Source organism: Falco rusticolus, chromosome 5 (genome assembly GCF_015220075.1).
Source record: "Falco rusticolus isolate bFalRus1 chromosome 5, bFalRus1.pri, whole genome shotgun sequence".
NCBI lineage: Eukaryota > Metazoa > Chordata > Aves > Falconiformes > Falconidae > Falco > Falco rusticolus.
The window spans coordinates 12,465,051-12,609,229 of record NC_051191.1 but is presented as its reverse complement, the minus strand read 5'-3'; the positions used below and the strand labels follow the sequence as shown (position 1 = coordinate 12,609,229).

The 144,179-nt window shown below is 38.2% G+C and overlaps 1 protein-coding gene across 1 annotated transcript; it reads right to left on the bottom strand.

Moving 5' to 3' along the window:
• Positions 1-59,650: 59,650 nt before the first annotated feature.
• On the bottom strand, positions 59,651-128,800 carry TFEC (transcription factor EC; the record flags this gene model as incomplete). The annotated part of the gene is given in 10 exon segments (XM_037388223.1): positions 59,651-63,945; positions 64,825-64,833; positions 64,835-64,909; positions 64,911-64,974; positions 73,301-73,376; positions 77,751-77,807; positions 78,679-78,793; positions 96,767-96,862; positions 99,128-99,379; positions 128,720-128,800. Coding segments are annotated over 10 exon segments (1,206 nt in total), but the record flags the coding sequence as incomplete, so codon positions are not given.
• Positions 128,801-144,179: the final 15,379 nt, after the last annotated feature.

Here is a 144,179-nt window from a genome sequence, read left to right as displayed (position 1 = left end):
TCTGTCTTTGTTACCAGGAGTCCTACTCTTTTTGAGATTAGGACACCTAAATCAGAACTTCGTGCCTGTAGCTTGGAAGACAGATTTCTCGGTTGCCATCATAGTCAACAGAGACGTAGGACTTTTTTCAGTTGTATAAATACAGGCCTCTAGTGCCATCTGAAAATGCCTAAGGCAACACGCCTGGCCTCCACCAGATAACTCCAGAATGGTTTAGATCCACCATGTCACATATACCAGCCCTCTCTGGATGTCTCAGACACCCAAAGGATCCTCAAATGTCACTAGACTTCTCTGTTTATGCAACTGAATTAAACTCCCAAGGAAGCACCAAGAAACCTAAACAGAGCTACATAAAGTAGATATCTACAGGTGGAAATTCCCATGAGTCAATAGCACCATTCTGTTGCTTAAATATAAGGATCAGCTGCTTTTTGAGGTGTCCTGAGACATTCTTACGGGTCTGGCAAATTCTCCACAGGAACTAGGGGATACCTGTGCCATTTTGAGCAGTGGACATCAGACACAGAGTCCTAGAACATCTCAGGTGGCATGAGGCCCAAGTTCACTGGACAACACTCAGTTAATTTTTTTGTTAGTAGTAGGTTGGGATCAGTTTGCATTTACTGCTCCCCCAGATACTGTCAGCTCTTATCAGCATCTCCCTATTTATTTATGGTTACTGCAGATGATCAACCATACAACAGGCAGTGCAGGGGCTGGCTTTTGGGATCTGTCTAGATGGCTTCCTTCTGTTCCAGCAGTGAATGAGTTTTAATAGCCCTCCTCAGTGGTTTATGTGTTTCATCAAGAGCACTGAAAAATTCCCCTTAGACTTGCTGAACTTTAAGGCATAAGAAAGAAAATGGGTATAATCTGTTTCACCAGGTTTCTAACCATTAAATGAAGAAGATTGTCTCTTCTTTATAATCTGAAAGAGCTGTTAGAGAAGAAAGCAGCATATCTTGAGGAGCTGATTTGTCTAGTAGTAGAACCAAAATAAAACAAAAAGAGCACAGCAGTTTTGTCACCTGTGTGACTAGGTTTAGTCACCCTCCCATTACCTTTAACAAATGGTTTCATAAACCTATGGATTATGATATCCTTGTAGTGAGACCTTCACTACCAAAAATAACTGCAAATAAGGGTAACCACATCACAAACCACTGATGTGCCTTTCTGAGGACCCGCAGTACGGACTATAAGAAAAACAGATGCACTGATCATTTCAAAAAGACATGGGAACACCTCCTATGGGTATCTAATATAGGTCCCTCAAACATGTTTAACCAGTGACTGTAAGAGCAGTCAGCATTTCCAATCACTGGATAATGTCTGTTCTGACTCATTTTTTGTTTTCCTGAATTTATAAACCACAGCCATCTCAAAACCTAAATTAAGTGTCCATGGTATCTAAGCTAAGCATTGGTTCCAGCATACTGAGCTTTCATCCCACCTAGTTTTCATTTCTCACCCTTTCCAATTAACTTGAATATGGGATCTATTGAAAGATCCAAATTTTACCTTTTTATCTCAATAAATAATTCTGCCACCACCACGAGTGCACATGGAGCAAACTATATGCAGCAGAAAAACAGGAAAATGGATATAATGTAAGATGAAGAATATTAGCTGTGAGGAATCACGGCAAAAGATGTTTTCTGTGACAATTCAGGCTGCTTTTAATGAGGGTCCTCTGAAATAGCTCATTCAAAGATCGGCATGGACAAGGCTACTGCAGCTTTCAGCTATTTCCAGGGTGTTCAGAGGCACATTGTATCTTTTCAACCTTCAGTAACAAAATTCAAGTGATCTAAAACTGATTAGTTTAATTCTGCATTTAAATGTAATTGTAATTTTATTTTATTTGTTTTTATCTTTTCTAAAGCACTCTAAGAGGTCCTGAAGAAAGGTGTTACACAATTGTAAGTGCTGGAGTGATTGACAGAGTATTTTACAACTGGCACTTATTATTCCTTTTATTAAGAATAAAGTGGCTTTTAGACTAAAAACAATAGGGTGAAAAGGGGTCTTTTATGCACTCATTATAAGTAGAAAATTGGAAGGAAAAAGTTGTAATAAAAACTAAATGATTTTGGCACAATGTATGTTTCTTGCATTATATGTTAAGTGGTATATATGTCGAAACCACTGGACGTACAATAGCCCTCTAGATATGGAAGAAAAAATGGAAAGTGTAGATTAAAATTGCCAAAGTAATATATGTAATAACCATCTTTTCTTATTTTTGTTATGAGTAGAAAGAAGCCTTTATGCAGCAAAAAGGAGTAACATTGTTATATTTTACCTTTGAATTTAAATTTGGGTGAAGTGACAGAGGGCTTGAAGCAGATTGTCTATTATATGCCCTGTTCTAAGATGACAGGTGATTGTTCCCCAAGTTGCTGTAAGGTTTTCTCTTCTGTTTTATTCAGATCAATCCTCTTTTCCCTAAAAATCACTGTGTGCTAAATGCCTATGCACTTTCAGTCATCTTTGTAAATGGGATGCAGATTCACAGAGACAATTTCAAAATTTCAGAGCATTACCCAAGACAGCAGGCCCCAGAATCTCCTGGATGAAGCCTGCACTGGGTTGTCATGCTTTACTTTTGGATCACACTATATATTAATAAAAGCAACTGAATTTTTGTTAAACTCCTGAGCATAATAATGAAGTCACAATCCCTAGCTTGCAGCTGGCCTTTTTACAGCCCTCTACTTTCTCCATAAAAGACAGTTTCACTGGGGCTCTGGGGCTTTTTGTCAGGTGAAGAATCTCTGTTTAGCTCTTCCTAAGGCTACTGTCCCTGCAGCGCTGAAGGGTACTTCACACTCCGAGTCCTACAGTCCCCGATTCTGGAGCAATTTGACCAATTCAAACACTGTAAGGCTTTTCAAGTCAGAAGAGCCAAGCATCGATAAACATCCTGATAAGAACATAAGTCCTTCTTCTAAGCCGTATGCTGCGGTATGCAGCTCTCATCAAATCAAGGGGTGTCCCTGTTTTATGTGTGTGAAATGAGTATACATAATAAGCAAGGGCAAAAAAGGAGCTTTGGTGCCTGATCAAGAGGCTGTGAGCATAAACCAGCTTAAAACAATTTCCCATTTTATCTTAGAAAAGTTATTTGCCACGCCAAAGAAGCATATTTATCAGCCAGAGCTCAAACAAGTCTGACACCAAAGTTGTTCAGACCCACAGGACTAAATTTGCTGCTGATTCCTTGGTGCTGTGCTGAGTTTATGGCACAGGGTTACCTAGGGCCTTATGGTGCAGAGCTCCTCAGGGCAGGTCTGGACCCTGCTTTCTCAGCAGCTGCTTGGTTTCACCCGATGGCAAAACCCAGGGAGTAATGAGGGAAAGGCTACTGGAGATATTAAGCATAACCAGCAGTAGAGACCTCAGATCAGCATCTAGCGAGATTTATACTACTTGACCTTGGTGAACTGTTGAATGTGTTCAAGGACCCCATTTTTAATGAAGTAGGGGTGATTCTTCCTCCTCTCACACTCTATCTGGTTTTGTTCTTTTAGAGCGTAACCCTATGACAATATAGACCTTCTGATACAACGACCAAACACAAAAAGACCCAGCATTATTTTAATATAAATAGCATGTGTGTAATGTAAATGTAAATAAGAAAATATTTCTAAATAAGTTTAATATAAGAATACAATTATTCTGAAAATTCTAATTTGCAAATGTTAGATAAAAAATAAAGAGGGCAGACTTCTTTTGCATAGTCATATTAAAATCAGAACTGACAAGCTGCCTTATTAAAAAGTGTATTTTCTTGTACACTTAAAAACCCATATAACCCATATGTTACAGAGATAGACCTCATGGGACCATATAAAATTGCATAGTAGGTCGTTATTGTGCAGTGCTAACGTGACCTAGAAGACGACTTAGGAAAAAGGAATAACCCAAGTGGATGTTCAAAAGCCTATGATGGTTCTGATACTGTAACTAAAAACATTGGGCTTTATTTTCCAAAGCATCTAAATAATGAAAAAAGTAAGTGCTGTTTTTTATAATTTTGGAAGTTCTTCTATGGTCTGCTGAAATATTCAAACACTTGAATACCCTTAAAAACATGGCCTCTCAAAAATCATAGAATCATTTTGTTTGGAAAAGACCTTTGAGATCATCCAGTTCAACCATTAACCCACCACTGCCAAGTCCACCACTAAACCATGGCCCTAAGGGCCACATCTACAGGTCTTTTGAATACCTCCAGGGATGGTGACTCAAACACCTCCCTGGGCAGCCTGTTCCAATATTTGACAACCATTTCGGAGAAGAAGTTTTTCCTAATATCCAATCAAGACCTCCCCTGGCATAACTTGAGGCCATTTCCTCTTGTCCTGTCTCTAGTTATCTGGGAGATCTACCCCACCCGCCTACAACCTCCTTTCTGGTAGTTGTGCAGAGCAATAAGGTCCCCCTTGAGCATCCGCCTCTCCAGGATAAAACACCCCAGTTCCCTCAGCTGCTTCTTATAAGACTCACGCTCCAGACCCTTCACGAGCTTTGTTGCTCTTCTCTGGACATGCTCCAGCACCTCAATGTCTTTCTTGCAGTGAGGGGTCCAAAACTGAAGACAGTATTTGAGGTTGTGTTGTGTCTTCACACGAGTGACGTTTTGCCATACAGTTAGCTTTAGTTTTTCATTCCAGCAGGAAAGCTCAGCAAATGAAAAAATGAGTGTTTAGTGAAGAGGCAAAGTATTTCTAATATTTAACATGGATCTTGTGAAATTTCTTCCCCAAGAAAAGTGGAATGGTCTGAAAGGGGAAAAATTATGGGCAGGGGGAGAAGGGGAGGAAATTTCACTGTAAATTCTATTTCTTAAAACACAGTGAAAAAGGCCTTTCCCCAAATTTTCTTTGAAATAATTTGGAGGTTTTAGAAATATTTTTAATTTGAAATATAAGAACTGCATTACACCTCAAGTATACTCTCTGTGAAGGAGGAAAGAAGGGAAAGGAGAAACAGAACATAAGAGACAGAGAACAGAGAAGAGAGAAAGTGAGAAAGATGGGAGGAAATAGAGGAAGAAAGAGAAAGGATGAAAGAACAATGGAGTGAGAGGAAAGAGTGAAAGAAAGGAAGAAAGAAAGAAAAAAAAAAAAAAAAAGAAGCAAGAGAAGTTTAAAAGTCAAACCAATCCATCTATATCTATCTATCTATCTATGAGGTGTGTCAGGAATCCTAACTCCTGAGAAAAAAGAATGAATGACTACTCTGTATATAAGCCCTCTCAGTTTGAAAGGATAACATTTATATTTCTCTTTTCCAGAAACCTTAATTACTTGGAATTAAACATTCTACAATTTTTCTTAACTGTATGAATTTAAGATGCTTTTGATCCTCTGACAACAGATCGAGAGGCACAGCATATTAATTAAAAAAATACCAATAAAAACAGCCCTCATGAACAAAATCTTAATTTAAAAACTCCACAGTACTTTTCTTGGACAAGTTTTGTAGGGAAGAAATTAGTCTCCAAATAAATAGTACAGAAAGCAATTTGTTTTTCACAGAAGTTTGTCCTTCTTATTCTTCATGTCAACAACTTCATTGTTTTAGCGTGCCTTTATGAATTTACCTTCTTTGAGTAAGATGTGGTGTATTAGCAGCATACACAAGATAGTCTGTATTTCAAAGGCTACGGATAGCCATGTAATACCTGTCGTGTTATCTATCTATCTATCTATCTATCTATCTATCTATCTATCTATCTATCTATCTATCTATCTATCTATCTATCTCTTCTATTAATATATTGCATTTATTTCCTGGGTGTTGTCAGACCAAGATGTTGACACTGTCATTGGCCATTTGCATATCACTTCTCACCATCATTTCAGTTACTTTTGACAGTGTTTCATGATTTAGTCCTAGACAAATACCAGAGAATGAGAAATGTGCTGAAGGAATAAAGGGCATTCCCTCAGTGTAATATGCAACAATAAATAAAAATAATTAATAGCAATTATATAATTTTGATTTTTTTAAAAAATCTATGTTCAAGGCAGTTCCATTTGCCTGCAACATAATGAAACCATCTAAATTTTAATACAAACATTACAAATTCTAAACACCCTCTCAAAATTTGAGCAACTAAAACAAATTGACATTTGATTCTCAAAAGCCTTTGGATAAAGTACCTCATAAGAGTCAGTTAAAAAACTTGATAACTACAGGCTTAGAAATACAGTACTGCCATGGACTGAAAACTGCTTTCAAAATGGGAAGGCAAGAGTAGGAAGAAACGTTGAGTTCTTAGTAGAATGAGGCTATTCAATAGTGATACTTTAGAGATCAGAACTAGAACCAGCATTGTTCAATGCAACTGTGAGTAATCTGGAGGAGAAGATGACTGCTGAGACAACTTCTTGCCCATTCCTGTTACTATCATTTTTGTACAGCAAAACTGCTTTTTTATTCTGGAAGCCCTGTTTCTTCTCTTTTCTCCTCTACTAAGCCCTTTTTTCGTGGACAGGGTTCATTATTTACCATCAGTTGTGCATCACAACTCATTCATCCTTACTAAGGCCTCTTGGCAAAATTCCAACATGCGATGTCAATAAACAATATTAACTCTGGGTCATTAGCTAATGCAAGTAGTACCAAACTGAAAGAACAACTTGCAGTACTTAGTAGAAGTAATTCTTTAGGTTTTTGATAAAAATTTGATAGAACCAACAAATAAAAAGCATAGAGTAGGAAAATATTAACATAACATACACAAATTAGTGGCAAAATATACTTTAAGTATAAAATTACTTTAAGTACTGTCAGGTCTAATTTTTTGTGTCAAAAGAGAAAACAGTTACAGTGGAAAAAGATTAAAATAAGGACAATGAGAAAAGGTCTTAGGTTTTGGGGAGGAAAATTTCACAGAACAGATATTCCTTCCTAAGCTGAGCCTGTGAACTACTGGGAAAGGGCAGTAAAGTTTTAGTAATTAGCCAGACAGAGATTCTCATAGGTCAAAGTAGACCCAACTATGATAAAGTTTCTGTGTTCCAGCCAGCAGGGAAAATTAGAACACCACCTTGCGAAACTGTAATACAGAGATTATTCTGTATTCATTATCGTCACCAGACTCATATGGCTTTCTTTTAGTTGCATGATTTTCTATTAAGTTGTTGCATCATGCTAGCAGGAAGTGTTCATTAGTTTATTTTTGTGTCTGCTTTTGTATGAAAAGCAGGGCGTTCTGAGGTGAGTGTAGTACTGCGATCAGTCGCTGAAGATGTGGTTTGCATTCAGCTGTGAACAATGAGGGACTTGGAGAGGACCGTATATGTGATGGATGTTTAACAATTAAGAATCTTAAGTTGAATGTGGAAGAGCTGGGAAGAGAAGCAGAGGTCCTCAAGAGGATAAATGAGTGTAAGAGATTTATCAATGAAACACGGTTAGTTTTAAATGCAGAAAATGAGAAGCAGCAAGGAGGTCAATGGGAGTGAGCTGAGAACAGCCTATAGAGAGGAAGAAGAGGAAGAGGAAAAAAAAGATGTGAGATGTGTAAAGAGGCAGAGTTAAAGTGAATGAGAAGCAAAAGGAAATCTGCAGCATGAAAGGGACTCTGCAGAGCTTGTGGGAAACCTTGGCTGACAGAGCACATGAAATCGCAGAACGGTGAGCAGACAACGGTGATGGCAGTGAGGAAGAACAACCCAGAAAATGGAGACATATTGGAAAGCACAGTTTTTTACCTGCACTTTTTCTTATCCTGACTTTTTTTGCCAGGAATAGAGTTACAGTTAATAGTGACAGAACAGAGGTATATATGTAAAATACTCTGTAAGAGAGTATCATCTCTCTTGGTAGCCATCAGTGGCATAAAAGAGGAAAGATTCTTGTTTTGTGCGATAACCGAGACTTTCATAATGCTAAGTGTAGGGTCACAAACTAATCATGATTTTTGGGGAATGAGAAATTTTGCTAGTGTAGGTAGGCTGAGTGTGTGCAACCTGTGGGTAACAATTTGCAGCTAATAAAGAAACTAGACTACTTATTACAGGAAAATAGAAGATGAAACTGCATATAGGAAAACAGTAACTATATGTGTGGTTGATACAGAAATTCTAACATCATCATCCTACCATAAAGATCTGTTTCCTGAAAACAGCTTTGTTTTAGTGAATCTCTTCTACTTTTAAGTGAAACAATTAATTTGGGAAATGTTGCAGACTACACAGGGAATTGTTTTGCAAAGCTTTTCACTATTCTCTGTGGAATTTTTCAATTACATAGCCTTTTATCTCTCTGGGAGGATCACCACAACACTTCTTTCACAGAATTCTATAAAGGATCCTACAGGTCCTGGCCCACATTCTACTGTAGGGCAGAGCACCCATCCCTCTGACTTGGGCAGTTTCTGTAGAGATATATCAAGATGAGATTTGGTTTATTTAGTGGCAAACATCCTCACTAGTTTTATATGACAAACACCTTTCCGCGTTCCTGGAGATAAGCTGATTTACTACAGCATAAAATCTGGCCCGTTAGATGGTAGGATTACAAGAACACAACCCTGAAGCTAATAAAAAAGCATACTGTATCTGGGAGTGGCACAAGATATCAATGCCAATACTGTTGCGATGCCAATACTACTGCTGCTCAGGCCATTCTCTAAAAGAGTATCTCAATGAGCCAGCTGAAATGTTTAGACAACAGCAATATACACAGTACCACAATGTCAGCTGGTCAATGGCTTACTGTTTGTACTGAAACATTTTCTGGGCATCTGAGGAGGAAATTTAAAGTTCAGTTTTCTTTATCTCCCATAAATACGAAAACAATAAAGTGCTTATGAATGCATAAAATATTTAAGTGCAGTCCTCTAAGGCCATTCAAACTCTCTCGTGTTCTACAGAAATGTGGGTCAATGAAGGGTTTTGAAAAATAAGTATTTTGTTTTATAGTTTAGAAAATGGGGATTAGCAGAGGTGTTTTAAAAAACCTTTAAACAATTTTAACTTAGGAAACAAGTGTGAATGAACATTTAAAAACATACCTCCTACTCTGCGACAGTATTGTAACATGTGTGGTTAGTTAAAGAAAGATTCTTCTATTTATAGTCAACAAATACAAAACATGTAAGTGTGCCACCGTGCTGTGTCAAAGATTCAGCTTCTGTCACAGGTGACATGTACTCAGCACAGTAAAATAAGGATGGCTGCAAGCAAATCTAAGCCTCACAGATGAAGAGAGAAAAAAAAACAAACCAACCCTGTGCTTACTGGAAAAGGTATCCCTCTTGCCTACTAAGAGAAAGGAAATTTGTCAGTGCAGTGACCAAAGCCAGGTTCGAGCACAATTATTTGTCTCTGTACCTAAGGTGAAATGCACTGGACAACCAGGTTGGGGATCCAACAGTGCCAAGCTCTGGACGTGTACTTTTTCTGTGGTTTTGTAATTTGGGTGCTTTTTTTATATTCCCTTCAGGAACTACATTTGGGAGTCTGTGATCCCTAGAAGGGCTGGGAAGGACATATGAGCCCTTAGCGTCATGTGCAATTGGGTCATAACTTTTTTGTTCTCTAAATTGCCCTTCCTTTTCCTTGCTATATCATCTCTATAGCGGCAAATTGTTTCTCCCCCTTCATTTTACCTATTATACATAGGAAATAATTTTAAATCAATTTTCATTCCATTATGTAGCTGAAATTAAAAATATAGCAAATTGAATTAGAATTTGAATAGTGATGCTGGAGGAATTTCCATCTAAATCCAAAGTATCAGAATTATTCTTATTTAAGAATATTTTTTACTTTTCAGACCCTTACCTTGAGTAATTTATACAGTGCTGGCCACTATATCTTTGTAAAGGTTTAATTGCTCTTCAGGGGAGCGGTGTAGAGCAATTATACAAATGATAGCAGATATCAACGATTTAAGTTATGAGGAAAGACTGAGAAAGTTGAGCATATTCTCAGTGGAAAAGAAGAGACTCCATGTAACCCAATTGAAGTTTTAAAAATTATGAAGAGGACTGATAAAATTGATCCAAGCAAGCTCTTTACACTTGCAAGACCACAGAAACTAGAAGACATGATCTAAAAATTAGAAAGTTGGGAACAAGAAAAGAAATGCTAAGGCAAAATTGTTTTACACAGAAGGATTAGAAGTATATGGAATAAATTACTATAAAGGGCCCCTGAAGCAAGAAGCATCATTGAATTCAAGAGGGAATGAGATGAATTTCTAAACAAAAGGAGCAGATAGAGGGTGGCAGAGAAAACAGTCAAATGGAAATAAGGGAGACAATAAGGAACAAGCCAGAAGAGCATGAAAGCCTTTTCCTCTTACTTATTTCTTTGGGGTTTCTTGCTGGTGCTGTTCTTTGGATATTGATTTGCTATTGCCTAAAATAATGCACCAGCCCTGTAGCACAGGTCAATCAGTCTTTTTTTTTTTTTTTTGAAATTATTTACAACATTTTTAATATTAAGTTTATTTTATTAAGAGGTTCCTGGATTTTGGCCTACAGTCGTATTTGATCAAATCTTGAAAATGAACCTAGCCTAGTTAGTCATATTGGACAGCTATATGTGTAGGAAACCCCTGCAAAAGAGACACAGGGGTACAAAGCCATCAGGAAGGTCTTTTCCCTCCCACAACTCCAGCTACTGCTGGCCAGCACAAGTTGTTGGAATACCCAGCACCCTGCTCCTGGGATATCTCTCTGCTTAGGAGCTGTACTTTTCAAAGCTGGCTTTTACTAATAGACACAGAGGATGTAGTTACATGCAGATTTTCTCTAGTGAGAAAGCCAATTTATGAAGTCCAAGCTTCCAACCACAGCTACTCATTCCAGTCACCACAATATAATTTACTGTATTCCCAAGAAACAGCACCAGAAATCTGAGATGATTTTACAGATTCTATATATGTTGTTTTAATTTTCCTGTGACTGTCTAAACCAATAAGAAACAGCAAAAACTCTGAAGCTGTGGATACTGAGGAAGACAAGATTCCATTGTTTTACTTTCAGACAGGTGTATTCAGAATGACAGCTTTAACTACACAGGAATGAATGGCTGAAAATTCCATGTGCACCTGAGAAAGCTTCTTGAGTTTCATTGTTGACTGCTACCTATGTCCATTTTTGCAAAACTAATTATTTCTCAACAATATTAAATATTTAAAACCTAACTATTGCTCAGTTGCTACATTCTCTTTTAGTCCCCCCCAACCTGTTGTGGCTTTTATGTATCAGGTAGATGCTATTATGTCAAAAAACAGCATACAGACAATAATACATTGAAATACTAGTCCTTGCCTAATTAATTGCCTTAGAGCTTTCAGAAATGCACCAAAAAAAAAAAAAAGAAAAGAAAAAAGCTTTGTATATATGGTAAATAGTAATAATATCCTCTGTTTTGTTTTCTTACGAAGTGGGGGACATTTGAAAGGATTATGCAGTTTCTTTCAACTTAAAGCTTGGGTTTTTTTTCTTGAAGAACATGTACAATTTTTTTCCTCCGCATTTTAAACATTAATTTCCAAGGTATCCACAGCTAATTATTCAGCAGTTACTTTAATGTTTCAGATAGGGAATAAGTACCCTTGGGGAGAACAGATCATGCTTTTAAAGTCTAGCTACAGTAAAGGTTTATTACTAGAAGACATCCACTGCATATAGTCACTGCTATTCCTTTCTCTGCTCAAAAATGGAAGCAGTGTGGTAAAATTTAATCTCATTTAAAAAAAAAAAAATCCAGATGTTGACTAACAGCCCTATGTCCACAGTTGGGGCTCTGGAAGATGAGCTCTGGAGTACAGAAGTATTTGCTGCCATCAGCTGTCAACCCCACCTCATGCTGGGCACACTGGAAAGGTAAATTCATTTGCCCTTTCCTACTTATTTCACACTTCAGAGTCTTTCTGTGACCACACCTTCTCTGGTGAAACTCTGGTCTATGAGCTGGACAACTGGCAGCAGCCCAGTTTAGCCTCTTCAGGGAAGGCCCTCAAAACTCATCACCAGCCTTGTTTGCTGCAGGTTCTCCAGGGCCAGGGGTACCAGAGTGGATTGCAAGTAAAGAGGAAAATTGAAATTATATCTGAAAGGAAAATGAATGCTTTCATGTGGTTATATCTTTGGGGACATCCTTTGGGAACTCTCTCCCAGAATCCATCCAGGTGGTCCTGAGCACATGTGCCTGCTGCAAAGCTGTTAAATGAGAGGTAACACACACTTAAACTCTGCCCAACACCAATCCTATCTGATTGTTTCCATATGAGGAAAGGTATGTCAAGTGGCAGAAACAGCAGTCCTGACTAGGAACTGGAATAATTTTTCACAACCCTTGTAAAAGACAGCTCATGTCCTGTCCTCACCATGGCTCAGTCAGAAAGAGAAAACCGCATGGGCCAGGGCCCAACCACAGGTCCTTGAGTCAAGTGTTGCCCCCTGACTCGACTTCCACTACTTAGTCTCTGGATCTCCTCTGAGGTCACCGAATGTCATAGCCAAAAGACATGATGATTATTCAGGGAGCGTTTTCCTCAGTTTAAAGTTCATAAAATAATGTGAGTGTTCCTCTGCAGCCTGGCTGACTGGTGGGTCTTGAGCCCAAAGCTGATGATCTGTTTGCACACCTTAACGTGCGGTGGGATTAGAACATGTGGGAGTTTGGAGAGTACAATGTTGGAGGATGGTGCCGTGGAGAAGAAGCTAGACATGTTGTAGACTCTCTTCTGTGAGCGGTGTCTGACCTGTGCTCTTCCCCAGGTAGTGAGCAGAGATACCTGGCAAAGTGCTAGGTGGCAAAGGCCAAAAGTGTATAAGAGGCTTTGCTAACAGTCGATACCGTGAGTGATGGCAGGCCATGACTTAAACCTGTGACCTGGACCTAATATAGTATTTACTACCATAAAACCAAGCTTAACTCTTTTCCTGGAATATTTCTGTGTATTCCACTTTGATATATGGTTTCCAACTTACCTCAGAATGCAGTATTGGGTCACCACAAACTTGCCTGAGGTATTTCAGTTAAATACCTATAAAAGGAAGAAAGCATTAGAACTTTTGCTAATCAAATATATTGGTGGTTCAGAGTGTTAAAAAATATATCTATATCTGGTTTATAGTAAATGTGTTCTTATATTTAGCTTACTAATATAGACATAGCCTTTGAGTTAGAGATGGGAGTTCCAACTGAGGTAAAATCTCGTTTTAGTGCTCTGGTTATTCTGAAAGAGAAATCTTCTAAATTTGGCCAGTAATTTTTAGGTTAGGACTGGAGCTTGCGTTTCCCTCCTGACAGACTTTATGACATGCTGATCATAAAATTATACAATCAAATATTTATTTTGGTTGGAAAAGACCTTTAAGATCATTGAGTCCAACCATTGACCTGACACTGCCAAGTCCACCACTAAACCACTAAACTAATCCAGAGATGGTGACTCAACCACCTGTCTGGGCAGCCTGTTCCTCATTCAGGTAATTGTAGAGAACAATAAGGTATCCCTTGAGCCTCCTTTTCCCCAGGTTAAATAACTTCAGTTCTCTCAGCTGCTCCTTGTAAGACTTGTGCTCTAGGCTCTTCACCAGCTTTGTTGCTCTTCTCTGGACACGCTCCAGCATGCTCCAGAAGTGAGGGACCCAAAATTGAACACAGTATTTGCGGTGCATCCTCACCAGTGCTGAGTACAGGGGGACAGTCACACAGTCACTGCCCCTGTCCTGCTGGCCACACTGTTCCTGATACAGGCCAGGATGCTATTGGCCACCTTGGCCACCTGGGCACACTGCTGATTCCTGTTCAGCCAGCTCTCAACCAGCACCCCCAGGTCCTTTCCCACCAGGCAGCTTTCCAGCAGCTCTGCCCCAAGCCTGTAGCGCTGCGTGAGGTTGGTGTGACCCAGGTGCAGGACCCAGCACTTCTCTTTGTTGAACCTCCAACAATTGGCCTCAGCCCATGGATCCAGCCTGTCCAGACCCTATATAAAGTCTTCCTACCCTCAAGCAGATAACAGTCCTGCCCAACTTGCTGTCACCTGCAAACTAATTGAGGGTGCATTCCATCCCTTCGTCCAGGTCATCAATAAAGTTATTAAACAGGACTGGCCCCAACACTGAGCCCTGGGGAGCACCACCTGTGACCAGCCGCCAGCTGGATGTAACTCCATTCACCACCACTCTTTGGGCATTTTGATAGATACGTGACCTTAGCTCATCTTAGGTATCTGAAGGTTTTCAGGTTGTGAGACTGGTGAAGTCTCTTCATTGGAACATTGCAGAGGAATACAGGAGGGCAGCAGGACCTGTAACCCTACTCTATCCCCAAGCAGCAGGAACAGCCTTGGAGGGGTCACCAAACACAGGCAAGAGCAGCAGCAAGGGTCTTACACTTGACATCAGGAAATAGGCTAGGTCTGCTTCCCTGGCTGCTCCTCAGCCCAACATGCCCACAGTTGGGTAGATTCATAAATCTTGCCCTAAAATTTGAACAGAAATTTGGGGTTTTTTTTAGGTTTTATTTTCCTGTTTTCTCATCCATTCTCTCTCCCCTTAGAACCACTTATTATATTGTACATCTGTACAGATCACCATACTTTAACCAGCAGAGTACCATTCTAGTTTAAGAGTCAACTTATTGATACATATTAGCCTGTTTCTCTTTAATTACCTGAGAAAGAGGAAAATAATGATACTATAAATATAGAAGATGTCAAATTTTTAGGAGTACTGGTTCTCCAACCTATTGTTAAGCAGCACATACAAGTGTTTAGTGTATGCTGAGATTAATTTTCAATACGCAGTTTCCCTTGGGATATTTATATTCTTCCAATCAGCATAGAACTGTCCATCAAAAGTAACTTTATAAATATATATATATATACCCATACACCACACTCAAAGAGGCACGCACACACAATCACTGCCACAAACTTTTTTTGGGTTGTTTCTTTAAAAAGCTGTAAATCTGAGTAACATTTTCTCTGCACAATGACCTGTTCAGGTAGGTGGCTGTTCATTTCAACAAGCAATTGGAATGGAAGTACTTGTTGGTTTATTTCTTTTTTTTTTTTTCTCCCTTCTACTTTTGCAAACAGTTAAGTTAAAAATTCTCTTGTCTGAGAGGTAAAAATTATTAATGCAAAGGGAGAAAAATAGTTTCAAAAGACTTGCTTTGGAGTCCAGTCTATTTTGGTTTTCTTACTCAAATCATTTACTTCTAATTAGATAAGAGAACAAAAAAAAAATTCCAAAGGGGAAAATACTTTTTTTTTTTCCACAAATTGCTTCCATCATTTCTGAACTCTGCTAAGCATTTTTAATAGATATGTGCCCTTAGCTCATCTTTTGCATGCTAACAATTTAATCTGAATACCAATATAGACACAAAATAAACGATTGTTTCCTGCCAGAGGTATCTGCAGAAGAAATCTTGGAGTAAAACATTGTCTTTGCAGCTCATTGTGTCTCTAATTAGACTGGAAGGAGGCAGAAGCTTGCTGGTGTCAGTCTGTGTTTAGCATGCCCTGGAGCTTCAAGCTCCTGTGGGTATCAAAGTGCACTAATTAAATGAGGGGTCCACAATACCGCGCTAAACATCAGAGTGAGAGAAAGAGTCCAGTGTCCTCAGTGCCTTTGAGAATCCATGGCCCACGCTAATTACCCATTGTTGAATTGACTTCCCATTCTACAAGGAATGAACGGTGCCTCTCTCCCCCCTTCCCCCAGCCTCCTCCCCCCCTTAGATTTTACCATCTTTGCTTTGGCCGCCTAATTAATCTTATGGAAATCTCCCGAAGCCAGATTCCAGCAAGGTTGCCCCGATGTTTATAATTTGATTTGTGATGATAAAAGTGAAGACACCCGGTGATGGAACAGTGTCATTTTCAACACTCTTGAGAATCGAAGAGGCTATCAATCTTTCCCACGTGCATGGCAAACTGATATCCTAGAAAATTAACTTCAATTAATAACAGAAATCCCCAGACACTCAGGGAAGTAGAGATGCTTTGAAAGAGAACCTTCAAAGATGTCTCTGGATTGTCTTTTATATGCAGACTCTTCTTTTTATATAGAAGAGATTCTCAATAAGGGAATGTGTGGCGATGGGGGGAGTTCCCCCTTTCCCCTTTTAATCCAAGCAAGATGAGGTAATATTTTATATTTAGTTTAGGAAGAAGTTAACCAAAGGTCTGTAGGTTAAATCTGTTTTTATTTCCTCTCTGTAGATACTACTACTTAAAAGGATTATGCTTCGCATTTGACTGAGGAAAAGAAATTCAAAATAAAAATGTATTTACCATGACACTTACTTCCCTCCCCAAAATGCTGGAAAGTTAAGAGTTGGGCTGCTTGTCATTGCCAGCCTTCTTTGCCTTGACAAGATTTGTGATCTAAAGCTGAATGTTCTATCAGGAAAAAAAGACTTGTTAAGATTTTACATCTTCTAATAACTGCAATGACACAGATACTAAAGACTCCTATAAAAGCAAGTCTCCTTCCTGTGAAACCTTGCAACACATGAGTTTTACTCTACAAAAAAATCTGCCATGTCTACACAGGCGAGTGGCATCTCTGTGTTGCTATTGTATGGGGGAGTTGGTTAGACAACACAACTTCAGTTTATTACTAGCAAAATAGAAGCACGTGTAACATTTCACCACTTGCGATATTGACAAAGTCCTTGCTGAACAAACAAACAAAAAACCCCACTAATAATTTCTGGTTTGGATTGAGCTGGGGTCTTTTTTGCATAATATACCATAGACAGGGAATTCAAATTCATGATTAACAATTAATTTGAGGTGATGCATAAACAAAACTTACCACCCAGTATCCTACTTAAAGTTTAGCTTCCAAGTAATTTTCAAGGTAGCTTGAAACAAACCTCAGTTACAGTCTTAGCTTAGCAGCAAGAATGGGTTAAGTTTATTGCATTTCAGGTTCTTGTTATAATCGCTGTCACGTGAATGAATTCATGTTGTGCCATTTCTTGCTCTCATTACAACCTTTGTTACGAGAATGAGGTATTAGGATTTTAATGCCTCATATATTCTGTGAATTATGTTAGTGTGCTGTACTACTTTGACCTTTTAAGTATTCTGTAACTTGATTGGTTGGTAATTCTAGTCCCTTTCTTGTTGACAGCTTCAATAACCTTTCAGACAAAGGTGGAATGGCAATCCAATCAAAATACAGAATATTTGAGAGTTCAAAATACATAGTGTAAAGAATGGCTATAATTCATTGGGAGAAAACAAAATTTTAATTCTTCTAGTGCTTAAATTTGGGACATGAATAGAAAACAGAAGAAACAATGCATTCCAAAGAGAAAGCTTAGGATAACAATTGAAAGTGATAGGTTTTTTTTTTTTCTTTTTAAACTTACTTTGTAGTAACTTGTGATATTCTTGTGGCTAGCTCTACTTGATAGATGATTATAATTTTCTACCATTTTTTTAAATATTATTGTGTCATATGAAATTTTATTAAATGAAAGTTTTATTTTATGTCTTGAGTACCTAGGTCTACTTTTAAACAATTTTATCAAATTGTGAATACAATAACTAAGCATACACTAAAAGGCAGCACCTGCACCTTTGTGAGAATTATTATTAATGGTAGCAATCTATATATCATATGTTGGTTGTACAAAGTATCATGAAAAAAAAAGTAGATGTCTATTATTATTTGGTACTATCATCTGCACATTCAGATTTAATGATTGCAGAAGAAATCTGTTTGTCAGAAAATGTCATTTAAGTTTGATTTTTTAATAATATATTTAATCTAAAAATAACCCTCAGTGACAAACAATACTAATTCAAATGAATACACACTTACTATATTTTCCACAGTATGTAGAATACAAAGCAAACTAATTTTACAAAACTTAGTAAATTTAGTAAACTTTAAACTAAGTTGGTTCTTTTCTCCAAATGTATTCTTCCTCTGAAATCTCTGCTTACTAAAAATAATGGGTTTTTTAATTTTTTCTGTAATTATATTTTTACCTTTTTTTTTTTTTCATTTCCTCGCCCCCCCTCCCCCCCCATCTTTCATTGGATTCTATATGGAGAACCAATGCAAACAGTAGAAAAACTTCAGGAAGCTTTCTGATTTAATATCCTTTGAGATTAAATATCCTTTGTAATTTAATATCCTTTGAAAACGCCCCCTAATGATGCTGTGTGAAACCCAGCTTGATATAAATTGCTGCTGAATTGTTATATCTATACCTATAGGTAGATATAGTTTACCCATTTTTTGTTTTGTTATTTCAGGTACAGGTTTTCTTTGATTAGAGGTTGTAGCTGGCCTATAGTTTTGTCTAGAGACTCGGCATGGTGGTTGAAGTGGCATACAATCTTACGGCCACTTCAGGGAATTCTTTCTTTTTCACTGAAGGAAATGAAAGAATAGATTCTTCCTTTTTCATGAGACCACTTACTAGGTATATTTACAGAGGAAAGATCCTTTCAGGATTACTACTTGAATGGGGTATGAATTTCCAGCCAGCTGATTTTTAGACTCTTCTACTTGGCAAAGAAGAACCTAGGTCAGATCCACAGACCATAAGTTAAAAATTCTAGGAATTTTGAAGGGGATACCATTGATTCCTACAGCATACTAGTATGAACAGAAAGACTGCATACGTATGCCATTTTCAGTATAGCCTCTTAATACAATGTGGCAAATTTCACCCAGCATAATACAAAACTAATCAGCATACAAAAGAAGACACAGGCACAAGTTGTTTGATAAAGTTTCAGCCCTAATTTTGTGGAGTCATTCAGAAGCCTCTGTGTCACGAGCAGGAATGTCAGTAATAGAAAAGAGATTACAGTAACGTACTCTATTCTCAGTCTGTAAATGCCGATGGCTTCTAACAGCCTTTGGAATTGAAAAAGCCTGGTCCATATTTTTATGGCGTGCCGGTGTGCCTGAGAGGTGGCAGAAAAACTATATTCTTTCTATTACCACATGATGTAAACACTAGTCCCAAGGTATACTGGGTGAAGAGTGAGCCTGAAAACTGTCTGTAAATGACCAAGTGGAAACTATTTTGTGTTTTTCAATTGAAGCTGCAGCTACAGGAGTGTAATGGTTTCCTCTACAAGTCTGTATGTCTCTCCTGCTGGTGGAGGTGTGCCTTTGGTAAGACTTACCACAGTTGCAACCATGCAGGTGTCTACTGCTGTTTGAAATGCCCTGGATTACCTGAGACTTTCCAGGCTGGTAAAAGTCACGCTAGAGCTGTTGTCCCCTAGATCACTAGATCAGCAGGTGCTGAGGACAAACTGCTTAACTGCACGTTACTTATAATGATGTGATGCACCCTCTGTTCAGTCAACTGAATTTGAACCCCAGGGTAGGATTCAGTGGGATTCATCTTCTGGATGAAGTTACTGGAAATGCAGTCTTCATAGCAAGGTGATCTTATGTGAACTTGGTAAATGTCTGCTATTGCAGTCAATGGATTCAAGAGAATGGGTCAGCTCCCAAATACAGGTTGCGGTTGCAGCGTGAGTGGTGTCTAATAGGCTTCACTGATTAGTTTCAGCAAGGAACTTAATTCAGGTACCAAAACATAGGTATCACCATTTCAGCTACTTAATTTGGGACTGACATTGATAATAGTTTTATATTTGTACCTAGAATCAGGTTTGTGAGAATGGAAGGAGTAAAGATGACTTTCCATCAGTTTTTCATATCATCACTGCTTTCCCATAGTGACTACGCTTTGATTTTACTTTCATTGAAGAATTAGGTTGTTGCTTATCCATATAGAAATCTTCACATATAGACAGTTTATTCTAACTTGAGTATGTTCACATTATTACATAATTTCATACAGAAATTTTAAGGGGAATTCTAAGCAGATGGATGCCTAATGTCTTTCATCACAAAAGTATCAGACATGATTTTATGAAGATACCAACATCTTCAATTACTATGTGTTTTAGTATTGATTGAAGTGGTTCTTTCTTCTAATCTAAAACCTGAATTTTCATGTCCAAAAGCTGTGGTTTCACTGTTTTGCCAGCAGGTCACCTCCACTGGAATTAAGGCTGTTTAACACAGTGAAAATTAAATAAAAAGGAAGAATGTGTTGTACTAAAAGGCTTTATATTCAGTGAGATAATCACTGTACTTCATGTGCTCCTTCTTAAATGCTTGTTCCTGTCCTTTGGAGGTGACCTGCAAGTAGCCTAGTAATAATATTTTAAACTTCATGTTTTGTTCACTTAATAACACACTCAATTTGCCTATTTTCTGGTTTAGTATGTGATAATGCAAACCAATTCCATGAAAGTTGAGGGACTCTGGCGAGCGAGTCTGGATCGATCTTTCTTCTTAAAGCTGTGACTGTTGAAAGGACTTAGAGCAAAGCCAAGCAGCTTAAAAGTCAGTGAAGGCAAGGGCCTCAGAATAAAGAAAGTGGCTAACAAGCCCAGGTGATCAAATCTATTTCCTCTAACAGAACTCTTGGCTTCCTTCCTTTCTCATTTAAATTAGGAACCACTACACTAGAGTCATTAAAGTTACACTAATAAAAAAGAAGAAATCAAAATCAGACTTGGTCTTTTAATTGGCTTCAGATTGGGCCCTAAATTAGGTAATTTATTAGTCCAGGGAAATGATTACCTGTCTTTGCACTGACCCCTCTGACGGAGAAATAATACCTTAATACAGTCCCCATGAGGAATGAAAACAAAAACAAGTATATTCTACATTTCATAGGCATTGTGACTCCAGTTCTGCTCTTAGTTTTAGATAATAATATGGACCTAAGAGTGCCTTTAAATACAAATATTTCACATGACAGGTGAAGTTCCTAGACATACAAACAAGTTAATGAAAGTAATAAATTTCTGTGTGTCCACTAACTTATGGTAGCTACAAAAGTTCATGCCACTGGCTCATCCATGCATCGTTACTCCCTTCAAGTCACTTTCTGAAGGTCTGATGTGCTAACATGCGTTATGTGCACTGGCACTGAGGAACACAAGCAGAATCCAAAACATGGTCAGGAAGACCTGGTTCAGTGACTTTGTGTGCTTTCTCAAGGTACTCATGTACAGAAAACACTTTTGTATTTTAAAAGGTGACATATTCAGAGGAGATGCACAGCAGCTCCATACGTAACACACGCTTCCCTGCCTTTTGTCAGTGAGTGGAAAACCTCAGGCTATAGTATTGGGAACACTTGTTTCAGCCTCTTCCACTGCTTTCCTCTGAAGAAGACTATCCCTGCATAGAGGCACTGCTCCGATGGGAACACCTGTCTTTCACTACATCATGGGTCTATGAGCAACTCAAAACCAGTCAGTGAGATTTCTCAGTTGTCCCTACATTCACAATGCAGGACAAAAGTGGCTTATCAAAAGTTAACAGCTAATACTCAGTAAAGGTAGTTAAATATCCATCTTCCCACTCAGAAGTGCCACAATGTCAGAAGTCACACACCATTTTAAAAATAATGGGGTACATGAGTCATGACTGCTGTGACAGACATTTTCACTTGGACTGATGAAGAATTAAAAGACTGAAATTGGGAAGGGGTTGAGTGTTTAATTCACATCTTTTTTTTTTTTTTTTTTTTTTTTTTCATAGCACTTTTCACACTAATACTCCAGAAAAAGCATTGCTCAGAGAGTTTTCAAACTGGAGTACACAGCACCCAGAGATGCCTCACAAATAACTGCATTCTTGACAGGCCCTATAAAGAAGTTCTCAGAAGTAATGCCTGTGGAAGGAGAAATAAACAGAATTTTGTCAAAGAAACAATCAGACATTTCAGTTAGAAGTTTTGATGCCAATCCTTGAAGTATCACTTTCAAGGAGAATATGCCAAAATCAAAGATCACAGCAGCTACAAGTTCAAGTATTTCTCAAGGTCCCCAGGCATATTCATTCCTGCTCTCATCTCAGTATCTATGACCCTCAAGGTCCAGTACATGCAGACAAATACAATTGTTTTCAGAATCAGATAATTCAGTGACCTCATTTTGATCATTACTTTCATAGACTCCTGTATTTGAAACAGCTTGACATTTTTTATTGCTGACCCGATTTCTACTCCTCCATTGCAGGCCCAAATGAACCTTATTGAAGGGAAGCATTCACTTTTTCTTCTGTCAGGAAAATATCTCATCTGATTGCAACTGTAAATCAGATCAGGTATAGCAAAACTAAATCAGTTGGAAAGACCATTGTCCCTGTTAGAATTTTTTTTTTTTTAAAAAGAAAGACACACACACACACCCCCCAGATTAACAAATCCGTACTATGAGGTCATGTCTAAGATTTGTTGGATACTGTACAGAGACTATAGAGGGATCATGCTGGGCTGGCTGTATATTGCACCTTACATTCAGAATACCAAGACAGTACGGTTAAAACAATCTGCCTTATGCTGATTCAGGCTGGACTTTAGAAAGTGATAAACTAGTGCTTTTATCTTCAAGCAATCCTTGATAAGACCTTTATTGCATAAGCAAACAAAGCAGTTAAAAAGTCTCAGAAGAGCAGCAGCCATACATGCTGGCAGGAAGAACAATATGTTTTATTTCTTTCCCTATGTAGAGTACTAAAAAGTTCCTCATTTTCTGGAAAATCTGAAGGTTTAATTGGGACAGAATAAAATACTTTACAAGAGACAGTGATTTTGCCTCCAGATATTCTGCAGACGCAAAAGGGCAAATAAGGATTTTCTTCTATCAAAAACATTTTCACTGCGACAACTATGATTTGGATAATTTTTTTTCCCGTTGTGCCACTTATAAGTTCAACCAGTTTGCTGTGCTATCTCACAGTAGGTCCTTGTGACCCGGAAACTTTTCAGATATTATCCTCCCCATGAACAACTCTGTTTCATATTATCTTCATCTCATAATAGCTTATTTTGCATTTTTCTGCTTTGATTGTCACCTATGTGAACTTACTTTTGCTGCAGATTACCAACATCGGCAGGGCCAGTATTAGTTTTCTGTCTTCACAGTTACTTGCAACACCTCTTAATTTTGTATAATTTCCAAATGTGAAGTCATCTTGATGTCTTTTAGAAGAATGAAAGAATTAAACAGAATTAAATAGCCTGTGTATATAAAATAAAGCTCCACATTGGTCAGGTGACTCCATGCTTATGCTAAACAAGATTGAAGAGCAGAATGAAACCTCCTGAGTCCCAAATTAAACATATAGGAGGTGACAGGTCCAGAACCAGCAAAGCAAATTCAGAACCAGGAGCATTTTGACTTAAGCAATGAACTTGGAATATCCACCATTACTACTTCTTCAACACATCTCAGTGAAACAGTCAGTTCACTGGCCTAGCACTGACCAGCAAAGATTTTTACCTTCAGCCCAGCCCAGGCGAAAGAGCCGTGAGGCTCCCAAAGACAAGTGGGCAACTTCAGAGAGCTGGTTGTGCACAGGCACAGCTGTCAGCTTCCATCCACATCCTAAACAAAACCATCCGCGACTGAAGAAAGAGCTAAACATGTGACTGGTTTTGAGCTTAGTGACATTAATATTACATTATCACACTAGTAATTGTCAGCATACGCTTTCCAGAAAACAACATTATTACAAATGGCTTTACAAAGAATTGAAAAAAGAAAAAAGGATGTTTCATTCTGAGACTGTAAATTGATTGCAAAATATTCAGCCAATAATCAGTCTTTATATATGCTGGCTCCTTTATTTAACATACTGTGATAATAATTATCTTGAGCTCAACTTGGTACAAATATGTCTTTCCCTTTGGAAACAAAAAATAACAAAGCAAATGAAAACTATCCCACAGAAACACAGTAATGTTTGAACATCAATTTGACAGGTACTATAATTTCCCTGTTAAGGGGTTCTGAATATCATACAGGAGTATGCTGCTGGAACACTATAAGAATTCTTCACAGAAGTCATCTGAAAAAGAAAAGTTTTAACACAAGTCAGAGAAGATATTGGAAGATGGACTCAGGCTGATGAATTTCACTGATGCTCCAAAACCATGACCTTGACTTATTTCCGTTTAACACACGTCTATTATCACTAAACCAGTAACAAGTAGAATTGAAATCAGTATGAGACAGGAGAGTTATCTCTGTAACAGATTTACTCTAAGCAGTGCTATGTCATCCACATACATTTGTATGCGAGTGACAAGAATCGAAGCATGTTCAGTTCTAATCTATGCCTTCCTTACTATTTTATGTCTAGGGAAAAAGATGACAGAGGTGTGCACTACAGTCTTTCCAGGTCCCTCTGTAATAGAAACCATGAATGCAAAAGATGACACACATTTTATTAATCTTCTTTCAACACCTTCTTTTATAATGTATTCAGAGCTTTGCTTTTCCATATTTAAATAAGAAAAAATGGTTTGGACAGTGAAGAAAGGCACGGAGGGTGGGGGGTGGGGAGTGGAGAGAAAGCTTTTCATTCTTTACACAGAGATTTTTCTTCTTGTTGTGCCTGATAGTGTTAGCAAGAGAGAAACTCATAGAAAGACACAAGCATTTGCTGCTTCTGCAGCATATCTCACTACTCAAGGAGTATGCCTTTGACTTAGTTGACTAGTTTTCATCCTCAGAATACTCAAGTTGACTAATTTTTATCCTCAGAATACTCACCACTGATGGCTATTGAGATTTTTACAGAATTTTATATGTGTGTGGGTATATATATACATGCATCCCATTTATTATTACTAGAAATTTGAACCTCGTGTTAAACCTCATGTGTGAACCTGCTGTAGGATGGAGTACATAGTAACACAAAGCATAGGCTTTGCTGTTCTAACCCTCAAAAGCCAGGCAGAATATGACAGGGCCTCTCCATGAAAGGTCTCTTGCTGCAGAAGACAGCAGCCCATCTTTAAGGCAAGGCAGTTCCCTGTCACAGTCACAGACTCCTCCAGGAATACGGCAATAGTTACATGAGAGAATCTGTTTTTCCTTTCAGAAATAAAGCTCTCATCCTACAAACAGAGGTCTGCAAGCCCTAGAAACTGGTCTTTTGAGGGACTGTGAAAGATCCTGTGAATTCATTCACAACAATCATGGAAATAAATATTTTTTTAAGAAGAAAGCGCACATACTTTTCCAATTCAGCTGTCCTTAATTAATCCATTATTTTACACAAGTACACATCCATAGTTGAATAATGCACACAGAAACACACACAGACTTATCAACTGCTTCAAGACTGAGGAAAAAAAAAAAAAAAGGATAACAGAATTTGGGGATCTTTGCCTCTTTTTAAGTAGCTAAAAGGGATTCTCAGGGACATATGAGCCATAAGTGCCTAGACAGACCAATAGAAGTTTTACAGAATCTAGGAGGGAGACTTGCTGTCTAGTTAGATAATAACCCTGGTGCTTCCTCTTCTTCTTGCAAGACTGGGACAAAAACACCATTTAAAAGAACACCAAACTTTGCTGAAATGCAGAACATGATAGCAGTTGCAGCTGATCATGCTTCTTCCTGCTTTTCTTGGAAAGAAAAAGGAAATGTTGGCTCAGATGAGAAGTAACAGTTTAGGGTTTCCCCTGCAAACTGTCTTTCTGAAACTAGCTAACTTGCTAAGAATTGAAAGCTTTTAAAAGTTCATTTTTTTGCATGGCTTGTAAGAATGAGTTAGCATTCCTAATCACATTTCTTTATAAAGTAGTCACATGGCAAAATTAATATGGTGTAAATGAAATATGGCAATGTTTAGACTGTATTTTATGGGAAACAAAAATTAAATCAGCATAGAGATCAGCTTCTAGTGTCTCAATCCCTTGTAAATCAAGACTAAACATGCTTTTGGAAGATTCTTTGGGAAGTGTGCTCTTCTGCATAAACTTCACCTAAGATTAAGAGTCACTGCTGAGCACCTTTCAAAGTCCTTAAGCATAGACATGAATGGGAATATTCCTTTAAGCCACAGAAATATTGTTCAAAGGGAAAAGTATACAATATCTCTGTAGTAGTAATTGTTTTTTGCGTGTGACATTCATAACAATATGGTTTTTATATTTTATAAATATTTTTTATATGTCTAAAAAAATAATATTTTAGACAGGCAATCCCAGAAGAGAAACTACTGAATGTCTTCAGTCTTTTCCCAGTAGTTCAAAGAGAAAAAGTATTTTGAAATATTTTCTTTTTCTTTCCCTCCTTCCCTCTTTCTCTTGCACCCTCCTTCCCTCTTCTAATCCCTCCTTTCCATTCCTCTCTTCCTTCTTTCCTTCCTTCCTTCCTTACTTCTTCATTTTGAATGTACAGAAAGATGTTGTGTCCTTGAGATGAAAGATTGTAGGACTCAGTCATGGTTCTGTTTTAAAAGGCACGTTTACATCAGTCTGGAGCACTTTGCTTTAGCACCACTTGGATTCCTGAATAAAAAAAGAGTTAGTGGCTCTGAAATGTGGTTTAAAAATACACCTCCACATTTGCAATCATCAGGAAACATCAGAACTCAAAGATGATCACATATTTTCTAGATATATGCAGTATATATTTATACTACTCTTTCTCCTATTGTACTTTTATTTTAGGACACAAAAGTCAGAGAAGAGCTTCCCTGGGGCATTCAGGTGTTGGGGCAGCTTCTGAGCACACTGTCACTCAGCTACAACATCTTTCCCAGAAGAAACACCAGGCCAAGTTTCTTGCAGACAGCTTCCAAATTCTGTGATGGTTAGAGAGAAAAACTGGGCTTTAGAGTCCTGACAGATCAACATTATGTTTGTAAGACTTTTCCTAAAGTAATTATTTCCCCTGGAATAAGGATAAGCCGCTACAGAGACATATTCCAATAGATTCATGGAGATTTTGGAGCCACAAGTCATAAGAGTTGTATTATAACACACACATCTAATAACTTACTGTTTAGAAGCAGAACAGATCAAGGCTAATTACCTTATAATATTTAACGGTTGATATAAATACTATTCCACTACATCAAAGGTGAATTCATACAGCAGTTAAGTATACAAATGACTTCTAATAAAGTGGTAATTTTTCTGTGCTGTATAAATGCAATCATATTAAACTCAAATCAGTGAAATGCTAATTCAGTTTTTAATGAGCTCCTTTCCAATTCCTGATTTTTTAAGCAACTTTCAACTGGGTTGGTTAAATATAGTTAATAAGATGAAAAGACTGTTTTTTAATTAACTCAGGCAAAACATTCCATTGTATATATGTGAGTTTTTAAGGCAGTGTGAGGTAAGATTAGAATTCAGGTTTTAATGTGTTTTCTCTCCTTGTGATCTCTGAACTTTGAACACAGCAACTTCAGGTGTGGAGAAGAGGTATCATCTCCTCCTCTCTGAAACTTGTGTCTCTGAGGAAAGCTTTTAGTTTTCAGTTTGGACACGACTGCAGTATTACTGACCGGGACATGTCCTTCTTTCTGATCCATGAGAAAACAAAATGATTGCAACCCTTAAGCCTGGTTATCCCGTAAAATTTAAATGGGTCATTATGAGCTTCTGCGTTGACTCTGACATTGCATGAAAGGACAGGAAATTATTTTTGAGGCCCCTTTAAGGCCTGTGTCCTAATTCAGAGATACTCTGAATAAAATTGATTTCCCCAAAGCTTAGGAAAAATAACTTATAACCTACTCACTCTGCCTGTTTGCTGTCTGCAAGCCTTACTGAAAGCTGGCCAGAATCAGTAGAAATCTTGAAGGCTGATTTCAGTGGAATATGTGATAAGGGTCCTTGAATGTGTGATTATATGACCATTATCAATCTAGTATTGAAAAAAAACATGTTCATGAATTCCCATTCTGTAGACACAAACCCACCGTTTCTCATATGCCATTCAGATCAGGCCTCAGAGGAATATTTACTCTTGATTTGCTCTGGTGTAATTGAGCTCTGGACCTGGTCCACCATAGAAATTGCATTGCGCAAGAGTGCAGTAGCTTGTTCTTTGTGGTTGTCAGGATACTGCTGTTGCCAACCATCAGAGGGTTCATTAGAGAGAATAAAATTGGGGTATCAGAGAGACCTGAGAGTGTGGAGTGTCTTCCTATATTTCACCCAGCACAACTCAGCTGAAGAATTGTTCAAAATAAAATGTAATACGATAGACCGAAAACTTATTTTTCCACACACCTGATTTTCTTATGCTATTTGTGTATTAAGATTTAGAATCACCAATTCAATTAAGCTATAGCTTTTATTCATATTTTGCGGCTGTTGGACCTGAATTTGAAGTCCTCCCTGGTCACCAGTTAGAGAGTTTTAATGATTGAGAGTTTGAATGAAGGTCATTATATCACATCCCACGTTACACGCAGGTAATAAAATTCCTTTCCTGCTTTGATTTTAATTGAATACAATCTTTCAAGTGAAACACAATATCAGAAAGACTTGCTTTGTCTAGATAGTAAAGTAAACGTGGCCTATTATTTGTCAATTTTATTGTCATTAAATGCTTCTTTGTTACAGAAACTCAACATTGTTTCATTTTCATGCTCTCCAGAAACAGGTCAAAATGTTTTGGAAAATCTTCAAAACTTGGAACAGTTTGCCTGCAAGATGGGAGTCAGGATTCATGGTTTCTTTACACAGCAACTTAACTCTGCAAGCCAGGAAACCTCGGTATTTTCACTCTCAGCTTCCCTCCCTCCTTCAATCCTAATAAAACACTTCGTTTTAAAAACTACCTTTCAGTCCAAAATGTTAGCATTAATTTGTTTCAGATTCCCGCCTAATTCTGAACAGACGGATATCTCACAACACCAGTGTCATAATAGCACCACTGTTTGCAGAAACCCTAACGATCAGGATACGAAGCTCTTCAGAAATGGCTTTTTCTACTCCCACAGCCAGGTCACCCCTAGCATCTGTCCCCCAGGAGCACCCTGTCTGAGTGTTGGGATGGCACTCTTGAGCAGGCAAGCAGGTGGGATAACGAACTTGCTCTCAGAGCATCTGCAAAGTATTTGTCAATCAGATCTTTTGTTACCTAATACTTTTAGCTAAACCTAAAGGATTGACAGCTCTGAACCTAAGCCTACGACTTAGGTAATTCCACGTCCACTTGATGAATAGTGATGCAGAGCTCCTTGTTTATTTGCTTATTCTGAAATCAGATCTTGTTTATTCTGTGCCCCTTTCTCGTCCTGATATATAACTAATTGTTGGCAGATGTGGCAAGTATCTAGGGCCAAGATATATTTGTTTGTACAGTCTGATTTTTGAGTCTTAACCAGTATCAGGCAATTGCAGCTGGTTTTTATCAAGACTCTGTACACTGTAGACAGTCCACCTGGCAAAACAAGATTTGCCCATGTGACCTTCATATAAAAGCTTTAAATACAGGATTTCTGCTCAAACAATATTTAAAATTTCTGAAAATACCTAATTAAATTAACAAATTGAAGTGAAATGCTAATCAGTGTTTATACATGTAAAAATTGCCCTTATGGTTCATATACAATAGCGTGACAGTTTTATTTGTTAATTTTGATTTAAAATCTGAACCATATAAAAGGGTGCTAATTCTGTGAGACGATCTTTCCTTTTTGCAAGCTAGCCAGTGTCTACATTTAATCATCTCGCTTGAAACAAACCAGAAAGCTAGCATTTGTCTAGTGTTTGGAAGCAAAGGAAAACCAACGGCAGCAGAAGCAGAAAAGAGCATGAATCTAGTTTAGCTGACTAATATCAACACTTCCTTCTTTTCTGATGAGGATGTCACTCCTCCAATATGTCCAGATGCCAAATTCTGTGTGAGTTCAATTTTTAAAAACTTCCCTCAATTTTTAAAAACAAATAAAGGATTAACACTCGAGCTAACTTGTTTACTTTAAGCTGTAAATTCTCGGAGCCACAGTAGTACTTGTGTTTTCAACTTCTTATGCTTTTCCATCAGTGGATGAATGTAGTTAACTTGTTTCATCCATGCAAAAATATTTTAGGGGAGTAACACTGTAGAAGATTGTTTATTTGAAGCGGTAGTGAACAATCTGTAAACTCTGGCTACATGGTGCTCATCCCTAATAAAGCAGAAAACCTGCATTCACTTGTTTTCTTATTTACTCTGTTACTGTCAACAGCAAATCTGAGAAGTACAGGCTGTTTCGGATTATGTCAGCTCATACAGTGGAAATCCTTCAAACTAATGACTGAAAACTGTGTAATTTCTCCTAATTTTAATAACATAATTTCACTTATTATTGCCAAATTCCCAAATGACTTCAAATACCACAAGGGGGGTGGGTGTGTGTGTCCCAAAATCACAGGAGCAAATAAAAATGTGGAATTAATAAAAGATTTTCTTTTTTATCTTATAGCTCTGGCTCAGAACAGTTCCTTCCCTTTTTCTGTTTGGAGGGGAAAAAATTGAATACTCATGCAAAAATTAGAAAATAGATCTTTTGCCAGTATATTCCATGCATTTCAGAACACCACAATGTGAAAGAATTGCTATGGAAACTTCATAGGGTGGAGATCAGGTAGGAAAGTAATGAAAAACAGGCTAACAATTGAGAGACTTTTTCAGTTCACCACTCTTCACTGATTACAATACCTGCATTATTTTTCCTCAACATTAAAGCACCACATAAAAATTGTGTTACTTTAGACTTGAGTAACTTCCTACAGATCCCGCTAGGTAGATCTGGAGTGCATCAGGGAATTGTGATTTTCAGGGATGAGCTAAGTGCCTGTAGACTAGTATTCAATTAGTGCCAGAAAAGAAGGAAGAATTGCTTTCTCCTGAGTCTGGTAGCATAGCTGAACACATGGCTGTTTGCCACCTGCATGCCAGAAAGGACAATCAAGACAGTCAAAAGGTCACAGTCCCAAAACACTACAGAATTTGCCTTTGGGGTGTTTCCATCAGATCATTCTCCAGGTAAAGGAAGTCTCTCCTCCCTCCTCCCCCTTTTGCTACAGGACAAGTGACGGGCTTTCTCAGTGACCACCCAAAGCCAGCCAGCAGCATGGACCCGGCTCTGCAGAGACAGGAGACGCTTCGTCCAGCTCCAGGACGTGAACAGCTCTTCTGCCTGGCAAACCCATCTCCTCTGCCTGGGGGTTGCTCTGCACTTCAACAGAGCAGCTCTGCACAGCGTGTACTTTGCCCTTCATGTCCCGTGTCCTTGTAGAACACCCCGTGCCCCCTGAAATGGCAATAGGTGCTGCTGAGCTGTGGACTTAATCTTTCTTCTATCAGAAAAAAAGCTGATCTACCATGACCTGCCAATCCATCCCAGTGTCAAACCCAGAGTAAGGGAAGAAATATTATGAAATATGTGCTTCCAAGGAAGCGTGTTTGTGCATATGATTCCAATATGATAATACAATTTGAATTTGGTATACTTTTGGAATATGATATACTTTACTCCAAATTTCATATATCTGAGGAAAATAGCAGAAGTGAGCTTCTCCTGGAAGCCTGAACCCATTTGGGATGTTTATGTGCATAAGCTGTTCACCCCTGGGTGGCTTAGCATGTCTGCCCAGAAGTACTTATTATAAGATTATAGACTAGTCTCTGTTTCTAAACCATTAGGTATGATTGTAATACCACAGCATCTATCTTCACCTTTAATGGATATGCCCCATATATTTCACCATGTTTTAGAGAATTTCCTCCTTCTCTTTAACTGAAAAACAAATTTGGTTCACTCTTTTGCTAGAAGAAAATAATACAAGACCTCAGTAATTAAGTGTCTGACCTGGTGAATTCCTTTTTCTTTCGTGTTTTGTCCACAGCCCATGAAAAATTGATGCTCTTTCAGGTAACATGCTTCTTTTTATCTACATGCAACACATTGATCCCCTTCCAATTTGGAGTTAGCTTGTTCATTCCACTGCCATTCCCGAGGTAACAAATGATATTTTCATAGGCATGGTTAGTAATCAATATACACAAGCTACTGTCATTGATCTGAGTAAGACCCTTGATCTAGAAAATCACCAGTTATAGCTATTTAAAACAGATTCAGCTGGATTAGTTGGAACCTGAGAAAAACATATTCTGGGCATTTTGCATAATGATGTTAAAACTACAGTGAAATAATTTCATTAGATGGTATTTACACAGTGAACTTTAGACTTTTACCATCTTTAAAAAAAAATCCTGAAGAGTATGATACATGTCTTGGATCTTATTTATGTATGTACGATTATTGTAGCCAAGTACAGAAACCTACATAGAATGATGTCTGAATTTGTTACTAACATTTTCAATTTTTACTTAGTACAAATAATTCAATTTAAATGTTGATATATTTAGTATATTACAACATCCTATACTGAGAAGTGTGAGCTTTTGTTTTGGGCTCGAGCCTCCCATACTATGCTGCATTCTGTATATTCCAGCTGCAGCTATCCTGCAAACGTGAGTTCCTCAGACCTGCACAGATCAGGAAAATAGGACTAGACAACATATATTTCCATAACCCTATACAGCAACACAAGTTATGATAAATCAGCTGCAAGTATTTAACCATATAATTCACACTCACTTTAAAGACCCTTTGCCCTGCCAAAGGTGGTTAAAGGAGCTTGAATACAGCAGTGAATCAAGCCCAGTGACCAGCTGTAGCTTGGTATTTCCAAGCTTTTATCAGTTTTCACCACAGCTTTCATGTTATTTTTAGAAACTGGCTGGAACCAGAATTCTAGCCCGAAGTTGTCTGGGTTTGCAGTGACTGATTTGAGCTCCGTTTTCATCATGGTTGCAACTAAATAAATGCCTCTGATTCTGCTCAAGCATCTATCCTATGTTTCTCATCTCTGGTGGGCTGCACACATTCCGTACCCATGGACATGTTCCCAAGAAGGTTAACAGTCCCCATTTCATTCACCATTTACAGACACCACTTTCCCCTGTTTAGGCAATAAAGGGCTGCATGTTTGGATGACACCTCTGTGTTCTGTACAGTTATACAGCTGGAACATCCACACACAGTACGCCTTACATGTGTTTCAGTACAAAAGAAAGGTGCTTTTAGATTTCAGGGATATAAAGGGTACGCACAAAACACAGAGCACCTTGCAAGACAAAGAAGGATCTTTGTGCAGAGGGAGAGGGAAGTTGCGGGGGAACGGAAAAGTAGTTTTGAAGACTTAACCACAGGAAAGGAACTCTTTTCCTTTCTCAGCATTGCAACAAAAATTCCCCCACAAAGCCCAGCAACAGGGGCTTTTTACAAGCAGGGGAATGTACATATTCTTTCACATGAGCTTTGTAATGATTCATTACCAGGGAGTGGCCACTGCTGACCGTGCGAGTACGGGCTGACTGTGAAGCATGACCAAGCGAACAAGGAGGCTGTAAGAGCCTGACAACTACAGATCCCATGAGGCACTCAAATATGAAGCAGATTGATATTGCCCAAAACAAACATTTGTTTCTGGCTGGCAAACTAGAAACAGTATTTCAGATCAAAAATGTCAAAATACTTCAGTCAAAAAGCTGGTAATCTAGGCAAACCTTTTTTTCTGCTGAAATCTTTTTTGTATTTCCATAATTTTTTTTTGAAAGAAGGCAAGTAAAAATAACAGAAATTATTCTAGAACCTCTGTATCTTTCAATTCTTTTAGATTCTTTCACAACAGATGTTACCTCTCCCATTAACTTTGCTGATCTTGCAGTCCTAAACTATTACAGATACAACAGTCCAACAGAGAAAGTTAAACTCAACTTCTTGAGTCAGGCACAGGCACAAAATCTAAACTGGGCTGAGCAAGGCCTAAAGTGTCCATCTTAAAGCACACTGTGGGGGCTGAGAGGAAAACAAGATGTATACTTGGACTGCTTGTGGAAACAACGTGCACATTACAGAGGTGATGCTCGATGTTTATACAGGGCAAAAAGTCTTCTGAAGAAAACCTGCTGGAACATTATCCCACATATTTTTTACTAATTTAGTCTCACCGTATCTGAATGAATTAAATGTAACCACCAATTCAAATCTCATGAGTTACCCTACCTCTAGAGATTTACTGCAGCATGTCAGACTTAATTGTTTAGGGACATTGCTACCAAAACAGCCCTGTCTCCAGGATGCTGACTTTCACTTTCTTCATTTCAAAGCTGTTGATAGGTGCATTTGTTCTACTAAAAATCAGAATCATGTGTTTGACCTGCCTATACTACCAGCGAGTACACTAATATTTCTTGCTGTTTCATTGCCACCAATGCACTTCTGTTGATGGTGGGCAGGAGGTGTGAGCGGGCAGCTGGCAGGTGGCATCTCTCTCTGCCAGGGCTGGATCACGGTGAAGCTATAACACTAAATTGAAATATGCTAATGCTCCCCATTGCTAGTTAGGTCGATTGAGGTTTTACTGGTGTGAGTGGGTAATTAGAAGAAATTTTAGAAGGTGATTTTAACAAAAAAGCTGGTGCACAAACGGCCTTGGCCTCTGGCTCTGAAAGAGGGTATTAGCATTACCGATCAAGATCTCCAACATTTTACTACATTGCAGTCTGCTTAGGCAGAAGATCTAATCTCTGAGTTTCCTTGACCTTGTGATCTTTTACCTCAAGTGAAAGTCTGTGTTCCATTTTAGAAATGTAAACATTATTAGTGCATATATAAAAGACCACCTCTGCTCTACAATGAAAGATAAATAAATCCAGAAGAAAAGACCAAGGCCTAGGCTGAACCAGCTGCATGTGGTGTGAGCAACCAAGTTACCAGAAAGAAAAAAAGATTGTCTTTATTGGGTTATACGAAAACAAAGGATGGAGATAGTTAAACTAAGACCATTGAATAGCTCAAAAATGTTTTATAAAATGTAACATAGATACTGCTTTCAAAAACCTCAACTATTGACTTCACATATAAATATGTGTAGACATAATACAGTATATATATATATGTATTCCTGTGTTTGGCCTGTTCAATATTAATAACTTTATTGATATTTCTTACCACTTCATTGCCCACCAATACTTAACCACCAATGTAGGTGGGAAGTACATATATGTGAAAGTGCATCTATTTAGCTATCTAGCTGTCTGTTTACTGTAATGTAAATCTAATGATGTATATATTTTTTTTAATAGCTGTTAATTTTTCACTGCTAAATGCACAACAGCATAACAATTCTGCTCAACAACCTCAAAATAAAAAAAAATAAAAATAAATCTCTAACAAAAAATTTTCTTAAATGAGAATATCTGGTTTCCCAAATAAAGGGAAACCACAGTCTGTCAGAGGAGCTGCACCATCAGTGGACAGGGTCCTCACAGAGGCCATTCATAGAGAGCAGCTCCCCCCCGCATCCTACATCTGGAAGGAGATGTTTGAGGAGAAAAAGAAGGGTGTCTCATCTCCGTTCACTTCCACGAAGGCAGCACAATTCCATCTGTGCAGTGCAGACGTGTCAGCATTGCCTTGCTTCTTTCTTCTCATCCACATATAACTCCATCCCTAGAGGTCTGAAGCAGTTGACGTGAGGTGGTGAAACAGTCCCTTGGTCGAAGAACCTGCTGTGCTGGCTGTGCCCCTTCTCATCATGGCGAGGAGCCCTCACCTTGCACGCCACTGCAGTTCTTACACTGTTGGTTGCTAGGTCATCACCCAGCTCAGCTCTGCTGGCCAGGCGGGGTGGTCAGAAAGCAACCCAGCAAGAAAACAGTTATGGCATTATCCATGATTTTTCACATGCAACAGTTCTTCCTAAGGACTTTTTAATCCTTGTTTTTCTGATAGTCACCTCTATTTGCATTGTACTTAACAATCGCCCATTTTGAGTAACGCTGTCATGACTCCCAGCCATTCAGTTCAAAAATACCTGCATTTTTTTACCGTACTCATCAGCATAACTGCATGGCGACAGTATCCCAAATCACAGTTGATTCCACCAGTTTGGCCAAACATCTCAGCTTGGATTTATGGCACCAGTTTGTTAACCGATTTACAAGATCCTTTTTTTCAGTTATGCTGGGAAAGACTGGGAAACATGCAGAGTACTGTAAATACTAAGGCACCTCAGGTGAATGACCCACTCCAGCTAGTAAATATAGTGTACAGACCTTGCTCATTGGTGCTTAACACATTTCTGAATGTATCATTCTGATGTTACCTCAGTTTCTGTAAGAATTGTTTAAGTTCAAGTAGCATTTGTATATTTAATTATGTCACATATCCTCGGTGCTTTTAGATTCAAAACTAATTAGACAACATATTTCACCAGGGTATCTTTCCTCCACCATGCAAAGCTCTGCTAATAAAAGGCATCAGCTTGGGAACCTGAGAATGGAAAAATTGTTTTGGATTGAGTTTCTAACTTTTTTCACTTGAGAAATGTTAGCAAATTGCCAGCTGAAGTATGGATTTGAAGAATAGGAAAACTTACACAGTGGCCATCCTAGCTTATTTATTAGTCTCAGCTCTGTTGTGGAGGAGGAAAAAAATAGCAATACTGTTGTGTAAATGCAAAAGATTGCCAGCCAGGTAAAGACAGAGTATTTCTATTTCCAAAAAGGTTAATTTCATAAAATATTTTACTCTTGCAAGTATTCTCTGGTCACTGGCAGGAACCAGAAATGTTGCGTCTCTTGCACATCATATTAATGAAGCCAAAAGCTTTGTGTGTAGAGCTGTGTGTGCTCTGAAACAGTTTGAAAGCTTAGCCCTGATACCCTGTGGTGCCAATTGAAACTGGGTGGAGGAAAGGCAGGCCGCTCTCCAGTTTTAAAACCTGGAAATGTTTTCCTGAAGTATTGTATGGCATAAACTACTTAAAATAAATTACTAACACTGAGGTAGTTTTCACTGATAGAGGAATGTGTGTAAAACACCCTGACATAAAAAATAAATCAGCTTTCGCTTCAATTATTAAGTGCTAAAAGTAACATTCTCAGATAGAAAAGGCTGGGCTTCCTGCTTTTTAATGATAAATATGTATGAAAAAGAGAAGTGTCACCATGGAAACCAAAGTCTTGCCATAGTTTTTCATACAGGCGAATGTTATAATGGAAACTTGTGTTCATTGCAAAAACAAACAGCTCGAGACAGAGTCAAAGGTAGTATTACAGCATTGTCAACTTTGTCAGCTTGAGCCCCTTTGCAGTTCATTTTCTTTTATCCAAGTCTTCCTGTGTTTCCCATCTGGATTACACTGTCATACTTCAACCTGCTGTCTAAGGTGAAAAGTTTAATATATTTCCAGTTCAATAAAAGAAAAACTTTAATAAAGATGAAAGGAAGATAAGTATCCAAAAATGCTTCTCTTCACCTGTATTTAATTATAATGACAAAAACTACTTAAATCAATTTAAAATATTAAACAAACAACAAAAAAAAAAAAGAAAAAAAAAGGAAATGAAATTAAGGCACTAATCCTGCAGGCACAGTTCTTCATGACTTTAAACTCATGAATAGCTTTACTGTTGTGACCAGTGCTTTTGTAATCAAGATGTTTGTGTAAGTGTTCATTAGCAAGTTCAGTACTTGGGTGTGTGAGTGCAGAAAACACATAGAAGATCACAGATGCCGTTAAATAAGACAATATACCAAGAAGGAGAAAATATGAGCAAATGGGACTGTTAGCTTACAAAAACTGTATTCCAGAATGCTGGCAAGGATTATGACCTCCTGTTTGGTACATTTGTCCTGCTGAAGGAAGACAGTCTCTTCAGTAAACAGAGATGATAAAGCATGTGCGAATTTGGAAGTGGTATCCTGGAGTGGATGCCTTTCAGCATGTTTCCTTTGCCAAGGCTATATGCCAATTTACCAAAACACTCTGCCACAGCTGGGCAGCACAGCGTTGCTGCATCTCACTTTCTTGGAGTCAAATCAAGAACCCATTGCCCACAGACAAGAAACGCTATTCTCCCAAGGAGTCCCTTTGGTTTTAATAGGACTGATTGGGTGAATGTATAAACACAGAGGAATGTGAGTGACCGGCTCAAAATGTGGCAGCTGAATCACCTCTCTGAAAGCCAGGTGGACAGCCTGGGTAAGTAGGAGCCACTGATGTCCATGGCATCATTCCCTACCCTATGAACCCACATGCTACGGGAGTCTCTGAATATCTTTATGATAACTCGGCTGACTTTCTATTATCAACTGTTCTATTTCTTCTATACAGCATAGGAGTTCTTTGAATTATTATGGGCTATTATTTAAATGCATATTTAAATTCCTGTAGACAGGAGATTTTTAACCCCAATAGACTACAACTGCTCCATTAAATCTGTTTCAGTATTTCATGTCTATTTGGCTGCTGCACATACAGAACAATCTGTGAGCAGTTATGAAATTTCTTATTTTTAAAATTAGGTTATGGGTGTATGCACACATGAATGACTGGTTAGAAAAAATATTAGTTATCTGGCATTTTCAAAATAACCCTCAACACTTCTCTGCCTTTTGAAGACTAATTACCTGCAAAAAAAAAAAGTTTTAAATATTTTTTTTAGTTTCATAAGCCAAGAAAGGTTTCTAATATCACACCATTCGTATATTTTTGATTTAAGTGACATAAAAACAGCTGAAACCATTTGCTTACATTTTTTTCTTAAGATCAGCTGCATTTGGACTAAGATCCTATACTTTTATCCCAGAGAAAACTTCAGCCTTGGACCTACACAATATGCTCAACCTTAATTCTGTGGGTTGTCCCACTGCAGCTAGCAGGGCTACTGAAACAGAGAAAGCCACAATACTGCATTTATGACCAAGCTTAACTTTGCTACCAGGACTACTCTCAGCAGTCAAGTTAAGCATAGGTATACGTGTTTTTCCAGGACCTGGGTCTAAGTCTTTTTTACAGTACTGGACTCTTAATGGTTTCACCATAAAAATCTGAATCAAGGAGTTATAAATGAAAAATACGACATAAATGTACACGGAGTGGCACAAATGGCATCATCATACTAATCACACCAGAGATTTTCAGGGAGCAAAACAATATAAAATAATTCAAATCTTTCTACTGAGGAAAGAAAAAAAAGAGTTAATTGAATAAAGTACTTCAGAGGATTGTAGTCCACTTATGTTTTCATTTAAATACACATTAAGATTTTTCTAAAAAGGCCAAAGACAGTTTTTGTAACGCCACATATGGATGTCGGCAGCATATGTAAAAGGGAGAGAGAACAGCTCATTCTCGTTAGGTTTAGTGCCATATTTTTCTAGGTAAGATCAGCTGTAATAGTGGTATTTCATTGTGATTTTGAAACATTAATTTGCTCAATAAAATGTGCTGGATTTTTAATAAATGGAAACCCCAGAATACATGCATGTTCATGGTCAAGTGCCAAGCATGATTTAAAGAAGGCTATTGTGAGTCTACTTTTATTGTACTTCGTAGACCACCAGGATCAAATAATGTGTGGCCTACAAAGCAATTAGGCATTTACAAAAGATTCTTTCCTAGAACAGCATGCTCAAAAACAAAAGAAAATCCAATTTGTAAACAGCAAATACCTAAGGCAGGAACCTGTGCTCTTTATAGTCAGTAAAAGCAGATGAGGATTTATCATATGAAAATAAGAGTGGTTATTGAAATTTTCTTCAGGTCACACAGAACAGTGAAAATTGTGTACTCGATCATATTCTTTTATATAGTGATGAATGCCTGGTCCTTGTGCCAGCTGATGCCAGTGGGGAAGTTTCATCTCCATTCCTCACACTTCTTTCCGAGCTCCAACACCAGGCGAACCAAATCTGAAGCCCAGATGCCACTTTCCTCTGGTTGACTTGGGTGGCTGTGCAGAGAAACACAGGCTGCTTTTCCAAAGGCTGAACTATTGCTTGTCATTCACCCTGTCACTCCTGGATTTGATGGTCTTGGTTCTCCCTCTTCAACAGTTACTGCACAGCCAGAGCGGGCACTGCAGATGTCTCTTGTCCGTTTTCCTGGCACAGCTTCACCAGTGGCAGGGCTGGTTTAGAGCCTGGCTGCAGCCTCACTGTGCCTCTCAGGAGAACAGCCCCTGCCTGAACCAAGGGCCATATTCTTCTGGTGGTACAGGCAGCAAATAAGGCCTTTAACATAGACTCTGAAGGGCCATCAAAACCTACTTGTGATGTGTAGTGTAGACACACTTTGCCTGGTGTACATTGCTGGTAGTAGCACCCTTGTTCCTTATCACTGTCCCCCAGCAGTGTTAAAGTCACGTTCTTGTCTCACTGGAGGAATTTCCCTATATAATGTTCCTATCAACAGAAATGCAAGGGGCATCCATGTAAAACCATATACTCCTAAATGCCTTGTCAAGGTCTGTGTTTAAGGTGACATCTGAGATCTATACAGAGAGGAGCAAACCTTCATGAGAACTTGGGCAGCCCATGCTTCCTATTACTCTCAGTTAAATAAAGCAACTTCATTGTTTCTTGTAAACAAAGACTTGGAAATACAATCTAAAGTAACAGCAATTAAAGTCAAACATCCAGTCTACCAGGTTGACAATCTGCTCCAGTGTAAATATTCTCTAAAGGCTGTACCCACCTACAGTCTGAAAGGACTGTTAGGGTCAGAATACATATTATTAAGGTACCATAGTCTGATGAATGGAATCAAGCTGAAAAATACATGTGGCTTTAAACTTATTGTTTATATTCCTCTGAATTTAACAGAAAGTAAAAACTTAACAGGCAGAATTATAGCTGGTATAAATCTGTACAGCTTCACTGACCTGATCTATATCACCTGGGGATCTGACCCACACTATTACATCTTCAAGGAAAACATCCTATGTTTGCTTGCTTACTATACCCAAAGTATTTTTTTATTATTTAAAAGCAAATCCTTTCCTCTCCTCTCCTCTCCTCTCCTCTCCTCTCCTCTCCTCTCCTCTCCTCTCCTCTCCTCTCCTCTCCTCTCCTCTCCTCTCCTCTCCTCTCCTCTCCTCTCCTCTTTGTTGAAAATTTCCAGGAACACAAAATGCAACTTGTAAATAATCTTTGGCTTGGCAAGCTCTCATCCACTAACAGTTTACATATTGTTCTGATTAGACAAGCTAAACATGGTACTAAATATGCAGACGTGTTTCAACTCCTGATGACAGCTTGTGTATGATTTACAGCACTGCCTGCTAAAGGCAATTGTTCTGGTTCAGTATTCCTGTTTATTTATGCCAGCATTTTGCTGTAAACAAAGCCATTTATGTCTCAGATGGCTACTGACAAAGTTTTTTGAAAGCTCAGTCCCAACAAATGTGCAGACATATATCCACATTTTAAATAAGTGTGCTGGTATTTTTATACTTTTTTGGGTTGAAATCAAACTGAAGAGATATGTTCCTATGGCAGGTCAGACATTGTTTTTGTCTGATTCTCTTTTCTCATAAACAGAAATTCAATGACAACCCAACAGACTGGTAATATCCCAAACACAAAAACAATGCAAATGTTTTTTCATTTTGTTTTGGTATGGAGACTCCATAGTACAATTCACATGGGGAAAGAAGCCATCTCCAAATATTTCCTTTAAGTCAGTATTATCGTGAGATTTTTTTTCCTTAGACTCACAGTGGATCTTAGCTATAAGATTATTCTCTTACTACCTATGCAGACCTATACATAAATTGACTGATGGTTGGTATGTCCTGGTGAAGTAGGGTTACAGACAAAGTTCAAATGCCTTACAATCTTCTGCAAAATTTGTAACTACCTGACCAGAAGGCAGTATTCTGGTTTGCACAGCAGAATGAGTAACTTCCACTAACAATGAATGGCAATGAAAAAGTCTGCCTCAGTGAGAAAATTTGTGATTTTCAGCAAATGGGACAGAAGTAGGTTCTCTCTCTGTCCCTCCCTCCCTGCCCCCCCATATAAGATCCTGGACCTTCGGAGGTTACTATTACACCTTCTGTTTCCCAGGCAAAGGATATACTATACGTACAGGCTTTTCCCTTTTCTAGGCTGGCAATTGGGAAGCTTTATCCATATTTCAATATGAAAGTCACTGATAGATACCTGACCTGATCCTGCTAAACAAATGGCAAGACCAGCACCTCCACCAGTCCATACAGCAGCCAGTAGGTACCAGCTTGGATCAGAATCACCAAGCTCTACAAAAGAGCAGTATGAGCAAACTGAAGTCTTGAAGTTAATTGCTCTGCATCAAAATATATGGATGTTTTTTCCTACCGAACATTGCTATTTTTTGAGCTTTTTCATTTTCAGACTTCTCTCTCTTTTTTTATTTTACAAGATGAAAACTTATCTCCAGAGCGCACATACTCTCCATCGCATCTTGGGAGCAGTCCTTCCTCCTACTCTGTGTAAAATGACCTTCTTGTGGTGCATGGTGGCTTTCTCCTCATCATTCACCTTTGGCCCCTGGATTTTTTGACCATTGTGACCTTCCCCAGAAATCTCCACCAAAGCCATTGTGGGGTCTAGCATGCAGAGAAACATCTTCCCAAAGGGGTAACAGAGGATAACAATTTGGCTAGCACTGCAGCTAAAGAACATCACCTATAAACCTCCCACGCTGACCATGTATTTTTTGTCCTACGTGGAAGTAAAAAAACCCCACAAAACCATCCAACACGCACCCCCACCCACCCCCCCAAATCACAGGAGTAGGCTAATTGAAAGCTGTAGCTACTACAACACCAGGTGAAGGGTCTGCAGAACAAGGACACTTCCAGACATAACACAATCCTTTCTCATTTTCCTAATTTATAGTAATAGCCAAGCCAGAGTCCAGGAAAAGATGAACTAAAAATATTGGGGTCATGGGTCTATTTAATGCAGCAGTTAACAGCAATGGATTTACAGGAGAAACTAAGGGGCATGTACTCTGGGTCATGAGCTGAAGCAAATGCTGCTCTCTGTGTATCACCGTTACAGCTGTACCAGCTCTGGCTAAGGACGTGGCAGCCCTTCCCCATCACTTACTAGGTGGGATGTTTCCCCAAACAGACTAGGCAAGGGATCTCAGCCTTAGCTGTCATTTTGCAGCCCCTACTCCAAAGCGGTGCTGGGGCTGCTCTGCCTCTGGAGATGAGTAGAAGCTACAAAGCTTATTGGGCAGACACTTGTACTTAATGCATTTCTTACCCTGACGCATGCCAAAGACAGCATAGCCCAGTGGATACACTGCAAATCGGGAAAACTGGGTTCTGCGTGTGACCACTCTGTCTCTCTGGATTCACTCCCTCTCCCTTCAGTACAAATGAATAATGAATCTGGTCTTTCTTTCCCCTTCTGTAAGCCCTAGCAGTAATGACAGCCCTCAGGCTACAACAATCCATGTGGAACTACTGTAAAGGACGGAGAAATTAACTGCATTGAACGTCTACCAGGATTTTGAAACAGAAATGGCCGTCTCATGCAGAGGAGACAGTGAAGAATGTTTCTTACCTCCACCTTCCTCCGAAGTAATGGAAAGACATTTGGAGCCACTGGGCTCAGAGGACTTTGCAGCCTTCTCAGCCTCCCAGGATTGTCCGGGAAGGAGGGACTTAACCTCTCCACGCTGAGTCAAGAAGATGCTCACTGCTTGAAGGAAAACTCTGAGTTTAGTGATCTCACTCTCCTCACAGGCTACTGGTTTTACCTTCAGCATTGTCCCTCTGACTTCAAAACCCTACTTCTTTCTTTGCTTCAACAGCAGAATTTTAACACACAAGTTGGTGGCTGCACAGTTGCCGTTTCCCTCTGCAGAAGTAAAACAACGGTGTCTCATTGGGTACCAGCCACTTCATTGAAGGAGGCCAACTGTCTCACAATACGTACCAGCCTACCTTAGCACAGTCAGGGTGTCTGGCTCTGCGTAAGCCGTGTAGTAGGGGTATCACAGCCCAAAGTTTGGTCTATTAAACATTTAAACACCGTAATTATAAAAGAATTACAACTGCATGATTTTCTACTATCCAGCACCTGTGTAGTTTTATGTGCTTAGGCAAACTGAGTGCCAAGAGGCAAAATCAGGAAGGTAGCATTCTGCACCCACTCCAGAACAGTGGGAACAGTGAGGGAGACGGAAATGGAAAATAAGACCCTTTAAAGTCTTTAGGAAAAAGATTTTTTTGTTACTGAACAAGTAATTTGGAATCATAAAAGGCATACCCAGAATGTCTTTGCTTTTTAAGATACTGAGTGTGATCTCACAGGACTGTAAGTAGGCAGGAGCTCCACTGAGATTTCCAGCTGCACTAAGTGGCAGTAGTGTAAATGAAATCAGAATCGGGACCTACATTATCTTTTTAACAGTCCCAATAAGATATTGTGGGGAGTAAGTATTTGTGCTGTAACTTCACATTTTGTTAGTAGGAAATACGCTTCAGCTTGAATCCTTTCAGCACAGCCTGAATGGTGTGATTATGGTCCCATAATATTTCCTTACAGTGCTTTCTTGCTCAATATGCAGTAATTTTTGCTTCAGTGTAATTTTCCCTAACTTTCTGCCTTTTTTTTTTTTCATCTTCTAATTTTGGCCAGGTTGTATCACCCTACTGCTACTAATTCAAACCTCTTTGTTTCACTGCACTGTTGCACAGTGCCTACCTCTGTGTTTAACAGAGGGAGATTCCTCTCCTCTGTTATCTGACTTCCTTCAGCACGATACTGGTATTGATTTCTTGCAGTATGTTCTTTACCTCCTACATGCAACTCCCTGTGCTAAGATGTTCTCCACCTGTCTTCTTCTACCGTCTTTGGAAATGAGAAAATTCTTTCTATCCAATGGATATTTATCTTGCCTTCTAGCTGATACCAACGTGCTTTGCTGTACTTTCTTCAGGCATGGTTTGCCTTGTTTATGTGATGGGATTCTGTTTGTATTTCATTCATTTTTCTTTATAATCTTTGCTTTTATTAATCAGAAGAGCATAACTTTAGGCAAGTTGGACAATGTGTTTCATCTGCGTAGCAAATCTAAGGGAAGCAACATCACACAAGAATTGAAAACAGTGAGAGCACGATAAACAAAGAAGTTTGGGATTTTTTTCGTAATACGGTTACAATAAAAAGAATTACTAACATTGTTAGCATCTTATTTTTTATTAAAAGAAAAATGCATGACAAAGTGGAAGTAATTATACATTATAACGTTACTGTCAAATCATATGGGAAAATAAGGCTTTTTTTTTTTCTTCCCCCCAAAAAGAAATAGAGATGAATATAAAATGGTTTGCAATTAGAGGATCTAAGTATATATGGGATCCTAGGTGTCCTCAGGAGAGTTTGAAGTATCGGGCTGCCTGCCTCTCAATCGCAAGGCACTTTTTGCCACAGCATATTGTTTTATCCGGTCAAATTTTTCAACCTTTTGGAAGCCAAGGTGAAAGCTCAAACTTCTTTGCTAAAGGATATCCATTGTGTATTAAAATATCCAGGATGATTCATTCAGTCAACCCAACATCTACTCATCAGCAGGAGAACAAGCTAAGGAGGCATTATATCTTTCTCTAGCACGCCACTTAAAGTGAGGCATTCCAATCTAAAAGGCAGAATTGTTCCTTTGAGTAAAATAATTAACGAGCGGAGGCGCGGGAACGCTGTAACGAGAGAGACCTCTAGTGGCGCCGGCCCGGCCGCACTGCCCGCGCCCCGGGCGCCCGGGCGGAGCGGGGCTGCGGCCGGGAGGGGGCTGCGGCGGGGCGGGGGCTGCGCCTCCCTGCCGGGACCCCCCCGCCACCGCGCTCCTACCTACCGGGCACGGCTGGGCTGCGCGGCCAAAGCCGCCTGTCGCTCCGCGTCGGGCTGCCACTCACCCTGGTGGGCAGCGCTGCGCCAGGGGACGCGGTATTCAAAAGTAAAACGTTGCTATAAATCCCAGGTGACTTTCGTTGGTTGTTATTGTTGTTGCTGCTGAATATAGCGCATTGCAAGGTACAGAAAATCGCTTCCATTTAACTGCACCTGTTTGTTGACCCCTTTTAGACTTAGGTGCGTAATTTGGAAAAACACAAGATTCAGTGACACCATTTGTGTTCGTACTCACTAACAAGAGCCCACCCTCTGCTGTCACACTTTAATAATTCAGTATACTAATGCCCTTTTACTTTATTTGTTTCTGGATCTTGATTTTATTATTATCATTATCATTATTATTATTATAATCATTATTATAATTTTTAAATTATTTTTATTATTTCTGTTTCTGTTTCCTTCATCTTAGCAGCCCAAATGGCAACAATTTTTTCTCAAGTCGCTTGTAGCTACGAGCACTATTCAAAGCCCCATCTCACAGTCGCCTTTTCTCCCCGGCTGTAACGTCACTGCAAGTGGTCCGGTGGGTATCACAGCTGCAGAGTTGTGTCCGTGGGACAGCTCCACCGTCATGCCCAACGCAAAGAGTTTGCACAATTAGGCCCAAAGTCTGTGAAATCTAGGAAAAAAAAATAATAATGAGGGGTTTTTTTTGTTTTAATAAGCAAATTCAAAATATGCAGGGGCAGGGAGAGGGGAGACATGCAGTGTGTATTAAGTGCAGGTTATCAAAAAGAAACTGTCTCTGGATTATGTACAGTTTCACTTGACTGAAGCTTCATGGAAGATTAAGCTTCTTTTGTTCTCTGTGCTGTTTCACATAGATCAGTTGATGATGTGCAGAATAATTTTAACCACATATTAAACAGTGGTTAATCTAAGATAAGGAGATGAGCAAATACGAGTAGTGAATAGTGGTTTTAGTGTTAATACTAATTAGAAATGGAGCGAGCAGTTCATCAGAAATCTAACTCTTTGTGCAGGGCTCTCAAAAATATATGTTTAAAGAGAACGGCTGTTTACTACCGCAATGTTTACCAGGCACTCACCTGTGTGGTACACATAATTTCTAAAGGATATAATCACTCCTCTCTGATTTATGGAAAATAATAGCTCTGAGGTGACTGACTTCTGGAACGGCTGCAGACATGAAAAATAAAATAGGCAGAAAGTGTTAAAAACCAGGACAACTGTGTCAAAGAGTTGCAAGTATTAAACTTAGTTGGGTAGCATTTTTAACAGGAGAAGGAGGTGGAGCCGTGGGGTTCTGCAGCATATAAAAATAACACATTGTATTCTCCTTAAATTATGGCATTTCCAAAATATTACACTTCAGAGTTTTGCTGGCCCCACAGGAGACCTTTTCACTGCCTTTTCCCTTGTAAAGATTTAATTGATCTCTTTTGAGGCTAGGAGAGATCTAGTATTTTGCAGATCTATTTTTATTTTCAGCTTTTGCCTTAATCCCCTTCATACACCTTTAATTTCTTCATTTGAATTAATTAAGCTCTTCTCAGATATATGAAGATGATGAGATTTCTCGACCCCATTCATCACACAGGTTATTCACAGTTCTTTCAGGAATTTTACCAACAGTTCTCAGCAATTTGCTGAGGAAACCCGTTTGTTACTTGTGTGTGAATATTTCAGCAAGCCCACAAATCGGACGACCAGCACTGTGGTATTTACAGTGAGAGCCTTTTTTTTTTTTTTTTTTTTTTTAGTAGACTCTAACAGCATAAAATTTGTTCGCACCTCTTTGTTTTCTAGGTGACCATAGGACATCACTGAGGAAAGGAATAAATACATTGTAGTTTAAGTTAGCAAAGACATTATTATAAAAAGGGAGGGAAAGATTGATTCCTTCTTTCTGAATCCACCTTTTTTTCTTTTTACTTTTTGTTTTCCTTTTCTTTTTTGGAAGACAAAAGACAAGTTCTTGATACAGTTTATATGCTGCATTATCTCTTCTCAGCCATCTGCTTTTGTGCTCCGATCACATTTATTCTTACCTGGTGCATCTTCAGTTTTCCTTCCTCATCCTTCAGACATTTACTGGATAAAAACAAGCCTTATCAATCAGCTCTTTGAATATATTGCTGATGGCAGAAGAACTACGGGGTCTACTTTAGTGAACAACTTCATCGTCTTTGCCTCATCATTTCTGATCAGATATGTGTCTGGGCTACTTCTCCCCTGTAGGTGGACTCCTCTCTAAATATTATTTAGAGTATTGCTGGAGGTGGTCTGCTGCAGAAATGTATTTGCCACTGCGATCTTTGTGCATAAAATATGTGCTGATCTTTTAAACATGAAAAGATTCATTGCCAGTCCTGCAAAAAGGTAAAAAAATTTGAAGAAACGTTCCGTATTAGGAACAAGTAGGAAAAAAATGGTTAACCAAATGTGATTTACCAATCATTCCTCTAAAGAAAGACACATGGTTTCAATTTTCTTATTGAAATTGAATTATTGGTTTAGGACAGGTTGGCAGAGTAAAACCATTTCATATGTAGCCATCCAGCACTCCCTTTCTTTTTAATCTCCAAATATGTCTGACAAGTTCAGAGATTGTTTTCTGGAGTCAAGAGATCGCAAACTACAGGATCCTTTCACTATGATATTTCTTCCCACCTTTTATTTTTCATTTTCTGATAATGCAGACAGATAGGACTTTGTAAACTTAAAATGTCAGAGAAGTCTTTTCCCTGCTTTTTGAGTATACTTTTCTTAACATCTGTGAAGGCAAACAAACTGTGTTCCTATATGCCTCACAGGAGAGGAATATTTTTAGGAGTATACTTTTTGTTGGGAAGTAGGTTAACCATGTACATCATCATTACTTGAATTGTCAGGGAAAACACCTAGCAAGCATTTTTATCCTTTTTATCACTATTACAAACCACCAGACACAAATCTTCCAGTGTAAATGTGAAAGAATATCTCAGTCACCATTGAATTCATGTTAATGTTACTGGGCACCTAAATTTCTCTTTAAATGTTTGGGCAACATTTTTTGGCATTCGCAAACCCCTGCTCATCTGTCTCCCAGGTCTGTATGTGCTTCACATGCTTGCACCATGGCGCTGAGACATCTGTTTTCAAGATATCTCTGGCTTCTCTGTTTCTGAGGCTGTTGCTGTTCACCTTCACTAGAGCCTCTTCAGCACCTGACTCAAGTGAATCTGCTTTTCCTTGCACTGAAATCCATTAGAGGTCCCCGCTATGAAACCTGAAAGGTGACAACTAAGAACTGAGTTGTGGTCGCATCTCACATTGCTGTAGCTGCCTTACAAACAAGGTTTAGGCCTACACACACAGTTTCTTTCCATGAACATAACACATAACTACTAAAGCCCTGGTGGTCCTTAGTCACTCAGAGCACCAGACCCTGTCAAAACCTCATGCCCCCCTCCAATTAACCCACCAGTGCCAATTTACCATATACCTTTAGTGCACATCTGAGCTGTACCAGGTGCGCTTGGACAAGAAAACCATACACAACAAAATGTGGGTTCTTGTGGGATGTCTCAAACCCTAATGGCAGTTGATCTGAAAGAGGAGCTCGATCTGGAGGTTTTTGTTGGTTTTGTTGTATTTTATTATGTATGTAACAAAATTAAAACGAGAAGCTAGGAAGCTCATACCACCAAGCTATTATCTAGTGCTGAGGTTTTTTTAATACTATCTCCTGACTGAACCAGTTTCATGTCCTATTAAAAATAAAACCAAAGAAACAAAACAAAACCAAAGAAACAAAAAAAAAACCACCCTCAAAACCCCAAAGTCAACTGGGACAAGATCGATGCCTTATTTAAAGTGCTCATCAGTGACACAGGTGGGAAAATGTTCCAAGCCTGACATTAAACAAGACAAAACAAGGATTTCAAAGCCAGGTCTCTTACCCTTAGGTGACTTCCTCTTGCTGAGGAAGCCTTAGGAGTTAAATCTTGTTCTGAATTTTCATCCAAATGCCACTAATGCCTCATGCAAAGGAAAAATTAATGGCTGCTAGAAGAACAAAATAAAATTAACAACTCAGACACACACAAAAAGGTAGAAGTTCTGCCGTGTTTTCTGGCAGATTCCTCTGGTGCTGGTCAGTTGGTTCCTGGTTCCCTGTCCTGAAATGCTTCATTTCCCCTTGTCTTGTTAAGGTGAGTTTGAGCTAGAGGCACCAAGCACCTTGTTGCCAAGCCCTGTGCCAGGTGCTGAGCCCAGAGGTGTCCTGGGCTGCTGAGGATGGAGATCCCAACAGCTGGAGGACACCCCACATTGAGTGCATCTGGGCTTGTAGGGAGGAACTTGCTTCAATTGCTGGCTGTTGTTTGCAACAAACGATGTGGGGAGGTAAGCTGAGAGGTTCCAGAGAAAGAGGAGAAAGGACATTCTATGAGAATGAAGAAACAGCAACAACTGATAAAGACTTTCTAGTTTGGGTCAACATATCCCATAAACAGGAAAGATGTGGCAAACGTTAGTGCCCAGGGGTGCAGTGAGCACCATGGCTTTGTTCCCTTACTTTCTTGACTTGCCACAACAAGTGACACCACAGAGCTGGTGACTGAGCTCCAGAACACAAAACCAGATTTTTTTCAAAAGTAAATGAGATAGAGCTAGGAGGAAAATAAGATCATGGCTCACAAACATTAGATCAAAGACTGAAGAGCTTTTTTTTTTTTTTTTTTTTCAAATGGATTTCTTTCTTAATGCCATTTCTTAATATCTATATGAACAGCTTTTGTTCATAAACGAGGGAGTGAGTAATAACCTTCACTAATTCAATTTGGGAGCAGAACAATATCATTATGTCATGGCAAACAATTATTGCAATGAAAGAAATGCTGTACAGGTGAGGTAAAATATGTGTGAACAGACAATTGGCTGAAATATGTTTTGATAATCCTTATAAAACCTGGGAATTACAAATACCTCCGCAGAGACCAGGACTGTGAAATAATTCCCAAATGAACAAACGCTAGGAACACATTTGCAACCATTAAGCTCTGTGATTGGTTCTAATATATATTGTCATTTTCCCAGGTAGCTTTAAATATGAAAAGATGAACAAATGACCGTTTCATAATAACATACTTCCTTAGCATGATGGATAACATTTATTATTTATTTCATCAAATACTTCATTAACTCAATGAATGCTTCCAAGTTCCAAAAATAACATTTCCCAGGGTTAAAGTCTTTCAGACAAAGCATCTGAGAACAAAAGTGAGAGCAAGCACATTGAAAGTGGAAGAGAAAATCAAAGAAGGGGGGTGGGGGTGGTGAATACAAGTGATAACACAGGATGCTCTCCCACAGCAGGTCCTACTGGCTCTGTGAGCTGTGGCCATCACCCCAAAGCTTTACTTGGCAGGCAGTCCCTGCAAGGGTTTCTGAAAGCGAGGGTGCACATATGCCTCTGCATATGCAGATGCGGCTCCTCTTCGGTTTTTAGCATTAGAAAGTACTTTTTGCCTCAGCTAGGAAACTGTATTCCTAGGCAACCCTGTCAACATCTGTTATTTCTTTTGATTTCTATAGACTTTTGGAAATATCAAAGAATTCATAGATCACTTATACAGGTATATTTAAAAATTCATAATTTGTTTTCTGAATTTTGAAGGATGACCTGGAGTAGCAGAAAACAAAGTTATTTGTAAATACCGATTATAGTGTATATTTTCAGTGAGACTTAGAAACTTTGATCATATATACTGTCAAAATCTTGAGGAAGATATTTTCCCTAATTGTCAAAGGAGCGTTTCTTATTTTAACCACATGTATTTTCTGTAGCACTTTCTAAATTTAACTGCACTATATAATCTATTCGAGCTGTGATGAGCGTAAGTCTAAGTAGAATTTGAGCCTGTAAACAATTGTGTTTAGTTCACAAGCTGTCCTGTTCACGAAAAGGATGATACAGACAAATAAAATGCTGTATTCAAAGAATGAGCGATTTGGATTGCCTTCCAGATTGACCCACAGGAACAGAATTCTGCTCTGAGATCCTTAGAGGGAAAATGGCCACTTGTCACATTACAATCATGAGTATTTCTTATTTTCCAGCTGTTACTCAACATGTTTAAGATACTCCTGAGCTGTTTTGGCAGATACTTATTGATGCATTTTAAGTCTTTTGTTAGCTATAATCTTTAGTCATTTTAGTACATTGAGAACTAATCTCCAAGTCTGTCAGTCCCATTTTGCATTACAAATCATTTGTAGTTTTATAACTGTCATTTCCAAGGACATCTGGAAAAGATGGATTTATGAAAGGTTATCGTGCATTCTAAGGAGGCCGGGAATTAGCATGACTTTGTAAAGGTTCTTGTAAATTGAGCAGCAGCCATCACTGGCAATAAGCTGTTTTCTGCTAGAGTCAAGTATCTTTATTTAAATATTAGGAAGAGGTGCGACCTTTGGCCTCAAGATGACTATGATACAGCAATAGCGCAATCTATTAGCTGTCAATGAAGTATTATGGCCCTGGCTCTCTCAAGACACCTATTTGTGACAGTGTTATAATAACCCTTCCATTAGGCATCCCCAAGGCAAATAACCTTGGCTTTAACAGAGTCAGTTTAAAATTCCTTGGAGTAACATTAAGAGAATATCTGGTTTGTGTCAGTTTAGGATCAACTACCAGCATTAGTCCCGTTCTGTAAATTGTAAGTAGCTGTGGATTTATTAGAATTTTTTTACATGCCCACAGGTAAATATTAAATACAAAGGATGTGAAAACTCATATTGCTTGTACTTCCTACATGGTATATAAAATTAACGGACACCTGACAGGTCTGAGCATTTTAAAACAGATCCATTTCTACTGTATACATTTTGTTTCTTTTGTTGATGGAAATTACACGATGCCCTAGAACTTTGCACCAAAAAAAGAAAAGAAAAAAAAAAGAAACAAAGAAAAAGAAAAAAAAAAGAAAAGAAAAGAAAGAAAAGAAAAAGAAAAAAAAGAAAAAGAAAAAGAAAAAGAAAAAGAAAAAAGGAAAAGAAAAGAAATAAAATAGAACAGTAAATGTGATAAAAAGTAGTTTAGATAATATTCCTATGAGTTGTTATGTTGTCCTACAGAAATAGTTAGGTACAGCTACAATAAGGTTAGGGGACTATCTAAAAATCCAAGAAATTTTCACATGCTATGTCTTACTTATCTCCACCACACTTCCTGCTCTTCAGGTATCAGCACATTTAATACTCAAAGCTAAGTCCAAGACCAAGTATTTTTAAACTTGTGGGTTCCTTAGAACAATTATTTTCTTCAGGTCTTCTCTGTTGTTTAGACAAAATAAATCTGATTATGCTCCCCTATCATCAGCTGAACTGCTTTGAAAACAACAAAGAGTTTCCCTACATATATAAAAGCAGCTAAGGCTGTTTTCTGCACCTTCTGCAAGAGAACAGCTCTAAAGCCACCTTTTATCAGAGTTAACAACCGAGGTCAAACTCCATTTAAATACTTTGAGAAATCAGAGGTACCTGCAAGTCTTAAAAATAACCAACTAAAACCATATTAATATTTCAAATATTTTGCTGGTATACTGGTTGTAGTGTTTCCTCTGAATCCAACTGTAATATCTAATACAAATGGCTTTTGCTGCTGAAGCATAGCAAACAATGGGATGTGCATGCTGTTGTGAAATCAGAAGTTTGGCTGGTTCTGCAAGTACAGCTTCTATACAACTTCGTTTTCTGTTGATTTTAGCAGTAGTAGAACATTCCTTAGGCAAGAAGAAAAGCATTCTGTGATGGGAAACTACACCAGCTATCCCCCAGTGAAGTTCAGTGCCTCCATGCTGCCTCCTTCTCCCCAGAAGGGCTTTGATGGAGCCAAGGCAGTGATGGATCCCCTCCAGCCACTGCCCCCAGGACTCCTCTGCTCAAGGAAGGTTTACACATCGCAGAAGAAGAAAGCACCTGAATTAAAATAACTCAATGCTAAATTGGCCAGTTTTCTTAGCACAGTTTTGAAGAGTCCCCTTTCTACCCCCTCACCACCTGCAGTTCTTGACCTCCTTAGAGGGTTTTGTAGGAGGAAGCCGAATAAAGGCAAAAAAAAGCTGTGGAGGCAACAGTCTATCATGCTGTGATCCAATTCCTAATGTGTGCATTGGGATTTATCCCCTTGCCTAATGAAGGCAGAAGAGAGAACTTCTACCTGGTTCAGGAGTAGAAATATTCAAAACTGTTGGTGGAGATTCATGCTATAGCCAAGAGTATTTGGCTCCTGCAAGAATGCCATCACTGCCCTGGGCAACACGGGCTAAAATAAAGGACTAACCTATTCAGTCGTCGAGCTCTGCTCTCCTCCAGGAGGTCCTGGCGTGGTAGCCAGCCCCCAGCAAGAGAAAGAAGCTCCTGAGACAGACTGGACAATGCCAAAATTTTGCAGCAGCTCTTCTGGCCCTGATGTTCTCAGAGTTAGAAGCTCTTGGTCCAGCAGGCACAGCACAGCGATAGATGGCCTCACCTTTCTCGTGACCCTGGCAAGCTTATTTCAAACCGGTGCTAGGAAACTCTACATAGTTTCAAAGCAAACAATTAAGCTGAGGATTACAGTAGTTGTTTTCAAGTGTTCAGTTCTCACATATTGCACAGTGTGAAGGCAATATTCGCACTCAATAAAGGGCACTTGACTTTTGGTTCATTCTCCTTTAGCACTCTTACAGTGATACTGAATACAAAGCCATTTTCTTTCATAGGGCGACACGTGGCAGAATCTAGGATGTAATTTAAGGGGTTCTATTGATATCATAAATTACAAGAAGCTTGCTGAAGCAGTTTATGAATGGCAGTAAAAACCTGAAACTGAATTACATCATTAGAATCATGCACCACATACATATATTATTATTTATAATACAGACCTAAGTATACCTCTATTTTATAGACAAGTAAGATACCATAGGACCTTGTGTTAAACAGGAATAGGACTTCTACAGCCTTTTGCCAGCAGGTGTGTTTCAATAATGGAATAGAAAAGTAGTGTTTATGAAGTTACTTAATAAAGGAGGAAAGAAATCCAGATCTCGAAGCCTGGGAAAGCATGATATTACTGCCAAGCTTTCTACGAGATCAGTTCCTTGTGCCACTCCCTGAGTAAACATCTTAGCTCCACATACCAGCAGACTGAACTGATGCGGCCACTGAGGATTTTAGGTACACAGAATCTTGTGTCCATATTTCAGAGTACATATATAAATCTGAGTTGGGCAATAGCTGTCAGTCACATCACTGTCCCTGTGCTTTCAAATTCTCTGGCTGGTATAGTATCGGAATCTAGCACAAGCACTTTAACCATATAGTTAAGCAAAGACAGAAAGAATAATAAGAAAGTTATAATTTTGCAGAAACAGCCTGTGAATGGTCCCAAATCACTTGCTCTCAGTTTGCTTAAGAATTTTATATATATATATATAAAAAACTATATATATAATATAGAGAGAGTATAAATAAGAATGCAAGGTAATGTGTAGCCTGTATTCAGACTCCAGACAAGTGCTTCAGGAAATGGGCTTTGAAGGAGAAAGACCAAACGGGTATGTTTTTGTAAATATTTTCATGTGAAATTTACTTACTTCTCTGCCTTGCACACTGGTAAAATAGGACATGAGGCTGATAGCTGCAGTAAAAAAATAACCATATTTTTTTGGCCTATCAAAAAGAAAACTTTGCAAGTTCAAGCATAAATCCCCTTATTTAGAAGAAAGTCCTCTGTAAAGCCCACAGGGGTCTTGATGTAAAGTCGCTCCCACCAGCAAGGTTATCAAGAGCAGTCATTTGCGCCTCTGGTAACCCTGAAAGTGCCTGGAGCCAGCAGCCATCCAGTCTGGGATTTTAGGGGCCTAAGGGAACCAAACATCTATTTCTAACTTGATTTCAACACGCTGAACATCAAAACTCAGTTAGTTTCTCTGAAACGGCAAGGCTTAAAGGGCAAGTAAGTTCATTTTATTCCCATGCTTGGTAACATTGAGGATCAAGATATATAGAAAACCATTTCTGGCCTTGTAAATAATCAATTATACTTGTCACCAGTAGTGCATTGGTATTGTTTCACAGCTACCAACCTGTTAAACCACTGACCGATCTGCCAGGCTCAGCTGCGGCTGCAGCTGGTCTCTGACATGCAGGAGGAGCTGATGCTCCTCACACTTGCACCAGCCTCTGGAGAAGGAAGAGCAGTAAGGAAGGGAGGGAAGAATATTTGTGGTTTATCCCCCAGAATCTGGCACAATTTGAAAAGGGAGAGAATAACGTGAGAGAGGTGGGTAACGAGGGGTACTCATAACTTAGCTCACTGGAAGCTGCAAATACCCTGAAATAAGCTCCTTTCTTTCCCTGCAGGAAGGGACGGGCTCTGCCAGAGCCCAGCCTGGTACTCCGCTGCCTGCTTTTCAGGCTGACATTTGCCCTTGAGCAGAGATCTTCCTTCAGGTGCACCAGATTCCATTTGTGCCATTCTGGGATCAAGAATGGACCTCCTTTTTTTCCCCATTCTCCTTAACCTCAGTTGTCTCAGGCTTTGCTTTCACTTGCCCAAAGGATGCTCTACCCACCGCAAAACTGCAAGTCAAATTTAGTGTAATTTAGAGTGTAAATTCCAAAGTGGAGACAATGCCCCTTTAGTGTTTCTTGCAGAAGTTCGTTCTCTGGTCCATGCCTACAGTTGACCGTGCTTACTTTGCAGTAAGACTAAATTGCTTTGCCTCAGTTTGTTTTTATAGCAAGCTGGCTGTGTATATTAGCTGTCCTGTAGTAGAAACTGTTTTCCAGTGGAAATGATGGAACGGTATTTCTGCACTGACTTTGGGTATTCCCTTTACTTTCCAAGTCACTCTGTAGCAATGCAGGCTTTTTTCTTAGTGAGGTTCCTCCCGCTAATGATGAGGAAGGGTGCCCATACCACAGGTCAACAAATTGATAAATTGCTTTAAAAAGACACATTTCCTTTAACTCATCTTGCTCCTGGAAGAGTATGTAAAGTACTTCACTAACAGATAATTTTTTTATAATTTAGAATTATTCGGTAACTGAAGGCAAGTCCATTACAAGTAGACACAATGTACAAATGCGTATTTATGTAAAATGCTTTTAAAAAAAAAAAAAAAACACAACAAAAAAACTTCTGTTAACTACCATTCACAAAATTAATGTTCTCACGGGGTCTGTAGTAGGGAGAGCTCTTGGCCTGTACTGGGCTTTGGCTATCCTCCTGTTCAAACCCCCTCAAGTTTGGTGGGAGGAAGCCTGGGAGGTCTGCAGAGGAGCTTGAGCACGTTGCCAGATGCCTGCTTGCTATCATGGGCAACCAGATTGTGTAACGTCAGGTTTGGAGTTAACGGATTTTGAACCTGTTACGTGTTAGCAGGGTTGGAAGGTGACCCCACTCTGGACTTGAGGCAGGAAACCTGCCAGCTGTGAGAAAGAAATCCAGGTGGGAAGTGAGACTGGGGAGAGGTGTCCCTCCCTGGAGAGACGGGTGGACAGGGCTCATCACCAGCAGCTTGCTTTGTTTGGCAATGCCAGCCGCGGGGCTGATTACAGAAAAGAAGGATTGCTGTCACTGCCATCTGCGTGGCACAGACATGCGGTCCTGGGACATCCCTGGGATATCACCAGGGGGTGTCTTGGGGCACAGAAATATTACATACTTGAACTCCAGAGGCCTAAAAGAGGAAGCAAATTTCTTATCCAAGAAGTAAGTATTTAAAATGCAAAAGCACTTTGAGGGAGCCATTACTTTTTGAACGATTCCTCCTTTGTACACACAATGCCCGTCTAGGAATGTTTATGTTTTGATTCCAGAAGATTAATAGATACAGTATCACTCGAATCAAGGCACTTACAGAAAACACTGTTTATTGCCTTGTTTCACACAATGGGACATTTCCAACATTAATGTATCTGCTAATCCAGCCATCTGTGATGTAGCTTTCTGGATAACCTAGCATAAAAAAAATGTATTTTTTATTAATAAGTGAAAATTAACATCTGAAGTCCCACCTAGAAATCAAAGGGAAAAAGATCTTAAGTCCAGGGTCTCCGTGCTGATGCAAGGACTGCTGTTTTCCAAAGAAGTAAGATGATTAGGATAACTGGCTATCCAAATCTTTTGAGATCTACCCTGTTATACCCTGATATGTTGCTGTAAGATAGGGGACTAAACAAAAAAGAGTAATGACTTTTTCTGAGGAAACTACATGGTGGGTAGGGATGCCAACATCCTAAAGCGCATGAATGAAATGAGTGCATTAGCCACAATCTTGGCACTTTAGTACATATGCTTAGGTACAGGGATCTCATTTGGTGAAAAAAAAAGCAGGTTTGGATAGTAGCCAAGATGATGTAGCTCAATGACATTTGAAAAAAATACTGGTTATTTCTTATGATTTGGGGCATTTCCCCTTCCTATACAAAGTGGTTTCTATCAAACTCATAAGCATATGAATCTCTTTGACTATACTATTGTTCAATCTGCCTGTTCATAACTCAGCCTCTTATTCCATTATAATGCTTGAATGATTCACATGCAATGTTTCCAATCCACTTTTCCTATCTTGTGAAACTTTTTAACGAAATGTTAGCATTTGCAGGCACCAGATGTTTTGACATAAGGAGAAGCAATATGTAAATTTTAATCCATGCTAGGAACAATAGCCTGAAGGCACCTTTTTCTTATTATATGAATCATATACTTAACCACAATGTGGTGGATTATAACAAAATCATCACCACCCTGAATATAGAACACTTATCTTGTGGTTGCCAATTAATGAAACTGATATATATTTAACTTGATGGGTACCAGTGATTTAACCAGTAAGCCTTAGCTTACTTCACTGTTTCAGCCTCCTTTATAATTAGACTTTTGGTCTGATTGTTATCACAACTTCATACATTTTCCTCTAATCTTCTATTGGTTGTCAGTACAAATGATGCTGACATTAAATCGGTTTGTCTGTCAATTGCAGATATCACTACTTTTAATCAAGCAGTGTATCACATAGTGCTTTTCCAAGCTCTGAAATAACTTTTGATTTTAATTTCTGAAACTGTTTATTTAATCGGTAAGTGTCCAAGTCTGCAACAGGCTGAGCATTGCCTTTCTTCAAAGTGAACTGAGGGCTCCTCGTCCCTCACAAAGGAACGAAGTACCTTTTATGATCAAATCCTAAGTACATAATAAATATGTAAAAAAGCAAAGCTTCTTTCCACAGCTAATCACTGAACTTTAAAAAAATATTTATAATAATATTCCGTTTTAATACTGATAGGAGTGTCTTAATGATCTGATGAAACAAAGAGCCTGGAGAACATCTTTATTACAAATAGAATGTTTATCTGATGTATACAAACAATGAACACTATTTTACATGAAACGCTGAACTACTACAAAACTATAGCTGAAATATTTATTACTACTCAACAACTTTTTTCATCATTTTATGCTCAGAAAGCACCAAATATCTTCTAAAGAAAGCAGCACTTTTGATACTAGGAATTCCAAATGCAATCCGAATTCTTCCTTCGTTAAATAAGAGTATCTTTTAGTGCCAAATGTTACCTAATTATCAGCTTTAAAAAAAATGTTTTACATCTTAAAATACAATATTCTGTTTATCCTAGATTGTCTGGGGAACTTCTAGTACATTAAAAGGTTTTTGTAGAGCTTCTTAGTGATTTAACTGATATCATCATGCCTGCTAGCAATTTCGCAACATTCTGAAAACACTTTCCATAAATCAAAGCCTTTAGCAGCAGGAATAAGCAGATGGCAGGAGACCATATTAAAGAATGTATCAATTATTTTTATTAATGAGAGGCTACTGGATCATGATGTATCATAATGGACTAAATGTTTAGCAGTTGTGAAGTGTTTTGTCTGCTAGGTATCTCAGATGTTCTTAGTGGATGTTATTATATTGTCTTGTGATGGTATTCTTTGAGGGACCGGATAGTGAAGTTTCACAAGGGACATATAAAAAGATGTTTTAATTTCAGTCCTTTAATTGTATTCATATAATAAACATAAAATACCAGCATGTATAAAATGTATTTTTTTAAAGATTGCATGTACAATGCATAATAAAGTACATTCTGTCTGCATACATTGACTTACAAAACAAGATACTATATGGTTAACAATGAAAAATAGCAATTATTATAAAAATATTCTACAGTCTCATAATAGTAATGTAAATGCATTTACTTATCTAAAAGACTTAACATAATTTTAAATTACAATAATTTTACATCCTCCATTCATATACAGCCCTATTAAAGTCAAAAGGTATTATAATAACAATGTTCTTATTAAGATTAAATGACTGAATTATATTTAGTTATTTTACTATGTAAAGAGACTGTGTTCCTGTTTGTTAAAACTGTTTGCACTTAGGGTAGCTTTTCACACTAGCCACGTTATGTGCAACAAAATAATTTAGTTTTCTGTTCTTTTTGTAGTAACTATATCCATTCCATGAATTAAACAGGATGTTAATATTTCAGCTCCCTTTCCTTTTGTGTAATTATCAGTCTGCTGTTTTGTGTATTCTGTGGGAACACGTCCACCAGCTTTGAACAGCTGCTATTGAAAACAAACAAGAACTCCTCTTTTAATACATGTTGACAAAAATAGCCAGTTCCCCTCACCCCCTGCCCTGCTCGAGTCAATCTCTGGAAGTCTTTACATTCTTTTCTATGCCCAGAGCCATAGATATACTATGCATCTCTTTCATGAGATTTCTTTAAACAGATCTCTTTAGGAAATAGCTAAAAAGTGTATTTCCCTTGCACTATGGTACAGTGCAATAAAACTCTCATGGACAGCAAAGAAATTCTGCCTGAGGGAGGATGTCAGGATTTGTCCCTGTAGTCATGAAATCCCTTTCCTCTGTGCAAGCCGGTAGGACCATGCTCTGCTCTGCTCTAATGGTCCTCTCCGCTCCACAGCAGCCTCACCACACCTGGGCTGGGAGAGGGCACGCTTACTCCAGAAAATCTGGGACATGGTTGCCAGCGCACACACATCCCAATACCTTCAGTACCACCTATTCACCCCCAGAATGTCCTACTGTTTCTTGCACTCTACGCCACCATTTCATTTCAAGGGTGATGCTGTAATACAGGTTAAAGTTATTAGCTAAAATACTAAATTATGATGATTTCCTACTGGAAAAAACGTGATAGTAGTGAGACAACATTGCCCTAATATACACCTACAGGTATGGATACATTTAGTGTTTTGGGCAAGGGGGGGGTGGTATTTTGTGTGAATGAAGACAGCTTGAATATGTTTCATGATAGATGCAATACGGTACATTGCAAAAGGAGCATTCACTATCTTCTGTTAAGCTTTAGACCGAAGCAATTGTCAGAAGAATGAAAATCAACTTTAAAAAATTTAATGGATGCACTATAATGTTTTTTTAGAACAGTGCTTATAAAAGTGATGAAATTCAGGATGTTATTTAAAGTCAATATAGTTCAGAAGTATGGTCTAACTCCCATGTAAAAGTTCAATGGGAAAGTCATGTAATACATTCATATTTAATTTCTTTTTCTCCATTATGAGCAATCCACACTGGTGTATTTAAAACTAATGTAGTAGAAACTGCAGTACGAGGACAAATGGCATTTGATATCAACCAAGTGCCTCTTCCTTTCACCAGCTGAAATGGACAATACACATCCCACACTAGACATAATGTGGGCATAAATGTTACTTTTAATTTAGCATATCTTGTGTTCAAATGTCAATATTAGCTCATTGTTGGCAAAACTATGACAAAATGCTTCCTCTTTTAATGAGCCTGATGTATCCAATTAAAATGCTGATCAGTCCTGTGTTGTTACCTGTAGTTAATACTCATTTCTTTCCTACTACTACAAAAAAAACCCACCAAAAACCCACACACACACCCCACAACAAACCAACAACATAAAAAAAAGCGATAACAAAAAAACCCCACAACCCAGAACCCTGTTGATTGTTGTTATTCTTTTTAACCGTGCAGTGGAAGCATATCATATCCTCTCCTGCAGGTCAGGTGTGTGCTGGGCTGTGTGTGAATCCACACATGCAACAAGAAAATCAGTTCTACTCTGTTCAGCTTACATCCAAGTAGTTTGCATAGACTCATAGAAAGACTTGAATTTCCTAAAAACGTAAATAGTCTTGTGAAATTGGATACTCCATCATCTTTCATAGCCACCCAGATGTAATTTATTATCCCACTGCTAACGTTCCAATTAAGAAACTATTGTGACACTGTCTGGGTTGGTCAGGAATGGGCAAGGACTCTGAGGAGGACCCAGGTACCAATAAGATGCAATAAGAAGAAACAGTTAATCTGTTTTTGGATAATATGTTTAAATAAATGTAAAATGTTCATATAAACAATCAACTTTAACCTCTTACTATTATTTCCAGTACTGTGACACTTGTGGGGCATGAGGCAGGCTCAGTGACAGCAAAAGTAAGACACACTTTTGAAATATATTTTAAATTGTTAAAGAACTCCCTAGTGTGGTCTTTTGGCTTTGGTTGAGGAAAAGCTATGAAGAACTTGTGCCAGCTTATTTTTCCATGTATTAATATTACCATTAGAATGATTGCACTTAATGTCCTCCAGGAACATACATCTCTTCCCAGAATTTCACTAAGTACAGAAATGATATGCCTTCTACCTGTCCTCTAACTGCCAAGCTTTTACTGAGTCATCAAAACACATTTTCTGAATGCCCCCTCCAGCAGTTGTGAGCAGCAGTGCATTACATCAACACTTCTGAAAACCCCTGTCGGTTTGAAAAGTCTTCCTTTTCTGCTTTTCTGTAGCGAATCCCAAGCCAAATTTGAAATTAAATTCTCTTTGTTTCAAGTGTATGCAAGGGGGATCTTGTCATTTCCTTCTGTTTCCAAATGGATCAAAGGCATGCGTATGGATAAGTAGAGTCCCTTTGGAAAAACCTTACTGTGCTGCCAAAGGACACTGAAAGCGTTGACCAAAAGCACACTGTCGTGTCTCTGAATTCTGATGTCTTGCACACAAAAAAAGGACACAGTTTGAATATTCTTGGGAAAAGCAGCTGACACAGCACTGTTACTGGTAGTGCTTGTTTTAAATTGTGCTAATTGTAACACAGAGCATCTTTGTTGAGTCTGGTACGTCCATACAGTCTTTCTGCTGAAATGTCATACCATTTTCTGTCTGAGTTCGTTTGAGTCTCTGCCTCTACGTTAGTTTCCATTTTTCTTCTGTATCATTAAAATATATATTAAAAGCCTGCTTTTTTTCGCAAATGAAAATTTTTTAAAAAATGGAATTCCATGAAAAGCTTAATGGATTTTCTCCTTTTGAAGAGAAGCCTACACAGTTTAAATTTCATGCTCACTTCACTTGTGTGAAAGGATTACCGTCTGTTTGTTCGGATTTTAGAACCTGTAACATCTCTACAGTTCCCAGCTTAAATAGTTCCCTGTTGCTTCTTGTTTTGTAGGATTTGTAGATATATAAATAAAAGAAATTAAAAAATCAGTAGAACTCATGTTTATAGCAGAGAAAAGTGAACACAGAACGAAGAGAGAGTTTGAATACACTTTTGTAACATGGGTATTCCTTTTGTGGTAAGTATTTTCATAGAGCTATAAAAAGTCATGGAATAACAGTAAAAACATTCCCAGTGAAGAAAGATTTGTGCAAATGTCAGCTGTGAACAGAGGGTGTGAATTTGGGGCGAAGTGGTATGAGGTCATCTCCATCTCATTTCCATGTGAAGCTGATTTAAAACCTTGTCATGTAGTAACTTATCTTCATGGTGTCTCTCCTTTTTCATATTTAAAATAAGCACAAACATCATGCCTATGTTCAACTCAGTCTTTTAGCAAGCGGCCCTTTCTGGTTTTATAAATCATCTCCATCATCTGTACTAAAGCTGCTTCTCCTGCTGCTCTCCTTTGACGCGGCTGGGGACGTGGAGGACAAGAGTGGGTCTGTTCCAAATGGTGACACTGTGTCATCCAGTAAAATCTCCTCTAGCCGTTGCTCTTCTTTTAAAGCTGCACTGAAGGACAAATCCGTGAAATGTGAAAGTGGATCAGAAAAGGCTGTAGATCCATCGCAAACATCAGAATTCGGTCCATGTGCCAGAGGCATTTGTTGAGAGTAGTCTACAGCGTTCTCCTCTGGGTAAGACTGTTGCTTGATGACCTGTGCAGCTAAATCAACAGCACTGAGTGAAGACATGACTGGAAGGCCATGTGCACGTGCCTGGATCTCTAGTTCCTAACATTTCAAAGAAAACACAATCAGATAATGTTTTAAAAGACAAACCAGTGTCTTCAGAACTATTGCTATAAGTATGCAGATCATACATGCAAAATTTGTCCTGTTGTGAGACTGCGCTTTAAATTGTTAATCTGTGAAAATTTGCCACTCGAGTGTTTTTATTTCCCCTCCTGTCCTTAAGCAACTGTCCTACAGGAACAAAAGAGGTAGGACAGCCTCTCTAAATCCATAGCATACCGAGCCAAATAAAGGGAACAGAAACGTTGCAACGTGCCCATTCCTATCCAGAGAAACAGAGGATACTTGATGATGCTTATTATATACAGGCATATGTGCAAATCGCCATATGTAAGAGGATTGAATCTATCTCTGTCTGTCTGTCTCTCCATCTCATCTTCCTATGTGTCTATATTCAAATCTTAAGTTTCAAACCATACAGGGCTATATTCTGCTGCTTCCTGTCACAAACAGATATAACATGGTACACTATACCTAAGGAACTGTAACATGTGAGATGGTTACAATAGGAAAATGTAAATACTGAAGGGAATTTGGTGTCCAGTATTGATTTTTTGCTGCAAGGTTATACACTTTCCTTCCTTTTTTGGCTTTCTCTGGCCCTAATACATACATAAGGAAACTGTTTGTACACATATTTCTTAACTTGCCATGTATTCCTTTATGTAATGTCTAATAATCAAAGGAATTTCCTAGGAATCTTAAAAAATACCCCCTCCCCAATATACACAGCAATAAATAGGGAAAGCCAATTCATTTTTAATAAATGCCATTGGGGGAAAATGATATAGATTAATAAAATTGATGAGGGATAGTCTGGGAAAGCTTTGTAGTTCATGGTGACGCTCTTATACAAACCTGAATTCGGAAGTAGAAGTCTTCTGTTAGCATGCTCTAATTTCTTCTGCCTGTGTTCTAATTCTCTGGCTCTCTGTTGTTCCTTTTTGTAGCCACTTGATGTACTCCACTGATGCTTTTAAAATAGTTCCTTTGTTCCAGCGCATATCACTGCAGAATGTAGAGATAACCTTTTCACAATTGTGCATGTCAGCAGAATTCATAAGAACTTACAAAATCTTTTACATTAATATGAAATAATGATTTACATGACTATTATTCACTCTTAGATATTATTGCTTCTGAATGGAAATTTTAATAGAATAGTTAAGAAGCCCTTATATAGTAAAATTAATCCCAGAATGAAAATAAGTGTCAAAAGAAAGTAATAAAGTGACTTTTTGTGGGAGAGCTAAATGCAATATCATGATTCTACCATTACAGTTTTTATATTTTTAGTGAAAATTGCTTTTATTATTAACTCTAAGATTAAAATCTATGTGCAGTATTTCTGCATTAATGAACTAGGAAATATACATTACTGAGGACTTAAGCCTAAATTTTTTAAGCCATTTTTGAATATACTACTCCTTTTACCTGACTTACTATGAGGTTGCTTTTATGCTTGTGGAGAAAAAAAAAAAATGGTCTGTGCTGAATGCCAGTCCTCACTGATGATAGACCAGAGAAATCACATTCATAACCATAATGGCTATGAATGACAAAATTCCAGTTCAAAATCTTGAAACAATATAAACCAAGTTTAAATCCAACAGCTACATGCATACCACAACGCAAAATAAAAGCCTTGCAAAAAACCAAAATTAAACCTGCCCATCATTCAGGAAATCATGGTTTAACTTCCAGCTTACAAGCAGTCTTACTAACAATACACTTGTCAAATGAAGCTGTTGAAGGACTTCCATGTACTCATTATCAACTTTCATGTATTCCTTCTGTAAGGCCTTGGAGGCCTTTGACAGAATGAAATGTGTTGAAAATATTTAATTCTAATAAAGTTCAGTACTTTATGATACACGATGGGCCCACTGCATTAAATAAATACACAGACAAAAACTGGGTTTATCCAGACTCTCCACTTCACTACAGATGGCTTAGACCAAGCAGAAGATTGGCAGAGGTTCTGGTCCTGTCAAACAACCCTGAGGAGGAAAAAGCTATTTAAACCAATTAGGAACCTGGGGCTGGGAGTGACAAGTAACCATCTTAGTCATATTATTTATTTTTTTTTTAGTACTATTCCAAATACATATACGCTGGCATTTATAAAGTCAAAGAGAAATATAAATTATTCCTTCGTTGCTTTAATTAATGAGATTTGCTCCTACTCACATGCTCACCTAGGGTGTGTAAAACTGTGGTCTGGAGTGGATTTATTTCAGAGGTGTCTATGCTTTACATCCAGCCTCTTAAGAATAAGTGCTTAAGGAACCTTGCATCCTTACCCCAAGGCTAAGCACCCTTACAGACTTCCACCAAAGCAGTTGTCTTTCTACTGAATATATAGGGGAAAAGCCAGGCAGGTACCAGATTTAGGGACCCAGACCACCTGCCCTTTCCTGATTTACTGTCCTGGGGATAAAAACTTATGGAACCGATAGCTTTAAAGATGCTCAGAAAAATATGCAAAATTATTTGTGATAGAGGATCACAGTATTTGACCATATTGTAGAATTTATATCATTTGCTAATGATTCGGGAGAACCAGCTTTCTGATCAAGAGGGGCTAGAATTCACATCGCTGTCCTCTTGGGCAGCACACAAACCTCAGGGCTCCAGCACCCTGGGACCTCCCCTCATCTCAGTGATGTGGGCCAGGAGCGCACAGCTTTAGGGATTAGAAGGTGAGGAGGTTAGAAAAAAAATAATTATTGTCTCAGATCCTGCCCAAAACATTAGAGACTGCGCACTAAAGTGTGTACATATTCTCATTTAGACATTCCACGGTCAAAAAAAAAGTAAAGCAGAGGTGGGATGAGGTGCCAAGACCAGAACCTGTCTCCCTCTGAATCATCACCTCCCTCCCAGTTGAATCAACCCTCTGCCTCATCCTGCTTCTCCCTGTACTTCTTGCCCAGGTGGGAGGACAGAACATTTTCCTGCCAGTTTCCCATAAACTTCCTCCTAGGAGAGGACTTTCACCTTGCGTGCAGAGTACCGATGCTCAAATTGTAAAGGTTAAGGAAGCTTTTAGTACACATGATGCTTATTTTCTGGACAGATCTTTGCCTTCCATCAGCACATTGTGATCTTGTTTGCTTCAGACCTCTTTAGAAAGTTAGGGAAAATAGTGAGAGGTCCCTATTTACACCTGAGTTGCAGTGGAGTTTGAAAGGCAGCAAGGTGCCTCTCTGCCTACACCAGAGCACTCCTGAATAAATAAAGCAGCTAAAGTTAGGACAACAGCATTTCAGCCTGGGAATCTCCCCTGTCATCTCAGATATGAGCTATATGTGCTATATATAGCTCCGAATTACAGTAGGGTTTTGTTTAATTTCAAGTGAAAACAACTGATTAAGGACATTTTAATGGCAACCTGAGAAGTGCTACAGTAATAAGAATACCTATAGCATAAGCTCTGGAGAAACACAACCTTCCTAGGCAGCGGGGGTCAGCTCCTCCTAGCATGTAATTAAGACAAAACTAAGCCAGTTTTAGGTTGATGGTCTGAACATAAAAATGTAGCACTATGAAGTTTTTTGGCATATATGTTAAAATGGAAATAATTAAGACATATAATAGCAGGAGAAAAATCCGCATATATCACATATTTGGAAAATATTTTGCAGTGATTTCACAAACAATTCCATGTCAGGATATAAAATGTCATAAATTCAAAATATTTTTTCGTTAATTTTTCTGATTGACATATAAGGTGTATGTATTCATGACTGTATTTGGAATTTTTTGTGATAAAACTTATTTATGTTATATGTAATTGACAACCTTCCTGATATTGCTTACTTTTAGTTCATTTTGTCTTGATAGAGTTCAATTTTTACATACATGGTAGTGATTTTTTTTATAGGTTGAAATAAATCTTCACTGGAGGGCTAGTTCCTAGATTCAACCTGCCAGAGAGATGGATCTGGTCAGCTTCTGTATGAAATACATAGAGATAGATACCTCTTGTGGTAATATTTACAAATTTGAGAGGCAAAACTATCACGGAGCTCTAGGATGAAAATGCTGTGGTTAAAATTATCGTTTAAGAGATTCTGCTATTTTTTGTGTGTGTGTCTGTCTGGGTGTATGCATGTATCCCACATATCTTTTGCATTGCTGTCTATACATACATATACCGACTTGTGTCTTATTAAATGAGGAACTTTGAAGTTAAATCTTCCAATGTCTGAAGGCAACACAGCAAAGGATCAGCTGGTGACCTTAGAAGTCAACTTATCTTTCACTCCATGTCTCTCTACTTATACCAGGATCAAAAGAAAATACCAAAGATGTCTGTGCTAGTTCTGCATCACAAGCACTCTCCATTCATTCTAGCCAGAGCACAATACAGCATAGGACAGTGCCAGGGAGAAACAGAGGTCCCGTGCAGATGTGCAGGGTTGGAAGAGTAGCAATATCACTAACAAGGATGAAGGCAACCAGGGGCAATAGCATGGGGGAGGTGCCTACACAGCAATAGCCTGCAATGCATCTAGCTCTGCTTAGCAGACAGGCAAGTAGATTCATCTACGATGGGAAGAAAAAAAACACCTCAGCACTTGAAGATGGATTAAATCCAAGCACAAGTGCATTAGAAGAATTCAGAAATTCTCTGATCAGTTATTTGTTTTCTGTTATTTCTCTGAAAATGCTGACTCCTAATTTGGGCACAAATGAAGTTATCTGAAAAATGATAAAAGTGGCACTAGGGAACTGTGGGGTTTGCTTTTTAGAGGTTTATAAATTGTGCTTGCTCAGTATATAACAAAGATAAAATTTGAAATAACAAGGCCTACAAACCCATTTGAGAGGCTTTAAAAAGTGAGCAGACACTGTCATTCTATTGGAAACTGCTTTATAAAAACAGACAAAACAGTTGCACTCACAACTGGTTTAAACCTACAAAGTTAGATATATGTAGAGGAATGAAGGCAGTGGGTTAATTAACATTGATAACATGCAGCTGTGGCCTTGCTTCAAAGGCAGTGGGTTGATTGACATGGATGATGTGCAGCAGTGTCTCATTCCTGCTAAGTGGTTAAATAGCCCTGAGGAGTATGGGAGGGGAGTGGCTGGATGGAAGAGGAGCAGTGTGGTCTGGTCTCTGGAGAAAGGAGAACCAGCATGGACAGTAGAATCTGATTGATGGTAAAAGCCTTGTTGCAGCCTACTAGTTTGTGCTGCAACAGGTCTAGATCAACTAGTTTTTGGAGCTAGCAGGAATTCCTTTCTTTCATGTTACTCTTTCATTGTCTGTTAATTCCTTGTTTATATTTTTTTCCTTATCTATTTTTATTGTGTGTATGTAAGACTTTATCCTGTAAATACTGAAACACATGGGATACTCTATATGTGAAACAAGTCAGTTGAGAGCAGGGAGGTTTTGCAGGCCTGATCATCAGCAATGACCTCTGCAAAGGAGGACTGTGTCTTGTCTCTCTGTCTGTGCATGTGGTACAATAACTTGAAATTTTTAGCAACCTATGCATGTGTTATCTAGTTTAATCAACAGAGGTCTACCATGCTTGACATTATTTTCATGGAAAAGTAGCAAATAACTAAAAAAGCACTTTGTTTTATTAGCTTTTGAACCCTAGCTCCTCCTAACTTTAACAGCTGAATCTCTCTACAAATCTCAAATGCCTAGACCAAAGCATGTAACTCTCATATAGGAGAGTTTCTCTTTTAGGAGAAAAGAAACATAGCCTTGAGACTGATCTTTAGCTCATTTCCATTAAAGTCACTTTAAAGTCGAAGGAGCTCTACCAGTTTATGAAAGTTGAACTCCTGTAGGAAGAATGAGAGCATCTGGTCATCTAAGATTAGATGTAATTAATGAAAACAGAGTTTGGGAGGGGGTGATAGTCACAGTGTTTGCCAGCCACAGAGCAGTTATTAGAAACAAATATATTTGTGAAGCTGAAACGATGTTTGCAGACCATTTCTTCCCCTATTTCTGAGAAATTAGCTGTGAACTATGCTTGCTCAAAGAAATACTGTGAAAGACTTTGCACTTGTTTTGATGACCTGTGCAACTACAAAGGGTGCCCTCCTGAAAGAGGCAGCAAGTTTCCATTTTACAACAGCGTGAGTATACCCAAGCTTTTCCTTTACAAGAAATGTGGCTGTGCTGGCCGCTAGCGGGTCTGTCCACAGACACCAGAGAGAAGGTCAGGCACGGGCAAATGCCGAGTGCAGAGAGGGGAGAGAGCAACCCACTACTTCTGCTCAAACCCTCAGAGGTTTTCTTAACATCCCAGTTCTGTAAAATGACTCAAATTCTTGAAGGAATGATATTTTTTTCTTCTTTGTCTTTCTGACAGTTCTAGTCCAGCTACCACAAAACAGTTCTTGTGTAGGGATTCCTAGACTCCATCACTTGTTAGCCACTGAAAAGGTGGATTCTGAAAGGCTGAGCACAAAGGTACCATGAATGGAAAGGTGTATGTGTTTAAAGGAGCAGGTTATGAGGTTTTCAGCAAAATATGACTGTTTTGGGCCTTTTTTAAGCTCTATTTATTGATTACTCTGCATAATTGTTTTGCATATCTGAATCATCTACCACTTGGACATTGAAAATACAAATGGGTCAAAATTGTTTGCAATTTATCTCAGTTTTCTAATGCTCATGAAGTGAACTTAAAGCACCCATTCATTTAAGCAATGTAATCCACACTTTTCATCAATAATTTAAAAAAAAAAATGTAAAAAGAATAGGGGTTTAAGCCAGTCAAAACAAAGTCCCCATGGTACCTCTGCAGGAGCCAAAAAAGTTCACTACACAACTAACAAAACAAAAGTGAAATACCCACACACACACACACCCCTTCTAAGAAATATAAATCTTAAAGTTTCCAAATAGCATGCGAAATGTTCTTTTCTGTTCCTGAGTCTGAATGTAATCTTCTTGGAGCCAGCCACCTGGGACAAGCATGCTAACCACAATGGCTTAGTTATAGTAGTATTTGCTCTTCAATGCAGAGGGTGATCTCCTTCACTGTCATTAGTCCAAGCATCAGTAAGGTTTCTCCTTTTACAGCTAAGTTCCCACTATAAGAAGAATCTTCTAAAATCAATATATGAGGTGAAAATACTATGTGTGATACAATACTTTATCTGTAACATTTTAAGAGATGATACATCTCTTTCTTTCAAAGAAGAGGGCAGATTGGGGGCGCAATAAGGTGTTATGGAGGAAAAAGTAAGACCTGAAAGAAAGGGTAAGGACACAGAGTTATGATTTGGCAACACAGGACCATACCATAAAGAAATAATAAATTTGTCTGCTCAGCCAAAGGAACAACGTGGTCATCAAATTACTGTATTTCCACCTACAACCATTAAAAAATGTTTACACTTCCTCAGATTAATTTAACCTGGCACCAAGCTATAGCAAAGTTATGTTATAACCTAGTTTTTCAAAAGCCTCCTGCACTTTTTGATGCTTCTTTTTGCTTAACACCAGCTTGAAAGCTTTTAGACAGGCCTATTTTCAAAGGGAGTACTGATTGCCAGCCTTTTGAAGACACCAGTCGTCAGAACCTGAGACACTTAGGTTCACCTCATGCTTTTGTAAACATAAGCCACTCTGGGGCTATCACACTGTTGGACTCAGTCATGGGTTTGCAGACTAAAACAAGAAAAGGCAAAGTCTTCAGTATCTATACCTGAAACTTTTTCATCAGGCAACAATGCCAAAATCTGTGGGTAAAATCCATTATCCACTTACTGGAGCAAAATTACAGGTCCAGATCATTCATTTTAAGAAAAGTCTAAGTGATTGCTCTAGGTATTAATAATGTTTTGAGTAAGTTTATAAAAAAACCCTGAATCCAGACCAAAACATGTAACTGAAACATCTCTGTAGGCAATCAAAAATCGCAACTGGAATTTGTAGTTCATGCCCATTTCTAATTACAGTATAACTTGCTTCTGTTATTGCTTTATAGCTGCAAACCAACAGTGCCATCCACTGTTTTTCTGAGAAATCTTTCAATTATTTGCCAAAATGGTCTTAAATACTGAAAGAAGCACCAACAAACTTAAAACACTTCCACCAGTCTGTGTTTGCAACAGATCGCATGTGGCCAAAACTTTATTTAGGTACTTAAAGCACTTCTTATTTAAAATCAGCTGTAATACCTAATTTTATATTCATAGCAAGAACACGACCATTTATCTAATCTTGGGTGGATACTGTGGAAAGAGCTGAGTCCATGAATTCCCTACAAAAGATGCAATATTTTAACTTTCTTTCCAGTGATTTCATTCCGAGTGGCTTGTTATGCCAACCTTGTACTTATGTAAGGTTCAGCTTTATGTCATTATAGAAATCCTTAATGTAATAAAAAATTTCTTAGGCCTAAGGAAAACAAAAAAGCTGAAATATCAATAGATGTTTTCATTTGAAGTATCACGCAGATCTGTATTGACATAAAAATGATAAAGACAAAATCTGTATAATCAATTTTATGCGAGTCACAATCATGCTAGTGCATGGTCTTAAGGCTTCCTTGATTGACATGATAAATCTAAGGCTAAAGTTCAACATTAAATATCACACTGAATTTTTATTGCTAGTCCTACAATAGGCTTTCCTACTGAGACAGCTTTTTTCCTATTGATGACAAATACAAGCTTTAAGGGACTGCAGGTATGGTTTAAGCAAGATGTATTTTTCTATTACTGTAAGTATATGCATTAGTATAAAATGATATTATTATAGCAATTATAGCAGTTGTTATTTTTCTCCTTGCATTTTAGGACGATTTTTTCCCCTGCATTGAATGGAGGACTTTTGAAAACTGCTCAGTCTATAGACTCAAGATGATTTTTTTATTATTTATTTATTTTTTTCCTTAGGCAAAGGGCAGACAGTGATAACATGCGTTTTGGTTTATCCCACTAGAGGGCCCGTGGCAAGGGCTGAAAGCATCACTCCTTCCTTCTCCAGAGACACCACACAATTGCTCCGAGGGACAGAGAGCTGGACTTTTTTTCTTCCTTTAGGTTTTGTTGGGTTTTGGTTGTTGTTGCAGTTTCCCCCCACCCCTCCCTTCCCGATGCGGTAGTCTCGCTTAAAACCCTTGGAATTGCTTTTATTTTATTATCCTTTCACATAAATTTTCCCAACAGGCACCAAAAATCTGTCAAAGGTTTGTTATTTTTACAGGCTGATCTGAGCCAATGATCCAGCATGGAAGATTTTGTATCCTATTTCTCAACCCTATAGCTAGTATATGCAACTGTGGGGGTTTTTCCCCTTTATTTAAACTATAAACATTATTATAGGAAAGAATGTTGAACTCACGGATCATTAGACTTGGGGATGAGTGTGCCAAGCTCCTTGATTCGGTAATTAATATTATACCTTCTTCTTCTCTCAACTGTTAAAAAAGAAACAGTTAATCTTTTTAGAGTGAAATATTCTTGGAGAAATTAAACGTAAAACATTTTAAGTAGTTAAAAACAAGTCAGTCAATGTACAGAAAATTCATTCCTCAAATAGGTGTTCCAACACGATCTCTTACCTGTCTCTGATTTACTGTCAGGAGAAACTCCATGCTTAGCACTATCTATATATCTTACCCTACCTGTAGGTTTCTCCCATTTACAAGTAGACTCCTAGAGAATGAAATAGTCACATGTTGTCAAAATGTGAGCTAACGCTTCTTTTTTTTGTGATGTTTATGTATCTTTTCTCCATCCTGATCCCACCCAACTGATTTTTCAGTTTACGGGAGTTTTGCTGATGACTTCAACACAACTCATCAAGCATTCCAGATTTAGGCAGAACTCCTGCTACAGATCTCAGCTAACAGCTTCACTGTCCCTAATCTACAGGTACCAGTACTGGAGATATATGTTTCCCTATGGACATATGGGAGGGAGGACATAACTGCAACTGTATCCGTTCACTGAATCTGAGAAAGGTTGTGTCGCAGAAACACTGCAGCCACAGCACATCTGTTTCCTTCAGTGATGGACAGCAGAAGCATGCTTACAATAACATCTAAAACATCTGAGAAATTAAGAAAAACATAATTTAAACAATAATGTTTTCTGTATTTAAATTTGTGCTTCTCCTAACATAAACTACATATCATATCTTGGTTTGCTTGTAGTTTAGTTAGAAAGGAAAAAAACCAGAAAATAAGGTTCTTACAATTATTATAAAATTCCCCCCCTCTGCTTTTAGTCCACTTTATCAAGCATTGTATTGGTTTCCAGACTGGGGGTGTGACCCTTCCCTGCCCAAAGGGTCTGTCACCTTTCTGTCTCCCATTTCACTAATTAGGAGATAATTCTCCTCTGCTTCCTCATATGTTTTTCTCCAGCTACTTTTACATGTAGAAACGTCACACTTTTTAGTGGATAGGCCCAAAGGACATCTCATCACCTTGGGGGATTTCTTGTGCATAATTGTGGCATAGAAAGTATATTCAGTGAGAATGTAGTCCTGCTGTGGTAGTGCTAGCTGTCAGAGACCAGCAGTGATGTTCTACTGGTTTAAACTCACACTTTCCTCCACTGCTTCCATGTTGTACTTTAACCCATTCCAAACCTCACTGAATGGACAGGATTCAGCTTTGGTCCAGCACTAGCATTGCTTTGAGCTATTTCTCTTATCCCTTGCTTCTTGGAAGACCTCACCTTTGGCTCAATATACTAATGCTGCTGTCAGACCACATCTGGACAGCTTGGAACATTGGCAGAGTGGATACATGTTCCCCTCTTCCACGTATGGAGTTATGCATTTAAAGTCTGATGTCCTAATTTTGAATATAAACACAAAACCCCCGGCAGAGCTAAATTAGAAGTGTGCAGCCAAGGGCGGCCTGGTGGGTCTTCCTAGCCTGGCTTCAACCTTCTCACAGCCATATGAGCGTATCACTTTTGGTCTCAGCCCCACCACATAGATCACGTTGAGTTCTTTTTCCAACACATAAAAGTATTTTTTCTTCTTGTCTGTGTGAGGGTCTTGGGTTTGTGCAGCAGTCTGTTATTTCCTCCCTAGCTGATTCCTGCGCAGGGAACTCCCTAGGTGGTATTATTTACCCTAACAGGGTGCTCTGCCTTGGTGAGACATACTATCTTATCTTACTTTCTGTAGAAACACAAATTTCACTCAACAGATTAAAGCATCTCAGGTTTTGTATTCATGATTCACTTATTTATGTTATAATCCTCCTGAGTGTACTGTTAAGGGACCCCTTGCATCCCAGTGGCATGAATGTGCTGGATCTCTGTAGGAGAACACAGTGTACAAAAGCACATAGCAACTGAACAGTTTAAAAGATACATTTCAGTTGTGTTGGCAAAACAACGGCAGGGCAAACAGAGTTAAAGCATGTGCCTTAATTACATAGTCATATGGCATAGTAGCTGTTGTTTAATTCATGTTTATAACATGGAAAAGCTCTGCAATATACTTATCAAAAAGTAGTCAACTAAACATTGGCTACAAATAAGGCAAAGAAAAAATTTTCTTTCTAAGTGGACACTTACAGAATTCTTTCTCTTTGTATTTTTGCAAGTTTTCCTGATAAGAAACTTCCAATGGTTCTGCTAGTGGATTCGGGGGGAAATTTTGGAAACATTTCATAGAGATTTCCTAATTAATGTCTGTTACAGTTCCAGTGGTATCCTGTGTTATTGATTTATTAAATTATAAAGTATTAAATTATACCAAAGCCAAACCAGAAAAATATTTTTCAAACTACACGGACAGGATGACCATATAACACAAAAATTACACTATAATTCTTAGTCTGGAAAAACAAACAAACAAACAAAACAAAAAAGCACCAACAAAACGCATTTAGTAATGATTTAAACTTGCTGTTACATGAAGAAGGGGTTCCATTTCTTAAATCTAAATACCTTTTCATGGTTTCTTTGAGGGTCTAACCTTTCAAAAGGAACTTTTTTCCTTGTTCCTCATTGGTATGAGAAGGTACAAGAACATTTCAGTAAAATGTGGACCTTAAGTCAACACGAAACATGAATGCTTGTATAATTCTGGTCAAGTTCCAAAACTTGATTTTTCAGACCATCTCTAAAATAAACCCCATACTCACAGAAGAGTAAATCACACTAATACAGCCTTTATATGTAATGCATCAATATGTCCAAGCCATCAGATAGCAGAGCTATCTTCAGAGAGACTTTGCGCTCTGAAGTATACACCTGGAGCCAAACCAGAAGAGATGCTGCACGTCTGCATGCTATCATCATGGCATATAACCTTCAGTTCAGTTGCCAGTGGTGAGAGACAGTTCTCAGACATGTCTTCTGTGGTCAGGAAGGATGATCTCAGAGCCAAAACAAACAATGGAGGCAAAGTAAGGCCTGGCATCCCTAACATATACACGTGCCTGCCTTTCCCCTCGCAGTTCCTGACAACTCCTGTTTACCACCTTTCCTAGTCCAGCAAAAACTCCCTATTCCTGCCCAAATGAGACAACTGGCATCTGCACTGGCACCTCAGAGATGTACTAGCAACAGGTCTAAAAAAACTACATGGTTTGTCTGTAATCCACAAAAAAAGTACAGACAGAAATAAGGATGCCTCCTGGAAAGTCTAAGTAGTAGAAAGTTGTCCGCAGTTGTTGCTAGCACATTGTACCAGTGGATGTGTAATTCCAGGTACATAATTTCAAGGAAGTAAAGCCATAAATCCCTCTAAGATTACCAGAATAGCCAAAGAACCAAGATATAAATAAGAGAACAAAGATATAAATAGTGGCTATTAACTAATTACCAATTATAGAATCATAGAATATCTCAAATTGGAAGGGACTCATAAGGATCATCGACTACAACTCCCAGACTATTTCTGCTGGAAAAAGTGGAAAGGAGGACTGGATAATGCAATTGCTTTATTCAACTCTTTCCAAAAAGAATCCTTCAGGTTTTCTATTTCAAATTACTTTTTAGAGGGAAAAATTGCCTCGTTTTATAGGTAATCTTTCAGCAATAAAACAATTTTTTCTTCTATTCTGAATAAACCAAAACATTATTTATTTTTATAAGTTTCATATTTAGACACTGAACTATGAATTTTGTTATGTTCTAAGCCTAAACTACAGAAAACTGTTCCTCTAGGACTGAAATGCCTAATGTCAGGACAGGGCTGCACTGTTCCCCCAAAGGGAAGCAGAACTGTATCCCACCCTGCAGAGGTTAGGGGGCCTGGGTATCACAGCAGCGTCAGAGCACTGAGTCACCCAGTCCTACCCTGATCTCCTTTTATGACCAACGATTTCTACAACTTTAAATGCTTAACTAGTGTTTAGAAGTTGTCTGATATCTTCTGTAAATATTTTTTTCCTTCCCATCACCCACAGAGAGATACAGCCTCTCCCTTGGGTGCTTCGGGAAGGAAGGTGTGAAGTCTGCATTTTCACTGTGCTTTTTCTCATTACCTGCCTCCTTTCTTGTCTGTTTTGCCCTGTAATTCTTAAAGACAACATCAAGTAAAGTGTGCAGGATACTTGTACAACTGTAGAATAAAACCGTAGTAGCAGGAGGTGATATGGAAAGAAATTAACTACAATATGCAAAATATTTTGAAAGACAAAAGTGGAAGGCAGAAATTAATTTCAGGGAAGAAAGCTCTGTGGTTAGCTGTGTTTGCAGACTGAGTTCAATTTGATTACCCTGGTAAGATGCTGATCTAGAAGAAGAGCAGAGACATGGTAGCTAATGTATATTATCTTTGCATTCCCCATATATTCCATTAAATGAGATATACTTACTGAGATTGTGGTTATCCTTTTTTTGTCTCTCCTTTGCCATTGCTCGTGTATCTGCTTCTGACAGAAAGTAACATTTATTAAAGCAGTCCTTAAGTTGCAATTCCAGTACTTCTTTCACTTTTTCAAAATAGCCTCTTGTCACAAAGAGCAGCCTTCTAGTCTTTTTACTTCATTACTCTTTCTATTATTAAACAAGATCATAAGCAAATCTATATTCTACCAGTACTAAATTTTGAGCAAGTCTGGCAAGTTGCTTAAGATTTGGTTTTTTATTGCACATTTTTTATTTAAGAACATAGAAATGCCATGGAGGGGTGTTTTTCTCCAATTTGCTGTATTTTACATGAGGATAAAACCTACAATAAACTAATGTGAATATGTATTTGTATGTCCCATAATGCAGGAGTTAATCAGATTTGTAAGACATTGAACAAACTCACTGTTTCCTCTGAGTGACACTAATAAATTGTACATGGTTGTTAGCATTTTTTGGATTAATTGTATGTAACTTTTAAAGTTGTTAATCTACTAATATAGATTTACCTTGAATAACCTTATTGTAAGGTTTTAAAAGAACCATTTGTTCCACCCTGGAACAAATTTAATGGATGATAATTTATTTATGCTGTTGAGCAGGAGCCAACATGGGGAAGAATCTACTATGTTTCCTAAAATAATTAAGTTTATTAGAAACACGATATTCATAAAAAACAGGGGGCAAACATGGTTTCTTAATTGCTAAACAGAAGAACAGAAATAAAACATTTTTCTTGGTCTTTGTTATTTTCCTTAAATAAAACTACAAACTGGAAAATGCACAGGAATTTAATTATGGACATCTATTTCACGGGTAAGATTTTTTCAGCTTTTGAGAGACACGCCGTCACTTCTGCAATTACAAAATACTAAAATATCAGAGTTCTTTTACCTGTGAGTTCCCTTTTTACTGGTAGGTTAGCTGGGCAAGAAGCATTTGTGAGACCCATATTAGCTGGTGCCATTCCCTGGTCACTGTTATATATATCCAAAATGCTGCTAGATAGCTTGAGGGGTAGGGGGAGGAAAGAACAATAAGAAAAAAAAAAAGTTAAAGACTTAAAAGATTAAAAAAAAAATAAATACGAAGATCAAATATCTTTCAAATATCTTTGTATATGAGTCTGGTGTTCTTCAGAAGGAGCTGTGTATGTGTGTCTATAGGGAAAGCTTCTGTTATATAGGATTAAGTAAAACTGAAAGTGAAAGGTCACAGTCTGTCACTTCTCCACAAGCAGCTTTCTGAGTGCCCCTTGTGTGGGTTTCGGATGCAGAGAGGTGGCACGGTATGGCCCCCAGTGTCTGTTCTTCAATTACTTCTATACCATATTTTCCAATAACAGCATTACCACAAACGCACTTCAAACATTAATTAGGCTGAAAGTAAAAATAACCACCTTGCTGGTTTTGCCCTACTCCCCGGTGATTTTTTAACCACATCACTGAACTCCGAATTGGTACTTCATTCATACTGCGCCTGGTTTAGCAGTATAAAGACTGAGAGACCCAGTTAGATGCAATAGTTAAAATTAGAGTGGACAGAACATCAGACTACGCTGTAAGGAAAGAAACTGTGCTGTTGTCAGGATAGACCAGATACCCTAATGGTTTTAACACGCATAACATTTATGATCATGTATACCATTATCCTTATTACCTTCCAAAATGCAATATAACATTCTTTAAATAAACCCATGGAATGCACTTACAGAGAAGGCTAAAGTATGTGTCTATGGATTCCAGATAATTACTCAAATATTACTTTTACTTGAACAATGTTACATATCTGAAATAACTGTAAAATACATGGAAGATTAGTAAAGAACAGCGCAGGGTTTGCTCACTTTCTATGACTGTATAACCAACCTTTCAGCATTGATCATTATCTTATCTATATTTGTACGTCCATGTGAAAATAACTGTGTAACAGGAGTGCAAGTCTAGATTCCCAAAAAAGGTTTGCATTCTTACTGACTTTTAAGGCAATAGAAGCAACATTTATTTTCATTTTATCATGTATATAAAGTTTGTGCTGTCTTTTTTTTAATTATTTTTTCCACCAACACACAAGAACTCAAAAGTAGAGTTTGGGTCCACCTGGCCAAGAGGAAAAAAAAAAAAAAAAAAGAAAAAAAAGAAAGAAAAGATGAAAAAGCAGGTGAAAAAAATGTGGAAAATTGTTGGTAAAACTACTGACCTGAGACAGAAAAACATGAAAGGAAATCAGGAGTTATTTAAGAAAATTGTTTTTCATAGACAAGAAAACATGTTTTTACAGATCTGCCCTGCACCCAAGGATCCTGAAACATCCTGGAATTTTTCAGGGAGGTCATTAAGCCACAACCATAGGTCTGCTGGGAAACTTTTATTAGATTCTGATAATCTTTTTTCTTGTAGAGACTATGAGTTTCATTACAAGTTATTTTCAATGGAGACACTTTCCCAGTGACTTGTCAGTGTGAAATTGTTCCACAGCAGTGATTGCTATATTTTTATATTAAATATGAAAATTTAAATGTTTTGTGTTTAAATAATGATTTTACTAAATTAACCAATAACTTTACTAAATTATCTGAGAACCTAGTTTGTGTTAAATTTCCCCAGTTGTATAACCTACAATGAAATGAAGCAATCAAGATTCTTTTTGAATACATAAATAACATGCTCATATTTAAAGTAGAGGTTTATTACTTAGGAGAGCTGACAATTCTTAAATACCAGTAGAAATCACAACACCAAGTCAGTTTTGAAAATCTGCTTACATATTTGATCTCTCAGTGAAAATACCTTTTAAAAGAATGTTTGGAATTCAGTTGAGTATTATTCAAGAACAAGCTATGTTTAATATGCAGGATTTGAACGCTAAGCGTATTCGCACGTTAAGCACCTTTGTTTCATTCCAGAGTGGTAAACTGACAAGTATTATAGAATTCACTGCAGTTTTACCTTTGTATTTTCTTTGTTCCAGGGATAGTTTAACTATACTGCAACAGTGAATTCATATTAGCTCTAGACACATATTTAATTACTTCCTGCACTCATGTAAATGAATTTGCTTTATTGAAATTATATGAAAAAAAAAAAAGACTGATATAAAAAACCGAGAGTCAATGCAACTTCTACACTTATTCCAGTGGACTTTGGATAAGGCTGTTATATGGTTTAGGCTACCAGTTTTGTGAAATGCTAGGAAATAGTAATCACTGAAAATAACAGAGCTTTGATCAGCCTGGTCTAGTGGAAGGTGTCCCTGTCCATGGCAGGGCATTGGAACTAGATGATCTTTAAGGTCCCTTCCAACCCAAACCATTCTGTGATCCTGTGATTCTGTAATAAATAATTTAACAAATGAGAAATGCATAACTATTATATATTACATATTTCACACAGCTGTGTACACGAGTTCAACAACTTCATGAAACTGGTGGTAATATTTTAACTTTAGAAGATTATCAATACCATGAATGAAAAAAATCAGAATTGTAAACCACAGTTTGACACAAACACATGAGATACTTCAGTGATTACTTCCAATTTTCAAGCGGTAATTCACCTTTATCCTTGAAATATAGTTAAATTTCCATAGTCTATTCACAGAATTATGAATTCAAACAACAAGGCCCAAATCCAAGAGGAAAGGTCATGAATGGCCAACTTAGGTGGTAGTGAAAAAATAATACCAACACACCTGAAAGTTCAGAAGTGTGTGAGGGTTCAAAAGAGGGTATGTATACTCAACTTAGAACCACAGCTAAACATTTCAGTTGAATTTGATTACACTGTTGATGAAGGTACTTCCATCTAACTCAGCCGGCATTGTTTGGAGTTATGAGTTCACATGCCTCCTTCCATCGGCAGAACCACTGGGGCAGTGTCATCCCACAGAGCCACGGCTGCAAGCAAGTACCTGTCCATGGTCCATGTCTGGCTGCGCTAATGCTGAGCAGTGAAAGGCAAAAAATATTTTCCCAAATGTCCCATATCATCTTTGTCTTACACAGACATTCTCCAGCACTTTTCCCCTCATCATCTGGCAATTTTTATCAGTCATCAAGAAAACAGAGTCATGACTCCGTGTGGAAACAATGAAAATGAAACTCAAACCAAAGTCATTCATCTACTGATGACTACAATGATGTAACTTCACTAGTTAGAATGTTTCACTGTGTTAATCCAGAAGGGACAGGCAAGGAAGGAGAGACACTGGGTTAACCATGTATGTTAGGGAGCGTTTTGATTGTCTAGAGCTTCAAGATGGTGACACAATAGGGTTGAGTGTTTATGGGTAAGAATCAGAGGGAAGGCCAACAAGGCTGGGAGTCTGTTACAGACCACCCAGCCAGGATGAAGAGGCAGATTAATTGTTCTATAAGCAGCTGGGAGAAGTCTCACAATCACTAGCCCTTGTTCTCAGAAGGGACTTTAACCTATCAGATGTCTGCTGGAAATATAACACAGTAGGGAGGAAACAGTCAAGGAGGCTCCTGAAGCGTGTGGAAGAGAACGTCCTGACACAGCTGGTGAGGGAGCCAGCTAGGGAAGGTGCCCCACTGGACCTGCTGTTTGTGAACAGAGAAGGACTTGTGGGTGATGTGATGGCTGGAAGCCGTCTTGGGCGTAGTGATCACAAAATGAGAGTTGTCCATTCTTGGAGAAATAAGGAGGGACGTCAGCAGAACTGCCACCTTGGACTTCCAGAGGCAGACTTTGGCCTGTTTAGGAGATTGGTTGGTGGGGTCCCTTGGGAGGCAGTCCTGAAGGGAAAAGGAGTCCAACAGCACCATCACACAGAGCTTACAAAATTCTCACCCGTTTACCAATCTTGAAAGCACTAATTTCTGAGCTGCAGAATCTGTCATTCCAATTGAAACATTCACAGGTGTGACAAACATGACCATTCTTAATAATCCATAGGTAGGATAGCCATGGGGAACAGAAAATTGTAGGTTTGACCCTCCTTAAGTCTGTTATCATTCTCAGTCAGTGTGCTGAGGGACTGAGGAACAGAATAAACAGCTTACTCTTCTGGCCATAAAAAGTTCATACAAAAAAAAAAAAGGTTCTTTTCTTCATACCTATATCCCTTCCAGACTTAGGTTTGCTGTCTCTCTTCGACATTTGGGTGATTCTGCTCTGTACAAAAGCAGTTGTGCCAATCACGCTATTAACTGCCGCCTTCCTGTGCATTTAGTAGAAATCCCAAGTATATTGTAACGGCCACTGTGATCGATAAGTGGCTTCTTGAAGGACAGAGGCACTGGTGATCTCCCTTTGGCACACTGCCTTCATTCTCAGCTAGCCAGCACAGCATTTTCACACTGACTGTAGGGTAACATGGGTATAAAGCACCAGTAAATTAGACTAACTTTGATAGTACCTTTGTTCCTACAGAAATGGTGACACATGGCAAAAGTCTGCTGTGAGTTAGTGTGTGAGGAATAACTCTCAACGTTAGGATTCAGGATCAGGAGAAGAAATAGGGGTGATTAATCTGACCTGTCTTGGACACTTAGAGTGATCTGATTCACCTCTGTTTCTTCTTCTGGACTCCAAAGAAAGCCTGGGGTGACTGTTGCAGGCTTTCTACATTTACCTTCTCATGAAACCTCACTGTGCTCCTAATGTGAAAATTTCCAAAATTTTAAAAACACATTAAGAACAACAAAGAAAATCAGACTGGATCTTCTTGACAAATACTCACATTTCTGATTATGGGGGAGTTTTAAAAATACAAAGCCAGAAATGTATTGAAGTATTTTGTTGAAACTCTCTACCTGAATTTGCCCTGCATTGATATCAAACATGGAAAATCCCAAGGAATTTCCTTGCTAATGTTACTGAACGCTGAGAACAATCTTAAAATAGAAGTTGGCCAATTTTGACACAACATGAGGCAAGATAAGGCTTTTGTCTGTCAAAGCAGGAGGTCCTTTAAGAAAAGTAGACACGTGGGAAATAATGGATTTTTAAATTACAAGATTAAAATATATAGCGCAATATATTAAAAATTGTGTGTCAAAATATAACTAGTTGTTTGGACATGCACTGAAACTCCATGAACCATAATGCAATTTACTTCTTACAATGTCATGTAAGCGGGGAAAGAGTTTGCAGTACTGAAGCTTCAAATAGCTTCCAGTTCTATATTACAAGATAAATATATATATTGACATAATCTTAAAAAATCCAACACAATATTAAAAGCACAAATCATTTACAATGGCATAATTACAATGATATATGTACAACGATGATCTTACACTTATATAGAACCTGATCAAACCTGATGAATCCCAAAACACTTTAAAAGTCAGGCTGATTACACTGCATCAAAAGCATGTTCTTGCTTTCTGTTTAGAGATATGGAAACACAGACATTTGGGTATGAAAATTCATAAGTCCCAGGAAATAATCTATTTATCCTGCAGGTGTCATAAGCTGTATTGGTTCACACCTGTGTTGTCCTGAGAAGTCCTGGTAAATCACATAATTTCCAACCTTTTCATTCATGATACACAAATTTATGTATGCGTGTCTCAGAATTTAGATGCAAGTGTCCCGTAAGGGGTGAGCACACACATATTAAAAACAGGAGTAGATAATTAGCCATTTTTCCTATTTCTAAAATACAGCCAGCTGTGGACAAAAGATTAACAACCTTTAACATAGCAAATGGTTATGTGGGAATAACCAATGACAATGTGGTACAGGAAGAGAATAATACCATATCTAATTAAAACTGCAAGGAGAATTAAAGAAAGCAGACCATAATTAACGAAGTTAACATTTGGCAAGGACACTGGGGTTAATATTCTTCCTTTTGTATAAAGTGTCATGGGATCTTCAATGCCTGTGCGCAAAGACTGGAACATGAGAATTTCCATTCATGAGGCTCCATCCTGAAAGATGCTCAACTTCGAAGCTTAGACCAATTATAAAAGCAAATTTCAGTTGAAGTACCTGATTGAGTGCCTGGCTTAAGCTCAGCTGCACCTCACAAGAGTGTGACCTTATGCTTGTTGGAGGTGTCCAAGAAAAGTATTGCAAAGGCCTCGTCCAGAGCAACTTCTTGTATCCAACACTTAGGTCTGAACTATGCAGGTGGGTTTGTGTGGCAAATATTAAGGGTTTGTTACCTGCAGGGATGTCTAGCAATGGACAGCTATGATCACAATTTGCAATCTCTAATGCCAAGTTAAGCTTTTTTTAAAGGAAAACATTACTAATACAAGAAAAACATTGCTTTATTAAGGGAAATCGTGGCATTCAAAATCCCATACCATGGTACCTTATGGTAACTATGTAATTTCAAGGAAGACTTAAACAAAATAACATTTCCTTGCCTTCCAGGAATGAAAGAGAAAGATTCTTAATGTGGGAATAAAATATATGGATATGGTTGTCTATGCTTGTTTACCTGTAATTCCTAGACAGCTCTATGTCACAGTAGTGTTCACTTACATGATCATATACCATTGAAATATTTTTCCATTCTGGCTAAACTTTGCATGACGTGTTTGTCTTACAGTAACATTCGTGTTCATAAGGATCATGGCTCTATCACTGTCAGTGTTGTACATCTAAAAAAAAAAAACAGCCCAACCTCTTCTGAAGTCAGCTAGACTTTCCTTAAATTAAAAATTCTGCTGAATGCAGTAATGCCAGTGTGGACTAGAGGCATTTCCTGGATATTGGGTTCCTTTAACATATCATCACATAATCCATTTCATAAACCAATAATGTTCTGTCCAAAATCAATTAAGTTTCACATCTCCAATAGTTTAATTTGGAATATGTTCCAAAAATTGAATAATCAAAAATCACTGCTGAAAAGCTTTCATTCTATTTCTATTCTTAGACAAATTTTATCTTGGTTTTGTATCCCTTTAACTTATTTAGTTCATTGTTTTAACTTTCCCATGGGATTATTGTGACTGACCATAGCTCCTTAAGGCTTTGGTCTGCTAAGTTGAACAGGCCATGCTTCTTTAGCCGGACTTTTCATACTATGATATGTCCGAACAGGGCTCTCACTGCCTTTCCTACTTTGAGTTAGTTTTCCTGAAGGGTAGAAACCTTAATTTGTCTGCAGCATCCTAAAAGTTTTGCACCCAGTGAATTCCACAGTGGATATTTCCTTGTGACTCTTGGAAATCTCTCTTGTGATGGATCCTAAGATCATATTTATCTCATTTTTGCAGTCCTATCATTTTGATGGCTTACAGTCATCCTCTGAGCAACTAATGTAACCAGATCTTTCTCTGTCATCTCCAGTTAATGAGCTCTCAGCTTACTGCAGACATTCCTGTTATTAGTATTTAAATGAATGACCTTGCACTCAGTACTATTACATTCCTTCCATTTATACTGTTCTGTCACCACAGTCCTATAATTCTTCCTCTATGATATCCTCATCCTCCTTTGTATTGGCAATACTTTCTACTTTTGCTACCTCAGTAAATTTCATCAGCATAAATGTATTTTTTGTACCAAGGTCACTAATGAAAATATTACATAAACTGAGGCTGAGGACTGATTCTTGGAACACTTCATTAATATCTTCTCTTTTAACAAAATCTTCATCCCATCTTTAGCTTGACCCTTAACCTGAAAAAAATCCTGTTCAGTTGCTTTCTGTATAATCTGTATTGCATTTTACTAATATGCATTCATAAAAGAAGACTATAATAAAATAAACCCTGGATAACCTAGCTAGAAAGACTAGTTCCACTAGCAAACAGCTCTCCATGCATCGAAAAGGGTGTCGCTAATCATGGAAGTGATGGAGGGTATGTACATTTTTAACGAGCAGACACCTTACATGTTCTAGTTGCCTAAAATACCTAGGATAGCACGAGCTTTTCACCAAAGGCATCTGGACTGTCCTGACAGGTCAAAACAATTCACCAGCTATCCTGCTGTCCCTGGAGGGACCTGGGAACAAGCAGCAGGATGGATTGTCCTGTTAGTGGAGGCTTATTTCCAGCTACCATTTCTCCCGGGGTCTTATTTCCTCACAGTCACATTCACAAGCCCAAGTGTGTGATCAGAAGGGTCAAGATGCCCCCAGGAAATACGAAGGTCAGGACTAGATTGCCTCTGCCAGAGGTCCTCATTCTGCCCAGGTCAGAAGAGGCCATGAAAAAGAGGGCAAGTCGGAAGCAAGCTGCAGGAAAAAACTTCCTTTGCTGCCCTCTTTTCCAGGGTTAATCTCTGCAGACATGCAACTCACTGAAGGTGCCTACATGCCTATATATCTCCTGCAGTAACAGAAATATGGCATACATCCAGGGTAGCTGTGAGTACAGACAGTTCTGAGGATCATTGGCCCTGTTACACATGGTCAGATCGCCCACACTGCACCTGCAGACTTGGCAAACTCAGGTAACAGGGAAGGTAACACACATCACTTGCCACACGAAGAAACCATGTAGCTGCCTAACCTGAAAGGTGGAGTACTGTATGTGCACAAGAAAATTTCTTTTGCTGCCTGCTAAGAGCTAGTACTTGCTCTGACTGTATCTAGGCTGAAGTGTTCACATGTGAAATATTAGTACAATACTTTATCCTTTCCCACCCTAAATATAACCCACTTAAATCATGTTCTCATGAACCTAATTGATAGCATCACTTCAAAGAACAGTTTTGTAAAATGAGGCTACTTCTTCTTAGCCACAAAAAATATATTAGCACCCATCCATTTCGAAGTGGTTCTTGCTCATTCATTTTAATTAAAAAATCAAAGCAGTGATTTTACAGAATTTTTGTACTACTATCCATTTTTGCACCCCAAATGTAGAAATCTAAATTTTGAACTGCATCCACAGTCCATTTTACAGTAAAAGTTTGTTCAGTATTTGTGTTGAGACATAAAAACTACATACTTAATTCCTTCTGCTTTCTTTCTTGTTTATTCATGACAGTTAAAAAACCCCTTTTTTGCATCTTTGAAGTTCACAGATTAACTTCAAAATGTGCACTTAATTTGGCCAAATATGAAATAATCAATAAATGTATAGTAACCCAGTCATTGCGAATGCATTTTCTAAATAGCAATATCTGGTATACCAGGTGTTTCCAATTTTTGCCAAGCAGAAAATGGGTATTTCTTGTGTGTTTTAGTAAATTGTGACATTTCATCTAATTCAAAGGTACTGGAGACAGGATGCATAATCTCGTGGGTCAATACAAGTCCTGTACTCAGAAGACTGGTGTTCAACCTCTGCCTTTTCTTTTTCTTAAAGAAAGTTGAACAACATAAGCTGTGATACATTTTTTCTTACTAAGGATGTGTTTACACTGTCAACTGTGCAAAAAGGTTGTACTATATTGATTTTAGAGTCTAGAACAAGAAGATGCCATTCACAGCTAAATGGTTTAGGTCCTTTCATATATGCAATACAAAATTCTTATATTTGAAAATAGATGGATTTTAGCAATAACTAATACCCAAATGTTCCAGTTCCTCTTTTTATTATCTGAAGAGAACAGCAGAAAAGCTAATGCTTCCCTTTCAGACTTGTTTTCCTTTGAACAAATTGTACTCCTTCTATATTTATCTTTAACATGGTTCATAATTACACACTCCTCAACCAGGGACTTAATGTTCAGATATATTATATTACATATTATATATTATGTATGAAAACCGGTTCATTTTTTATCTTCAAATAATGATCATCATGCTAGTTCATTATTCATCAGAGAAAAATGAACTCTGTTCATATTCCCAGTTACAGTACATTCCTGCCCTGATCATACACATAGAAGTCCATTGTCTAGATAAATGTCTGATCAAATATGACCGAGCAAAGGAATTTTCTGGAGAATCAGACTTTTGCAGGAGAGTTCTGTTCTTTCAGTTATCATCTCTTATGCCGGTTTTATCTGTTCTTGGCTTTTCTGGTTAAAAAACAAACATAACAGACACAGACCAAAAGTGAAGTGATGTTGTGATACTGTCATCATCCAACCTGCAGCTGGAACTCATACATTACAGGAGTACTGCCCAACTAACCTCCGGGCTCTGAAACCCAGACTGCAATTAAATGACAGCTCTATTAGCTGTTTTACTAAGATTATTTCACAAGTAACACCAGCTAATGAACTAATGCCTGTTTCCATCCGATTTCTATTTCTCTGGCTACCATACGTAAATGAATATACCAAATCATTCAAAGTCTTCCTCTAAAAGCAATGCACAAATGTCAGCACAAAACCACAAGAAAAGTGAAAAACTGAGGCCAAGGGACAAGTGAAAACCAGATATTATTTTTGCAGGATTAGAATACGGGGCATTTTCTCTTAAATACAGATTCTAAGATCTCTATTATGAGTATTTATATCAGATATATATATTCTATGCTCTATATTATGTCCTCTTACATTCCACATATCACCTAAGTATCTGAATACATTACAGTAAGGGATTTACTGATTTCTGTGATCTAGTGTGTTCAGATGGATTAACATGCACCATGTAGAGTTTCGCTTTGGTTGGAATTCCTTTCTGTAGCAGTTGATTCCAGATAGGTTCACAAGTGTTTATTTCTAGTATAAAAATAAGTGTACTACTAAGTAACTACTTCATAAACTACTGTACACCTATAGTAAAGGTCATAGAAGGCCATGGCTGATGGAGAAGGAGGTGCTAGGAGAAGCAGTTGCATCTTTCAGGAGGTTATTTCTCAAAATGACCTTCAAGAAATCGTTGTTTTCCACAAGTTAGCTTTATCTTGCAGTAAGGAACTCGACTGTGCCTGGAGAACAAAGTGGCCACTGTTGTTGCACCTGAGCTCACAAGTCTCTTATTCAAGCTATGTAAATGCCATTGACAGTAATTCATAAAATTTAGCCCCAGAAGCAATCATAACCTATAAGCTACAGACCTCAGGGAGCTTAATGTAGCCTTCTTTATTACCCATCATCTACCAAGGACTTCAGGTCTTGCATTGCTGGATGCATACAACACTACAAGACACGCAGCAGGGTGTGTGAATCAAGGCTTTGGGATAAGACAGAATCTGCCTGGTAGCCCGAAATAGCAGGAATTTGCTTGCAGATCCTGCTGCACAGGAGCTTAAAATTAGTGAGGAGTGCATATTAGAAGAGTTAAAAACTTGTTTTATCTATCCTTTTCTCTTACCTCTGTTCAATGTTATGCTCTGTAATGTGTGTTACGCTCTGAGATGAAGACTTTTGTATGAAGTACTTACATACAAACAACTGTTGATTTTAAAATAACACTTCCATTTATGTCTATTTCCAGAAGAGGAAAAAAAGGAACTTTTCCTCCATTTTATAGTTATGAAAAAATTTACTCCAATTGCTTGAAGCTTGAGTCTTCTGGCTCCCTTCAGCCAGAGAGGACTACTCCCAAAATAAAAGAGAATTATTAGACATTGTGCTGTTAAGAGTGTTAGACAGAGCTGAGCTATGTAGACATTTTGCACAGCTTTGGAGTGCTGCAGCTACGCAGAAGTGGACCACACTTCTCCTGACCCAAGTATTGTATGCTTTATGCTACGAAAACTTTTTCTACAGCATGTGGCAAATTGCTAATACTCATACTCGATCTATCTGGAGTACTTAGAGCCGACGAGAGAGCTGTACACTGCCCATTTCATCCTCAAACTACTATATTGTGTGAAACACTGGAAACAAACCTTCCTCTGGCATCTGTATGACATTCAAAACAGCGGTGGCAATGATAGCAAAAGACACCTCCAGCTGCAAAAAACAGGCCTGAGGAGTTCTCAACTTATGCATGTCATTGTTAGCTGTCTGCAACTGAAAGACACAATTTCCTATCTAGCACCTTTATACTATTGAAGAAAGACAAAGAAAATATTTGCTCACCAGTCTTATTTTTGAGGAGCCTATTATTTCCCCAATAGCTGCAGACCGTTCCTTCTCCTTCATTTTTCTTTTTTATTAAACTTGCAAATGATACCAGGGAGTGCTAGACAGAAGTTTATATACTTAGGTGAACTTTGATTCTTCCCTGGACTTTAAGACTAATCTAGTGTAGAATGTGATTGACAAAGCATTTTCATTGATGTTATGCAGCCTTTTCAAGTTACCCAACCTAAGCAAATGAGGTTGTTAATGTTTACTCTGGCCCTTTCTTTAAAATGATTTTGAACTTTAGCAGATTTTACAAACTTACAAAGGTTGCCAAATGACATCAGTATTCGCTAAATGAAAAATACTCATGATTATGCAGCAGGGGGCTGCCTAGATAAGCAATACTATGTGCACCTCTAACGCAAACCTGGTTTTACTTCATGATTGAATAATCACAGCCATTATTGAATAAAATACTTTGGAGGGTACCTACCTGAATTTCTTTCTTCTGTATGATTTCTGGGATGGGACAGACAGCAGTTTTTGCAATCCATCCAGATAGTAACCATCAGTATTTGACAAATAATTAATACAAATACAAATTATTAATGCCATGATGAGAAACTGTGACCTCAAAGACCTTGTAATAGCAGTGAGATTTCACAGACAGAGTGCACTGTGCTTTTATCAAGTGTCTCCATAAAATCAAATGCATAGTTAACAGATTTAATCAGAACTTTATACCATCTGTAGTTAACAGAATCATAAAAATTAAAGAAGGAAAACATCTATCCTGTCCTGTCCTGATCTAACCTCTACTCCATGCCTATCCAACACAAGATTTTTTTCAAATGCCAAAGGAGCTCAACAAATACAAGTGAGCTACAGGGCAACTGAGGATTTTCTCTGTAAGCTCTTTTCCTGCAAGAGTGACAGAAGTGGAGTAATTCCAACTGACTTGCCTCCAAAGTGGACTGGAAGCAGATCATAGCTCCCAATCTTAGTGAAATAGGGAGCTGAGCATATGAAATGGAGACACAGAAGCCACACAGGATCCTTCCCGAGGTGACCTATTGCAAGGCAACACCTTCACCCAGCACTGTGGTCCCCACTCTGCCACTGTTCCCCATGCCTGGCTGACCCCCCAGCTCAGCCTTGCCATCTAACAGCTAGCAAACCCCCTGCCTTTCAGCATGCCCAGGCAATTCTGTTCTCTTCTCTGTTAGTGATTTAATTCTTTCTTTTTTCAGCATATAAATACCATATACACCAAGTCAGATCCAAAGGAGGACTGAAGAAATTTGGTTAGCTGGACAAATAGACAAAGTTCCCAACAACAGATTCATTGCTTGTGGCAGCTCTACATCTCTGAGCTGATGTGGACTTCAAAGTACCAATGGCACCATAATGATTTCAGTATGCACTTAGAGCTGGAGCTGCTGGAAGAATTAATGCTGCTTTAAATCTTTAAGTATTTCTTTCCTTTAAAGGAAGGAGCCATTTCGGGAACTGTTTTGGAGATTTTTTAAAAAAATAACTTGTTTAAACCGATATTTGCTCCAGCCTTATCTAGGAGTACCATGGCTACTCTATTCCCTGAGTAAGAATAACTCTTCAGATCACACTTACAGTGCATTTATCTATCCATAATAGTAAAATCTATGCTTTCTATTGGTTAGAAGTCATTGTTTTCAGGAAACGTTCCTGCTTTCAAACTCATTCAAGGGATAATTAAAGAAAACATTTCTTAAATATTACAAATTAATCAACATATAAACATATTTTTTTCTTGGCTCTATTTAGTACTGGACATGGTAAAAACTCAGTGAAAAGGTTTTCCAGGGAGAAGCTTTCCATCTTCTCCCAAGCAATCCAAAAGGAACTGCTCCGCTTTGTTTAGTCATTCAATACCTGCTACTCCAGCAACAGTGAGCCTGACTGATTCAACATATCACTGGTCGGGCCACTGCTGGCAACTTTTTGAAGGCCAGTTTTATGTTAGTGCTCTGCCCCGAGCACTACTCTGCACTACTCCTTCACTCTCAACACCAGCCATCTAATTGCTACAGATTCTCTCCCCCCAGGCTTCTTCAAGAATACTTCTGAAAGCTCTTTTCTTGTGCATCGGAACAAATAATAACTGAAGGTCCTTGGAAATCTTCATAAAATTAAATTATTTTCTGGCTGATCCCACCCAGAATGGTGTAAAATAAGCCCATGCCATTGCAGAACATTAATATCCTCTCATTTTATTCTCATTCCAAACCAGTAAATTTTCTAACGCTTTTGATGCAAGTTTTAGTGGGCTGCGTGTCAAGTAGAGGACATTATCCCAGTAGCTGTACAGTGATTATCTGGGTTACAGCAGTTATTTCTGAATGAAAGTACTGGTAAAATGCCAAATGTTTTCATAGAGATCACTGTTGTGCTTGCTAAATTACTGGGTTGTCTGGTGAGTCCTAGGGCTGTATACATGCATTTAGCAAAACAAAACAACATTTAGTAACAAGTAGAGGTTCACTAGGTCACATGCTGTCAAATCACACCCTGAAAAGCACAGAAATCATATTTTCCCTCGCTCTCTTTACTGGAACTAATGCTTTCCACATCTGCCTTAATACAGCACGTTTCTTAAACTTCCCTTTTTCAGATATTAATAAAGACCACAGTTTTATAGAAATGACCCTAAATTTTTAATGATGATGTCATATATGCTTTACATTAACAGACCTGCACATCTACATTTCCTGGTTTGAACATTTGAAAGTTAATAAACTTAAAATTTATTTTTTACATAACATACATAGCGTTTTACAAAACGCTACAGAACATTGGATAGATTGTGAGGATTTTCAATAAGAAAGTCTTGTAAAAATGGAAAATGTTTGCTTTTCAAATGTCTGTCACCATATCTGACATACATAACATTAGTTCACTTCTAAAACTCACTCTTACATTCTTTGTTTCATTTTTTTAAAGATTCCTATAAGGTCAGGAAGAAACCTGTTGTTCCTAATATGATACTTAAAGAATAAATACTATCCTTACAATATAGATAAATATGTTGCTGTCTGTTAGTAAAGAGTTTCATAAAACTAAATTATCATGACAAGGAAAAATGAGTTTAAATTGGTGTCATGTTCAAGGGTATTACATCTTACCTCCTCCGTGGTGAACAAACAGTTGTTATCAAACGATAGTTCATAAGAATAGCTATGATTTGATTTCAGTTATTTTTTCTGGACAAAGATGGAACTGGGTTTACAAATACTTTCAGAACAATCAAGACCTCTTGCACATAGGGTGGACCTAGTCTTATACTTTAACTGAACTTCTAAAACATTACTATAAAAAGTAGGTTGCTACCATTAAGGTACTGTTAAGAGCAATAGAAACGCAGCCAGAGAAGTCCCTACTCTGAGAAATTCTTAAGTTGCCACCCAAAACCAGAGAGTTTCATGAAACTATGAATTTGGGTCCAAACACAACAAAAGCCAGACAATCCACTCTTCAGAAACTGTAATTATTTTAATGAGAGATGGAGGAATGTTCTTGTTTTCATTTCTCTGACTCTACTAATACATGACTGTAATCCATTAATTCAGGGTCAGCCAATAAGCCTCTAAGCAGTTATTCATGAGTGGTCTCACAAAATTCAATGTCTTCATTTAATGTGCCACTAAAATGGTACATGGGTGTATCTAACCAAAGCAAACACTAATTCACTGCAGCACACAACAGGTAGCACTGCAAAGTCCCTAATCTCAGCCAGTGTTGAGAAAAAAGAAAAACAAAAGAAAATGGCTTCATGAATTTGGCTTGTTCAAGAAAAGATTTTGCCAAAAAAACCCACCTGAGCCTTATATGACATTGTGAAAACTTAGAATGTCAGATTTTTTCTGAATTTTAGAGAGATTACTGTGCACGGTTTGGGCAAATTCAAAACAATGCCAAGGAGGTGCAAATCTAAGATGAAATTCTGTCTAAAAAAAACTTAAGCATGGCACTGGAGAAGTGTAAAGAGGAAGCAAACAAGCAATCAGCCAGGTACATGAGCAACTCAGTCTCACTTGTGATCTCACTTACTCTGTGTTGATGGCAGGCACTATAGCCAAGCACCTTGGGCAGAAGCACATGAGAGGTAATATAAGTCTTTAAGTACAGCACAAACCTCTTCTCAGGAGAATTAGATGTTCTTGCACTCCCATTCAAGTCTCCTAGGCCAACACTCTTGTACTATATACATTTTAACTCAGATAAAGAAAATGCCATTACATTTAATGTGAAATGAAAAAAATATTGTCTCAAATACTTATTAGAAAAACTTGCCTATCTATCATTCTCCATTGCATAGCTTATGACCAAAATTTTTGCAGGCAGATTTAGGATGTTACCTGAAAGATGCCATAAAAGCATAAGTCCTAAGCTAAATGCCTGAAATCACCTCCATATGCCTGTTAATTTCATGTATTTTTTGAGTACACATTAGCAAAAGAGAAAACAGAAGAGGCAGAGACACCGCTTGATTGCTTCCACACTGATGCAGCTCGCATGCCCTGTTCAAAGCAGGCTGTATTTTGCCATAGTATTGCAGAGAGATTTGGAAATACAGGCTATTCCCTGGTTTACCTAGCAGCCTGGTGATTTCCTCAGCACAAACAAAAATCTAAGTACGATTGCTTGGCCCACAGGCATTGCAGGAGTCTTCAGATCTTTGCAAGTAAGATACCAGTTAGACCTAAAAGTTATTGCATATTTCCATGCTCATCAGGGGTTGGGTATTCAATACATTTTAGAGAGAGATGTCCTTCATGGCTGAAGATAAAGGCTAATGAGGCTGGAATTAGCATAGATTAACATCACCCAGTTTTAAAAGGTGTTGAGGGAGTATGATTCTAATCCAAAACCCCGAATTCGTGCCTCTCATCACCATCCCACAGTACCACACCTGAAAGGATCCTCCCCTGCCTCAGGTTAATTTGAGCCAAAATTTTAATTCACTCCCCAGGGAGCATCTCTTTGCTGTATTCTGTACTGAGATACAGTCTAACTGTATTAGTTCTGTAGCTGGCATGCAAATGCCAGGTATTCATGGAACTATCATTTGCCATTGATACTGGAGTGGGCAACACAGAGGCACAGAGATCTTATCTCATAAGGTAATTTTGTAGCCAGTGATGTTCTGTGGTCAGAAAAAGTTGCTCCTCCAGTGGGTGATTAAGAGCAAGCACCTGACTTTGTATTCTGAAATGAACTTTGTAGACTGTCAAAACCTGTGAAAGTCCTTCTGCCCTCACCAGAGTGCAGTTTCCCTTTATCAGTACTCATTTTAAGGTCCTGAGGGCAAAACCCTGTGGAAAACAATTCCCAAGATAAATTAGGGTTGAGAGGACAAAGAACATCCCTTCTACAAAGTATGTTGCTTTACAGTTATTGATAGGTGTTATTTTCACAAATAACAATGCACTATGTGGTGTTGTGTCCAGAAAAGGTCCGTCCTTCCTCTGCAAATGTATAATGTAAGTGGAAATGTAAGTAGCCTTACTTAATCCCCTGTCATTTCTTTACAAAAAGTCATTACAGAATTTTAATGGTTTGCTACGTTTGTTCTTATAAAGCATTCCATATGAAAAGTTACATTTCGCTCATTTGTCCTTGAAATTAATTATTCAGCTAAGTGCAACTTGGCTTTATAAAAGCCAAGAAATAGAACCCATCCTTGATTTAGCATTTACTGAAGAAACTACTGTACTATAGAAACTGTTACATGGGGAAAGTTTTACTTTTTTTAGATGAGGTAGAAGGATCTTTAAACAAGACTTTAAAAAGCCATCTAGTGTCCAGAGACTCCCCTCATCCATAGTCCTGCCCAGGAATTAGTAATTCTAATGTGCTACGCACCACACCTGGTGCTGGACTAGAACCCCAAATGCTGTTCAGACCACTTCAAACAGCTGCGTCCTACTACGCTGGGATCCTTTCCTGTAATATTTCTTGACAAAAGGACAAGCAACTGAAGAGAAAGGAGAACAGTTCATTGATAGTACTGCTTTAGCCTCTGAATTCTGGCGTGTGCTTGAATCACTCAATGAAATTGTTATAAACAGGAGGACAAAATTCAACAAAATACTTACAGTTCTTTGCATTAGTAGAGGAGTTTCAGAACAACCTATCCCTTCATCATTAAAACTTGATTCCATATTGATTATGTCTTCAATCACCTCTTCCATCTGATAAAATAATATTTTAAGACCAATCATTACAAGTAATAATGGAAACAATGTTATTCTGAAAATACAGAGGAATTAACCTTGTGTGTTTATTACAGGGATAAAACTGAATTTCAGAAGTTTATATCTTAAAAATCAAATAACTCAAGCGCCTTTACACAATATTCACATCTTTCACTTCTTGTGAAAACAGTTTTTGTGGTTTAGCAAGTTTCTTCTTCCCTCCCAGACACCAGCTCATTCCCCTTTTTTAACCCGTTACTGCAACACCAAGATGAGGTGACAGGAGTGCATTACTAAGTTGTAACTGTGATCTGTCACCTTCATCAAATGCGTTATATCCGTGGCGTACTGTTGCGTTTGTGCAGGAAGGCTGAAAGGAACCGGTGGTTCCGCAAGAGTGTGAGTCACTCGAGATTTGGTGTTACTGCTCTCAAGTTTCAGCCGGCAGAGGTTTGCATTGTGTTTGGCATACACTGGTTACATCTCCAGGCAGCCTTCTGGTCCCCCTTTTGTCCTCATCTGAATCAAAACCTACTGAAACAGATGGAACAGCTAATTAATGACTAGGGATGAAGCAGTGAATACTTTTTAGATATCCAGATGTATATAGGTTTGGATAAGGTACAGCATGAGTTTTCAGTGATAATTTTGGTCTGATACCATTCACAAAATAACTTTAGGAAAGATCCCATGATGAACCTGTCACCCTTAACTCTAGTCTGCAGGAACAGCTGATTCATGCTCTGAGGCTTTTCAAGCCGCTCTTGAGAGCTGTCTGAAGAGCAGTAGCTGAAGGAAATTTAGAAGGTCCTATGCAATCAAAGAAAGGATCACACAGGCCAGGGACCTTTCAATGCAGACTTTGGGGCCACGTGGCCCAGCACAGCTCACCCATGCATTCTTCTCCCTCTCTAAAAACCAGACATGTGCAGTCCCAGGAGTTGTGCCCAGACTGATCTAGGAAAGTGCTGTCAGGGACAAAAGGATGCCAAGAAATGCCAGCGATTAGACAATATGAGCGACTACAGTTCACTGCACCAACCTGTGTGTCAGGTCTATATTATTTACTAATATTACTACAGCCTACACTGAACCACAGGGCACATCATACTAGGAAATTACACCGTGACAGTCACCTCCTCGTGGCTCTGGGACAGGGTTATTCAAATCATTGGAAAGATGCCTGCAAGGATTTTGGACAGTGCCAACTTTTTCTTCTAGTCATCACCAATCACAGTTCAGGAGTGTGGTTTACAAGCAGCTGTCTTTCTTTCCAGCACAAAGAGTGGTATTTTCTGGTTACTGCTGGTCAGGTGCCCAAAGTGCCTGAGAACGGCTGCAGCGCGCTCACTTGCTACCACTGAGGTGACTGCAGAGGCCCTCCACAAAGGCCATCTAAAACAATCTTTGCAGACCGGTGGCTCCAGTCATCCATAACCCTGGTATGAAACGTCAGTTGTTGATGCAGAAGGAATGGAGGGGCCCCAGAGGAGGTCTCTAGCGGGTGTCGGGTTTACTTTTTTCGGTTCCCTCATGCTTAGCTGCATAACGCTCAAATGGGCCACAGTGTATTTGTAAGATTCTTCTGTTCTGTTAAAGCCCAAGATATGATACAGCATCTCCATTTCTCATTTCTGTAGGAATTCCCCTTTCACCTAATAAGCAGCCTCTTTTGAAATCTGTTGAAGTATTAAAGGCCATAATGATCTACATCTCACGCTGTCTGAGAATCTGACATTGTGTAATAGCTGTACCTCTATTAAAATCGATGGTGTCACTAAAGTTAGCATATCTGTGCCAATTTACCCAAGATAACCCATATATAAATATATCAGCTAACTGAAAAATGAATGAGCAATTCAGTTACATCTTTAAGGTAATCAGTATTTAACTTTGTTATGCAGCTAGTATAATACTGTTAGGTAAAAATAACTCTCATCCGAAAAAAAATAAGTTTTGCATTGCTATGTACACATACAAAAAACATACAGCACTATATGATGCATAGATAAAATGATACAACAGTACTTTCTAACTGGCAGCAATTTAGAACCCTGATCATGCAATAAGCTAATCACAGGTATTCAAGGGAATCACCCACATAATCTAAAAGGATTCAGGGAGCAAGTGCTGGCATCAAAGGCCCCATGAAAGTAAGGAAAGCCAGCTCTTGCCCACTACTAATATGAGGTGGGTCTTCTAACATTTTTATAGAAGCATGCAAAGCCCGTTTCCCCATTCCTTTCACCAGCCCTGCCCTACCGCATTTTCGTGTTCGCCTCCGAGGGCCAGCAGCTTGGTAACAGGGCTTTCTGGTGTGCCAATATCGCTGACTGGAGGCATGTGTCCGTTTCTTAAAATGGAGCTCACTCCTGCAGGCTGGATTGTGTGGGAGTGGGAGAGGGAAAGCGTCTGGCTGGACAGCTTGGTATCAAGGGTCAGGTACTGCTTCACCTGGTGCCTCTGGCTTTGCTGTATGTGGTATCTAGACTGATTTTCCAAGTGTGTTTGTACCTGGGAAGGAATGGAAATAATTGTTGAAGTTTCAAGTTACCAGTACCAGTATTTGCCCAAAGGTTCACTCTAAAAAACTTCAAAGCAATAGATTCAGTTTTAGTAACACATGGTTAGAATTATTATTAACCTTAAATCTTTTTTTTTTTTCAGTTTTGCACCCTTACACATTTGTGTACTGTTTTCTCCTAACACAGCTGAATAAACCCTCTGAATAACAATAAAAGAAAAATAGAATTAGAAAAGGTAAACATGATCCTGAGAAAAGACCAGAAGTACACTACACATTTTTCTCTTCTCTTTTAAGAATGATCTCTGTTGAAGTCATCGATCACAGCAATCAAATCTACAGGCATATTATGTACTCTAAAATTAGTAGCACATTATATTTACCTTTTCGTACTTGAAAGAGTAAATAAAAGTATAAAGAAAAACAATCCAACCAACTTCAAGTAATATCAACAGCAGCAGACATTCACTCCTACCTAAATCCACATTTGGCTCACCTTGTAGTAAGTACAGTCAGTTAAATGAAGCATTGCTGTACTTTTGCAAAAAAAAAACCAAACAAAACCCAAATAAAATAAAGTCCAAGCTATAGTCCTGGATGACTGTTCACTATCTGCAAACCATGCAGTCTTCTTGAAGTGCCTCTTGAGGACAGATCACTTTTGGAGTTGGTAGGACTTTATAGATTGAGCGGTCATGCCAAAATGGCTAATTGAGTAAGACTTTGGGCCATCCTTTGATTACACTGATTGACAGTTGCTACTTCAAACAGCTCCCATGTCAGATCAATGTCACATTCCTGCAATTTAACTACCAGAGGAGCACTGCATACACAAACCTTACTGTCATTTCAGCCCTGTGGCTTTCTCCTTTTCCTATGGCATGACTGGTCACAAATTTCTTGTAATAAATTTTTCTCAAGCGGCCTCTGTGTAAGCGTGATTAATATTTGCTAAATAATAGCAAGACTTGCTTTGCAGCCCTTTTTTCTCTGAAAAGAAATTTCAGTCATTTAAACAAACTTCTTTTTAATTCCCCTAACATACATAAGCAGAGATAAATAGCCCATAAAAGGGGTTTGCATTTAAATTAGCTGTATTTTTGTACAATATTGCAGTCCTACTTTATTTTTAATCATGTTATAGTGGCATGTCTAGAATTATTTTAATTATGTTTCTTTATACTAATTTTCTAGTCATATAAAAAAGATTAAGCCACGCAGTAATGAATACAATATTAATTATTTTGATGTAAGCTTTAAAGTTATTAAATAACATTACATTACATTAATATATTGATGTGAAATCTTAAATACACTGCTTAGTTTTTCCCCTGTTTTATGTTAGGAAGGTATGCATCCCATCATGTAAGGTTTTAAAAACTACATGTGTATTTGGGATTTACTTAAATCATGATATTACTTGTCTCAACAGAGATCTTTGTGTTAGTTTTAGAAAGTGTATCACATACCATTAATTCAAGTTCTGATTTGTCATATGTAAGGATACATGTAAAACTGTCCCAAATCATTCAGCTACTTATGGACCTATTTACTCCTTCAGCTTCAGTAATACTTAAGCTCATATTGAAAGTTAGACAGTCAAGCAGTTTCTTAAATTAGAATCCAAACATGAAGTCTCTTGCATGCCACTTTAACCAGAGTATCGATCTTGGGCAACATGCAACGTGCTGGAGGAAAGAAAATATGTCCTGTTGTATGGCCAGAGCCGGGACTTGCTGTGCAGCCTTGTTTTCTGCTGCTGTTTCAGAAGCACCCACTACAGACCTGCCTGAAACATGAAATCCAGAATATCACATGTCTTCAAATTAAATGAGAAAGGTAAGAAATTTGCAGTGTCCAAAGTCTATACTACCTTGTTTTAAAAATTGTATTTTAATAAGGAAGTGGGTTCTGTCACAAGAAGACCGCTGAAAAGTCAATGGCTTGCTTTTTGCTTTCTCTGGACTTCAGATTGCTAGCAGCAGACTGAGACCTCCATGCAGCCTGATGTCCTAGTGAACCACCATGGGACCATCCCACCAGGCAAGGGGAGCATCAGCGAAAAGACAAACAGCTAACTGCTGACAAAGTCAAAAATCAAGTTTGTCAGGAGTGGTTATTTCGTATGATATGCTTTCAAGTGCTTATATCCTGTCAGTACTGTCCCAAACTTTCACAAACAGGAAAAGAATTTAAAGCCTTGCTGATGAGATCTGTTGCTATGGTTTTGCAAACCTCTCCACCCTTTTGCTGTGCCAGTTGCAGTTGTTGCAAAGCAGAACCACTGAGGGTAAAAATGGATCTGTGCCCTGATTTTCAAAAAGTACCTGAAGTTTCAATCCCTGATCATCTCTATATATCTAAATAAGTCTTAGAAATCAATGCTTATAAGAAGTAGTAAAGGACTTTAGAAAATCAAACTGCTATGTAAAGACAAAGCACAGCTGGAATGCTGTTTTTATAATCGTACTGTTAGTATAAAATAAATGGGGAGAAAAAGCCATGCTGTGCTAAAGGAATACTGAGACTGCAAGTCAAGCACTCAAAAATTAGAAATGGCCATTTGAACTGTTCATGCAACATGTATGAAATAGGAGTAGAAACTCAAAACTTAACAATTTCATGACAATGACAGTCCAATGTCAAATGCCAAGTATGATGGGTTTATTCTCCACCGGGATGCTGGATGACTTATCTTGTATCAGTAGTCTTAAACTAAGTTTCAGTTTAGGTTTTATGAAAATTTTGGATGACATAAGCTCTTGGAAATGATTACTACCATAATTACAAACATTAAACATTGACTTGATTTTGAGCTTCTTTTAAAAGGTGTAAAAAGAGTGGCTAAGCACTGGCACAGGTTGCCTAGAGGAGTTGTGGCATCTTCATCCTTGGAGATTTTCAAAACTTGACTGTACAAGGCCCTGAGGGCCTGAGGAAGCAAAAAAACCTAGAAAAAGCCAGGAAAAATTTAACTGGTAGCGTAATTATAGAAACTCTGGATAATCATTATTAAGTCTAGGGAGAAAATGATATCAGACTAGGGGTTCAGTGAAATAAATGCAAAAACCAGAAGGACTTAACACTCCCACACATAAGTAATCCCACAAGTAAACCAGCCCAGACTGACATGCACTTAGCTGCTTTGAGGCTTTGATCCTGTGTATGTGGTAGATACACCAGGTAAGATCCTTCCAGAAAAAAAATGGGAAAAAAAAGATTTTTCGGAGTAGAAGGATCCTTATTTTGCCCAATAATCCCAGTACGATATTCTCCAGCAGTGCTGGGAGACTAATTTTCTAATTCCTCATCTTTTAAGGAGTTCCTATAATCTGAGAACATTTTGTCAGAGACTATGTGAAATTTTAAGGTGAGGATCTCTGAATCTCTCCAGTCTAGGAGTGCTTCCATATATAAAACCATTAAACCTTCTTTAGACCAGGGACTTACAATGCTGACACTGACACAACAGTCTGAATATAGGGTTACCTTCTTTTCTCTCCTTTCCCTAGGTCAATGAATATTTGATCATTTGTTTAATGCAGAACAGCTTTAAAGCGATGTTTTACAAAAAACAGCTTTAAAGACCCTGGAATGGTTTTCGGGGTAGAGCATTCAAGAAGCTGGCAGCTCCGTGGAACCTGGGTTCTCTTCTCTGACACAAACTAAGCAGGGTGACTTGATAAAGCATATCTTCTAGCTCTCAGCAGACTGTTTTCTCTTAAATGCCTCTCTGCCTTACAATTTTTTTTCTGAAATGGATGACCTTGGTTTTGTTGACATGCCTGATTTCTGGGGAAGCCCTAGCAGAAATAGTACCCGGTCACCACCTGACAATCCAGGTCGTGACTCAGACAAGCCTCAGACACAGCCCAGGATTTAGTGTTGTCCTGCAGGTACATCTGCTCCAGCTCTTGGTGTAGTCAGTGACATGACCCTTCCTGCCAAGTGCTCCTGAAGTTATATAGGCTCTTCAGACTATCATGCATGCAAGGCGTAACAAGGTGGTGAATTTGCCCAAATGAAATCCTGGTTCTCCTCCCAGGTGTTCCCTTAGAGTGGCTGTGGTCAAAAATGATAATTATTTCAGATTATTTGAGGACTGAAGGACAGCATAAATATCAACAGTAAATAGATTATACACTTTCTTCTAGGCACTGCTTTTGCCTATTATCTGGCTTTCCTAATCATGGTGAAATTAAAACCTACTCAGAACCAGAAAAATCAAGCATGCAGGAAGTTAAAGAGTCCAGCCCAAACTCAATTTTTATAAATCCACCAGAACAAAGCTAGAAATGAACACTTTGAGATCAAATTTGTAATTCAGAAAAGATATGAATGCACATGTAACTGACTGTACCTATTTCTATTTTATATCTCACTGGCAAGGTAATTCTGCAAACAAGAACGTAACAGCCTTTTAGAATTACAGATGCATATTCAAACTTCTTCAATTTCTCTTTCTAATTTGAGCACACACCATCATGTTGTAAAACTGCGGTAGAGTTGTCTAATATCTTTTTCCACATTCACACTAATTTTACTTTCATTTCTAATATATTGCACAATGGCATAACTGGGCCTTCAGTAGTTTGTTTACATAAACTATTTTACTTCCACATTTGCAGATGAGATTTTTTTTTTCACTAGTAAAAGAATACCTAGCATGCCAAAAATAAGAAAAAAGGGCATTTTTAGGGAACCTAAGGGAGACATGAACAGTGTCAATGATATTCCAGTAAGTAGCAGTGCTACATAATGTACTGGCATTCCAATAAGGGCAAGCGGGTGATACCTGTACTCCCTGCCTGCTTAGTCCAACATCAGTCCTGAGAGAAATAATAGGAAAACTGAAAAGAGATTCAATTATAAATTATTAAAAGATATGAATATAATTAATGCTAGTCAACATAGTTCTGTGCAAAATAAGCCTTGTCAAACAAATCTACTTCTGCTCTTTGATGAGATTTCAAGTTAGGTTGCCAAAGGTAACGGTGTAGGTATAATACACTTCAACTTTTGTGTGCCTTTTGACTTAGTATCGTTCAATATTCTAATTAAAAATATAGCACTACACAATATCAATAATGCGTGTTTTAAATGGATTAAGAATTGGCTAACGAACATGCATAAGAAAGTAATCAGCAAAGGCTTGGCATCAGAAAGAGGGGCTCTTCAGTCTTGTACTACTCAACATTTCCTTCAGCGATTTGGTACTAATGAAAAATAAAACTGACTAAAAAGACCAAGCATTTTTTAAAGCAGTGATCTTATTGAAAGAAAATGTGTTTCCAGTCAGCCAAATAAACATTTGCATATGCTAGATGATGAAGTACAGGATGCAACAGTGGAGAAAACTGAACAGAGACTGGAAGCAACAATTCTGTAAAGAATTTGGGATCATAAACAACCAGCAACTCAGCAGCCCAAGAATTGGGAAATGTCATAAAGGAAGTAGTGAATAGGAGCCTTTTTGTTTAGGCTAAAGAGAGATCAATAATGGAATCCTAAAAATATTGCTACCTTAAACATTTTTAAAACACACAAAAAATTGAAAGGATGCAGAAAAGAACTGTGGAAGTCATTGAAGACCAAGAAAGGGCTGTTTCAATGAAAGTTTAAAGAAATTCAGCTATATTGTTGTTGTCAAATTGAAATCTCAAAATTGTGGGAGATGCTGATTGTGACAGGGTCTTTCAGCAAGCACAAAAAGCATGGCAAGAGCCACTGGCCACAAGCTGATCTTAGGCAAGCTCATATTAGAAATTATGTGAATAAACAGTGAAATACTCCAAATGCTCTAACTGCTGTTTTCTTCAAACGAAGGGTCCATGACTTTCTGGAAGAGATACATTAGCCAAATCTAAGACATACTTTTATCAAACACATTCTTGGACTGAAAGCTGAGTACTTGCATAATAACTGAAGGGAATACAAAAGCTTGTAATTTTAAAGGAATTAGAATAAGTGGTCTAATAGGCCTTTCTGTGTTTAAATTTTATGATTTTTGGCTATGAGAACTGTCTATTACAACAGCAACTTTTTCTTTGACGAAAATCCACTCTGAATTTAATAAATGCTTAAATCTCTACTACAAAACAGTATGCTTAAAATGGTCATAGCATACTGGACAGAACTCAGTAGACTTCATTACAGTTTGCCATTTATGCTGGATGTTAATTTGTTCCAAACTTTTTAACAGCTTTTGAAGTGAAATTTCTCAACCTGATAGGATCACATCATTTATCATTACTCCTGAACACAACACCTCTGTGAAACTGTTTGAGTTACGGGGCTTCATGTTCTTTTCAGCCACTGTACCAGAAAATAAGCACATAATTATGGACTTCTTAATTATTAAAATGTTCTGTAAGTATCCGAAAAGTCTAATTCCATTTTAAGATAAGAAACACAGACTATTTTAGCTTTATTTCTGAGGACTTTCAAATGGATTTTAAGGGTTAGGAAAAAAAGCATTTTTAGTGATGAAATAGTCCTTTTCAACTCCTATTACAAATGAACATCAGTTGTTTGTTTGTCCTACTCTTTCTATTAAACTTCTTGAGAGAATCGTATTTGTGAAATTATTTCATAATAAAATGAAACTTCAATTTAACTTAGCAATTATACACTTCTGCTCTATCTTAAAAACTATCACCAAATAATGTAGCCGTTCACTTTAATGTTTAGTTTATAAAAGCATGTATGATTATTTCAATTAATTACTTAAGCTAAACAGAGTAATTAATTTTTAAATGTGAATATTTTTCTTATAGGAACTTTGATCTGACTAGATGAGACCTTCTCCATTAATATGCATGAAGAGAGAATACAAAGCAGAAGACACCCAGTCTGGCAACTCACAGCTGTGTTTAGCTGATGACTTACTGTAGCTTTCAAGTTAAGAAAAAATTCTCATGTGACTCTAATGCACTATTTTTCATCTTATTTAACCTTTGACATCATATTCATCAGGAACTTGTGAATGTTCCTTCAAGGGTGAAGAGACTGTAGAAGAAACATTTTAAAGTTTGTCTTCAACAATGACTGCTGCTCATTGTATTTTGGTATCCCAATGCCTAAAAATAGCAAATAACAATAAATATGTGGTAGGATGGGAGCAATCGGAAAGAAGTTCTCCATCACACTGCCAATCATTATGAAAAGCAAGAGGAATGTGGGAGCAAAAGAACTGCAGAATAGATTTTGCAGAAACCGGTGCTGGGTAAGGAAACTTTTTTTCTGCACAGCATAGGCAGCAGAGCAGCATTTCTTTCAGGGAAAGAAAGGCAGCAGAGCTCTGGGGGTGGTGGCTGTTAGAGGCTACATCTTACGGCTTGCTGTTTCCTGACAAATCCCCTTGCAGACTCAGGGATTTTGCATTTAGCATTTCCCCACTGTGGTATTCTCTAGCACTCACTGAGCATTGATGGAGCTCAGTCCTTTCAGGTATTCCTCTGTGCTAACCTCCTTGTGCAATCAGAAATGAGTTGGGGGAAGCCAAGTACCTGCACTGAGCAACTACAGAGACGTCATCAAAGCAAGCACTGCCATTTGCGCGGGTATACCTGAGACACTCTTGGCTTCTTAATTGAACTCCTGCAGTTAAGACACACACAGCTCTGATGGCTCCTCATCCATTGCCAGCTTGACTTCTGAAGAAAGGATCCCTAAGGTCTTAAGGCCAGCTTGTCATGTTTTACAATAACAATGAGTCTCGATGACTTTGTGGTCTTCACTGTCAGAAAAGACTCAAGTTTTCAACGTTGCACTATAAAAACAGCCTGTAAAGTTAAGCAAAGCAAACTACAGGAAGTATTTTTTACAAAACTATTGCTTTGATTTAAGTTAGAATTTAAGCTGAAAATCTAAACTGTGAATAAAACCAGGCACTAAAGTTAATAGAACACACAAGCATCGCAATGGACCACAATCAAATTATGAAACCCTGGCTAATGTCCTTACTTTGACTCTGCACAGTGACCCTGTCCATGCGCTCATTGATTCGTGAGACCTGTGAATATAATAAATCTTTACTCTTCCTGTTCCTCTTTATTGTTGCTGTTATTACAGGCCAGTGAATGTGACTTTTGCATTTGAAGAATGGAAAGGAACTTTTTGTACAGCGAGACATGTTTAAAGAGCTAGCTAGGTTCTGATCCCTTTACTTAAAAACTTATCTCTATCTTCAGAAGTTATTCAAATTAAGTCATCTAATAAGATGCCATTAAATGGAGAAAAGAGTATCACAAACATATTCAAGGAAAATCAATTTTGAATATTGAAAATACAAGCATTTGGGGTTTAGTTAAAAACTGTCTGGTAATGAACTTCCATCAGTGCCATTTGTTCAGCAGAAAAAACAGAATAGCATTACAAGTTCCAAGGCACACCCCATGCACAGCTCCACCGGGGAAGGTGCCAGAAAGGAGTTCTGTTGGTAGTTCTCACACTGCCCCGGTAGGCAGCTGAAAGACACCACAAAAGTTGTTCTACCTGATTTCTTGGCTGAGATGGGGAACCGCTGACTTTTGGACTCGGCTGGAGACAAAATGTTCCAAACACACCCCATGTTCTAACACTGGAGAGAACCAGTAGTTGCGTATACTACCTTTATGTGCGGATGACAAAGTCAGGTGATTGAACTTTAAAATGAATTAACCAAAAGAAGAAAATCCCTGGTGTGATGGCTACTTTAGTAAATTTCTGAATGGTTTCAAAAGTCTCTGGTTTGTTCCTTGATTTTTAATTGTTTTCATGTGAAAACTATCATTTTCTCCTTTTTATGTCTATTTTATGTCTATTATTTAAAAGTTAGGAGAACTCAGAGAGGTCAGCCTTTAAAATCAGGAAGACGGAGCATGAAGTAACAAGTTTCTTATTGTTTGCTACAGATTTTTTCTGGCTTCCCAGGCTAGCACATACCATATTAGTTGAGATGCAATGATGGCAGTAATATCCCTCCTGTTCAGTCTTAGACAGCAAAACACTCCTAGAAGCTAGATCTAAAAAGTGTGTTTTCCTGGAATGTAAGGATATGGACGTCAAACACAACGTGCAAAAAGGTTGGCATTTGAGTATACTGATATTTCTGAGGGAGGTATATATACTTTTGCCCTTACTTCTTCATTCCAATGGACAAGTAGTGTCTGCACACAAATAGTAAAATCTATGATGCACTTCCCAAATAAAAAGGCAAAACCTGAACCCTTAAGCCTATCTCTGGTGTGCTATTCTTCTTCAAAAACAAAGTTCAAAAGGTTTAGTGATTTTGGATAAAACCACTGATTTTGCCTATTTCTAATGTGAAAGATTCACGACTGTATGCCAAGGGGACTACACCAACTTCCTTGAAGAAGTGAAACCCATTGGTTGAAAAGCATCATCGGTTTGTTAAAAGTGGAAACAATTTCACCACCAGATGACAGCACTGCTTATTACTAACTGCTTTTTGCATGTTTCAGTCCTCCCTCATTTTGAAAACAGACTGTACCGAGGTATGCACCCCTCAGCCCACGTACTGCAAGAATGGAGGTAACAAAGCTGGTGGCATAAGGTGATCTGGTGAATTAGTCGCATCAGGGATGCTGATCTGTCGACAAGTTAAGTCTGTGAAGGGTTATCGCTTCTGCAGGCACAGACAAAACCAGCTTCAGCCTAAGAAATGTACTTTCTGTTGCTTCCCTCAGACTCAGAATGATAAGGAGGGCAAGGGGGGAAGCTTTCAAAGTAGACATCTTAGGTTCAGCTTCAGAAAACAGTTTTTCTGAAATCAAGGCAACATCATTTTGACTCAGCTTAGGATCTGGCCACAAAGTGTGTTTTCATACAAGGGGAGCAAATTGGATTAGTTGACAGCAGTAGGCGATATTTCTGTCAAAAACAGGAATGGCACATCAAGGATAGCTATATGAGAAAAAAGTAACAAAAAATATTTCATATCAGTTGTTAAGAGCTTTTTTCTTTTTTTTTTTCTTTTTTTTTTTTTTTTTTTTAAAATCCACCTAGTCCCTTTTGTATACCAATATGTTTTATGGCTGTAAGTGGCAATGAGTCTGACCATGTTTATGCTTCAGGATGCTGTTGGCATGCTGTTCATGGGGTTAACAAATGTTACCTTCAGTACTTGAACACCAGCTACAAATCAGTATATTCTTTGGGCAATACACTTCCACTTATGTTCTAAGAGTAGTAAGAGTGGATTTACAGTGCAGTAATTGTGTGGTGCTAGAAATATTTTAATAAATTCATAGGATTTCTATTTGTCACTATTCTTAGAAATGAGTAAAATAAAGAGCCTAGCTGTTAGTGAGAAAACACCTAAATTATAATGAATACAAATTTTTACTTAAAATTGTGTAATTTATTTTGAGAAGTCTTTTCTGAACTATAGTTTTGTATGTTTGACTTTGAAAAGATACTTTTCAGCCTAGCACTGACAAATATTTGGTATGAAGGGGAGCTGAGACTTCATTCAGAGAACACTTAGAGAGTGCAAGGCTCCAAACACTTATATTTTGCTGTACTCCACAGCTGAATGGAAATCTCTCAAAAATAGCCTAATTGGTACTTTCAGTACTGAACTGAACAAGCAGTCTTGCCTTTTGATGTGTATTTAAAATAATCTTAGTTCACAACATGTTCCATTTAGCAGTAATTCAATTAGCCAAAAAAGAGAGAAGATATTAATACTATTTCTAATGTACAACAGATCAAAATTCAGTTCCTTTTATAATTATTTAAATTCTGAAATCAACCTTTAAAAACCTTTAGAACAAGAACTGCTCCAAACCACCATAAATAGAATGAAAAGGTAGCCTAGCAGAAACAAGTATGTGTCCTTCGGTGTTAGAGTTGGAATTTACAGCATTCCCATTTTAAGCACAACAAACATTTGTGCACTTGGTACACACTACAGAGGAGGAGCTGGAGGAGTAATATTAGGGTAAACTCAAACTGCTCGACAGTTTGCAGCCAATATCCACTAAATAAAAACATATTAATTAACAAAAGATGATTGATTTTACTGGGATTAATCAAGAGAAACTCGCACTTAGTTTAAATGAGAGTTCTGTGAACACGGAATTAAAGATTACTACTGGTAAGTCATTATTAAGAGCATTAATTATAAGTTGCATTGCAGAGAACAAGTCTTTCAAATGCAATGGTCCTAATGTGGAAAGGAATGTACAAGTTAAAAATAAGTTAAGTTAGAATTACCTAGAAAAAATAGTCATAGCTATATGTGTCAAATCTTTATGCCCCAAGATCATTATTCTTAGTTTAAAGTAACAACATTTAATAATGAGAAAAGTATTTTAAAGAGTCTTCAGTATGTTGCCACAGAACTTTCAGCAGGAAAACATGTCAAAGTATTTGTACAGCAACAACGTGGCATGTTACAAATGTTAACACTAGGATTTAGTAAGTGAATTTATTAGTATTAACACATTTATGTAATTATCAAGTGGGTTAATTAGCATTTAGCAACAAAATTAGTAGGCCAAATTATGGGAAGAAGGTAAACAATACTCTCTTTGGTCTGCCTTAGAGAAGATGGCAGATAAACGGATTCCGTCACACGTACAAAATAAAGCAAGACCCAATTAGCCTGATTTTCACCCCACAGTTAAAGTGAAGAAACATTGGTTTGCCACCGTAGTTACCTACCGGCAGTGGCTGGATTTCTATCAGTTTTGTCACCTCTACACAACAGCGTTGCCCCAGAGCCCAGGTACCCGAACACAGCAGGGCAAACAAGAAAAGACTAGTGCAAATCTCTCCATGACTAAGTCATGTCACTGTTTGTGCATATCCAGTTGGTTGGAGGGAGAGAAACGAGAAGTGGTTCATAAGGGTATTTCCTTAACTCTGGTTGGAATTTCAGTTAAAGAAGAAGAAATGATACAGCACTTTTAAGGAAAGAAACTTCCTACCTACGTCTTAAATGCATTATTAACTGAAGAATTTATGTGAAAAAAATCAATGGCATAATAGTATGGCCATGTTAGCGGTTTCTTTCAATTCTTTTGTCAGTCTGTCATCACTGCAACCGTTCAAAAGGCCACAAAACCTAAACACAGAGGCAGAACATTTCCTATTACAGTCTTTTATTATTATAATCTAGAATGAGCTAATAATCTTCAACATCAAATACTAGGGTTATTGTCAAGCCAGGTCACAGTCCCAGTTTACTCGGCACTGTTTCAAAGTTTAACAACACAACTCACTGAGATTTGTTTGTGCTCATCACCTTTTTCTTAGATGTACGCAGAGCATATATGTAAGATGGTTACATTTTGGTAACACCCTTATTTTCCTCAGTCAAGTCCAGGTTTTATCCTTATGATGGTGACCCTCAGGACTGTCCCACTGAATTAACAGATGCATAAATGCTTGCTGGAGTGGGGAAGGCTTTCTTGCAGAAAACTGGCGGAAAGGACAGCATAGGTAAATGTGGCCTTAGACTGTAGCGGTGCTGGTCTCTGAGCTGTTTTGTTTGCCTTGTCCCTCCTTCTTTGACCACAGCTGCATGAGTGCACACCTCACTGTTACAGTCATGATGGCCTCTATAACGGGCAAGAGCATCCTTCCCTAAAGATTACAAAATCCCACTATTTGAAGTACAGAATTCATACTGTCCCTCCCCATGACTGGATCTCCAGCAGAAGAATTTAGCTAGTCACATTAATCCATGAGTCTCCAGCTCACCTAAACTTAACCCACATTTTCAGTTCCTGAAGCAAGATTTTCATGTCGACTACTTAAAGTTTCATTTTTCACTTCCAAAGGTACACTTTACAATAGATCTTCTCTCTTCAAAAACATTTATAGTACAGTTGAGTTGAAATTTACATTTGACAATGTAAGTGAAAAGGTCCTTTCAGTTATATCACCAGCCCCCTTTTCTCCTGCACGAAGGTCTCCATAAACCTTGAATGAGAAACTAAGCGTAACAGTATCAATGGAGAACACTCAAATCACCGGAGATCTGCAAGGTGGCATTATCCTCATATTTGCTGGAAAGCTTTGAGGCAATGTTCAGAGTAGTGGGAAGAGGAGGAAATGCTGACTTAGAATGAATAGATGCAAAAGAAGAACTGGGTTTAATGTGGTTATGAAAGAGGAAAACACTATGACTAAGAAAAAATTAGAAAAGTTAGACCCACTGGCTAGATTAGACCGATAATGTAAGTAGAAAAAATCAGGGCTCGATAAAAAACTGTCAGAAGACTAAGCAATGGAAAGAACATTAAGTTGTTTTTACTTAGAAGGTAGTTTGAGTATCCACCTATTCCTAGCCAGAATACTTGAAAGCAAAACTAAAGCCCTTCACAAAGAAAATAGGCAGAATAAAACTGTGAAGGAAAAGACAGATGAGTCTGTCATCATAATAAAAACTAAACAACCTTAAAAGAAGAAAAGGAAAACCAAGATGAGGCAATTACACAAGCTGGGAATTAAAGAAAACAATAAAAACCAGAGAATGCTGGAACATAGTGATAAGAAATGTAGACCCTACGCCAGTTTTCAAATGGATAACTTACTTAGGTGCCAAGTCTGAAACTGGCCCTGGCAGTAAGCAGCCCAAAGCAGTGCTGCCATAATAAACATAAAGGATCGGAGTTCCCAGTTTGGTACAAGATGTCCTGGGTGGTTATGTAGAAGAACTGTTTAACTATTAAAAACCCCAAAGAAATAGAACATGTTCAACATAAAAGCAAGCTTGGATGCAGAAAATCCTGATTAGCTCACTTTCTGTATTTGCACAGAGCAGAGTCTTGATGTTAGACCCGAAGCTGGAGACCACAGGAGTACATCAGCCAGAACGCCCTTTGCCAGCAGGGCTAGGGGTCATACAAAAACTGCCAAAAAACAAGAAAGCGATACTCCCAGCAGGGTTTTTGATCATCTTATGGATCCAAAGTAGATCTGTTTGTTTTGTTGCTATGGTTTTCTTCAAGGTGGCAAATGTTGAACCAGGTAGTGAATAGGCAGACAAATAATTTAAAGCTTTCATTGGTTCATTAACACAAATATGCATGTGTAAAAACTGCCATGGATGGCAGGGGAAAGGTGTCTCATGGAAAAGCAACAGCTCTGGGCAACAGGTAATTTGGTTATTAACCATACTTCAGATACTGGGAACTGAGGGTCCTGGGACATTTTTTTGGCTGAGGATTCAGTAAAAGCCACAAAAAACTCCATAGTAAACATTTCTTCTCTCAATGCCAGCATAAAGATCTCACTTTCAGTGTACAGGGTGTCCAGGATTTAGACTTCCTAGTAGTCCTAGGATTTAGACTTCAATAATAAGTGTGTGTTACAAGAGAGGTGAACATAGATATCAGATTCCTAAACCTACCTTCACAGCCCACCCTCTAGGGGGTCTGACATAAGACACTCTGGGATTCCCTTGATGTGACAGATACAGAAAAAAAGTCTTTGCATAGAAGTAAGACAAGTTGAAATGGTTCACGGCACCAGTGACTGCTGTACAGTAAAATTCTGACTTTTGACTGTAGGCTTCAGATCTGGACACTGACTGAAGAAAATGTGTGGAGGGTAAGCAAAAGAGAAAGCTGGTAGGAAGGTGAAAACAGGATTGCAGCAACTGGCCTGCACAGCAGTAGGAAATAAAAGTCTACATAGAGACAATTCACACTCTGATCAATGACATGAATTCCAGAATCTGTTTTACAGCTGTACAGTAAAATCAATCAGTATTAAAATAGAGACTATAGAATATTGCAGATTAGAAAAAAAAAGGGGGAGGACCTTTCAGAGTTGTGACCTTATGTACTAGTAATAAATGGAAGCTGAAGAACATGTCTCCATTGTCCCACATCCAAACTCAGTAGCTTTAACAACACAGTGCGGACAAAAGGTGGACACAAAAGCAGTAGTTGATTTGAGGTAAGGTGAAGAAACAGATGTACTTAATGACTTTTAATTCTCAAGAATCACTTGGCTCCTTTCATTTTTCTGTTCCTCTAGAACTGTTTCTAGTTGCACAGTTTTTGATTCTAGTTAAGTGGTTTTCATTTAACCTACTTATTTCCAATTTCAAAATTTCCCCTTAGCTAAGTAGGAGCTTACTTTGTCTCTACTTACTTCCATCTCGGGAGGGGGGGGAGGAGGTAAAAGCGGGGGGATTGTTTGTTTGTTTAATCGCTTCTTATTGGTACAAGAATGTCTTTATCCTTGTTAATACCTTTCTAGGCCCTGATCCTGCAACTGCCTACATTTTTCCCATTTTATCTTACGAAGGGCTTTCACTGATTCCAGGGAAATACTCACATGGACAATTGCTTGTGGGACTGAAGCTTTAAGCAGTAATTGTCAAGGGCATCCTGCATTAGTGAGCTATGAAAAAAGTCCATAAGAAGTGTACCACACTGGTTGTGCAACAAAAGTCATATATTATGCCTATTTACATTACTGAGAATTGATCATGACATTTTGACTAGCCAAAGGACATGCCTTAGAAGAAGCAAGATGCAAGCTGGTATTTCTTGGCTTAAGTTAACATTCTTTAATCACCAGACCATGTTGTGGCTCCACTACACTGGATTCTTCCTGAATACAGGAAAACAGTCATGCCATTCATAGGAAAATCACTCTTTCTATAACACTTGCCAGTAATTTAAATTACAGTGGATTGACACTCAGGAGTAGAGTGTATTCAGTCCCTGCCCTTGCTACATTTTCCCTATATGGCCTTAGGCAACACAATTAATCTATTTTCCTTGATAAATGTGAATAATAAGATTTATTTATCACTATTATTACATCTTTTTAATTTTGGAAAATCTATTTTGCAAGGGTTATTTCAGTCCCATTGGAACAATGGCACCACCTCGTCAATGGGACCTTTAGCTGAAACATCTCTTCCTATAATAATAATACTCATCATCAGCATCAGCATCAGCATCCCTTACTTAGTACCAGTAAAAAAACAGACTATACAACTATGCAATTTTATTTTCAAGAAAAGACATACGGCTTAGAAGCTAAACATAAAAATTCAGTCTTTTTTCTTGTATGATAACCAATTAATCCTTGTTAGTAGACTAGTAATTTATGGACAAGACTAGACATGCAAGTATTTTCTTACCAGTATAACATTTACTCTCCCAGAGTTCCCGTAACAGCTTGTTAGAAAAGTGATTGCTGTATCACAAGAAAATTCACTGCAGCCTACATTGCTTTTAAAAAAAAAAAAAGACTAGTGAAATATATTTGCTCTAAAATGTTTAAAATGTAAACACTCATGCAGAGTATTTTTTGATCTATAAGGGCTTGACAAGAGTATATAAAAGTCTGGATATACCTTCTTGTTTTGTCCTTTTATTGATAGAACTCGATATTTCTGTCCTTAACTAGAAATATCTTGCCTGCTCATGTTTATGCAAACCAGATTTTTTGAAAAAGAAGAAAAAAAAGAGGTATTGTAACATCAGAAGGAAACATCAAAGGACTAGTGGCAACATCTTAAGGCTTTTATCAAAGTAGTAAGGGAATGCATTAAAGCAACAATATATGTAGCTTACAAATTACAGGACTATCAAATTCACCAATATGTCTAATGAACATAAAGGACACGTTCTTACATGCATTTTTTGTTTTAAAAGAAAGACTCAAACACTGGGTTTGCTTTCAAAACTATGAGAGAAATATATATTAAAAAAAAATTAAACTTAGGTCTTTAGGTTGTGTCAATCAGTGTAGCTGCATGCAGCTGCAGTGGAGTCGAAGGCAGCCAAGCCCACTTACACCTGACGACAAGTTACACTTTTATATTTTTTAAAGTCAGTGTCTTCAACACAGAAAAAATATACATTTGGGGCTTTTTATTCCTCACCACGTTTGTACCTATATGAGAGCTGAGGAACAGAGTACTGGGATCTGGCCTAATGAATAAGAAGTGTAGGTAGTTCTAGTAGCTCAGAAGTCATCTCTTACCAAATGGCAGAGTATGTCCACAAAACATCTTTCTGTCAACCTGGCTTCCAAAAGTATTTCAAGAATCTTTAAGCTGGCTTCACTTATTAGGAAAATATTATTCACTGTTTCCTATTTAACCCTAAAACTTGCATTTAAAAAGTTTTGTTTATACAACTAGCCAAACCACCGCCATGCGAAAAACACAACTGAATGAATTACACACAGTTTCACCTCAACCCCAATCCCAACCCCTGTGTGGAGCACAGCTGCCCATTCAAATTTATGGCTTTTGCAGCCTGCCACAGGAAAAAAAAAATACAGATTACGAATCTACCCCAGGAAGGCACGGCTCCTCTCCCAGACCCTGCAGCAGTAGCCCCAGATGCAGGCACCACGACTTGTGGTCTCAGCAAGTCCACCGACTGCTCCTAATATTTCACTAATGCTCACTTCCATTAATATGGAAAAAGGCTTCATACATTGGGGGATAATAATTATTCACCAGTTTTACAACTGAAATAACTGGGAGTTCATATAGAGCAGGGATTAAAACCTAGTTCTGTTTTACCTCTCTGTGTGTGTGTACATATATATATATATATAAATATCCTGGTCTCAGCCACAGTGTCATACTGAGAATTTAGAAGTAAGACTGCCCTTCATAGCAGCAAGACAAGGTACAGGGAGGCTTGGGAATAATTAATTTCCATAAAAAGAGATCTGGCCATATAGTTCATGAAAAGAGTACATGTAAAAAATGTTCCGGGTCTAATTCTTGCAAATTATTCTTGCTGGATCATTATTACAGCAGTTGTGTTTTCTGGAAACACTGAGCCCTGGTCAAGAAGGATAAGGAAGAGATAACAAATGTTCAGCATCACTATACTCCCTCTGAATGTCTGCTTCATCCCCCAGTGATGTGCCATGAGTGTGTTGCTCTGTGTAGGGTGATGTAGGGATGCTAAGCAGCTGCTTTCTATCGATTTGCAGCTCTTACATGTTCTGTGGATCTGCAGGCTGTAAGTTCACAGGCAGCTGCTAATCCACTGTAGAGGTGAAAAGCAAAGGACAAAAATTAGAGACTTGGAAGTAATGGACAGAATCACAAACCTCAGCTGCTGGGGTTTTATTGCAAAGCACAGAATTTAGGGGAAAAAATCTAATTATTTGTCTTTACTGTGTCATTTTTACTTGCTTTTGAATATGGGCGCTCTCTTTTTCAGCACACAATGTGACAGAGTCAGGGTGTATCTGAGGCTGGCAGCAATGCCTGTATTGCTAAAGAGGGGAAGACTCTTAGGGCAGGAGGCCAAAATTCAGAAAGTAGTTATTATTCTTGAAAGCATAACTCTGAAGCTCATGGGAAAACCAGGACATTTGCTTATATGCATCAGGTCCCCAGACTGATTAATGCTCACTACAGTAGAGATTTATGGATCTTTCTTTCTAATAGCTCTTCTGTGAGCCCAATACAAGATGATTTGTGCACATCCTAGCTCTCATCACAAGCTCTCCACCCATTTATACTACTTCGAAATGTCAGCAGGCCAAAGCTGTCCATTAAACATTATTATTATTTATTAATTACATTATAGCAGTACAGAAAAAGTGGTGGTAGAGCTCAAGCAAGGAATGAAATGGGGTTCCAGACCCATCATCACCACTTTTATCTACCTCCTGCCACCTTGGCAGCCCAGCACCTCCAACCAATTTAATCCATGTAGCTGCACTGCACGCCCAGTGGCCACAACACTCCTAAGAGCCTGTGATACACCAGAAATTCCTCACGCTACACATTTCACAATCTCAGAACAAAATTTCAGGCTCTGCCCCGTGTTGCAGGTTGCTCAGGAGGCACAATCAGCTGATAATTTTAACCACCAGCTTTACAACGCGGCAGATTTCCTGCGTTTTGAACATGACTGGAAATTTCTGAGCTCCTGGAGTGCAGCTCTAATTTTGAAATACACTCTGAAAGTCTTGTTTCTGTAACACTGGCAAAAATCCAATCTATAAAAGCTCTTTTTGTTAAAACTGAGGAAGTCAAAAGGGCTGAGAAATTTTACAAACACCTATTTATGTCTATCTATCGGAGCGCTTGATTAGAATCTCAGAGATTTATGAAAAAAGTAAAATAAATACAGCTCTGGACTAATAAAAAAGAGCAAGAACAAGAGACTGGGGATACACATTCAGTGCCAATTAATTGCCTTGCTACATGGTCCTCCGTGCTTGTGGGAAGTCAGATTTGAGAAACATTCATGGAGATTTCCAGCAGGGAGCATGATACTCTTTTCAGTAAGCTTACTCATACACCTGCAACAGCTAATGAAATAATGTCAACTTTTTTACGAATATTCAGAGTGCTTTTGTTAATAAAAAGAAAGCATTACAATAGCCAGCCATTATGTAGGCTGGCACCAACTGTTCCACTTTTCTAACAGAAAAAAATAGTGTGCAAATTGTTTTGCTCATGAACGTGAGACAGATGTAGGGAGAAGGCAGGCAGACACCATAAACACTCGCATCCCACCTAAGGCTCCACCTGGAACACCATTTACTCAAGCACACAATACAACTACATGGCTAAGGACTAGTTAATATATGTAGACAGTTTTTCAGAACTATAGCACATTTGTAGATCGGCATCTTTCAATGTAGGGGTTCTGTTAAAAATGGCACTCGGTAAGACTGAGACCCAAAAAAGTGTCTATTTATGGGCTAGTTTAGATGCAAAATGTTATATAAAGGTTTACATTCCTACCACCAGTATATCAAGAGGGATATGGTTTCTAAATGTATCTAAAAGGTATTGTAAACATACAAAGGCACAGTGACTCCTACTTAAGCATGGCTCCTGTTCTAGAGAAACCAGAGCGCATAAGTTGCTGTTATGAAAAAGGCCGTCTCTGGTAGTCTTACTTGCCCTGCAAAGTGTGGTTTTCATTTTTAGATGAGGGAATTCTGAAACCAGATATATAAAGGGGTATAGATAACATTACAGCTGAGCAGGCAGTGCCTAACTTGAAGACATCTGTTACTCCTTTCCCCCTCCATGCCCTCTTCCAAATGAGAGCTCTGTCCCTGAGCACAAAGCAAAGGCAGGCAGATGTTTAGAGCATTCAGAAGATTAATTTAATTTTTTTATTAGATCTTCCACAATTACCTCAATTCCTCCTCATGACTGAGTGAACTGAATTAAATTTCAATTACATAATTATGTAATATTCTATTTATACTAAAAAAATACAACAAACAATTCTCTATAAATCCAAGTGTCTATTATTATTGGTGGGTTTGTCTCTTGTTCTGACCTTTTCCACAAATATTCTTCCTGTACAGGCCCTCTTTTCCGTTCCAGCTGCACCATGGTACTGGTGACATCCCCCAGCGGGAGATGACCAAGTGGCAGGGCAGATCAACACAGTTGGCCTTTACTCAACTGTAAAAGAAAATCTTCCCATCTTTCTGTTCAGTTAACAATAAGTAACTGAAATTATACCCTTAAATGGTAATTTATAACAGCCCAGATATATATATATATACAAAAAAATATACAAATACATATATACGGATTTCTCTCTGTTTCTCATATATGCCTTGCTATATATAGATGGATAAACACACAGAGAGTGCATTTATCTCGAAACTTTCCATGCATTTGAGGTTCTTATGTTATTATATTAATTAATCTGCTGCCTTCAACATGTATTTTTTATATCCTGAAATGAAAAAGTGAGGTCTATTATGATTACTGATATTTCTAAATTAGTTTTCCCCTCAAACTGAGGCAGAAGTCTGCCTTCTTTTTGTGCTTCAAGTTATGAGCTTGGTTCCCTATCATTTGCACCAGTTTTTCATCAGTAGGACTCTGTGGACAACAAAAGTTCTCTCAGAGTGGGGCAGGAAGAGTCAGCTCTATTAATCAGTCCATGATCACAACTAAGAAAACTGCAAAACCAGCTTTAATGAGCGTAAGGCATATCTAAATAAACCACACCCAAATACTTGAAGTACATAGAGCTGCTAACTCCTCATGCAGTCAAAATTTTGAGGCAAGTCAAACACTATTTAAATTCTTACCAGTGAAAACAAGACACAAAAACGTCAAGGGCTACTTTGACAACCCCAATGAACAGCCTGAACAGATCCCAGAGGGAATGAGATTTTCTTCTCCATTGTGGAATTTCACAGGATACAAGCACCCTGTTCTTCAGCGTGTGTTATACACAGGGCAGGACACATGGAAATAACAGTCCTGACATCACTTCATAGAATCACGGAATGGTTTGGATTGGAAGGGGCCTGTAAAGGCCATACAGTCCAACCCCCACTCCAATGAGCAGGGACATCTTCAACTCGATCAAGTTGCTCAGAGCCCCGTCCAAACTGACCCTGAACATTTCCAAGCATGAAGTATCCACAACATCTCTGGGCAACCTCTTCCAGTGTTTCACCACCCTCATCATAAAAAAATTCTTCCTTATATCTAACCTGAATCTAATCTGATAGTTTAAAACCATCACTCCTTGTCCTATTGCTACAGGCCCTACTAAAAAAAAAAATCCATCCTCATTTATCTTGTAAGCCCCCTTTAAATATTGAAAAGTCACAATAAGGTCTCCCTGGAGCCGTCTCTTCTCCAGGATGAACAACCCCAGGTCTCTCAGCCGTTCTTACTAGGAGACATGTTCTGTCCCTCTGATTGTTTTTGTGACCCTCCTCTGGACCTGCTTCAACACGTCCATGACTTTCCTGTACCAAGGACTCCAGAGCTGAACACATTAGTTTAGGTAGGGTCTGAAGAGAGCAGAGTAGAGGAGCAGAATCACCTCCCACTTCTTTTGATGCAGTCTAGGATACAGTCGGCTTTGTGGGCTGCAAGCACACGTTGCTGGCTCATGTCCACCTTTTCATCCACTTCTGAAGTTGTGGGTCAATGCACTTGACATGTGATGAAGCAAAATACTCAAACGCATGTTCTTTGAGAGTTAAGATTTACTTTTTCTTTAGCACATTCAGTGCAAATGAACGGCTGCTTACAAGTACGGAAAACCTCCACCATGGGAAGCTCTACGGGGTACAAATACCTGTACACAGTGGCCACTTCCAGGAACACTTCTATCTAGGTTTCTAAATGTGTACTGAGAGGTGGAAGCCTGGATATAAGGCAATCTTAGCTCAGACTTTAAAGACCATGTGCAAACATGGCACACAAAGCTAGGATTAAATACATGCTACTGCTACCCTAGACATCTATCTGTTCATAGACCTGGCAGTAAGTGTGCTTTGAATTTCTTAGTCAAATTAATTAGCATACTAACTCTCATAGATTCAAGTGACCCATAACATGAATTGCATGGTAGCGTTCTTTAGATTTTGGGTTGCTTGAATCCTGCTAAACCTGAAAATATGCACAATTTAAAAAAAATGGCAAAACATGACAAAGGCCATTATAGGAGAACAAAGTTAGGATCAATTTCTGAATCTCTTTTGTCCTGAATGCAAGTAGAAGCTTTGTGTTCTGTACAGACACAAGTACTTTAAGGAAATGTGAGACACAGCAGAAAAAAGATTGGGGTGTTGATATTTACCACACAAAGATAAACATGACTGCTTGATGCAGACTGATGAGAAACCCTTTAGATACTACGTACTGTGACTACTCGACTGTGCTGAGATCTTGTGCATACTCTCAATCCCACTGTTAGATTTCATGAGGATTGCAATAGTCTGGCAATTTATTAGTTCTTATCACATTATATTATTCTGGTCTTTGTAGGAGCAGTTGAAATGTCACCGCCACCAATTGTAATTATGTTTCCTAGAGGCACTATCGTAATTTGAAGAGCAGTGTGTTTGTCACGCCCCAGCGTCAGAACACAAGAGTTCTATTTCATGCCCCGGCTGTATATAATATATATAGATAGATAGATACATGTATATGTGTGTATATGTATATGTATATGTATATGTATATGTATATGTGTGTGTATATGTGTGTGTGTACATATATATATAATCAGAGATTGGTTTGGTCACTCAACCTTGAGTTCCTACAGTTTTTGGACAAATTTGGCTTAGTTTAGGCAGCTTAAGCTAATGTAACAATGAGAAAACGCAGTCTAACTAATCTACTTGTCTCAAACGGTGTTCATTTTCAGATATTCAGGAAAAAGAAGGGGAAATTATAAGATCATAAGAACAACTGTAACAACCAATCCAAATAATAATGGGTTTCACTGAGCTGAAAGTTAGTGACTGGCAACTTTCAGATGAAAATCAGTGATGGTGAAATAGGGATTTCTAAATAGAAGCTCTCTGAAGATGTTTTACTTTAATATTCCATAACATTCAGTTATGAATGTTGCTTACTTGCACAAAGTCTGCACATGTGTAGTGATGAATTCCACAGGCATATAAAGCTATGTTCAAAAATCTTAAATAACAACATTTATATTATATTTTTGATTGCCTGGATAGTTTTCCTTGCACCTGCTTGACAAAAAGGAGTAAAAAAGCAACAGTACTCCCAGACTTTCACTAGCTGCTATGTCTTTGAAGCCATCTTATTTAATTTCATTTAATAAAGTTGTTGACATTTTCCAAATATAAAATCATTATTGTCCTCATTGTCACACACTCTTGGCACAGCTCCCTAACATACAAATTTAATATAATTTCTCCCCAGCTAAAATTTAAAATAAAATCTAATTGCAATGGTAGGAATTAAGAAATAGCAATGTGGAGAAAAATAATGAACTCAATAGAATTATCATGAAAGAAGATCTTCAAAATTAAAATCCTGGGGGAAAAAAAGATAGAAAAATGTTTGTGCATAGGAGTAGGCAACTTTAAACAATATTCAAACAAACAGAAAATAAATTGTTTCAATTATTTTCTGACAAATAATTACAGTAATTTTAAAAATTGAATTTACAAGAATTAAGTTTTATCATTATGTATGAGGTTACATTATTAAATGTTACAGGAAATCTACAGTTTGGATCTAAGCTTTTAGAAACACTTTTTATCATTTAAATATGATTTGAAGGAGGGGGAAGCTCTCCTGCATGTTACTGTGTTCTATTTCAGCTCTAATTTAACCCTTTGAGCATTTTGCTGAATGAACAGAAGTCATGCACATCAAAGAAAAAGATGAATTTGCTTAATTCAGTTTCATTACAAATTAGGAGTATTTTGATAAAGGTAAACTAAAATTCCTGTTGGTGTTTATACTTGGTCAGACCTTTTTTCAAGGACTTCACTATGAAGCACAAGAAGCTGCAGACCTGATCAAACATCTGTAGGCACTAAGGTAACACATTTGCTCCCTTTACCTGTAGAAGCCACTAGCACTTCCAGAATGATTTACTCCTCAGGGGAGACAGCCAGTCTGCTTTTTTAGGTTCTGCTTTTTTCTCAAGGATTCTTTTAAGAGTAACTTTCTTTCCAGCTGCTGAACAGCTCATGGGTGCTCTGAGCAGCAACCCCAACATCATCCACTCTGAGAGGGAGCAGAAAGCACCCCAGAGGCATTAGGCATACACGTGGGCAGAGTCAGTCCCAGTTGCCTGTGGTTCCATAAATGGAATGGGAAACAGCTTCTTATAGTGCGGTACCAGCCTGACACCTATTACCACTCACCTCAAAACACCCGTCCTTGAACGGGGTCTCAAGCAACCAGATACCAGCAGCAAGAATTATATTATCCCAAAGGTCCGGCAACATTTATGGAAACAGAACTCGAAAATTTCCTATGCTACAGTGGAAAGTCTTTGTTTGATCATCATTAAATATATTAATGTCAATGAGCTACAGATGCTGTCAATTACATGGTTTGGGGGTTATCTCACATGTAAGGTAAATGACCATCCTTATCTTTGCATGCTGGTCACATTAGCTGAGATCATGACTTGCTATAACTCGTTTCATTAAATCCTGAGATATAGTAGCTAAGTATCTGGATCCCTTTAATTAAAGTTTATATGGCATCATAATTTATACAACAAAAACTTGAGCTGTCTTTGCCAAAGTTCTGCAAGAAAGATAGCTTAACATTAACAATTAAAACTGAACAAAGGCCATCCTTAGTTTGAGTTGACAGTGGACTCTTAAGAAAAAGTAGTCTGAGTCATGCCATTATTGCTCAGAGACATTACATTTCACTGTCCTATTTTTAGACTTTTTTTTTAACTAGATGTCACACCCAGAGACTGAAGATTGAGGAAAGTTGAGATGAAAAAGAACATCGAATTTTTTCATTAGAAGACCCATTTTAGAACAGGGAGGCAAAATTTACTTGATTCACAGATTTAATTTTGTTTAAGTAAACAGTTTAAAATTTTATCAGCATTTTTCTTTGTATTTTATTCTACATATAATTCCTAATTCTCACCTCCTAAGTCTGCCACTTCATCCATATTTCTGTTGCATGGTGAAGTGCCTGGTTTTGAAACTATTTTTGTTTTGTTTCTGTTTTCCCTCCTTTTTTACCAGTGTGGAATATATCTGATGTTGAAGACTGTTAATGTAGTCTACTGACCCTTGTATTTACATTCACATACCATCTGTGATGCAGCAAAAAACAAAGCTGGAAGAATATCTCATGCTTATCAGGCATATTGATTACATTTAGCCAATGGAAATTAAGAAAAGAAAAAGTGCAAAGTAATCTGAAAGGTATTTCCACATTTTCAACCCATAACCCATGTGCTATAGATTGTGAATTTCCACTTACAGCACTGTTGTCATCAATTTATATAATAATCAGAAAAAATAAAGCTGCCCTTGCTTATTTGGCCATTTGCATATCAATTCAAGTGAGAGCACCTGCAGTAAAGTCTATTGCTGAACTGGTTTGCAGTGGAGCTGTTTGGCTCACTGCTTACATTGGCTCTGAAACTGGCTACACAACAGGCAGAACGTTTTTTTGATGGTCTGATTATCTTGCAAAACTTTCAGCACTTCCTTTTTCAGATCAGGCTGTGAAGTGTGCAAAGTCTGCTCTCATCCTTCCTTCTCCCCTTCCCCACCCTCAGGCTTTCAGCTCTTGCTTGAGACTCAGACTTAACAAGGAAGTTTGGAGGAGCTATGGCAAAATTAATAATATACACTAGATTAAGATGGGTCCAGGATATATGGTGAAGAACTTTATCTCAGGACAGAAAGGAAGTATTCCCATGCAATGACTGACAGGCTGGATCACTTTTCCTGCCACGTCTCTTTGCCATCCTTTTTCTGGAGTTGTGCCCACCTTTCCTAAAGAAATGGTAAATTCTTCATGGCAAGCCCTATTTCTTGCCATGCATTTTTACCTGACAGGATTCATCTTGCCCAAGTTTAGACATGGCAAAGGTAGACACCTCTACCTGAGATGATCCTCTGACTGGAGAGAAAGCTCCAGCAAGTGATTTGCTTGACCAGCTGTAGACAGCTGAGGACTGCAAGGAGAGGTCTCCTGATTTTTCTCCTCTAATCCATTTGGTATGAAGTCAACTTGGCATTAGTAACACAGGCTAAGACATCCAGCTTCTGGTCATGGACATGACAGCAGGTGAAGTCTCTGTAATACAGTCTGTGCATCCATTTAGACACTTCATACACCCCTAAGTAAAGTTTTAGCTTTATTTGGTTGGATTTTCTTTAGCTGAGCAGTTACTCCTCATTTCAAAATCACTATTCATTACATACCCTAAAAGGGGGAAATGATTTTGTGCTGCAATGTCTCATTTCAGCCCCTAAAACCTTTGCAGCACATTCAGCCAAGTTGGGGATGTGAGGAGGGGGTTTCCACTTATGCAAAGGCAGGCAGCTAGATTGAGCACCCTCTGAAGAAGGGAGGCTTTGAAACATCACATGAAACTGAGAAAAATCACAGGTATTTCCTACAACAGCTGTGGCCTGAGACTGGAGAAGCAGCTTCCTCTTAGTCTACACTTATTTTTTTCCTGAAAGAAACACCCAACCAACAGGTTTTGTACACACCTGTATAGGCTCTGCCAGGATGAAAAGTTAATAGATCCTAAAGGGTATGACTGCTTGATCAGCAAGGTTATTTTGTGTTTGACTGTGCCTGGTTTTACAAGTGCTCTTTTACTGAACTGTGGCGTAATTATCGCTTGCAGGAAAGTGTTTGTTCAGTCCCCAGCCTTGTGCTGACAACAACCTGCAGCCTTGCGCTACTTCCCCTGCTTTCACAACTCAGCAGAATCTGTCCCATCGGAACAAGGCCAGTTTCAGGCAGATGTGACCACAACATCACCCAGCCCAGATTACCTGTCATCTAGATGGGCAACATACCGGTACAGCCCCAAGAAGCCTCCAAAAGTAACAGAATGACTGTGAAACAAATCCTGGGACACCTACGGCTTCAAGGTGACTGCAGCACTTCGGCAACAGAACCCTCCCAAGCCTTCGGGCAAAAGGATCCTTGCAGAGATGTTCCCTTTCTCTTTTGGTGCAGGGAAAACAACTGTTAGGGAAAACTTATTGTGCACTGGCAGTACAGCTCTATAAAGGTGAAGCAACTCCAAGTGATGGATTAAAACACAACACACCAAGGCAAAACACAGCTCAAGGGCAGCCTTGCCCCGTACTGACCTGGTTGAAAAAGTAATTTGCACCTTCATCTTCTTAAATACATTTCCATTTACAATTGTGTACACCCTCACACCTGCATTCATCCAACACAACCAGTTGTTCTGGAGCACACGTAAGTCTCTAGTAAGCAAGTGTTATTTCCCATGGCTGGTGGTAACATTTGTTTTCTCCCACTCAGCAAAGGTGCTGGACATTCTTTAGGTTGGGGAGCACGCAGTAGGTCAATATGAAAACAATGGCTTCAAATCTAACCTTGTTACCTTCTGGGTTTTGCTATGTTTCTTCCATACAGATTCATGTTGGTTCCAGAACACAAATTTTGGATTATAATAGAGACTTGTGTCCCGATTATGTCTAAAACAGGTGGACTGATTGCTCCGTGTTAGATCTTACTTCTCTACAAAGAAAACTGGCTTAGCCCAGATGTCAAACTTTCAGAATGACCCAGATAAGATGAGGTAACTAGGAACAGCTTTATAATATGTCTAGGAATAAATGAGTAGGGGGCGGGGGGGGGCGGTATTTACCTTGGTTTAAAAGCGGGCACCTAAAATAGCACTCAGTTCTGTCAGTTGACACAGTAGTGCCAGAATACTTTTGTGTATAGCTCTGCAAAAATCAATTGCTCCCCTCAGTATTGCAGGGAGCATGTTGACTTTGATGTGAAATTATACATTCAGGATATTCTTGTGAGAACTGCAAAAATGACTCAAGAATGCCAGTCCCCACTGATCTTATCATAGACTATGCTCTTAAATCACTTTCAGGCTCTGAAAATTCATCTACATTTTGGACATCCAAATTTGAAAGATTTGTCCATGACCATGGAGACAAAAAGAACAAGTACGATTAAATTTTTTAGATACCAAATAGTAATTATAGGTTTGGGGCACAGAGGGATGTTATTGTTTTTTCCCTTAGATCAGTGAGGTTTATTTTCCTTTCCCTTGGGGACAAATTGTCTATATTTGGAATCAAGTTTTTATGGTGTTTAATTGTGAATGAATATATCTGTCTATATATCCATACACAAGGACTTAACATCTGTACATACGTAATTGTTAGTCCCCATATTTAAAAAAAAATAATTCATAATTACATATAAAATGGACAAGAGGAAGGGATAAACTGCATAATGGAAAAGTGTGGTGTGATGTAAATATTATTTGAATACAGTCTTCCTCTGAATTTTTCAGCAAAACTTCTACCAAACTTAACAGAAGCTTTGTGTAAACAAGCAGTAAAGAGCATGTACTGCTCTTTACATATGCAGTACATATGTAGTACAACAAATATCATTTTATATAGCAGGGAGATTAAATCCTCTTCTCAGAAAGCAGTTTATTAAGTTAATGGTCCAGCTTAAACCCAGTTAGCTATGGTGCAATGTTACGGCTACAGAAGTACAATAGTTTAATTGTAATGTGGTCCAAATCCAGATGGCATTGAAAATATCTTTTTAACCAACCAGTTCCTTCCACAAAAATACACTGCAACTTCAATGGCAGTTAAAACACGAGCATTAAAATAGATTATTAATGACCACACAGTTAAGCCCTGTTGTGCAGTTGCTGCTTGCACACACCCCCGCTGGGAAGCGGGGTGCTGCCTGCCAGACTGGGATGGGCGCTCAGGCTCTCCCCAGGGCTGCCACCACTGCTGCAAGGCCCTGCACCCTCCTGCAGTCCCTGAGCCCACGTTAGACCCTGCCAGCTGGCTGTCCCACCAGCAAGAAGCAGAATGATCCCTGGAGGCAGGCACTTGCCCGGCTCCCTACTCACCCTAGCTCCTTCCCCATATGGCGGGGGGCAGACATGACCGGCCGGCTGGAGGTCAGCAATGCCGAGAGAAGCAAGCACCCAGGGGTTTCACAGATCCTGCTTCCCTTCCCATGAAGGGTGGGGACAAGGTTCGCCTCTTAAGGAACTACTAGAAATTTGGTTCTACATTTGACTTTCGATGACTGCGAAAGACAATCGCTCAGCGCAACGTTTGCTTACCAACACCACCCTCTCACGAACAAAGCATGTGGTTTGGAAGTGAGGTGGAAACCTTAACCATTACTTGAACAGCTTTAAAATTCTCAGAAATAGACAAGAAAACCTGCCCCATAAGCTATAGCATAATAATATTCCAAGTCAAAATTAATACAAGATGAGATGACTCTTTCATCACAGCAGGGAGGCTTGAGGAAAAAAATAAGCCCTGAATATGGATCAGGGTGTTGGGTATTTAAAAGGGCAACTCAGGTGTATGCGGTGTTGAAGACGTGTTTATCTTGGACTGAGATTAAAAAGTTCTGTAATCAGGACAGGTTCTTGTAATGCTATGATCTCCTTCAAATTATGAATAACTTGAAATCACACTAAATCCCCTAAGCCTTTTTTTTTTTTTTTCTTTCCTTAAAGTAGTGCCTATATGCTAAAGCCTTGAGGGAGGTAATTTTGTGTCTTTTAAGTCCAGTTTTTATAACTGCTTTAAGTGATATAGGCATATTTGAATCTCCACATTGACATACTTTCAAAGGTGAGAGTTATATCTTTGAGACATTTGGGAAACACCTGTTTTCCCTCACACTGTATTATTCTCTGTGTAACATTAGAGTAAAAGATTCATCTAATCCTTCAAGAGAGGCAAGAATTGGGATACACGAGTGATGACAGATGAGCTGCAACTATCAGGGTATTTTCCTGTTTTAATTATCCTCTACTTGAAATACTAAAATATTTTTTGAAATTGAAATTGAAATACTTGAAAAGCTAAAATACTTTGAAAGGTCTCACACTCACCATCAAGTTTTTGTTACATTGCACAAGACTAAAAGCAAGAGGGCTGAGGTTCAAATAGCAGCTCACAAATCTTAGTAACAATACTGAAAGAAGTTAATAATGCCTCTGATGTCACCAAGCAAGAAAGAGGTTCAATATGGCAAAACGTTATACAGGGAAAAAACTGTTGGATAGAGATAAAAACTCAGACACTGCCCACCTTGGACACCCAAACAGAGCTGCTTTCTCCCAAAGCTGCTGAAGATGTCATCACTATTCTCACAGCGTTGCAAAATTTAAAAAATATCACAGGACCTGCACGTACTTTCAGATGAGTCCTGTTCGAGACAGGAACAGCATAGCTCCCCATGGGGCACTTGAAAAGCTGAGATGGGTTCAAAGCTCCACAAACAAGACAACAATCACAGAATTTTGGGTATTTTTCATGAGAAAACCTGTTTGGACCTCCATCCAGAGAAAATTCTGGCAAGCGATGTAAAAATTATCATGAAGGACATCAGGGTGGCAAAGGGGGCAGAAATGGAAGACCTGGCCTTGAGGGTAAAGATGGACTAGTCACACTCTCCTTGGCTGGCCAATGACACATTAGCAGATGTTATTTCTAATACATTCTCCTTGGTGTTCCCTCTCTTTTCCGGCTTCCACCTCACTGATTTCCATGAGAAATGGCTGGTCAGGACTCCCTGTTTAGCATCCCTGTGCCCTCCAGCATCCTGCTGTCCTTTTCCCTGAGATCCAGAGGTGATTTCTTATTCTTTGTTTAAGGAACGCACTTTGCAAGAAAGCACAAACATTACTCATAGCAGAGGTCAGCTCCCTACCCAACCTATGAACATTTCCTTCTCTTACTGTTAGAGAAATAATTAAATTAAAATATCATTATTGTAATATTTCACTACTACATAAACCTTTCACCTAAGAATCTCAAAAGGTTTTGTCCTGGTAAATATTGTCATCTTTGAGAGACTTGGTAATGTATATTGATGGTGTATATTGTTGTATGTTGAGAGACTTGGTAAAGTTGGTATATGGCACAGTTTAGGAACAAAACTCAGCAACGCAGATCACGCTCCCTAAATCTAATTATTTCCATCCTATGCTTTTCCCTTTCTCACACCTAAAAATATGGGGGAAAAATCTCTTCTCTTCCAGACCCATTTAGCTCATATTTCACTAATAGTCCTGGTAAGGCACTGTGCAGTGGATAACAGGCCAAATGAAACCACACCAAATGAAGACAAAAAGATCTTTTCTAAGAAAAGTCTGGATTTTGCTAAGTTTACAGCTTTTGAGATATTCAAGTACATAGTGTCATCCAAATGTAGACCATACTTTAGAAAGCATCCAGTTTGTAGTCAGACACCTAAGGGTATGCTGATACGCCTTTTTTTTCAGGGAACGGTGATTTGAATGGAAGCTCAGCACTTCCCTGACCGCAGGCCAGCGTGGATCCAGCCCCTGGGTCCCTTCCTATGGGAACACCAGGCAGAGAGACCTCTTTTCAAAGGAGGTCAGCCTTTGAAACAGGAACTGACCTTCAGCAACCAAGACTCCCCTCTCCTTTGCAGTCTTTGTGCACTTTCTATTAGAAAGCAACGCAACGGGGTATATTCTAATTCTCATCTGCTAAACATCCTTAAAAGCCTGGAGTTGTTCGTGTTCTCACTGAAATACAGGAACTGAATATGTTTGAGAGACAGGACTGTCTCTCAGCTCCATTTCCTCTGCCTTTCCCGTATATGGTTAGTTCTGCTATCAAACCGAAGCCATTTTCAGTGTGTAAGAGTAATTTTGATCATCAGGGGTAGGAAGTATGAACTCCCTGTGTGTTTCTGGGAAACTTTCAGTGGGATAAAAAGGCTTCAAGCAACTGTTCAGGCACATTCAGCTTGCTGCAATTTCTCTGGGCAGGAGAAGCAGTGGATGGCAGGGTCCAGGGTGCAGCTGCTTTCAGGAGAGGGAGAGCGAGAGCAGGGAATAGCCTTCTACCACTGTCACTTCCAGGAGAGAGGAGAAAAACAGTGGGTACCTGCTGGAAAGGATGCCCTCAAAGGGGTCCAGATCCCACGCTGCATCCTGGGATCCAGACTTGTACGCAGCTGCTACAGTTAGAACTCCTACCCTAAAGATAAGCTTTCTTTCCTAGTCACATAGAGGCGAGCTGTTTAACCAAGTCCCGCATTATAAATGCATTGTGATACCCAAAGTGAGAACAGTGCTTTTCCTTGCAAGAGCAGCTGCTCCTTTCTGGAGGTTGATAGGTGAGAAAATGGAAAAGTTTTACATTTCATTTAAAATTGAGCCACAGAGCTTTCTAAATCAATATTGGTGCCCTTAAATCTCAGACCAAAAAATACCTGTCAAAGGAAGAGAATGACTGTTGTCATCATTCTAGCCATCAAAGTTATTTTGATCAAGTCTTTGTGTATTTTTAATAACGATTTTTCTTCTCCCCCAAAGTCTTGTTATTCATTTGAAGGTAAAATTATACAAAAAGAGGAGCAACTTTCTGAAAAAGTGTGAGAACCTCTGGGACAAGATCAACCAGTATTTTGTCAGCTCAGGAACCTGAATTGTGTGTGTGACAGAAGGCACTCTGAATATGGATCGTGACAATACAAATAGTTTTAAAATACTTATTTTAACAACATATAACAGTGGCAAGACTAAAATAAATCACAGTTTACTGTCTGTTTGCCATCTTTAACAATTTTTGTGAAGAATATATATTTATGGCATCCATATCCCAACATGAACAGATGGTAAAGACTTCCTAGGTGCTATGAAGCCTGCATAAGAACTAGAATTTTAACCTAAGAGAATAACAATCTTGAAATTTTCTCAAAATGTTTCATATATCATCTATGTCATGCAAGATTTACACAAGAAACCTTAAAAAAAACCAAAAACAGCTGGAATCGGGGAAAGCAAACATTCTAACAGCTTTGTCACAATAGGCTTGTAGCACTGTTCTCAGTGCTAAGTAGTGTCCTGCTACAAAGATTTAAAATTTTTAAACAATTCTAAGAAGTGTTACTTAGAATTTATCAAACACAACTATTCAATTTAGAATATGTGCTAGTAAAGCTTTTCCAAATACTGGAAAGCTTTTGTTTTGTGGCACAGACAAAGATATGTGTAAGGCATATATTCTAACAGATGAACCTGCATGACAGAAAATAACAACAAAGAACTACTACACACAGATCACTGACAACATTTTTTCAAACAGTATGAGTGCATTTAAAGGCAGAGAGGCTTTTGGTCATGCATCATATTTATAGCTATATTTATACACTGTTAAAACATACCTATATTTGAATATTTCATAGATAATTGTTATTTTCAGAAACATGACTAAGATCAAAATGAAATACCGCAAGTTGTCCAGACACTTTTTATCTAACTTTATTATTATTCAAGATTCTGCCTTATGATATCATGAATACAAAATACGGTCCTCTTGAAATGAAATTATGCATAAATCTTGTTCAAGCTATTTCAAAAAGACAGTGATATAATGGAGATCTGAATCTGAGCTATAACACTTAGGCAGCCAATAGTTGCACCAGCAGCTATCTCCTAACAGACTTGTCAGAGGTGATGGGAAGTTTTTAGATTGTTGTCCGTAAGAATATGGAGCACAATTTGCTGTTTCAAACATTCACAGCATTTTGCATGTTTGCTATGAACCCAACTTCAAAATAACATCTTTTAACTTAAAAAAGTTTACATACATTTGTGCTCATAAGCATGCTTCTAAAATTTAAACTACTTTTCAAGTTTCTCAAATACTAAACCAAAAGGGCAGTTTTTAATCATAGTGCCACACAGCTTTTAACCATAAAAGCAATTGTATTTAATGTGAAGTAATAAAATACAACCAACATATACTATAGCCTGTAAATAGGAAGAAACAATCATAGCAAAATGAAACAGCAGGGAAAAAATACACATCATTCACTCGTTAAAGATGACTGCTCTAATATTCTGCTTCTTCTTCTAATCTTTATGAAAAGCTATTCTAGTTATTTAAATACCTCCTCATCAGCTACATCAACATCTCACAACAGCGTTTACACTAGAAACAAAACAGAACAGTGGAGGTTCCATTTTTTTATTTTGGCCAAAAAACCCTCAAACCCCCAAGTAAAATTTTGTGGATCAGGAAGATATTTTTACAGATTTAAAATAATTAATTTTCCTTTTACTGCAATGCCGCCAAAAAGGGGTGGGGGGTGGGGGGGTGGGGGGGAAGCCTCTAAACTGTCTCCGTTAGTACGAAAATAATGTCATGCATGTGTGACACATGATGTTAAGAATTCTATTTCATTTCTTACAGCTGAAGGAACAGAATATAGATGATGATGCTATAATAGGGTTTGAAGTGGAATTATACATACCTGCCCATACCAACTGTATTCCAGCATTGTAACCTCAGTGAACACCAAGTCTTAGAAAACTCAGAGCAAATTCGTGAATACGAACCGTTTAAGACAAAGCCTGTGACTATGCTGCTACTTTCCCTTTCAAGGGAGTGTGCTACAGTCTACAACTTTTTACTTAGCCACCAGTACTGCCACAATCATAGCTTTGTTGAAGTGTTGTGCTCTTGCAGCTAAAACCTGTTGATAATGAACCTGAACCCATTATTTTGAGTCAATGAATTGAAAGAAATAGGGCAAAGAATGAAAGCCACAGGGCCAATTACCAGCATTCTTTGATGTATTACTTGCTAGCACCCACCAAATCACTTTGTGTCTTTGTCTTGATCCCCTCTGTTATTCATTAATTATTCTGGAAGGGTTAGAGTTCAGATAGCTAATTGCACAGACAGTCTTACTTGGTGGGGATTCTCCCTACACTGACACTTTCCCCAGCTGTGCCCAGCCACCTTGTATTATGCCAATTAATCCAATTCTTGGCATTTTTGTACAGTCCTCCAGGTTCTTTTAAAGCTTTGCCTAAAATGTTTTCATTCAGGCTTGTACAAGAGAGGCTGAAGAAGATTTGTGAACTGGACAGATAATGTTTTACAACTGTCTTCTTCATTCTTTGTGGAAGTCACTGGCCTTAGTGAGCTTGTTTTCCTCCCCGCATGCTTGTCTCTTTATTTACAAGCATGGTGTCTAGTACTTCTATTGCATATGTGGAAATGAGAATTCTTTTACATTTCATTTTTCCTCTCCCTGCCCCTCCCTACTCTTCATTTTTGTCAGAAAGGATCTTTGTTGAATTGAGAGGTAGATACCACTTTATGTCTTAAAAGAGAATTTCTAGGAATAGTCTTGCAGTTAACAAAAGGAAAATATCACATTTCTTGGTGGGTATTAGCACTAGGAATACTTCCATGTCCAGAATTTAATAACAAAAAAGGAATGCAATGTAATCATGAGAACACAAAAAAGGGAAATAAAAGCGTTCTGTTGTGTGAGGTCAAAGCCCAGGCTCATGTTAGCAAATTCAGTAACTGTCCTCTGAAAATGCACACTTAGGACTCTTCATTTTCACCCAAAATGGGAAAGAAGACCTGTTTCCTGTGTTTGGCCACTAATTCCGTGTTTCTTATTCTGCTACCACAGATACCCACATTCCTGCTCCTACAACCCTAGAAAATCAGGAACGTGGGACAACAGTCTGGGGGCACAACCAGAAGAGGCACAGTTAGGACCAAGCCTATTCACAACTAGGTATACCCTACTTCGTAAGTAGTTCTACTGCAAGCGGTGTCAGTAATTTTAGCTCCTCCTAGCCACTGCCATGTGGCTGGGAACTGTGAAATCAATGGCTCTACGTGAAAAGCTGGAAGCTGAAGAAAAGAGGTAAAACTGGGTCTTCAGTGGGAACTGGTGTTCAGTATGCACAGTACGCACAGACAAGAGGTCCTTTAAGAAAGCGGTTGCTGAAATAAACAGAAAACAGTAGCCACAGAGAACAGGCTCTAATTATTTTAAATCATAATATTCAGGACCTAAGTAATTATTCAGCTATGTAATTATTTCATTTTCAGAGATACCAGTTAGTTTATAATGTTGTATCGCAGCCATTAGAGCGCTTAGTTAAATTTTACCCAGGTAATGTCTTCCTCAAATGACAAGGAGTTAAATGTGAATACTGAAGTCCAAGGAGGGGGGAGGGAGGAAGATTTTGTAATTAATCTGTTTAAAAAAATTAGCAGTGTTTTAGCACTTCAGGTGATCTGACTACTAATCTCCATTTGCAGATAACAGAAATCCAATATCCTTCAAGTAACCAGGTCAAAAGAACAGTTCAATAATTACAGGAGTCTTACATAAGAATCTGTAAAACACCCAGGAGCATAGGTAGTTGAGGAAGATTAAAGAAAGAAATTTTGTTTATAGATTTCATTTTTATGCCACTAGAATCTAAATAAGCTTAAGATGGTGCTTCTTACCTTATATAAAGCCCAAACAGAAAGTTATTAATCACAGTACTGTGAAATGAGTTATACTTTGCATATATATTCAGAACAAATCAAGTTCCATCTTCAGGTCTATGGTGTGCAAAATATTTGTTAGTCTAAACAAAATACTGACTCTGACCTCACTTCTTAGACTGACCTGTCAACTGGACTAATTCAAAACTCATTATCCATGAATTCACAGTTATTAAGCATTTGATTTCAAACTTGGTTTACCATAAACTACGTTAGCATCAAAACTGAAAAACAAAGAGTTCTGTGAAGCAACTTATTTTTACATAGTTGTGTCCGTGCATAAAATATGTATTTTTGTCACTCCATGACTTGACTTTTTTCTCATTAAATAAACCAAACATAAGGTTTCTGTCTCATTAATATGTAATTTAGGTAAACCAGATATCAAGTCATTTCTCTTGAAAGAACAGTATTTTTTTAATATCTGAAAATTAAGATAATTTATAGAAATAGGACAATGCTATCTGACTCTAAAGCAGAAAGGTGCCTTGAGTCAATGGTGCAGAGTTGGGCTTGTGATACTACGAAGTTAAAAATTCAAAAGGCTAAAATATTCCCAAAGAATTATTCCTTAAGAGAGATAGAGTTTTATGCCAAATCCATAAATTGCCAAAATTGGTTTTGGAAAATCTAACCTCCGATTTCTGAATCCCTCGATAGTGCTGAATATATCAGATAAGAGGAGGAGCCACCACATACTGAGTTATCAGCAGCTATGCTGGGGACACCTTCACCGGGTAGAGGCTAGGAGGAGCCCGGGTCCTCTGGGATCTAACCTCAGCTGCCCACAGAAAACTATCCACAGCTCAGCCTGTGGCTGCTTTCTCCCACTAGTTTCTCCTCTCTCACTTGAAAACTGCAGCTGGTGACTACTTACATCGCTGCTAAATTAAGGCAATATCACACAAACCGTCAGCTGCGGAGGCATCTGAGCAGACAGGTTGGTACCCCACTCTCCTGGACCATGTCACAGCACTTTAAGCAGGGATGAAATAATGCACTCTGGGGCAAGACAGTGGAGAATTTGCAGACTCTGTTCACCAGATAATTTCTATTCATCAGTTTTCTAAATTTCTGAAAATTGTTTTTCTACACTGAAGGATCTAGTAAAAATTACTTTGCACAGAGTTTTTAAGGAATATGTCATTGTTACAGAAATGTTTCATGACTTCCCAGAACCCCCAGCCCCACTCCTTGAATTGAGCCCCAGTGCTGAGAACAGCTTTTTGTTTCAGAGAACAGTCCTTTATTTGGATATAGCTCCCAAATAAACACTTTTTAAATGTAGAAAAGTAAGACATTGCCAACAGCACTTAAACAAACACACAACTGAAGTATCTGCATTGAATGATTACTGCTATCCTCTCCATTTTTTTTCTGTATCGCTGGATTTGACATTGAGACATTAGAAGTCTAAGATGTGCTTTCTGTCAATAAAGTCCTTTTTAGCCGTAAGGCCCTTAAGGAAGTAGTTCACTATGTCTGTATAATGCTTTGCACACTGGGGCACTGATGTGGTTGAAGAAACCAGAATTATCCAATAACTTCTGACTACGAGCTCTTTCAGTCACAGCTGAGGCTTCTGAAAGTGCTCTGTTGCTGAGGTCAATAGCAATTCCTTACAACTTCCACTGGAGCATCCCAGTGCTGAGGCCTTTCAGAAGTCCCATCTCAGCTGTGGTAGCTAAGTTTGAAAGTCTCTTAAACGCCTTTCTCTATAAACAAAGCAATATGAAACATAAATTATTTCTTCCCTGAGTTATCAGGAGGAACAGAAATTCATATGTGAATAGGCTTATTACATCTTACAGATTAATATTTAACTCCTAAACCAGAACATTTTAGTAAAGGGCCACCAAGAGCCGTGACATAAGCTGAACTTGCACTAGATATAAAATACAGCAGAGAACAGAAACCGAAGTTGGTTTCCTACAAAAGCAATTGATTTGAACTTGAAGAAAACCTCAAACAGCAACAAAGGCGCTCAGAGAAAAAGTCCAGTTATTCTCAGCTAGATTCTCAAGTGTGTGTAAATTATGTTGCCCCTATGGACTTAAGCCCAAGTATCTGAACCTTTAAGCATCATTAGGCTAAATCCACCTGTTTTTCCAAACTGGAAACAAATAAGTATCTTCTCAGTAATACAATAAATAAGATACATTAAGGATTATATCAACCTTCTTCTTAAATTAATTTGAAATGCTGCAGTCTGAAATTAGCTGTCTGCTAAATACAGCAAGAATATTATATGATTCTTAAACTACTGCATTAATGCATCCTTCTTCTGTCAGTACCGCAATTCAGAAATTGAGTTTTTTCCCTAGCAATTGCATCTTATTTTTAGACCCTCTCTCCTAGCTAATAAGCAGTATATCTTATTTAAACAGTTGCAAAAGCCTACCATTCTGCTTCTGAATTATTGCCATTTATTAAGAACTTTGCCTGAATAGTAATTACAGGAATTATCATCATCATCATCATCCATTTTCCATAAACTTTCTGTACTGCATAGGACTCTGAGGAAGTAAATGAGGCACCTCAAGTTTTCAGAGGAAAAGGATGTCTACTTCCACATGTGGAACACTGTAAGCCTAGCAACTAAATACAAAACCCAGTTCAAAACTCAACACATCGGTGATTTGCTACACTACCTTAACAACCTGCAGTACAGAAATAGACACAATCAGCCTCCAAAGGAGTGTGAGCTGAAGAAATATGTTAAATAAATAAATAAAAAAAAAGCAGCTGGCCCTCTTTTCATGACAATGTTACATATACACAATACCATTTGAATATTTGAATGGGCAAGGTAGTCCATGAATAGTGGAAGTGATACAGTGCTTTTTCCTATGGATTTGTGTTATATTTCCCACAAAGCTTTCTTTCCCAGGACTTCCAGTTACACTATTGTGGATGGTTTCTCATGATTACTGCACTGCACCTTCCAAGGGCTGATCACATCTGCTGCTTGGGAAAGGAGCTTGCGGCACACGGGCTCCCGAGCCAGAGACCCACGTCAGCCTGAGAGCCCACACACACTAGCTGCACTTGCTCACAACACTGCAGAGTCATTAAGAGCTTTCCTTCCCTGTGGTACAATTTAGGCTTTTTTTCCCAACCCATGTGTGTATTTCCATGACACCTCGAGGCATTTCTGTTGAAATTGGCCTGCAGGTTCAAGAACTATGAAGGTGGAAGAAAAAAAACCCGTTGATGATGAGCAAACAGATGGCAACTGCCATCAAAAAATACCACATTTCTTTAGGAAGCTATGCTAAAAATGATCAACTATCGCTGCCTTGGGAAAGTGTTGGATGCCACTTTGAAACTGAGCTTCCTGGAGCGCTGTTTCACTATGAGGCATATTTAAAAGTTTCTTATTTATTTAATACAGCACAACCTGCAGAAGCACCACAGACGTTATCCCCATGGGAGATAACAGAAAAAAACCTGAAGTGCCACAGTATACTTCCTTACAAATATAAGAACCAAATATATTTATTTTATCTTATTTTATAGACATTTTAGGGGCTTTACCAAAAAACACGTAACTCTCAACTCATTTCAGAGACGTTACAAAATCACCATGGTATCCTTTGAATGCCAGAAAAGCTACAAGCTACAAGACCACATATCTACAATGATATAAAGATGAGACAATAGAGAAGTATCAGTACTCTTTAAGGAAGTAGTAGTAGTAGTACTTGTAGTACTAGTAGTACTAGTAGTAGTCATCATCTTATTATTGAGGAGGAGGAGGAGGATAAAACATTGCATTTTCTCATAATGTGAAGAATTCTTGTGGAACAACTCTAATGTTTACATTAACTAAAAGGTAAGAATATATATGATTAAATATGTAAAATTAAAAATATATAAAAGAGTTTTTAATATGTACTAAATAGCAGTCAGAAAAGATAGAAAAGGTTTTAGGGAAGGGCATGTGTAGGGAAAAAAATCTGATGCAGTAAACCACTGATATTAAAAATACTGGAGGGGGGGGAAACAAAAAAAACCACATTGAAAATCAGACATTAATCGATCTACACTAAAATGTAGATTAAAAAAATTTCAAGCTGGTGAACAGAAGCTCAAATCTTCTTGCTAAGTTTCTGAAGTATTGGGATTTCTTCAAACATACGGTCAGTGTCTTGTGTGATCTAGTTGCTGAGTAATATCTAATAATTGAAATTACAGTGACTTGCTTACTGAAACACATTGCATTAAATATGTATATTATTACTGTTGAAGCCTTGAAGAGCACCATTTAATATTTCACCCGGGAAAATTCCCTTTTCAGCAAGTATTTCAGAAATACTTTCTGAAAGAACTAACATGCATGATGAACTTAAGAGCTGCAAAGAAAGCCAGTGAACCGAATGGCTGCATACAGCCAACAATAGCAGCAAGGAAACTGTGTAAGAGACTAATAATACACTTATATTTAGAGGAATGTCATAGAGCTATAAAGAAAATCCACTTTCATCCTCCAACTGTGAAAGAAATAAGGGTAGAAAAAAATTGGTAGTGTAGTTCAGGTTAACTACATGAATGTTGTGGACACATCAGAGAGATTTAGGTGTTACTGCTGAATGAAGAAAATTATATATTCACCTGTTTGCTACATAATTTGGCACTCATTAATTAATTAATGGAGACTGTGTTTCTAAGTAATACAGTCACTTCTGAGAATCTCAGCTTAATGTGCCTCATCTAAGCATCTGATCTAGGCATATCTGGTCTAAGAGTTTAATTTTGAATGCCTATCTTCTGCAACAACAGCCAGTGGGTCATTTCTAGCCATTAGCTTTCTTTTTTCAAATAAAAGTGTGAATGTAGTAAATCCTGTATCACAACCACGTTAACAGCAATCACATGTTACTTATTCGTTTGACTACCAGGTGCTACGTGTGAGGGAATGCTGATTTCTATAATGAAACTGTTGTTGATCCACCAGAAATACCCCGATATTAGACTCTTAGGTAACAGACATTTGGGAGCCCTAATTGCCTGCTGACATGCATATTTACAGTGCCTTATACAATGGAGTGACAATGGCTACTCCTCACACCTTTTGACTTTTATATACACTTCCACACATTCACACACACATATAGAAGATACTTTCAGCATATATATGTATGTGTGGAGGGAGTTCTATGTATACTTATATATTAGGTAATATTAAATAAGAGAAAATGGTTAGTGAGAGCCTACCCCTTCTAATAGATTCTTTTTACGCTGTCATTTTTGAGAATAAAATCCAGTTAAGCCTCATTTCTTCCAAATCTGTGTTCCATGGAGAAGTGTTTTAGTATTGTTTTTTGAATCAATGGGCATAATGCAGAGAAAGAGGTTTCTATCTGCAGAGGATCATCATATTTTTAGAAGCAATACTGCTGTTATCACAAGAGTGGTCCATTAACTGTAGCACAGCAGTGAGGGAATCACTTCTGAAATGTCATCAGCACTTCTTTTGGTAGAAAGCATGCTTAAAATAGCCCTGTACATATGGAGGCCTGACTTCATATAACGATTTCAAGTAAGAGTACAGAAATATTTTGTGCATTTGTTTGGGTTTTTTTCCTTTTATGTGTGTTCAATTTTATTTGCACAGACATGGGGCTCTGAAGTGCTGGATTCCCCTTAAATTTTACTACCTGTAATAGTACCTTCCATAGCATGGGGTTTTTTTTAATAATGATTTAAATACAAATCAGCAGTGTGTCTGATCAGACTAGGTCTCTTGGAAGTATCACTGGCTGGAATGCTTTCAAAATATTTTCAGAGTTATTTTTCTTTTTGAACACGGAATGATTCTTCTTGTAACCCTAAAAATGCTGCTTTTGTAGACTGAAAATAAAGCTCAATAAAGTAAGATTGTTTTCAGTGGGCTTTGGAATTGGTCCCAAGTCTTTCAGTTTGCCGATGGCAATCCTTAGCCAGCCTGTGGGAAAGCTACATTAGTTTTGTTGCAGAACTACTGCAGAAAACTTTTTTACATTGTGAATACTCCAGATAATTAACACACAGCATCCAGCATGAAATATTTTGTGTTAGATATTGCAAGATGTCACATATACCAGTTCATCTTGTTTTACTTCTACCAGCGGTCATCACCAGAGGATCAGATGGATGTAAGTCGAGCATACTGTCAGGCAGGTCATAAAACTGTCCGTATCACTATCCTAAAATATGAGCTTTAGCATCCCACAGTCAATTGTGGAGCAGTAGTTGTTGTAATAGGTGCTGATCCTGCTGTGAAAGAATGAAGTCGGTATTACTGACTTGAAGGGGAGAAAAGACTGCATGCTTCACTTGGATATAAGAGAAGTGGACTGAGTCTCTGGAGGAAGATCATCTGGGTTGCAAGAAGAATGGCTCAGTGGTTACCTGCTACACAAAGACTTCAAAGAGTCTGGTGCAATTTCCTACCTGAACAGGGGTCCCTGGATAATTTTGAGCATTCATCACAAGTGACATTCATCTCTAAGAGACAGTTTTCTAGTCTAAGTTAAGAAAAAGTCTCTCTTTTGGACAATAGCAAAGAAGAGACCTCCAGGAAGTGAAACACTTTCAGATACCTCTGAGATACTTTATATAAAGGTAGAATTTTATTATTTTTTTATTATTCCTCTGGAGGTGCCTATATTACTATTCATCACTGAGGGATACTTGGGCAACTAACTTTAATTGGACACCTCTTATTTACATGACTAAAAAGCTGGATCCATTTAGGTAATTGTGGAAGCTAAACCTTATTCTATGAGGAGCTGAATTTGTGTCTCTGCATCTTAGAATTTCACCTGTGAAATGCACACCTTCCTTACAGTGAGACTGGGGGGCTGGGGACAGAACACAAAACTTTAAAATGTACATGATGTTGTCAAAATGTCAGTGGGGGCCAGGCAATTGCTTAATGTAAATAGATGGAAAAGGATGCTGGAGGCAATGAGCTCCAACCCCCAATAGGTATGAGCTGAATCTTTGTATTCTAATGTTTTTGGCATTTTTACTAACTAAAGGAAAAATCTAGAGACAGGACTTTGTTTGGAGTTTGAATGAACTGGATGATACTTCAAGCACTCTGTATGAAATGTCTTTTAATTATTAATAGTATCACTTAAGCCACAAAAAACACATTTTCAGTAGCACAGTGGCTGACATTTCTTATTTGTATTCAGTTCCACTGAATTTTTCAAAACAAAATGTTCAGGGCATTTTTCAAGGCAAATTTCTCAATTAGTCAGTTAAGGGTTGTTGTAGCGACAACCAATTTTTTTTTTCATTCTCTGTGTGTTAGATACCATAGCCTATGTCAAGACCTTATGCAACCTATTTCTAATTATTCACAACCTTTTCACTGTAACTGTAATCTGCCTCTTTTGGTATTAAAAAGGCAGGACACAATTATTTATGGGTTTGATATGAAGAAAATGTGGAGTGTGTTCTTTAGAAATATGTCCATGATTTGTAACAGCACTAACAAAAGTTACAAGCTTATATTTATCGTGTGATTCCAATCCAGTTTTAGTTTCATAATTTTTGCTAAAAAAACCCAAAAACAAACAAACAAACAAAAAACAAACAACACCAAAACCCAAACCTTCCCACCTGCATTAGAAAGCAATTAAGAACTGTTCTGCAGAAAGAATTGTCTATGATTATAGTTGTATTGACGACTATATGACTATAGTTGTGTTAATGCACCTCACAATGTTGCTAGACCTACATGGACCCCAGTTTTGGTCCAACCTTGCAAGGTCTTTCAATGCAACACAATCTGCAGTAAATTAACATAAAATATTAACAAAAAAAATAGTTTATACATAAACAAAGCTTTGATTATCTGTACATTAGTGCACCAAGCAAGTATTTAGAATCAAATATGTCACTCTCAAACCAACTTTGGTACCATTGCTAGTTATAAATTTTGGCCAAATTACTTGTTTACACTATCCACAATGTTCATGTGAATGATAACATTTTCAATAG